Raw genomic sequence first — 144179 nt, forward strand, 5'->3', positions numbered from 1 at the left:
TCTCCGGTAGGTGCTGGCTTCTTCTTCGTAGGGAAGAAGGATGGTGGTCTTAGGCCATGCATTGACTACCGTAACTTGAATAAGGTCACTGTAAGGAACCAGTATCCCCTTCCTTTGATTCCTGATCTCTTTAATCAGGTTCAGGGGGCCCAATGGTTCTCTAAGTTTGATCTACGGGGGGCGTATAACCTTATCCGCATCAAAGAGGGGGATGAGTGGAAGACTGCGTTTAACACGCCCGAAGGTCATTTCGAATAACTCGTCATGCCCTTTGGGTTGTGTAATGCTCCCGCGGTCTTCCAGAATTTCATAAATGAGATTTTAAGAGATTACCTGGGGGTATTTCTTGTTGTGTACCTTGATGATATACTTGTGTTTTCCAAGGACTGGTCCTCCCACATTGAGCATGTCAGGAAAGTGCTCCAGGTCCTTCGGGAAAACTGTTTGCGAAGACTGAAAAATGTGTGTTTGGGGTGCAGGAGATACCATTTTTGGGTCAAATCCTCACTCCTCATGAATTCCGCATGGACCCCGCCAAGGTCCAGGCTGTGGCGGAATGGGTCCAACCTGCCTCCCTGAAGGCGTTACAGTGCTTCTTGGGATTCGCTAATTATTACAGGAGATTTATTGCTAACTTCTCGGTCATCGCTAAGCCTCTTACGGACCTCACTCGCAAGGGTGCTGATCTCCTCCGCTGGCCTCCTGAGGCTGTCCAGGCTTTTGAGGTCCTTAAGAAGTGCTTTATCTCGGCCCCGGTGTTGGTTCAGCCCAACCAAATGGAGCCATTTATCGTGGAGGTTGGCGCGTTCGAGGTGGGAGTGGGGGCTGTCTTGTCCCAGGGTACCAGGTCGCTCACCCATCTCCGTCCCTGTGCCTACTTCTCCAGGAAGTTTTCGCCCACTGAGAGTAACTGTGATATTGGCAACCGCGAACTCTTAGCCATTAAATGGGCATTTGAAGAGTGGCGCCACTTCCTGGAGGGGGCTAGGCACCAGGTAACGGTCCTTACCGACCACAAGAATCTTTTTTTCCTAGAATCTGCCCGGAGGCTAAACCCGAGACAAGCTCGATGGGCGTTACTTTTTACCAGATTCAATTTTTTGGTTACCTATAGGGCTGGGTCTAAAAATATTAAGGCTGATGCACTGTCGCATAGCTTCATGGCCAGCCCTCCTTCGGAGGAAGATCCTGCTTGTATTTTGCCTCTCTTCTGCTTTCCATCCTGAAACTAATGGCCAAACTGAGAGGACTAATCAGTCTCTAGAACAATATTTAAGGTGTTTTATCTCTGACTGTCAATATGATTGGGTCTCATTCATTCCCCTCGCCGAATTTTCCCTTAATAACCGGGTCAGTAACTCGTCAGGGGTCTCCCCCTTTTTCTGTAATTTTGGGTTTAATCCACGGTTCTCCTCCGTTTCACCTCGTAGTTCCAACAATCCCGAGGTAGAGGTCGTTCATCGGGAACTGTGCACAGTTTGGGCCCAGGTTCAGAAGAACCTAGAGGCGTCCCAGAGCATACAAAAAACTCAGGCAGATAGAAGACGTTCTGCTAACCCCTTGTTTATGATCGGGGATCTGGTGTGGCTGTCGTCTAAGAACTTGCGCCTTAAAGTCCCATCCAAGAAGTTTGCTCCACGGTTTATAGGGCCGTGCAAGGTCATTGAAGTCCTCAATCCTGTCTCCTTCCGACTGGAGTTGCCCCCATCTTTTCGAGTACACGACGTGTTTCATGCCTCCCTCCTTAAACGCTGCTCCCCGTCCTTGGCTCCCTCGAGGAAACCTCCTGTCCCCGTTCTCACCCCTGAGGGGGCAGAATTCGAGGTGGCCAAGATTGTGGACAGCAAGATGGTCCAAGGCTCCCTCCAGTACCTGGTCCATTGGAGAGGATACGGGCCTGAGGAGAGGACTTGGGTACCTGCCCGGGATGTTCACGCTGGGGTATTGGTCAGGAGGTTCCACCTTCGTTTCCCCAATAAACCAGGTCCATCTAGAAAGGGTCCGGTGGCCCCTCATAAAAGGGGGGGGGGTACTGTTAAAGATCTGCCAGGCACAGCTTCTGTATCCACGCCCATAGGTAATCAGTCTGCACCTGCTTCTATGTCTGTGAGACTGACTCCATCTTCCATCACTCAGGATGGCAGGCTTAGGAGTGGGAGAGCCTATCACAGCCTGGCCAGACGGAGCTAGCTCCCGCCCTCCTTCTATTTATACCTGCCTTTCGTGTTCCTCCTTGCTTGTGATTCTTCTCTGTTGGTTTCCTGGCCCTGCTGCAGCTTCTTGAACTACTTGTCCCTGCTTCGTATTGACCCTGGCTTACTGACTACTCTTCTGCTCTGCGTTTGGTACCTCGTACACTCCTGGTTTGACTCGGCTTGTTCACTACTCTTCTGACCTGCATTTGGCACCTCGTACTCTCCTGGTTTGACTCGGCTCGTTTACTACTCTTGTTGCTCACGGTGTTGCCGTGGGCAACTGCCCCGCTTCCCTTTGTTCTGTGTTTCCTTTTCTGGTTGTATGTCGTGTACTTACTGAGTGTAGGGACCGTCGCCCAGTTGTACCCCGTCGCCTAGGGCGGGTCGTTTCAAGTAGGCAGGGACTGAGTGGCGGGTAGATTAGGGCTCACTTGTCTGTTTCCCTATCCCTGTCATTACAGATATTGTTATAAAACCAATTGACAAGGGAGGAAATGTTGTCCTGCTCAGGGAGGAATATTATATCAGTGAGATCAGGAGACAATTCAACATGGGTAGCTATATTAGTTTGATGGTATCACAAGGGTTCTAAATAGGAAATTATCCTTTGCATTGGATGGGGAATTAATAAACCGTTGTGAATTAGAATTTCTAGAAGTTATGGACCCACGTACCCCAACAATACACATACTTTCCAAAATACATAAATCCCCACTGGGACAACCTATAACTTCTGGAGGTGGTGTTTCTACAAACTACTTGGCTAAATATGTGAGTAAGAATTTTTTTTTTATCAAATCTGTTTTTATTAGTATTAAAGTACAAATTACAATACAAACTGACAAATCAATTACCTGAGTAATACACAAACATTTAACCTTTGTCTTTCAATTGGACTTATTAAACATGTGCCAAAAAAGTACACTGTTGGTATATTCATTGGTGATTACGTGAATCCAACATATAGCTAACATGAATTTCTAAAGCCTCGTCTATGTGTTTTAATCTGCTTATTTTATTAACACATTTCACCTGTCTTTAGTGATAGATCCAAGCTACTACAATATTTTTGGTTGAGACAACATAACATACAGTTTTTGTGTAACATGAGGAAAGATAAAATGGAAAGGTAGGGGAGGGTAGTACAAGGGGGTGGGGGAGGTTAGGGATGAGGTTGGGGATGGGATTACAGTAATACCTTACAATATCAGATTCCAAGAATTAGACACTTGTTCTAATTAAATCATCTCTATGTTGCAGCCAGGGAGACCACACTTTCACAAACTTCTCGTAAGTGTCCTCCACACTGTTAGAAAGTTCTTCCATACGACAGATTTGGTTAACTTTGTCTACCCATTGACTTACTGAAGGAGCAGTAGGTTGCAGCCAGTTCAAAGGTATTAACATTTTTGCTGCCGCTAACAAATGCGTATGTAAGTACTTTTTGGACATAGTCATAGAATTTGAAGGGAGCCCTAGCACTATGTTCGCTAACGACAGAACCACATCTGTATTACATATCAAGTTAATGTATCTCTCTATCTGTGACCAAAAGGCCCGAAGTGAGTAAGAAATTTAAACCCTTTATGAGAAAGGGATTCAAAGGTGATCTTTTGAGGAAGATTAAGTATATGAACATTGACCCGGATTTTCCCTTGATAGGTTTGGACGTAGTTGGACATAGAGTCTCTAAAATACAGCAATCCCACATTAAATAGGTACAAGAGCAGCAACATATTTTCTGGAAAAACATGGAGGCACATGAATTCATCCTTGAGATGTTCGTTTATTTTGAAGTTTAAGTGCTTTACATTTAATGGGAAACACTACCGCCAGATGCAGGGGACAGCGATGGGGTCTTCTCGCGCCTGCCTGCACCCGGGGTGGTAGGAAGAATTTATTGTGCATCACAAACTCTTTTCCGGAAATATGCAGCCTGTTGGTATAGGTACATAGATGATGTGCTTTTTATGCTGGACAGGATCAATTCAGGAACTGGAGTTACTTGTAAGTGAACTGAATGTCAACTCACTAAAAATTTTATTGACAAATACTTACAGTAATCCCTCTCTAAGTTTCTTCGATCTTATTAAAATACAGGATAAGAAAATAATTACCTGTACATTTTGAAAACCTACAGCAGGGAATAAATACGTTATTATCTGCTGCATCAAGCCATCAGCCAACATCTCAAGTAAAGGGAATTCCAGTAGGTAAATTTCTCTCAATTCGTAGGAATTGTACAAACTGATACATTTAAAGCAGAAGCAATAGAGCTCCATGAATGATTTAGGGCAAAGGGGGTATGCCAAGAAGACCATAAAACATGTTTATAATACAGCTTTGAGATGTGATAGAAGTGAGATTTTTGAAAAACAAATGACACAGCAGACCGACAAACGGGTTTGTTTTATCTCTCGGTATAGTTCGCATTGGAGGCTTTTACGTAAGATTATGGTTAAACATTGGTGACATTTAACAATGGATGATAGAGTTTAGTCCTATGTGGGTATACTACCTAGTATGGTCCCCAAAAGGGCTCCTACACTGAGAGATCTATTGGGTAACTCAGAATTTAAAAGACGAACAGAGCGTAACGAATCTTGGCTGAAAAATCGTCCAAGGGGTATGTTTAAATGTGGATCCTGCACACATGTAGATATGCACTGAAATCCAGTACATTTATGGATTCAAAACTTATAAAAGGAATACAACATGAAAACTTTTATCAATTGTCGATCTTGCATGGTTGTATACCAGATTGTATGTCCGTGTGGTAGGATATATGTTGGGAAAACAAACCGAGAACTGCAGGTAAACACATTGGAGATAATGGATGAGGAAAGGCGAGATTAAAAAAACCAAAACATTAACAGCAGATTTTAAGAATCATCATGTACTATCTCCCACTAGTTTGATATTTATGGGTATTTATCAATTGCCAGAGGACAGAAGGGGTGGTGAAAAAAATAAACTTATTTGTAAAAATAAACCATGTGGATTTATACGTTGTACACTTGTCTCCAAATGGGTTAAATCATGAGATTAAATTTAAAATGTTCCTCTGAATTTAGATCAATTGAGGGACGAGTGGAGGGAATATCCCTTGGCCTGGGAGATATGGCTGCAGAAATGGCGTTCTCACCAGACTTTGTACCACGGGGGGGCCAGGGGTCACTTATTTTTATCTGTATCTATACCTTTATACAATATTATATCGGTATACCAAGTGTCACCGCTCTATAGTCTGCCTTTTGGTAACTTAATATCGAGGACTATCTGCTTTTCTTTTGAGTATAGTGTGTCCCTTATGGGTGGGCACCCACTTGGGATGGCTGTTTACCAGCATCTTCAACCGGCTCCTTGCCAAATCTGATCACAATATTCTCCATCCCCCAAATACTTACAGTAAGAAAATAACTCTTGATAGAGTTCTCTTATGCCATTTTTATGCATTCCTTACTGTAATGTAGGGAATACTATATTCCCATTTCAACAAATGAATGAAAATAGTGGTCATCAGTTTACTGTACTTATTATATGCAATTTATAATGTGGGGTATGTAATATGCCACTCATATTTATGAGTGTGAATAGTAGAATTACTTGATTCCTTTATGCGATGGTATCTAGTCTGAACTATAAGGCCCTGTTCACACTGAATTTTTTTACACGGAAACCGCGTCAGAAAACGCACCAAAAAACGGCTGAAAACGCCTCCCATTGATTTCAATGGGAGACGGACACATTTTGTTTTTGTCGCTCGTGGTAAAAAGCAGCGACATGCCCTATCTTCGGGCGTTTACGCCTCTGACCTCCCATTGACATCAATGGGAGGCAGAGAAAGCGTATTTTGCAGCGTTTTTGCCCCGTGGCACTCAATGGATGCGAGTGAAAAACGCTGCGAAAAACGGCATGCAGGCAGATGAAAATCTGGCTCAAAATTCCAAACGGAATTTTGAGGCAGAATTTTTTGCCTGCAATAAACTCTGTGTGAACTCAGCCTAAGGGTATGTGCACACGTAGTGTTTTCAGGCGTATTTCGGGGCGTTTAAGCCTCAAAAAAACGGAAGCAGAACACCTACAAACATCTGCTCATTGATTTCAATGGAAAATACGGCGGTCTGTTCCGACTAGGCGTTTTTTTACGCTTCATTTTCAAAAAAACAGCGCGTAAAAAGACGCTCTGTAAAAAGTGCATGTCACGTCTTGAGCTGTTTTTCATTGACAATAGAAAAACAGCTCCAAAAACGGCCACGAAAAACGCGAGTAGCGTAAAAAACGTCTGCAAATCAGGAGCGGTTTTCCCTTGAAACCAGCTCCGTATTTTTAGACGTTTTTTTGCTAAGCATGTGAACATACCCTAATAGATGTAAAAAAAAGTAGAGAAGCAAGAATACTCACATTATGGAGTACTACACGGGAAATGCCAATGAAGCCAATGATTGGAACAAGCGCCACTTACGTACATTATAAATAGAGGTAGGCATGGTCTTATCTTACAATGGCTCTGAGGAAATCCCGTAATGCAAAGAAGTGTCAGCCAATCAAAGACCACGTTGCTGATGTGATGGATAGGTCAACAGTATATGATCGGCACCCAACCCCGCACCGATCAGCTGATTCGGCTGCCTCCAGGCATTGGAAGCTTTGCAGGGGTCGGTGACAGAAGCAGAAGGCTCTGTACAGCGAGTTACTGCAGCTCTGCTCCTATTCTCTTTAAAGGGACTCTGTCACCACATTATAAGTGCCCTGTCTCCTATATAAGGAGATGGGCGCTGTAATGTAGGTGACAGTAATGCTTTTTATTTAAAAAAACGGTCTTTTTTCACAAAGTTAGGAGCGATTTAAGTTTATGCTAATGAGCTTTCTTAATGCCCAAGTGGGCGTACTTTTACTTTCGACCAAGTGGGCGTTGTACAGAGGAGTGCATGATGCTGACCAATCAGCATCATGCACTCCTCTCCATTCATTTAGGGTATGTTCACACGAGGGCGTCCGTAACGGCTGAAATTACGGGGATGTTTCAGCCTGAAAACATCCCCGTAATTTCAGCTGTACCGGCATGTGCAGGCGCTTGAACGCCGCGTCAATTACGGACGTAATTGGCGCTGCTATTCATTGGAGTCAATGAATAACGGCTCCAATTACGGCCAAAGAAGTGACAGGTCACTTCTTTGACGCGGGCGTCTATTTACGCGCTGTCATTTGACAGCGGCGCGTAAATATACACCTCGTGTGAACAGACAAACGTCTGCCCATTGCTTTCAATGGGCAGATGTTTGTCAGCGCTATTGAGGCGCTATTTTCGGACGTAATTCAGGGCAAAAACGCCCGAATTACGTCCGTAAATAGGCCGTGTGAACATACCCTTACACTGCACTAGCGATATAGATATATCGCTATGTGCAGCCTCATACACAAACCCTAACATTACTACAGTGTCCTGATAATGAATACACATGAAATCCAGCCTGGACGTCATGTGTACTCAGAATCCTGACACTTCTGAATCTTTTCTGTGAGATTCCAGCAACGGATACGAAATCTCGCGAGATCTCGGAGCTAAACGAGATTTGGTCGGAATCTCACAAAAAAAGAGTCAGAAGTGTCAGGATTCTGAGTACACATGACGTCCAGGCTGGATTTCATGTGTATTCATTATCAGGACACTGTAGTAATGTTAGGGCTTGTGTATGAGACTGCACATAGTGATATAACTATATCGCTAGTGCAGTGTAAATGAATGGAGAGGAGTGAATGATGCCGATTGGTCAGCGTCATGCACTCCTCTGTACAACGCCCACTTGGTCGAAAGTAAAAGTACGCCCATTCGGGTATTAAGAAAGCTCATTAGCATAAACTTAAATTGCTCCTAACTTTGTGAAAAAAGATCGTTTTTTTTAAATAAAAAGCATTACTGTCACCTACATTCAGCGCCGATCTCCTTATGTAGGAGACAGGGCACTTATAATGTGGTGACAGAGTCTCTTTAAAGAGGCTCTGTCACCAGATTTTGCAACCCCTATCTCCTATTGCAGCAGATAGGCGCTGCAATGTACATAAGAGTAACGTTTTTTTTTTTTTTTTTAAACGAGCATTTTTGGCCAAGTTATGACCATTTTTATATTTATGCAAATGAGGCTTTCTAAAGTACAACTGGGCGTGTTTAAAGTTATGTCCAACTGGGCGTGTATTATGTGCGTACATCTGGGCGTTTTTACTTCTTTTACTAGCTGGGCGTTGTGAATAGAAGTGTATGATGCTGACGAATCAGCATCATCCACTTCTCTTCGTTAACATCCAGCTTCTGGCAGTGCACAGACACAGCGTTTTCGTCAGCATCATACACTTCTATTCACAACGCCCAGCTAGTAAAACAAGTAAAAACGCCCAGATGTACGCGCACAATACACGCCCAGTTGTACTTATTTGCATAAATATAAAAATGGTCATAACTTGGCCAAAAATGCTTGTTTTTTTTAATAAAAACGTTACTTATCTACATTGCAGCGCCGATCTGCTGCAATAGGAGATATGGGTTGCAAAATCTGGTGACAGAGCCTCTTTAATAGGGGCGAGCTGCAGTACGGCCGCTACACAGTGGTCGGAGCCTTCGGCTTCCAGTAGGATAGGTTATCAGTATAAAAACCAGCCCATTTAGCCGGAATTGAATGAAGGACAAAAACAAATAGTACTGGCACGGAGACACTTCCTAGAGGAACGCTGCTCAGATAAGTAAGGGTATGTTCACGGGAAAACAGCTCCTGATTTTCAGACGTTTTTTGTGCCACTTGCGATTTTCACTGCCGTTTTTGGAGCTTCTTTCAATAGAGTCTATGGAAAACAGCACCAAAACCGTCCCAAGAAGTGTCCTGCACTTTTTTTTCCTGGCCGTTTTTTTACGCGTAAAACAAACGCTGCTAAAAACGCTCCGTCGGAACAGAACGCCGTTTTCCCTATGAAATCAATGGGCAGATGTTTGGAGGTGTTCTGATTCCGATTTTACGACCGGCCCGAAAAACGTCCGAAAATAGGCTGTGTGAACATACCCCAAGGCCCTGTTCACACAGAGTATTTTGACGAGCTTTTTGGCGCGGAAACCGCTCCGCAAAACTAGTCACAAACCGGCCGAAAATTGCTCCCATTGATTTCAATGGGAGGCTGGGGCGGTTTTCTCCCGCGATCGGTAAAACCGCCTCGCGGGAGAAAGAAGGGACATGCCCTATCTTCGCGCGTTTCCGCCTCTGACATCAATGGGAGGCAGAGAAAGCGTATTTCGCTGTATGGGCGCGAGCAAAAAACGCGGCGAAAATCGTGGCAAACGATATGCAGGAAGGACAAAATCTGCCTCAAAATCCCAAACGGAATTTTAAGGCAGAATTTTCCTTCTGCAAAAAACTGTGTGTGAACACAGCTTAACAGTCCATGAGTGTTATTACATAGGGCTACTCATCTTTATTTTATCTAGAAAACATTTCACACAATAGTGTGGAGACAAACGGTGAATAGAAACATTGCTTTGCAGGTCATTTGATGACACACAAACCTGTATAAGGCGGGATTCACACGACCGGGTCGCGTCCGAGCCCGAGTGCCGGGCCGGGCAGATCCGGACAGTGACATCATCGGCAACTCTTGAAGGGGAATCCCCATGTGTTCGGGGATTCCGCTTCTGGAGTTTCCCCTGATGTCACTGCCCAGATATGGACAGAGACATCAAGCGCTCTGTCCAGGAGCGGAATCCCCGAACACACGGGGATTCCGCTCCTTCAAGGAGCTAAGTGCGGCTAGCACATAGCAGAGCAGGGAGATACCTCCCCGCTCTGCTATAGTGGCGTCGCTACAGTAGTAGCAGCCGCAGCAGCTGCTGCAGCTGCTAGCGGTGCCATCAAAGGTGTCGCCGGGCCAGGGCGCTTTTAACAAGCAGGAGAAGGGAGCCAGCGCAGCGCTCCCTTCCACCTGCTGTACACCCCGGCCCTGCCACACCGTGTACAGCGATGCCATTCGTCAGAATGGCATCAACTCCTCCTCCTCACATGCACTCTGCGCTGTGAGGAGGAGGAGATAGAGCGCAAGAGCCGGAAAACCCGGCCGTCACTCGGGACACATCCCGGTGATGGCCGGGTATTACCCGGCCCCATAGACTTCTATGGGAGCCGGGCGGCCGGGTACCCGGGCGAAAATAGAGCATGTCCTATTTTTTGACGGGCGGTTTTCCCGGCCGTCAAAAAATCGGCCGTGTGAATAGCCCCATTAGGAGTCTATTATTCCTAATGCAGCCGGGTGCAGGCCGATTTATGAACGGCCGGCACCCGGCCGGGAAACCCTGCCGTGTGAATGAGGCCTAAGGGTCCTTTTACACCAGCCAAAATGGGCCATAAAAACAAGCGAGGGGCAATGATTAGCAAGGTTACTCCGATCGCTCGTCTCCATCATGTCGGGAGACGTGCGGCTGACAATTATATTACGTTCATCGACTGTTAGTTGTCCTGTTTACACAGGACGATGATCGGGAAGGAGCGTTCGTATGAACACTCGTTTTCCCGATCTTCGGCCCGTGTAGAAGGGCCTTACAGAGACGGTCACTAGTTTAGTAATGCCCAACCTCCTAAGGTTATGTTCACACGCAAAATACGTCTGAAATTACGGGAGCTGTTTTCAGGCGACAACAGCTCCAGAATTTAAGAAGTAAATGCAAGTACCCGCGTTTTTCGCGGCATCCATTACGGACGTTATTGGAGAGGTTTTTCAATCGAGTCAATCGAAGTGACATGCAAGTGACATTTTTCAATCGAAGTGACATGCACATCTTTGACGCGGGTGTATTTTTACGTGCCGTCTTTTGACAGCGACGCGTAAAATGACACTTCGTCTGAACAGAACATCGTAAAACCCATTGCAAGCAATGGGCAGATGTTTGCAGACGTAATGGAGCCGTCTTTTCAGGCGTAATTCGAGGCGTAAAACGCCAGAATTACATCTGAAAATAGGTCGCGTGAACATACCCTTACTAATCTAATAGGCGCGGTGACACGGATAATGGCAGTAAAAATTGTGTCCCAAAAGGTTTACGTAACGCGGGGTTATTTTTTCGACTGTAGGATGCTGTCCAATCAGCTGCTTCTCCCTTTCCCTGCACAGAGTGACCCCCACTTTAATCTTGAGATCACATGGTGCTTACACTTGCGACCTCAACGCCTCATCCAGGAAAACGGTCCCTGCATCGAACATCTCATCCCAAGACATCTGGATGAGCGATGTGGTGAAGAACCTGCGTCCGAAAGTGTAAACACAGGGTGATCTCGCGATTGAAGCGGAGAAGCTGCATGACGCCAATTGGACAGCGGAATATGGACAACAACAAAAATAACACTGCCAAGCGTGCGTGTACGGAGGAGTCATTAGGAATAGCGGTTGGCCGAACGATCGTTTTACATGCACAGGCAGTAATGTACGGACACATATGGTATGACACTATATTATGCGCAAATAAAATGGTTACACGGGACTAAAACAAAAACAAACAAACAAACAAAAACAAAACACAAGACAACAAATGTTTTACAAAAAAACAAAACAAAAATACAAAATTTAAAATAAATAATTTATTTCATCACTCACAAAAACGTATTTATTATATCCGCACAATCATCTTGACCGGTACAATAAACTTCTTGTGTTTAGGCATAAAAGGAAAAAAACCGTCGGGATTGCTTTTTAGGACTTCACCCACATGAAAAACGTCAAACAAATTAACGCCACAATCTAGAATTACCAGAAAATAACTCCTAAAAAAAATAAGTCGTCCCACAAACGGCAAGGCCACAAACAACTGCGTAAAGTACGGAATACGGGGAGGCAAAACCGGACATTAACTCCAAACCGCTGTCCGTACATCTATAACTCCATACACTGGCGAACCACCGGTCACGGCTCCTCCACACGCAGACCGCAATGGACGAGCGTCAGGATTTTCTTTTTTTTTTTTCTTCTTAAATCAGAGCTGCGCCGTGACGTCAGCAGATCACCGCCCACTTTCCAGCGCCATAGGCTTCAGAGTTGATAGATCATCCCGTGACGTGAGGTGGGTGGAGACTAGTTCCAGTGGGAATCGCATGCGTAGTAAGGCAACGAGTAAGGGGGAGGGAGGAACCGCCATTGCTGTGGCCGGTGTGACAGGGACCGAGCTGGAGCGCATGGAACACCACACGTAAACGGGCCTTAGGTCCCAGGGAGGGGTGTGCCGCTATCATAGTGTAGCTTCTCGCTCGAGTTTTATTTTTACTGGTGTACGTTGGAAGCGACTGACAAGGGGGGAGGGGGTTGGTAGTAAGGAGCGATAGAAGGGGTGTGGGAGGGAAATAAGCGATAGTAATTGGGGGGAGCTCTTAAGAAGGGAGGGGAGGTGACAGGAGAGTACGGTTAGATAACGGGAGAGGTAGGGACAAGGACGCTACTATTCTTCAGGACTGAGTGGGGAGCAGGGACCGCCAGATACGGGGTATTCCGTGCAGACCGTTAGACTGTGGGAGGGGAAGGGCTGAGGGTGTCCAGGTGAGAAGAAGTGGCAGAGGGCGTCCCCGGGGGAGGTAGTACGGGGAGCCCCAGGCTCCGTTTGATGGATCCTCGGATCGCCTGGTTCCAGCCAGAACAGCTCGGCCCCTCTAATAGCCTGTGGATGCAGATCTGGGAGACGACGCAAGGCCTTAGGAACCTGTATTTCAACCACAACAGCCCGGCCTCGTCCCCCGCACATATCGGATCTTCTTCTACCACCAGCTCCTCAGGGTGTGAAGCCACCATGTACCGGGACACCGGGCCGACTCCGGCTTTTTCTCCCGATCCTGCCACCACTTCACTGGCGCAGCAAGGAGACTTTTTATCTCTGGAGACCTCCAATAATAACCACAACCACCAGCAGCTTGTGAGCCAGAGCCCCGGGGGGTGGAGGAAGGGGCACGACCACACCAACCGCAACAAGAGGAAACGGGACAACAAGGCCAGCACCTTCGGACTCAACTACAGCCTGCTGCATGCTGCTTCCCCGGGAGATCAGGGGGCAGGAGGCTCCTACGACGGGACTCCCTGGAAAACCCGAAACTACAGCGACGAGGTCATAGGGTGAGTAGTGGCCGTAGTACTGCACTGTGGACTTCGGCCATACTGACAGCTGAACCCTGCCCTGCGCCCTCCTCCACAGACCTGTCCCCGGCCCGGCGCCCTCCTCCACAGACCTGTCCCCGGCCCGGCGCCCTCCTCCACAGACCTGTCCCCGGCCCGGCGCCCTCCTCCACAGACCTGTCCCCGGCCCGGCGCCCTCCTCCACAGACCTGTCCCCGGCCCGGCGCCCTCCTCCACAGACCTGTCCCCGGCCCGGCGCCCTCCTCCACAGACCTGTCCCCTGCCCGGCGCCCTCCTCCACAGACCTGTCCCCTGCCCGGCGCCCTCCTCCACAGACCTGTCCCCTGCCCGGCGCCCTCCTCCACAGACCTGTCCCCTGCCCGGCGCCCTCCTCCACAGACCTGTCCCCTGCCCGGCGCCCTCCTCCACAGACCTGTCCCCGGCCCGGCGCCCTCCTCCACAGACCTGTTTGCTGCCCGGCGCCCTCCTCCACAGACCTGTTTGCTGCCCGGCGCCCTCCTCAACAGACCTGTCCCCTGCCGGGCGCCCTCCTCCACAGACCTGTCCCCTGCCCGGCGCCCTCCTCCACAGACCTGTCCCCTGCCCGGCGCCCTCCTCCACAGACCTGTCCCCTGCCCGGCGCCCTCCTCCACAGACCTGTCCCCTGCCCGGCGCCCTCCTCCACAGACCTGTCCCCTGCCCGGCGCCCTCCTCCACAGACCTGACCACTGCCCGGCGCCCTCCTCCACAGACCTGTCCCCTGCCCGGCGCCCTCCTCCACAGACCTGACCACTGCCCGGCGCCCTCCTCCACAGACCTGTCCCCTGCCCGGCGCCCTCTCTGCTGTCTCCCGGTCACTTTCTGGTTAGGTGGTCGGGAGTCACGGAAGCAGAGATATGCTGTTTCTGTAACTCCCATAGAAGTGAATGGAAGTTACAGAAACGACATAGCACCGCGAGCTGCGCTGTATCCGGAACTCGGTAGCTACGAAAACAGCGTACATGGTCGAGTTACAGAAATTGCGTAATTTGCTGAGCTATGCTATTTCGGTAACTCCCATAGAACTGAATAGTAGTTCCGAAAACAATTCAGCGAGTTATGCTGTTTCTGTAACTCATCCATGTATTGTACCGGCGATCTAATGATTGCTGGTTCAAGTCCCCTAGGGGAACTAATAAAATCTGTAAAACAAAAAAAGTTAGATACAGTGTAAAAAAAATATTAAAAGTTAAAAAAATAACTTTCCCATTTTTTTTTTTCCCCCAAGCACAACGTAAAAATAAAACAAATTGGTATCACTGTGTCCGTAAAAGTCTAAACTATTACAATATAGCATTATTTGACTCGCACGGTGTAGAAAAAGATAATTTAAAACCCAAGAATCGTTGTCTTTTGGTCACTATAGTGCTAAAAAGAATGAAATAAAAAGTGATAAAAAAGTCGTATGTACCAAAAGATGGTGCTAATAAAAACTACAGCTCGTCCAGCAAAAAATAAGCCCTCGCACCGCTCAAACGATGAAAAAATATAAGTTATGGCTTTCAAAATGTGGTAAAAACGAACAAGTTATCTTTTTAATAGTTTTTTTTCTTTGTAAAAGTAGGAAAATGAAATTTTTTCCTATTTTCTGTGGTCTAAAACCTGCGTGCGTCTTATAGTCCGAAAAATATGGTAATTGAGCCAAACCTTGACTTAACCCCCCCCCTCCCTTTACCAGTCCCTGGACCCCATGGTGTTCTACCTTGTGCAGGTTTCCACATTTAATTGTATGTACACCGGCTGGTTAACCACTGTGTCTCTTACAAACGTCACTTTTTTGTATATGCTGTAATGTTGTGTAATTTATCTTGTGTATAGGTCTATGTAAAATTTTATTTTGAGTGTTTACATTTGTTTTTTCTAAGCATTGCCATGTTCTAGCGTACTAAAGAATCTTCTGTATACGTAGGTATTGTTCAAGAAGTTCACAGTCATATATTTTATATACCCAGTACATTTGGTCACACTGAACTTTTTGCAGGTGGAAAATCTGGCTCAAAATTCCATTTGGAATTTTGAGGCAGATTTTGCTCTGCCTGCATGCCGTTTTTCGCAGCGTATTTTGCTTGCGGCCTTGCAGGGCGGCGGGCAAAAAACGCAGCGAAATACACTTTCTCTGCCTCCCATTGATGTCAATGGGAGGTCAGAGACCTAAACGTCCGAAAATAAGGCATGTTGCTTCTTTTTTCCGCGAGACGTTTTTTCCGCTCGTGGGGAAAAAAAACGACTCCTCCTCCCATTGAAATCAATGGGAGGCTTTTTTGGCGCGGTTTCCGTGTAAGAAAAACTCTGTGTAAACTGACCCTAAGGTTCTAAATGCATGGAAACCATGGACTCAAATCCATTCATATATATCTGTATACTCATGTGATAAGACTTAGAGGCTCTGTCACCACATTATAAGTGGCCTATCTTGTATATGATGTGATCGGCGCTGTAATGTAGATTACAGCAGTGTTTTTTATTTAGGAAAACGTTAATTTTTGACGGAGTTATGACCTATATTAGCTTTATGCTAATGAGATTCTTAATGGGCAACTGGGCGTGTTTTACTATATGGCCAAGTGGGCGTTGTACAGAGGAGTGTATGACGCTGACCAATCAGTGACCAATCAGCGTCATACACTTCTCTCCATTCATTTACACAGCACATAGCGATATAGCTATATCGCTATCTGCAGCCACATAAACACACTATAACGTTACAGCAGTGTCCTGACAATGAATATACATTACCTCCAGCCAGGACGTGATGTGTATTCAGAATCCTGACACCTCTGTAGCGTCTGTTTGAGATTTAACAGCAAGGCAAACGTAATCTTGTTTTTAAATGACAGGTTACAACGTAATCTCGCGAGATTACGATTGCCTTGCTGTAAATCTCAAAACAGACGCTACAGAAGTGGAATTAACAGCAAAATCTGCGATTGTTACATGGGGATTGTGCTGCCGAATGCACGTGGATTTCACGTGCGGTGTAAATTTGAGACATAATCTACATTCCTTCTAGTTCCACACAGATTTTCTTCGGCTACATGCGGGTGAGGTTTTGGTACTTTGTGTTTCGGAATCTGCACCCCAAATCCGCTGTGACCAAGAAAAACTTTGAAGCGCGTTTAATAAATCCCGTGATCAACAATGCATTTTCTGATCCGACACCATCAAACGTATTATCAGTTAATAATTGCTTTATTTGTTGCCAGCTGTAGATTTTGCTGGACTTTGTCGCTCTCTGAACATGAGCCAATGCAGCTAAAGTTATCATAACTGCTCTGAACACGCTGCAGCACCATCGGTTTTCTAAGCAGGTTTCTGACAGTCTTCATTAATGAGCCGTTAGTTGTCACGGATTTTCTGATGACATACTAATTGTACATCGATCGAAATTCTACCATTTTGCCTCAATGAGGCAGCTCTTACAATACTGACACATGAGGTGGGGTTTAATTCTATTCAAAATCATTATTTGATCAATGTCTGATATTTCTATTACATGCGCTAAAAGCTAGTGGGGTCAAAAAGTGGAGCAGTTGCTAATAGCAACCAATCACGTTGCTTCTTCCATTTTTGAGTGTATTTGAAAAATAAAAGCTGGATTTTGTTTGCGGTGTACCCCCTTTTTTTTTTTTTTTTGTACGACTCGGACGGGACAGATTGCTCTTACTATAGCAGAGCTGGACAAGTTCCAGGCAGCCAATGTGTGCAGAAATTTGCCAACACTTAACCTTTTGGGTTGTTTATATTGATGCATATGGAGGTTTCTAGGGTACTAAAATTACAAGTGATCTATAAATATCAGGGGCATAACTAGAATTTATGGGGCCCCAAAGCAAAATGAGATGGGCCTCCGCTGCCTAGTGACCGCAAACTGGAAAATCGGCATAAGTAGCAATAGATGCAGGTTTGAATGATGGTGCCATAAATCAGAGACTCCACATAGTAGTGCTAGGTAGCAGGAAGTTGTAGAAACTTGTTAGGGCTCATTCAGACTAGCGTAAAACTCGTTCGCGTGCTGTGCGTGAATATCACACACATTGATTTCAACTGGGCCATTCACACATGCAGGAGTTTTCACGCAGCGTGTGTCCGTTGCTTAAAACTCACCGCATGTCCTATATTGGTGCATTTTTCATGCACCTTCACCCATTGAAGACTGGGCGTGCAAAAATTGTGTGCTGTGCGTGATTTACGCATCAATTCAAATGAAAATAATAAAAAAAACAATGACGTGCTTTGAGTGCGTGAATAACGCATTCCCCTCACAAAGAACACTGAATGTAGTCTTATTCTCCACTAAAATGTTCCTGCATATGCCCAGGTATTAGTTATGTTCGCAGATCCTGTCATGCCTATGGTAACAGATAGTCCGCTCAAGGCCTGATGTTAACTTGTAGGGGGGAATAGATTATAGGTTTAATTTACACACCAAATCCGCAGGAAATTCTCAGGTAAAATCTGCACCTAATCGTGCGTTTGTCGCTGCGATGTTGGTGCGATTTTCCGCAGTACTAGGTAGATACAGTTTGCAAGGGGAAACACAAGATAAATTGACGTTCTGCAGATTCTAAAAAATACACTGCAGGTCAATTTCCGTCCAGAAAAATATCGCAGTGTGTACATGAGACTTCCATGAATCTCATTGACTATGCTGGTACTCTACTATGCTGCGGATTTGCCGCACGTAATACGTATAGTGGGCATTGACCCTATGGGTATGTGCACACGATAACGTCCATTACGGCTGAAATTACGGAGCTGTTTTCAGGAGAAAACAGCTCCTGAATTTCAGACGTAATTGCAGGTACTCGCGTTTTGCGAGGCGTCAATTACGGCCGTAATTTGGAACTGTTCTTCATTGAAGTCAATGAAAAACGGCTCAAATTACGTCCCAAGAAGTGTCCTGCACTTCTTTGTCGATGCTGTTATTTTACGCGCCGCCTTCGTCACAGTACATCGGCAAACCCATTGAAATGAATGGGCAGATGTTTGCCGACGTATTTGAGCCGTGTTTTCAAGCGTAATTCGAGGCGTAAAACGCCTAGTTTATGCCTGAAAATAGGTTGTGTGAACTCAGCCTAAGAATAACTGCAGTTCCACAAAACGTTAGATATGTCAGAGACATATCGGTGGGGTTCCGGGTGCTGAGACCCCCACTGTCGCTAAAACGAAGGTGTAGAAGCGCTACAGCTGAGCCACCAGCACCTTCGGTCAATCCTCCTTGCTTGCCTGAAGATAGGCTCACATAGAAAGTCTATGAATGTGTCTTCAGCACCCGGACCCCCACCGATGACCACTTCCCATATGCAGCGTTTTTTGCGCGATCAATACTGACATGTTCGTGTGAATAAGGCCTTAATTGAACATGTAACCTCGATTTACGATTAATGAACTGATTTCGGCCACCCCCCTTTTTGCATGCCGTGCCCCTATTTGCATGCTACACCATTGAATTAATATTTATCCCCTGAGCCTGCTGTATATACTGTATATAATATACCCCCTGGCACTGCACCTAAATAGTATATTGCCACCATAATGCTCCCCACATTATAATGCACCACAGCTGCCCCCACACATCATTATGCCCCCTCAAAAGTATGCCACACAGTATAATGCCCGGAAATGAAATGAATGGGGTTCCTCCGTGCATTCGTTACCATTCATTTCTATGGAGCTGCCAAACACATAAGTCGGACACAGAACCAGGAAGTCCGAGCCTCTCATGTAGCGCTCTGTGTGACTTTCGGTCCCCCGTTCGCCTTATGGCTCGAGGTCCCAGCGGTCAGACCCCCAGCGGTCACACATTTATCCCCTATCCCGTTGATAGGGGATACGTGTATTATTTTATTTATTTCTTTAAAAATATTTCAAAGGTGTACGTAGCCTTTAAGGTTATGCACATTAAAATATGCCATAATGCTGTTCCAGATCAGTTGTACAATGCATCCAAACGGCATCGGACGAATCCTATTAAGTTATAATGAAAACCTTGACAGACTAATCTTTTGCTGGCAAGAATACCTCTTCATGCTGCGCTCTTCTTGCAGTCAAAAGTGACAGAACCCTTGACTGGGGCTCACAACAGCAGTGTGAACTGAGCAGAAGCCAGTTTTCTGGGGTTATAGCATTTAAATAAATACCATTCAACTTGAACACAGTATCTATGAAGGTCACGATCCAGTTGTAGCTCCAGTGCACATAACGTTTTTGCCCTACGCTTAGGCCTCATGCACACGACCGTGTTTTTGCGTCCGCAATTCAACCGCAAATCCACGGGTAAATTGCGGACCCATTCATTTCTATGGGCCCATACACACTATCCGTGTTTTCACGGCTCTCCGCATGTCCGCACATCCGTGCCGCAGAAACTACGGACATGTCCTATTATGGGCCGCAAATGCGGTGCGGACATGCCAATAGAAGTCAATGGGCCCGTGGAAATTGCGGATACACCGCCGTGTGTCATCCGCAGTTTTGCGGATTTGCGGAAGTGTTGCTAGGCGACGACCGGGAATGAGTTCTGTCGTCATCATGTTTTACCTAGGCTTTTTATTTTTCATCCGCATTTTGCGGATTACATACGGATGAACTGCGGAGGACATACGGATGAACTGCGGATGACATTTCACGGAACACGGTCCTGGAATTTGCGGACCAGAAAAACACTACGGTCGTGTGCATGAGGCCTAAGTGTGTACGTCTGGAAGGTCCCTGCTATACCACTACAGCGATGTCCTGTGTTGCACCAAACGATACATTCTGGCTAATCCAACATGGAGTAGCTAAAAAGACACATAATTACTTAGGAATGTGGCAGTATATGAAGCTTAGCTGCAATTGACAGGCGTGCATCCCCCCCCCCCCCAAAAAAAAAAAGAAGCAGTCCTAGTCATTGTGTCTTGAATACCTCCGGTGTAAAAGCAGAGATCAATAAATCTGTGGCCAGATATATGCAATGTATGTGAGATCACGCTGATATTTTACACAGATCTGATCCTTATGGGTGCAAATCCGCTTCCTGTACTTTCACAAAGGAAGGCAGAGAATGTGTGTCTCTAAAGCACCGTCACAGGAATGAATGCATTGAGTGAAGTTGGCCAGAAGTGTGACCCCCCCCCCCCTTCCCCCAATATACATTTGCTAATAGAGGAATTAAAAATGCATTGTACATCTGATGTATTTAAAGAGGCTCTGTCACCAGATTATAAGGTCCTGATCGGCGCTGTAATGTAGATAACAGTGGTTTTTATTTTGAAAAATAATCATTTTTGAGCAAGTTATGAGCAATTTTAGATTTATGCTAATGAGTTTCTTAAAGACCAATTGGGCGTTCTTTTACTTTTTACCAACTGGGCGTTGTACAGAGGAGTGTACGACGCTGACCAATCAGTGACCAATCAGCGTCATACACTTCTCATTGTTCCAGCCCATTGTTAGTGTGTTTGTGCAGTGAAAGAAGCTGGGCTGGAACAATGAGAAGTGGAGAAGTGTAGGACACTGATTGGTCAGCGTCGTACACTCCTCTGTACAACACCCAGTTGGTAAAATGTAAAAACACGCCCAGTTGTCTGTTAAGAAAGACATTAGCATAAATCTAAAATAGGTCATAACTTGATGGTTTTTCAAAATATAAAACACTATTCCCTACATCACGGCGCCGATCATATTATGTAGGAGATTGGCATTTATAATCAGAGCCTCTTTAAGCACAATTCTTATGTAACTTTTGACCGGAAACCCCTTATCATTTTACACATAATGCAGTTTCTCTGACAGCTGGCATTTGTAGCCCCCCAATATTGGTATTCGATGTCTGTTTACGCATCATGCACACGACCATTGTGCCACTCGGGCCGTTTTTGACGGCATCCGAGTGGCACCCAATAGTCTTCACGGACCCATTCACTTTAGCAGGTGAATCGGGTCCATGAAAAATGGTCCAAGACTCTGATCCGAGGAAAGCTAGAGCATGTCCTATCATTCCTCGGATCACTGACGGGACTCGGACAGGCACACACGGTCGTTAGATTGTATATAGAGCTGCTGCACTGTATTAATTTATATTTTGTATATTATTAGGACAGATATGTCTTTATACTAGTATAATGAAACAGTTTCCACGATCCTATGTACTATACAGTAACATAGCAGTATTCTATATAAAGAATATATACCTGGGCAATAAAATAAAAATTCAGCGCAATTAATCGACGTCCTTTGAAGAATTTCGGTTTTATCAATTATTTTCTCCCGGTTTAAACTGCATCTTCAGGATGCAGATACTGTTGAATCCAATGGTAGAGCAGGGGAGACGCGAGGCAGTGACTCCATTGTGCCTGTCTGCTGCGAGCTGCACAGACCTGTGGAGCAGATCGATCTACTCCACTTGTCATTGGAACGGGTTTAGGGGAGTATGTATATTATTTTTATCAGGCACTTATGGGGGCTACTGTGGGTGCATTATACAGTGTGGTAGCAGCTATGGGGGACTTTATACTGTGTGGGGTGCAGTTATGGGGGCATTATGCTGCATGGAAGTCAGTTATGGGGGCATTCTACTGTGTGGAGGGCAGTTATGGGGGCATTATTCTGTGTGGTAGCAGCTATGGGGGGCATTATACTCTGAATTTTCTGCTCTAACATAGGAAGATACCATTGCATCAGTCCATACATATTGACCCACATGTTTAATCTCCATGCACCACTTATTTGCTGTATTTCTGATGAAAAGAACAAATACTGTCTGTGTGATTTTATTAAGAATTTTTATCCCCAAAAATTTTTTTGTTGGGCTGTGTGTGCGACTTTGTGATTGATATATAAAAAGGTTGGAGAGTAATTGGCAGTTCCACCGATCATCTAGACTGGACAATTTAATAATATATCATATAAAAGATTTATTGAGCTACGCGTTCGTACCGCAAATCTTTTATATGATATACTAACAAATTATCCAGTCAATCTGATCGGCAGAACTGCCAATTATTCTCCATCCTTCTTATATGTCAATTGTTATGTTGTGAACGGCGTGTGTTCAGACACCCATCCTGCCGGAAGAAAGCTGCAGCTGATCTTCTTGACTACGTGCTTACATTAGAGTTGAGAGAGCACAACTACATCAGGTTCGTTGCATCTGCAAACCAAGATCGCAACACTTCCTATATAAAATGCAACAAAGTGAACAAATTGCATTCAACATTACATACATTTGTTTCCATTTTAAAGACGACTGACAGAATAATACAATATTGATAGGAGGCCATTGTATCTGTGCTAGTTCAAGTAGAATGTTATGTTAACTAAGACCCCAGTAAATTTGGAGACTGTCCACATCAGGTCAGCAGGATGTTTGCGGGTGGAACTACATAGCGCTTTCTCCTGATCTGATGTCCTTCTCAGCAGTCGGGGTCATAAGTTAATAAGATCTTCTTAGTTTGTGATGATCCAATATTGTGGTATTACCGCGTGGCTATGATGGATCACATGCCCTGTCACTTGGGTGGCAGCAAAAACTGATTATGAAACGTTTTAATGTTTATTACCGGTCTTTTAATTTGATTTTAATGAGATTGATCATTCACCCTAGGGTACAATATTGTTACAACCATTATCTACGTTCGCTTTGAACACCACAAAAAAGGTGTACGGATTGTGTATGCTGTACTACAGTTAGGACTGGCCAGTATGGCCTAAAAATTTATTTTTAACCTTCTATACGATTCTCCATTTTTTTTCTTTTTGTAAAAGTAAAAAAAGATATATTAAGACACAATTCAATTAAAGAGGCTCTGTCACCAGATTCTCAAATCCATATCTCCTATTGCATGTGATCGGCGCTGCAATGTAGAGAACAGTAACGGTTTTTTTTTAAAAAAAAACTTTCATTTTTGGCCAAGTTATGAGCTATTTGATATATATATGCAAATGAGCTTTGAAATGGACAACTGGGCGTGTTTTTTTTTCGTATGTCCAACTGGGCGTGTATTGTGTTTTTAACTGGGCGTGTTTACTTGTTTTACTAGCTGGGCGTTGTGAATAGAAGTGTATGATGCTGACAAATCAGTGACCAATCAGCATCATGCACTCCTCTCCATTCATTTACACAGCAGCATCACGTTCTTACTAGAACAATGTGCAGCCACATACACAAGTGTCCTGATAATGAATATACATGATCTCCAGCCTGGACGTCATGTGTATTCAGAATCCTGACACTTCTGACTCTTTTCTGTGAGATTTCCAGCAAGGGAAACTAAATCTCGTAATCTCGCGAGATTACGCGTGGCTTGCTGGAACCTCACAGAAAAGATTCAGAAGTGTCAGGATTCTGAATACACATGACGTCCAGGCTGGAGATCATGTATATTCATTATCCGGACACTTGTGTATGTGGCTGCACATTGTTCTAGTAAGAACGTGATGCTGCTGTGTAAATGAATGGAGGGGAGTGCATGATGCTGATTGGTCACTGATTCGTCCGCATCATACACTTCTATTCACAACGCCCAGTTAGTAAAACAAGTAAACACGCCCAGTTAAAAACGCAATACAAGCCCAGTTGGACATACGAAAAAAAAACACGCCCAGTTGTCCATTTCAAAGCTCATTTGCATATATATATATATATATATATATATATAATAGCTCATAACTTGGCCAAAAATGAACCTTTTTTTAAAAAAAAAAAACAACGTTACTGTTCTCTACATTGCAGCGCCGATCACATGCAATAGGAGATATGGATTTGAGAATCTGGTGACAGAGCCTCTTTAAGTATTGATAGATACTTTACCTAGTATTTATTTGATTTTTACCTGGGCACCTTAGGCTCCTAAATGAAAAAGCTTAGTAGCCAAGTAACTTTTTGTTGCTGCTGTTACCGGTGCTATAATAAGTACCGCTAAGGGTATGTTCACACGCCCTATTTACGGCCGTAGTACAGGTGTTTTTCGCCTGGAATTACGGCCGAAAAAACTGTCGGCAAAACTCTGCCCATTGAATTCAATGGGTCTTACGGTGTTCTGTGCAGATGGGCTTTTTTTTTTAAGTGCTGCTGTCAAAAGACTGCGCGTAAAAAGACGGCCTCCTCAAAGAAGTGCATGTCACTTCTTGGGACGTAATTGGAGCCGTTTTTCATTGACTCCATTGAAAACCAGCTCCAATTACGTCCGTAATGGACGCCGCGAAAAACGCCTGCACTTGCAAAAACGTCTGAAATTCAGGAGCGGTTTTCGCCTGAAAACTCCGTAATTTCAGACTTATTTTACGTTTGCGTGTGAACATACCCTAACACAGCAGCAAAGCAAGACATTGCAGTACCAGTAATATGACCGCACAGTTAGATATAATACCCTCATTGTGCTTATTACTGGTGCTGATATGAAGATAATAGTATACTATAGTTATTGTCTGTTACTGTAACCCCAAAAGGGAGAGAGTTGTGCTGGCTTGGTTATGGGGACATCTCCGGCATTGTTGGCACTGTACTTACTGATGCTTCTTTTTGGGGGGCAGTACATGCACAAGCACTTTACCTTAGAGGAGGATTCACAAACCACGTAAAAATGAAGCTGTTGAGTGGGGCTAAGAATCCACACAAATCTACAATGAAAACCAAATGTGTTACATGCGGGTTTCGTTTCAGATTATGGTCCAGCTATACCTGCATATTTCATGCTTTGCCTAGCAATAAATGAATCTGCGCTAAGTCTTCTGCATTTGAGCAACAGATCGGACATGCTGTGTATTTGAAATTCCGCTGCATGCCTAGAATTTGCTTTTAAGTTTTTATTCTGAGAGTGAATAAGGTTTGTTAGAACGCTATTCACTTACATTTTTTCCATGTGGTCATTCACCATTGCATGCTGGCATTAGTTTCGGCTGCCGCTACATGGAGCCGTACCCCCACATTGTAGCTTGTTAGGGCTTAGAAAGCTGACCCTTCCACAGGCTGAGAAAAACATATAGCTGCCTAAAAAACCTTGGAAAAGCCCTGAAATGGTATTGAAAAAGCATTTTTTGCTGATAATATTGAGAAATTTATACTCTTAGGCTAGGGCTCCACAGTGGCACAGATTCACCAGCGGTTCACTGTACAGTTGTGGCATCACCAGGACTCAAATACAACTTCAATGGTGCAAGAAACTTGCAATGGTATCATAAGTCTGATTTTTGAAAGGTTGCTTGCTACTTTCCCATAGGGAAACATTGAAGTCATGTTAATGCCGTGAATTGTAGGTGACACCCTGTCTTAGAACTGTAGTCTAAAATGGCGGATTTGATACTGACGTGCGGCTCCGTTCTTGACAACTGAAATTCATGAAGAAAACTGATTCCCCCCCCCCCCCCCCTCACCCTTAAAAAGGGGTATTTCCAGCTTCTATAGTGATTTCATATCGCTGTATCTGACCTCTGGGACCCGCATCCATCCTGAGAATGAAGGTAGCCTCGCTCTAGCTTAGTGTTGTAGTCCCTTCACTGGTTTTCCCTGCACAAGTGAATGGACCCGGCTGCAGTTCCCTGTACGTCCGGGTAGTCAGTAGAACCGCTGTGCAGGGAAAATGTAGAAGGGGCCGCAGTGATAAACTAAAGCTGCAGCCCCTTAATTCTCAGGATCTGTGGGGGTCCCAGAGATCGCACCCCCACTTATCATAAAGTGATGGCATAGCCTATTGATATGCCATCACTTTATTACATGGGAATAGCCCTTTAAATTCCAGAGGACAATGTCTGATGTCGTCAGTCTGTTTTCCACCATGATCAAGCATCTGTGGTTCTTGGAGAGACTGAGGTAGCTGCCTGATGACATCAGTCTGTTAGGGCATAGTGACACAAGTATCAGCGCTTTCCTGTAAAGTCAGGTTCATTTGATCACGTCCTGCTGACACAACAGGTTTTCATCTTCTGACCCCAAACAGAGCTTCAAAGTTGTGAGTAGTTTAGACGCAATGGGGGGAATTTATAAACAGCTGTACGTCCGTATGATGGCGTTAAAAGATGCACATTATGGCGCACTCCATAAAATGCCAGTCTTAGTAAATCTGCTCCATAGCGCATTCTGAAGCCGACATCTTGCTTTCAATTACTATTTATTTTATTTAAAAAACCTTTACACTCATAAGTTAAATAAAACGCATTAGGTTATTACTGCATATTCATTTTACATGTGCTACTGGATGGCTTTCTGTAGAAGGTGTTCTAGGAACTCAGACCTCAAGCATTGTTCGGTGTAGTTGTCATGTGGGGGGCTGCTCCCTCCACGCCACATAGCATGCGGTGTAGAGAGCAGGCGGCAGATGCAGTGAACTTGTTGTTTTCCGGATACATCCTGTACAATTCGTACATGTACAGTTTATTCCGTATGGCAACCGCATGAATGTGTACATTGATGGAACTGTCTGCAAGTTGAGCGTTGCTCACCATATCGTCACCCGTTTTCCCAAAAAGTTGCTTTCAGGATTCATCCTTTTTCCAATTCTGTAGAATGGACTACACCCAAGTAACGGAGGACTGGTATTTATATTATAATCTGTTAATTTCCTTATTATGGGTGCAAGACTTAAATCACCATCGGAGTTGAAATGTGACTGAATCATGACTATCTGCAGCATCCTGAATAGGTTACAACCTTGATTGTATAGTCTTATGTGGTGTCCAGTTGTGAACTGGTGTTAGTACAACCGTGGGCTCTGGTTTGCTTGGTTGCCTTGACCAAGTATTAATGGTTCAGGTACTATCTATTGCTGCAATCCTCACTATTTGGCTGCATTCACATGTAGCTTTAACACTACAGAAAATTCAGACTCCGATTTTCTATGCAAAAATACTGAAATTGATGTTCTGCAGATGAGAATACACACTTCTGGTCACTTTCCGCTCTTTTGGGCGTTTTTTTTTTTTTAACTCCGCGTGTGGATGAGATTTTTTATGAGATGCAATGAATGACATTTGACTTTTGACTTTGGCGTTTTTTTTCGTCTTGCAGTTAATTGTAATTTACTCTTTCTGTATTTAAACCGCTGTAAGTCGCATTGTCTGTATTGGCCTGATGAAGACGCCGGTCCGGCGTTGAAACGCGTAGCCTGTCGTCCCTGTATACTCACATTAAATTATGAACTTTGCAGAGCCCATTGCCTTTATTAGCAGTGCCTTTTTGGTCCTTTTTTTTTTCTCTTTTGTTATATTATGCGCTACGTGTGGGCGCACCCTTAAAAACAAACAAACAAACAAACAAAAAAAGAATGTTACTGTAATTCACTGCACTGGTATGTTTCTGGCCATCTGGAGAAGGCTCGACTCAGATGGAGGTTGCCTTCTTGCCAAAAGTTGATTTCTTGAGTTCAGCCTAGAAATTCACACGTGCTCCATAGTGATTAAAATTCCTTTATATGGAAAGGTATTTGCTACATAGGCTGGCGATTCTGTTATTTAGTGATCCACAATGCATATTTTTTATACGCAGCGAAGAAAAGAATGTTTCCCAGCAGTTTTATCCTGAAGGATTAATCACTGACAGGCCTGAAGCTCACACTCAAGTGTCTGGCCTTTTAACCTCTACAGCCTAACATAGCTTGTTGTACACTTCTCTAAGAAGTTATATGTTCATTCATTTATTTGTAGCTGTCCTTTTTAACCCCTTAAAAGGACATGTCACCTCTCCTCCTGATGTGGTGGTTTTCTTTGTTCTCGCCATGAAATTATAATTCTAACAAAAATTTCTTAGAACTCTGCGTTGTGCCGTTGTTATACCTTTTTATATACGTCCTAAATTTAGGACTAAATTGACAACTGGGCGTTACCATGTCAAGGGGGTGTGTCCATACAGTCTCACACTGTCAGCGCTGATTGGCCTTTCAGTATGTGTAGGGACACATTCCCCCCAACTGGTAGCACCCAGTTGTCAATTTATTCATAAGTTTCTGCGAGAAATAACAGAAGAATGGCACAAGGTAGAGTAATAAGAACAGATGCCCCAGAATTGTTGTATTATGGGTAATGCTAGTATTTACTACAACAGACCTGTCGGGAGAGGTGACAGGACCTGCTAAATACTGCAGGTTCCCTGATGACCAGACAGTTTAGTGACTTTTAGTATGTTCTAATGTTGTTTTTGTTTTGTTGGGCTATACAAGCTCTGCATTTTATGACTTGAGGCTTTTTTTTTTTCCTTTTTATTCACTAAAGTGCTGTTTTTCTTTATACTTGTTAGCTATTTTAAAAATATTATAGTAAGTAACCCCATAATAGAAGTACTCCCTCCATAGAGAAAAATATATATTATAGGAATTACTGGCAGATCTCCAGACAAAGCCTATTGGTAGTTATGAGCTGGAGATGAGCTTTGGTCCCATCGTATGCGTGCCCTATATCTGATTGTATACTCGAAAAGAAGTGTACTATAATGTTCCCATCATGGGTCTAGCTCTTTGTCCATAAAGGAGATATCTCACGGTCTCCCCCCTTCTTAAAGCCTTTTAACACCGTTGAAATATTTTTTTTATTTTTTTTTAATTTATTTTCTCAAAAATGTCTATCAATGTGTTTGCAACTTTCTAAGTATTTTTTTATAAAAAAAATATTTAAACTTTTTTTTAGATACAGCTGTTTTGTATGTATTTAAATGCTATAACCCCAGAAAACTGGCTTCTGCTCAGTTCACACTGCTGTTGTGAGCCCCAGTGAAGGGTTCTGTCAATTTTGACTGCATGAAGAGGTATTCTTGCCAGCAAAAGTTTAGTCTGTCAAGGTTTTCATTATAACTTAACTAATAGGGCTCGTCCGATGCACTGTACAACTGATCTGGAACAGCATTATGGCTTTTTTTTTTTTTTAATATGCATAACCTTAAAGGCTACGTACACCTTTTTGAAATCCGTGTGTTTGGTGCAACTTTCTAATTACTTTTTTATTAACATCAGTTTTTACTTTTTGAGATACAGCTGCTTTGTATCCTGTATACAGAGCAGCTGTATCTAGCGCTGAAAGCGTCGGAGACACGCAACCCGTCAGTGCTGCTGACCTGATAGGTACAGGTTTCAGCGCTAGATGCAGCTTCTCTGTATACAGGATACAAGAGAAGACAAAAGAATCCCCCGCGGCGATCAGCCGTGTCAGGCTATTCTAACTTCAGATCAGCCGTTCTCGCCAAGTGAAGCCGCATCTCTGCATACATCTCCCCTAGAGCACTTGATTTAAACGATGTGTGACTTAAAAAATTTAAGCAAATCTTCCTTCAGTGATCTCCATATTAAGACTGGTGTTGCATAAATCTCCCATATTGAAGTTGCGGTATTGCTGTGATTTTATTGCTGTTCTGTGGAGGACTAGCCTAAAGCTGGCCATACACTAGAGATCATGGACGGCTGAAGGACAATTTAGACCATTTTCTGTCAACAGATACACTCGTTTGTGTCGCAAAGAGGCTCTAACAGATGCTAACCGAAGACCGATAGCGATAGTCACAGGATATTCCATAAACGTCCGATAGTTGCGCATACCAAACCTATCTTTAGAAAGGGGTTCCCTGACCCCTTGTCCTACCTTCCCTTTCTCTTGGGCCATTAACTGATGAGGTGGTCGGGGGTATGAAAATAACAGGGCTTGCTGAGCAACGCTGTTTCCGTAGCTCGAATGGGAGTTATGGAAACGGTGTATCTTGACAAGCTATGTTGTTTCCGGAGCTACGGTAACGGCGTAGCTCTACCGCTTTTATACTTCCGTCAGTGGCTAGAGAGCAGTGAGGGCAAGATGGAAGGGTCTACGGGCCCCCGTTCTAAAGTGAGGTGCGGGTCTCAGAGGAGGGAGCAGCATATAATCGTCAAAGATGGGAAAGCCCCTTTAAGGCGTTGTTGTTCAGACCAACCATGAGCAAGAAGTCGTTAAGAAAACCGCTGTCTAAGGCCTCATGCACACGACCGTAAAAACTCCCGTTATTACGGGTCGTAATTACGACCCGTAATAACGGGCTCATAGACTTCTATTGGCCACGGGTACCTTCCCGTTTTCTTACGGGAAGGTGCCCGTGCCGTTAAAAAAGATAGAACATGTCCTATTTCAGGCCGTAATAACGGCACGGACAGTCCATAGAAGTCTATGGAGCTCCCGTAATGATGGATGGCTACATGTGTGCACCCGTCATTACGGCAGCATTGCTAGGCGACGTCAGTAAATAGTCACTGTCCAGGGAGCTGAAAGAGTTAACTGATCGGCAGTAACTCTTTCAGCACCCTGGACAGTGACTACCGATCAGAATAAAGAGCAACCTGTAAAAAATAAAAATAAAAGACGTTCATACTTACCGAGAACTTCCTGCTTCCTCCAGTACGGTCTCCCGGCCGTTGCCTTGGTGACGCATCCCTCTCGACATCCGGCCCGACGTCCTGGCCGTCCCTGGATGAGGTTTAAGCCCATGTGACCGCTGCAGCCAATCACAGGCTGCAGCGGTCACATGGACTGCCGCGTCATCCAGGGATGTCGGGCTGGATGTGAAGAGAGGGACGCGTCACCAAGACAACGGCCGGGTAAGTATGAATTTCTTTAACTTTTATTACAGAAAGGGCTGTCCCTTCTCTCTATCCTGCACTGATAGAGAGAAGGGGCTGCCGATTAGTGCAGTACTATTTTGCCGCCAAAAACGTGCCCGTAAATACGGGTGACACCGGACCCATATTTACGGGCACGGGTCCGTAAATACTGGTGCAAAACGGGTCGAATACGTGTGACACCGGACCCGTATTTACGCCAGTATTTACGGGTGGGAAAAAATACGGTCGTGTGCATGAGGCCTAAGGCTGTGTTCACATTAGTGTTGCCTTTACGTTGAGGGGTTCCGTCTGAGGTTTCCGTCGGGTTAACCGCTTAACGGAAAGGCAAACTGAAACCTTCGTGTCCGTTTTACCCAACGGAAACCCTCCAACAGAATCCCTAAACGTAAAGGCAACGCTGGTGTGAACAGGCCCTAAAATACACACCCGATATGTGAGGAAAGGGCCTGTTATCTTATGTATTCAAGTGCTCTAGTATGTGAACATTGTACCAGTCACTGGTGACCTTATCTGTGGGTATTGGTGCTCCTGGATTGTCTGCTGCCATGAGATCACCTCTGTGGCCCCTGCTTTCCGAATTTATCCAGTCATTGTTCTTAGTTTGCTCAGGACATTACAGAATGTGTCAAGATGAATTTATGTCATGAAGGCACAGTGCTGGCTGTGAACTACACCAACCTGTCCTAGAACAAACCCAATAAGGCCTAGTTCACACTAAGTTGTTTTTTTTTTGTTTTTTTTCTTTGCAGGCAGAAAAAAACGGTCTCAAAAGATTTTTACCTGCTTGCACTTTTGTGACACGTTTTTCACCCATGTCCTTTGAAGTTAATGCAAGGACCGCGAGCAAAAAGCGCAACCAAAATCGCTTGGAAATGAGTGGCGCCGTTTTTTTCTGCCTCCCATTGATTTCAACCGCTAAGAAAACAAAAAAGCGCTTCTGCCGCCCATTGAAATCCATTACGGGCTATATTGGCCGTTATTTGGCGCTGATTTTGACACTGTTTCTCTGTCAAAATCCGTGCCAAAAAAACTCAGTGTGAACTAGGCTTTAAAGACAGAGACAGAACATTTGTTTATAATTGTTATAGTTTATATTCAGGGGGAACTGTAAAGTGACCTGGCAGCCCAACATGATGCCTGAAGTTTCTATTGAATGCAACATCTAAAGGGGTTAAATTGCCAGGATAAAAGTTCTCTCTGATTCCGGCTGTTGCATCGGGACATCAGCTGCATATTACAGGGGACACCTGCTATTAATGCCCACGCCATACATTTCCCCGTTCCATAAATGCACAGCGTGGTGCAGGAATGAGTTAAGTGTTTTTTTTTGTTTTTTTTTTACACTGTACTGTGGGAGTTGGTAGAGACGATCTGATCTCCCGATCTGTAAATAACGACTTTATTTCTTATTGGAAAGGTGGTATTTGTTGCAAATTTTTTAGCTAAAGCTAGAAATTGATCCAGTAGGAAGTAGTAGTAGAAGTTCTTCCTTTGTTTCCCATTCCTTTTTATGCCACTTCTGGCTTTGGCTCAAAAATCTGCATCAAAATCTGCAACACATACGCAATATGTGAATCCAGCCTTAAACATCGGTTTAAAGAGGCTCTGTCACCAGTTTATAGCTGCCCTATCTCCTACCTAATAGACACTTTGATGTAGATAACTACTGTTTTTTTTTCTCTTTTAAAACGTTTATTTTTGACGAAGTTATGAACTTATTACGATTTATGCAAATTTGTTCTTCATGCCCAACTGGACATTTTTTTACTTTTCACCAAGTGGGCAGTGTAAAGAAAAGTGTGTGACGCTGACCAATGATTAGTCACCAATCATCAAGTTATAAACTGGTGACAGAGCCCCATTAATGGCCTGTTCACATCAGCGTTCGTCGTCTCTGAGGGTTTCCGTCTGAGGTTCCTGTCGAGTTAACCCCTCAGTGGAAAGTTTTTGTGGGACAAGGTGTCATTTTCATTGGTAGTATTTTTGTGGTACATGGAACTTATTAATTAACTTTTTTTTTTATTTTATTTTTTATGATGGGAATAAAAAAGGAATTTTGCCATTGTTTTTTTTTTTACGCCGTTCACCGGGCGGTTTAATTAATGTTAACTTTATTATTTGAGTCGTTACGAACGCAGCGATACCATATGTGTATGTGTTTTATTTTTAATTTTTTTTAACTTTTTCTAAATCCACTTTTTGGGAAAAAAATAGTTTTATTTTATTTTTACTGTAAACAATTTTTTTTTCATAAACTAGAACTACTTTACAGTTTTTTTGTCCCACTAGGGGACTTCGCGTTGCGATCTTCTGATCGCAGATCTAATGCTTTAGTATAATACGTATACCGAAGCCTTTTTGCCTGTCAGCGTAAAACTGACAGGCAATCTATTAGGCCATCTGGCATGGCCTAATGGGCAAATTGCTGAAGGCAGATCGGGGAGTCTTTGTTAGGCCCCCGGCTGCCATGGAAACTCAACGGCACCCTGTGATATCTTTGCGGGGGCTCCGATGGGTTGACAGATGGAACTCCCTCCCTTTGTCAAACGCATTAGATTCCGCGGCCGGCATCTAATGCGTTAAACTGCCGGAATATGAGTTTGCTTCGATTCCAGCAGTTGGGGCAGCAGCCTGGCTCTGTATTACAGCCGTGCTCCTGCCACTGATCGCGTGGGTACACTGGCAGTACCCACGAGATCAGAGCGACTGATATATCCGTGGCTATGCGGAAACTAGCTCCTGCTTGTGACATATCAATCGCTCGTCGTTAAGAGACAGGGCGCAATTGAAGCCGGTAAATTGTAAAAAACATTGCAATAAATGGGTATTGCAGTGTATTGTACTAGATATCAAATCATTGATTGTTAAAGTCCCCTAGGGTGGGCTAAAAAAAAAAGGTGAAAAACAGGTTAAAATTTTGAATCATGGATAGAAAAAGAAAATATGAACTTAAAAAACTTTTTTCTAATTATTCCCCTGAAGCAACGTAAAAAAGTAAACCTAACTGGTATTGCCGCATCTTTAAAAGTCTGCATTACTAAAATATCATGCTATATAACCCACCAGATGAACGCCGTTGGGGGGGGGGGGGGGGGGGAAAAAATCACCATGGCAGATTTTTTTTCTCTCTTGGTCACCTGGCTCCCCCCCAATTTTTTAATAAAAAGTAATAAATTGATCCGTAGCCCCAAACGGTACCATAAAAAACTCTAGCGCTGCCTGCAACAAAAACCAAGCCTTCACACCACTCCAGTGTCAGAAAAATACGAATATCGCGACACCAAAGAATTTTTTCATTTTATAAATAGTACGTCCTAAAAAAAACAACTAAAGTATCGCTGTAATTGTATAGACCTGCTGAATAAAGTTAGCATGTCGTTTTTCAGTACAGTAAACGTAACTGCAAAACCCAGAAAACAACGGAGGAATCCACTTTTTTTATTTTAGTCTTCTACTCCACAGAAAAATTTCAGTTTCCCAGTATATTATTTGGTACTTTGTTAAATTATGCCATTAAAGGGAAGGTTTTACGAGAACTTTTTTTTTTGTTATTGCTTTTAGTATGTCATTAAAATAAATTTTTTACATTTTTTTTTTTTCTTTTACTTCTCTATCGGGGCTGCCATTTTCTTTTTCATCTCTGTATGTGTCGATTAACGACACAGAGATGGAATACGGCACATACATCCCCGTAGAGAATGCGAACGGGAGCCATTCCATTCACTATAGCGTACGCCGTCTGTGTGGGAATGGCACATGTGCCGCACCCACACAGACCAAAAGGAAGGTCTTCGGCAGAGCGATATCCGGCGCCATTTTCATGTGGACCGGAAGCCGCGGCCGGACAGTAAGATGACTACTTCTGGTCGAGGCTTCCGTCCATATGTTCAGAAGCAAGGACTAGGAGCGGAGGGAGCAGCTAAGTTATGTTTGTGTATGTAGGTTCGTGTTATACTGTCTGATTACCACTGTATCTTATCCTCCTACACTCAAAAAAAATGGCGGCACACAGTGTAGGAGGTTTGAACATTCAACCCCCTCCTTTCTCCTGGCACTAGCCAGGAGAAAGGAGGGGTCGATTGTTTGAGCACACTAGAGCGAGTGTGTCTCCAATTTTGCAGCATAAAGCAATGAGGTTGCTTTACCACATGCAAATGCTGCAATTTTGAGAATTGCTCCCTCTAGTGACCAGCACAGGGAAATGTTATAAATTAGAATCTAATTTATAATATTTCCTGACTTGTGAAAAAATTAGAACAATGTGTAGTCATTTATATACTAACTGTTTAACTAAAAAAAATATATATATATTTTTCTAGCGACACATTCCCTTTAAAAACTACAACCTGTCCCACAAAAATACGTGGGTATTTAAAAGGACACGTGGTGGTTTTTTCCCCCAACATTTCGAAATCGCACAATGTGAACCCAGCCGTACTGCCGCCAGTCACTTCTGCTTTCTCTTGTGTGGCCTGAGCTCTCAATAAATGATGATGTTTTACTCCATTGAAAAAAATGTTGTGGCTTCTGTTCGTGTTCATGTATAGAGGAAAACTTTCCAGTTCTGAACTGGTGCGAGAAAAACCTCCACCTAACAGCCCTGAGCACAATCTGGAAATGCCTTCTCGCTTCTGCAAAAAGGAAACTGCTGTGATCTCTAAATCCGGATCCATGACTCAGACTGTTGGCATTTCTGTGAGCAGCCAGTTTACTTTACTAATGTTTTGACATGTTGTATCTACGCTTGTATTTTACAGGGAGCCTATGCACACAGATGACAGATTATGTCACTTAGTGCTACATTAACACTGCCAGATTCAGCAGCTGCAAACTGTAGTGTCGTGTCACTTCTTGACGTGAAAACTGCTTTGAGTAACCACACAGAAAAAAATCTGACTTTTGAACATAGCTTTAGGCAAAATACGGGTGGTAAATCTGGTACATTAACTTCATATATAGCTCCGAACAGTTATCATTCAGGTTTGTGGAAGAGACTATGGGAATAATTTACTAAAACTGGAGTTTTTATACCCTAGTCTTAAAGGCAGTCTTTCCTAATGATGACCTATCCACAGGATAGGTCATTAATATATGATCGGTGGGGTTTCCGACACCCTTACCCTGCACCAATCGGCTGTCAGGCTGCCTCCAGTAACTGGATGTTATGCAGGGGTCGGTGCCGGAAGCAGAAGGCTCCAAACACTTTATAGTGGTCGTTCTGGGTTACTGCAACTATGCTCTTATTCATTTGACTAGGAGCAGAGCTGCAGCACGGCCGCTACACTGTCACCGGAGCCATCTGCTTGTGGCATGGACATCCAGTTGCTGGAGGCAGCCGGAAAAGCCGATCGGTCCGGTTGTCGGATCCCCACTGATCATATACTGATGCTCTATCCTGTGGATAGGTCATCGGTATGAAGAACCGCCCCATGCCTGGACAGCCCCTTTAAGTTAAATTCATGGTGAAATGCGCCAAGTTTATAAAAAGGCGCATGCCTCTTAATAAATTTGGCGCATCTCTTACTATAAATGTGCCAGAAATTAAAATCGATGCCAATTTCTGGCGTAAATGACGGTCAATCTGTCGATTTGCGAAAGGCCCCTCTTGCTACAGCCTGCACAGTGGAAAGACGCTAATGTTAGCGTAAATATCACGTGTGCCAAAATATGTGACTTTTTAACGACACAGAAGTGGCATAAAAGCTTTTGATAAACTTTTCTGTGATTGTACTGTTTCCTATCGTCCTAGAATACATGTGTGGCAGTGCAAAGATTCAGGTCTCCCACAGCACACTAAATTCACTCCTATTATGGGAAATTTGGGTAAACCTGTTTCCAGGTGAGCATCCGATCAAAAATATAGCAGAATGTCTGTCTGAGAATCTTTACCATGGCCAGTTTTATACACTGAGGGGGGAATCTATTAAGGGCTGCACGCCAGTACTATGTCGCAAATAAGTTGTAAATTGTGGCGCAAGCCATACTTACGCTATAATTTCTGGCCTTTAGCCATTTTATGCCGACTCCGCCACTTAAAAAAAAAAAAAAAAAAAGGCAGGTTCAAGAGCGGCCTCCGCTCCCAGATAGAATAGATTTTTTTTTATTTTATATACTGGTCAATGTTCGAGTGAATGAGCGTTAGTGCCAGATGATTGCCCCTGCGTACAAAGGAGCGCTATCAGCTGATTGGATTTTTTATGTACCCATAGAAATGGTCGCTAGTTGGCAGCGCATCTCCCTTTGTAAACATGGGATGTGCTGCCAACAAGATGCCAATATATAGGGGATAGTGATGATCGTTGGTTTCCATAATGGAGAAAACGAGCGCTGGTCGACAAACTGTGGTAAGCAAGGGAAAATATCTGCCCAGGTAAAACCACCTTTTAGTTTTTGCTAGTAGAACAATACCCTTATGCCATATACATGGTATTTTTGCCATCTGAGCATTCACCTTAACTTCAACCCCTGTTTTTTTTTAGCTTGTGCAATTCTCTGTCACAATCTTGCTACTTTGAAGGACAGTTTTTCTTTTGCTAACCATGAATAGACAGAGATTTTCCAAGTGAAGTTAAAGGGAGTATTCCAACAAAAAGACCTTTATCGCATATCTATAGGAGAACAGGGGTCCATGTCGTCGTCCCCTAGGATCCAGCAGCTGAGGGAACAAGTTGGGGGAGTCAGCAAGGCATGTGTACAACTCTCTCCTTCAGTTTATGGGAGTGACAGCCGCCAAACCCATATGCAAATATTTCTATAAAGTCTCCTAGTTTTATGCAGTGATTTGCAACGTTATTACTGTTAGGCCGGGCCTACACGCATGTATAACATGGATTTTGGCTGAGTATTTCACACCAGCTACATTTGTATTATCTACTGGTTTTGGCTTACGAATACCGATCCGAAATACCACCGTATGAAAGACAGAGAGGTGGTGTTGGTAAGATTTTCATTTAGGGCCGTTTAACCCCTTAACGCCGAAGGACGGATATATCCGTCCTCAGCAGCTGCTAGTTCGCGCAGGAGGACGGATATATCCGTCCTGTGATCGCGCGGGTACTGACAGTTTACCCACGCGATCAGCGGCAGGAGCACGGCTGTTATACACAGCCTGGCTCCTGCTGCAACTGCCGGAATCGAAGCACGCGCCGATTCCGGCAGTTTAACCCATTAAATGCCGCTGTCAACAGTGACAGCGGCATTTAATGTGTTTGACAGAGGGGGGAACTCCCTCTGTCTCCCGATCGGCGCCCCCGCAAACAAATCGCGGGTCGCCGTCGGGTTTCCATGACAGCCGGGGGTCTAACAAAGACCCCCAGGTCTGTCTTCAGCATCTGCCTGTTAGGCGATGCCAGAGGCATGACCTAACAGGTTGCCTGTCAGTTTTACACTGACAGGCAATAATGCTTTGGTATACGAAGTATACCAAAGCATTATATATGCGATCTGCACATCGCATAGTGAAGTCCCCTGGTGGGACTAAAAAAAAAAAAGTAAAACCGTTAAATAAAGTTTGTTAAAAAAAAAATAAAAAAAATTACAGTCAAAGTCAAATAAAACTACTTTTTTGCCCCAAAAAGTGGTTTTATTTAATAAAACGGTCAAAACAAATCACACATACACATATATGGTATCCCCGCGATCGTAACAACTTGACCAATAAAATGAACACATTAATTAAACCGCCGGATGAACGGCGTCCAAAGAAAACGCAAAAAACAACGGCAAAATTCTCTCTCTTCTCCCATTCCCCCCCATAAAAAATAAAATAAAAGTTCATCTATAAGTCCTATGTACCCCAAAATAGTACTAATGAAAACGACACATTGTCCCGCAAAAATCAATCCCACGTACGGCCACATCGACGGAAAAATAAAAAAATTACGCCTCTTGGAACGCGGCGATGCAAAAACAAGTAATTTTTTTCTAAAAGGGTTTTTATTGTGCAAACGTAGAAAAAACATATAAAACCTTTACACATTTGGTATCCCTGTAATCGTGCCGACCCATAGAATAAAGTTAACATGTTATTTACGCTGCATAGTAAACGGCGTAAATTTATAACGTGAAAATTAATGCTGGAATAGCTGCTTATTTTCAATTCTCTCCTAAAATAAAGTTAATAAAAGTTAATCAATATATTATAAGCATCTAAAAATGGTACAATTACAAAATACAACTCGTCCCGGAAAAAACAAGCCCTTATACGGCTATGTCGACGGAATAAAATAAGAGTTACGACTCTTGGAATGCGACCGTGAAAAAACAAAAAATAATCCTTGGTCATTAACGTGCAAAATGGCCCGGTCATTAAGGGGTTAAAGCAAAAAGTGTGTGTGTGTATTTCTGCTACGCCTGCAAAGCATGACATTTGGGTCACAGGTAGATATGCGTCTTCACAGAAGCGGGATATTATATATGGATTTCTCATGGCAACATACATGGAGTTTTTCTGTTTACTACTGTAGTGCTACTTGGCAACGGGGGATATAGATGGGAATTAAATAAGGGAGGAGGCTGAGATTTTAATTATAGTATATTATGTTATTTTAGGTATGAAAATGAGTGAAATGGGGATTTAAAAAAAACTGAAACCTGTAGCGCCATGAAATGAGCTATGTGCATATAATAAAGACCAAACTAGGGAACAACTTTTTTTATATATATATTTTTTTTTTTTAAACATTTTTATTGACAATTTTCACATTTTCTTTTAAACAGACAAAAAGATCACATAGCATTTGCGTCATAGTTGAACAACACGCAATTTGCAAAACAGAATTAAATACAATCATGGCAAATGACCCATTTCACATAGTAAATGAAAAACAGTACTTCCCCCTACCCCTGAACACGACTTAGGTCAGCAAAAGTAAACAGCGCATAGGAAATAATTATAATTTAACCAGAGCTAACGAGAGCTACAGATCTCCCCCTTCCATCAAGACCGGATTTGTAAACCACCCAAGGTGCCTGCCAGAAGTTCTGTATGATACCAAGCAGTCTGCCTAAAAGGCATAACAATTTCCGCCACTTCGGCAGCTGTGCATTACGATTCAATAAAGATTCGCCATTTAGCAAATAGCTTCTTAGCTCCCACTTCTTTCTGTCTTTCCACCTCTACTCGTTCAACAGCTAATGACCGTTTCAAATGTAACACGATCATGTCAAGACCCGGAGTGTCAGTTTCCAGCCATCTACAGAGAAGACACCTTAAGGCCACCAATAAAATCGTGTGTATCAAGGGGGGAGGAGATCTCGTCTCCCTACTACCGTCCTCCGGCGGTCGTTCCTGGTGGAACAGTGAATGAGGTGTCATAGGAAGTTTCGCTTTCCAATGATCTAAGATATATTTGTGCACCATCAACCAGTAACGTTTAATATGAGCACAACTCCATACTCCATGCCATAGATTAGTCAATGGAGTGTTACACTTGGGGCAGGCAGTGTTGCGATCGGGGAATGATTGTGAAGGTAAAATGTCAAAGCCATATATTGCTGAATGCATGAATTTAAAATAGGTTTCCCTCCAACTCTCATTCAAGATGACCTTCTGTACCGTCTCCCAACCTTCCAGTATGGTCTCCCCTATATCCGGATCCTGAGTCCACCTTCCCCAAACTTTGAACATAGATCTAGGACGTGGTCGAATAAAACAATCCCCAAGTGCTCTATACAGCATCGAAATAGTCACCCTATGAGACGTTGGACTGATGACCTCGTCCAGAGTATGTGTGATGGCTTCTTTAGACAAATCCCTTAAATGACTGCATTTGGAGAAAAGTACCCTCTGAGGGCCGTAGTTTGGCTTTGATTTCAGTCGCGGTGAGCCGTCTCCTGTCTTCTACTTGTATAAGGTCATCCGCGCATTTAATCCCTGCGTCCCCCCCCCAAGAGGTAAAAATACCACGCCTTTCTACTCCTGGCAAGAATTCCAGATGTCCCCACAAAGGCATATGTTTAGAAAGTAAGTGAGGCAGGTCAAAGAGTTTACGAACCGCTTTCCAAGCTAGGACTGTATCCCTCAAGACAATGGAGGTTTTGAGACGGCACGGAAGTGAAGCAACTCTACAGTGCAACAAGGCTTTCAAGTTCCAGGGTGAGGCATACGCCCCTTCCAAGTCTAAATTGGAATAATGACACGATTCATGGAGCCAATCTACGACATGGCGAAAGAGACATATCACATTATAACCCCTGACATTAGGGAACTTCAGCCCCCCCCTCATGTTTACCCAGCATAAGATTAGCGAGTGCAATGCGAGGCCTCTTGCCTGCCCATATGAATTTTGTAAATGCCGAATTCAATTTGGACACATCAACATGCTTAAGCAAAAGCGGGAAAGGGTATAAAAGTCTAGGAAAACTAATCATCTTGATCAAATGGCATCTCCCCAAAAGGGACAATGACAACTGACGCCACCTCGTGAGTTCCGCCTGTATTTTTTGAAGGAGCAGTGGATAATTAAGGCCGTACAGGGTCTCTGGTACCTTCCCTATCTTGATGCCCAAATATGTAACACACTGTTTAACCGGGTATATCCCACACCCCAAGGATTGCCAGAAGGCCCTAGGTAATGGTTGTCCCAATTCCAACAGTTCACTTTTAGCGACATTGACTCTGTACCCCGAGCATTGCCCAAAGTCATGCAAAAAACGAAAAACCGGTAATAAATGTTCCTGTGGATTTGACATAAACAGTATAACATAGTCAGCAAACAAGGCTATCTTAACTGCTGAAGACCCCACCTGAATACCTTTAAACAATGTGGACTCTAAAAATCTTGCCATAGGTTCCAGTGCTAAATTAAATAATAGCGGCGACAAGGGGCATCCCTGACGGGTCCCTTTATACAGTTCAAAGGGGGCCGAAAGAAACCTTGAAGTATGGATTCGAGCTTGGGGATTAGCATAAACACCCTTCAGAAAGATCCTAAAGGCTCCCTGGATATGCATCCTATCCAGCGCCATCCCCAGCCATTCTCACTGTATGATATCGAAAGCCTTCTCTGCGTCCAACGCCAAGAGTGCCGGTCGGATACCTGGCTGGGGATCATGCTTAACCGCTTCTAACACTGTCAACACCTTTCGCAGATTTGCCACTGCTGCTCTACCCCAACAAAGCCCACTTGGGATCTTCCCACCAATGTAGGCAAATATAAAGCCAAGCGATTTGCTAAAATTTTGGAGAGTAATTTCTGGTCTTGGTCTATCAATGACCCCGGGTCAAGAGGATCCTTCCCTTTTTTGGGTAACACCTTTTTAAATGTACTATTTTGGCCTCAGCCGGGAAAAGGCCTGTCCGAAGTAAAGCTTTATAGTATTCCGCCAAGACGGGGCTAACTTCCTCTCAAGGACTTAAAATATTCTCCCGTAAACCCATCCGGTCCCGGGGCTGTCCCATTAGATAAGGTCCGAATGGTGCTCGTAATTTCCCCCAATGTGACCTCTGCGTTCAATAGCTCACACTGCTCCTGAGTGAGTCCAGGCAAGTTTACCTTCTCCAGGAATTCCCTACCTTTTTGTAAGTCAATGGGCGTGTCCGAATAAAGAGCTTGGTAATATGTGCGTAAAATTTTATAAATTTTTTTTAGGGATCAGATGTAGGAACTCCGTTATCTTTAAGGGTTAAAATGTGACGTGCCAGTAATTTGCCTGCTTTATTGCCGAACCGAAAAAGATCAGCGTAAAATTGGGACCCATAAATACTTTCTCTTTTATCTAGCCACTGGTTAAATTGCAGCTTGGCTTCCCTCCATTCATCCCCCAGAGTCGTGGTCGGGGATTGTAAAAATGCCGTGTATGCACGTCTCAATCTCTCGCTCGCCTTCTTGTACCCTTCAGTAGTCTTGCGTTTTTAAGGATAGACATTAAATTGCATAATTTTTCCCCGAATCATTGCTTTTGCGGTATGCCAATACAACGATGGGTCCGAACGATGCGCTGCAATATCCCCATCAAATTCTATCCACCAACCCCTTAGCTTCTGTAAGAAACCCTCATCCTTCGCCAGAAAGGAGGGGAATCTCCATATGAAGTCCGTCCCCTTAGCAACAGTGTCGGCCAGTGTAATTGTAACCGGGGAGTGATCAGAGATGACTAGGTCCTCAATTGTCACGTCTCGTAACCGACGTGGTAAAGTATCGCTCACTAATAGGTAATCAATACGGGACCACGATTGATGGGCGTGCGAGTAATGTGTGACTTCTCTAGCATCAGGATGTAAACCCCTCCAAGCGTCTGTGAGGGCAGTGTGTCCCAAAATTTCTGGCAGGATCAAATCCCTATGCCGATGCGAAATAGATATTGAGCTCCTATCCTCACTAGGCGACATTACAGAATTGAGATCCCCCCCCCTCCTAGCACTAACAATCTGTTACGATCCTGTTGAAGCTGAGTTTCCAACTGACGGAAAAAACGGGCATTGGCCGTATTGGGACCATAAACATTATAGATACTGAAAGTTTCCCCTGCATGTTCCACCACTAGATGGATCCAACGGCCCTCATAGTCATGCTCCTGGGTCACTACAGTAAAGGCAAAATTTTTGTGCATCAGTATTATGACTCCTGCCTTTCCGTCTCTATCAGCCGAGCCAAAAACTTGACCCACCCAAAACTTTTGTAAATATTTAAATTCGGGTTCAGTAAGGTGAGTCTCCTGTAAAAGGACTACATCCGGGTGTAATCTTTTCATGCGTCTCAAGAGTTTGGTTCTTTTATGTGGGGATCTAAGCCCCTTGACGTTCCATGAAACTATTTTCATGTAATTGGACTATGCATAAGGTGAGCTAAGGCGTAAAAGCCGTGAGCGGTTCGGGAAGTTGGATCCATCTTTACATAAAAGCCATGCATGAACACTAAATACATAACCAAAACCAGGCATGAAGAACAAGAACAGACTCAACATCAACAGACTTTGACAAAAAAGAAAGAACGCCTTTGCTAAGGGTATACATAACCCTAGTACCCATTGGCTTCACTTTTTTCTGGCACGCAAAACATGTTTCTCCCTCCCCGACCTGCATAACAAAATATATATTATGTATATAAATAGTCATAACAGACCATCGGCCCCTTGCAGTTGACCTACGACATTACATCACAGAGCATACAGTATAGAATTAGATCATTTGAAAATAGAAAGTGCATCTCTACAAGGCAAACATGGAAAACGACCCAGAGATACCTGTAAAAGAGTTAACTGGCTTACAGCGTCCACGGAACTACCCCGTAGGATAGAATGTCCCTGTAGAACCTTCAATCTGGATACGGAGACAGAGTCCGGTCTCGCAGCCGTCTCTGCGGTTTCGGAGAGTCCCCTCTGTTCCTTGATCCTCCTCCACTAGCCCTTCCAGTTGTGGAAAGGAGAGCCTCCGACCAGGCCCGATCCAAATCTGAACGACTCCGTCTGATATCTCCTTGACTTGCGACATGGACTGTGCTCTGGACTACGACGCGCATCCTGCGAAGGGCGCCCACTACATAACTCTGCGTGCTTCCTTGGCTTCGTTCGCTGAGTTAAATGCCTTGGTCCGTCCGTTCACTTCGAACACTCGTAGGATGGCGGGGTATTGTAGGTTAACCCCTTAAGGACGCAGCCTAGTTTGGGCCTTAAGGCTCAGAGCCCATTTTTCAAATCTGACATATTTCACTTTATGTGGTAATAACGTCGGAATGCTTAAACCTATCCAAGCGATTCTGAGATTGTTTTCTCGTGACACTTTGGGCTTCACGTTCGTGGTAAAATTTGGTCGATATATTCAGTCTTTATTTGTGAAAAATTGCAAAATTTAGAGAAAATTTACAAAAAATAGCATTTTTCAGAATTTAAATGCATCTGCTTGAAAAACAGACGGTTATACCACCCAAAATAGTTACTAGTTCACATTTCCCATATGTCTACTTTAGATTGGCATCGTTTTTTGAACATTCTTTTATTTTTCTTGGACGTTACAAGGCTTAGAACATAAACAGCAATTTCTCATATTCTTAAGAAAATTTCAAAAGCCTTTTTTTGAAGGTGCCAGTTCAGTTCTGAAGTGGATTTGAGGGGCCTATGTATTAGAAACCCCCATAAAACACCCCATTTTAAAAACTAGACCCCTCAAAGTATTCAAAACAGCATATAGAAAGTTTTTTAACCCTTCAGGCATTTCACAGGAATTAAAGCAAAGTGGAAATTAAATTTGCAAATTTCATTTTTTCTGCTGAATTTCAATTTTATTCAATTTTTTTTTAGTAACAGAGAAGGTTTTACCAGAGAAACACTACTAAATATGTATTGTCCAGATTCTGCAGTTTTTAGAAATGTCCCACATGTGGCCCTACTGCGCTCGTGGACTAAAACACAAGCCCTAGAAGCAAAGAAGCACCTAGTGCATTTTGAGGCCTCTTTTTTATTAGAATATATTTTAGGCAGCATGCCAGGTTTGAAGAGGCGTTGAGGTATCAAAACAATGGAAACCCACCAGAAGTGACCCCATTTTGGAAATTACACCCCTCAAGGAATTCATTTATGGTTTTTGTTATCATTTTGACCGCACAGTTTTTTCACAGCACCTATTTGAATTGGGCTGTGAAATGAAAAAAATGATATTTTTTCCAATAAAATGTCATTTTTGATCAAATTTTCTTATTTTCACAGGGAACAACATACCCCATTTTGTTGCCCAATTTGTCCTTAGTGCGGCAATACCCCATTTGTGGTGATAAACTGCCCTTTGGGCCCATGGGAGGGCTCAGAAGGAAAGGACCACCATTTGGCCTACTGGAGCTTTTCTGGTGCTAAGTCATGTGTGCAGAAGCCCCTGAGGTACCAGTACAGTTGAAACCCCCGAGAAGTGACCCCATTTTAAAAACTACACCCCTTAAGACATTCATCTAGAGGTGTAGTGAGCATTTTGACCCCACAGGTACTGTGTAAAAGATAATGCGCAGCAGATGGTGCAGTGTGAGATTTGCAATTTTATATATGTATATGCCATTTCAGTGTCCAATATAGTGTGCCCAGCATGCGCCACCGGAGATATACACCCCTTAAATTGTAATGTGGGTTCTCCTGGGTACGGCAATACCCTACATGTGGCTGTTATCAGCTGCCTGGGCATACGGCAGGGCTCAGATGGGAAAGATGAGGGGGGTAAGCTGTGCGGAGTGCATCAGGGTAAATTGAAAATCAAGGGATGTATGATACATTTTAAAACAATCTTTTATACAGAGCCCTGGTTTTTCGGGACACGTGTCACATTGGTATATTGTGTTCTTCCTTATCCCCCTCTTATAGCAGACTCTGCACCTCTTTTGACTCTTTCCCTTTCCACCGGTTTGGGGACCTTCTCCTGGAAAGTGTTGCCCTGGTACGATGCGCCCCCCCTTCCTGGTCCCTAAAGATTAGATCTTGAAATTCCAGGAAAGTTCCCCTCTGGCCTGCACATCGACGTAGCACATACGCATTGTACAAAGCCATCTGTATGATGTGCCCGGCCAGCTTCTTATACCACACCGCATGGCGCTGTAGGGCTTCAGGACTTGATTTGACAAGTCCATCCCTCCCATGTACCTATTGTAGTCCAGGATGCAGTCTGGTTTGGGGGTGGCCTTTCCTTCATATATCCTAAACCTGTAGGTATACCCTGATGCACTCTCGCACAGCTTATACATCTTCACGCCATACCTTGCCCTCTTACCTGGCAGGTACTGGCGGAATTGAACCCTCCCTTTAAAATGTACCAGGGACTCATCAATAGAAAAACACTTCTCGGGGGTGTATGCTTGGGAAAACCGGGCACTGGAACGGTCTAATAGGGGTCTCCGTTTATACAAACGGTCAAAACTGGGGTCATCTCGGAGTGGGCACGGCTCATTATCAGTATAATGTAAGAAGCGAAGTATTGCCTCATTTATTTATTTTTTTAGGTTCCAGTTCAGTTCTGAAGTTGCTTTGAGGGGCCCATATATTAGAAACCCCTATCAAACACCCCATTTTAGAAACTAGACCCCTCAAAGTATTCACAACAGCATTTAGAAAGTTTATGAACCCTTTAGGTGTTTCACAGAAATTTAGAGCAAAGTAGAGGTGAAATTTACTCTTTTTATACCATTTTTTTTAGAACACAAAAGGTTTTATCAGAGAAACGCAACTTAATACGTATTGCCCAGATTCTGCAGTTTAGAGAAATATCCCACATGTTGCCCTCGGGCGGTAATGGACTGAAGCACCGGCCTCCGAAGCAAAGGAGCACCTAGCGGATTTTGAGCCCTCTTTTTTATTAGGCACCATGTCCGGTTTGAAGAGGTCTTGTGGTGCCAAAACATTGGAAACCCCCCAAAAGTGACCCCAATTTGGAAACTAGACCCCTTGAGGAATCCATTGTAGTTTTCATGGGGTGCATGCGGCTTTTTGATCAGTTTTTATTCCATTTTTAGGTGGCGTGGTGACTAATAAACAGCAATTCTACTATTGTTTTTGTATACTTTTTTTTTTACAGCGTTCACCGTGCGCTATAAATGATATATTAACTTTATTCTGCGGGGCGATACGATTACGGCGATACCAGATGTTTATAGTTTTTTTTTATGTCTTATGGCGTTTGCACAATAAAATACGTTTTGTAAACAATCATTCACTTTTTGTGTTACCTTATTCTAAGAGCCATAACGTTTTTATTTTTCAATCAATAAAGCCGTGCGAGGACTTATTTTTTGCGTAACGAACTGTATTTTCCATCAGTACCATTTTTAGGTACATGCGACTTTTTGATCTCTTTTTATTCCATTTTTTGGGAGGTGAAGTGACCAAACAATTGTGATTGTGGTACGGTTTATTAATATTTTTTTTTACGGCGTTCACCGTGCGGGATAAATAACAAAATAATTTTGTAGTTCAGGCCGTTACGGACGCGGCGATACCAATTATGTATAGTTTATTTGTTTGTTTATATATTTTTATTAATAATAAAGGCCTGATAAGGGAAAAAGTGGGACTTTTACTTTTATTACTTTTAAAACTTTTATTTTCTTATTTTTACACATCTTTTTTTAACTTTTTTTTTACTTTATTACTTTGTCCCACTAGGGGACATGAGGGCAGGAGGCCCTGATCGCTATTCTAATACACTGCACTACATGCGTAGTGCAGTGTATTAGAACTGTCAGCTACTCACTGACAGCAAGCATAGTGGGTCCTGACGTTGTCAGGACCCACTAGGCTTCCGTCTATGGCATAGCCGGACGCCATTGTTTGGTGTCCGGTTGCCATAGTCACCATCGCCGGCCGCTATCGCGTAGCAGGCCGGCGATGGCAGCTTAACCCCTAAAAAGCCGCGATCTCTATAGAACGCGGCTTTTAAGGGGTTAATCAGCGGGGACACAGCGATCGGTCCCCGCTGTAGGAGCTGTGACAGCTGCTGAACAAGACAGCAGCGTCACAGCTCCTGTATGTGTCGGGAGGACGGCCGAAACGGCCGTTACTCCCGAGACGTACTATTACGGCATGGAGCACGAACGATACAGCTGCCATGACGTAATAGTACGTCAAGGAGCGGGAAGGGGTTAAAGCGTATTTTAGCCTGGAATAAGGCAGTGCAGATCTTGCTAAAAGAGCGGCGACGTTTCGCGACCTCCATAGAATAGTCCTCAAAAAGCAGAACCCTCATAACCATAATCTCCAAGGGTTGAGATCTACGGCGGTATGCCTTCATGAGTGCTACCTTGTCAATATAATCGAGCAGCTTCAATATGACTTGTCTGGGACGGGGTGGTCTATTGTCAGATGACAGAAGATTTCTCGGGTCTGGTCCCAGTCTGTGCGCCCTTTCCACCCGGCACGGGCGTTGCAGACCTAGGGCTGCTGGTAATTCCCTCTCACATAGGCGCTGTAAATCAGAAGGGGCTACCGTCTTTCAGACCCACAATTCGCAAATTACTCCTGGAGCGGTTTTCTAGATCCTCCACCTTGTCCCCCAACTGAGTAGTAGTAGACAACACCACTTTGAGCGTAGATTGCAAGTGCTCATTTTCATCCTCTAACAACATTATACGCTGTACTAATTCACCCGTCCTGGAAGTGAGTTGTGCCAGGTCCGCAAGCATGCGGTTAAAGAGGCTCTGTCACCAGATTTTGCAACCCCTATCTGCTATTGCAGCAGATAGGCGATGCAATGTAGATTAGTGACGTTTTTATTTTTAAAAAAACGAGCATTTTTGGCCAAGTTATGACCATTTTCGTATTTATGCAAATGAGGCTTGCAAAAGTACAAGTGGGCGTGTATTATGTGCGTACATCGGGGCGTTTTTACTACTTTTACTAGCTGGGCTTTCTGACGAGAAGTATCATCCACTTCTCTTCAGAACGCCCAGCTTCTGGCAGTGCAAACACAGCCGTGTTCTCGAGAGATCACGCTGTGTCGTCACTCACAGGTCCTGCATCGTGTCAGCACCAGAGGCTACAGTTGATTCTGCAGCAGCGTCAGCATTTGCAGGTAAGTAGCTACATCGACTTACCTGCAAACGCCGATGCTGCTGCAGAATCATCTGGTGCCGATGTGTCCTCGCTCGTCTGACACGATGTAGGACCTGTGAGTGACGACACAGCGTGATCTCTGGAGAACACGGCTGTGTCTGCACTGCCAGAATCTGGGCGTTCTGAAGAGAAGTGGATGATACTTCTATACACAACGCCCAGCTAGTAAAAGTTGTAAACACGCCCCGATGTACGCACATAATACACGCCCAGTTGTACTTTTACTTTTCAACACGCCCAGTTGTACTTTTGCAAGCCTCATTTGCATAAATACGAAAATGGTCATAACTTGGCCAAAAATGCTCGTTCTTTAAAAATAAAAACGTTACTGTAATCTACATTGCAGCGCTGATCTGCTGCAATAGCAGATAGGGGTTGCAAAATCTGGTGACAGAGCCTCTTTAAGAGAAGATTGCACCGTTTTTTCCAGCGCTTTTTGGAGGTCCGGAGCTATCCGTTTAGCCACTTCATGTGCCAGCGCCACATAATCGACAGGTGCATGAGAAGATATGAGCTCTGCACTATATGGAGACGGAGATTGGGGCTGCTGCATTTCATCCTCTTGGGAGTACAGCGGGGGAGAAGTGTTGGGAAGCGCCGCCATCTTACCTCCCTTCTCAGTGGCCGCTTCTGTATCCTCCATGGCTGGCTTGTGTGCGCTGCGGAGGAGGTGACGTTCCATACAGACAACGCTGGAGATGTCCCTGCATGTGGGGCCGGTGTCTGCTACCCGATGTTCGCCGCCAAAGCGACTGTCGCAAGCGTTCAGGTCAATTGGGGAGCGGGAGCTCAGTCACACGCGTTCTGCATCGCCAGCGCCCGAACCGGAAGTCCTAGGGAACAACTTGAACGTGTTATACATTTCTTGTTTGTGTTTTTCTTAAAATAACTTTTTTTTTTTTTTTCCTCCTAAAACCTCTTATAATGGCCTCATGCACACGTCCATATTTCTGCGGCCACAATTTATCTGTATTTTTACAGATAGGTTGCGGACCCATTTTTTTTTGTGGGCCCACGCACACAAGTGATTTACACGGATCGGTGTGGGGACCGCAAAAACTCGGGACAAGTCATTTTATGGTCCGGATTTACCAATACTGGTAAATTGTGGATCCGCGAGTTCTGATGAAACACGGATGCACAACCAGGGTTTTTTGCGGTCCTCTGGACCGCAACGGACCCATTGTTTTGCAGACTGCAAATCCAATATGGCCGTGTGCGTGAGGCCATACAGAAATAATTCCAAAATATCTTCTATACAGAAATAATTCTAAAAACTCTTCTATACATAAAACTAAAGTTTTTCTACTTTTTTATGCATGTGCATTACAACTTATTGTAACTGAAACGCACAACTTTTCAGATTGTTCGTCTCTAATACAAAGAAGGGGGAGGCTCAAATAGTTCTGAACGTCTAGAAACATTATGCCAGCGTTATTTACAGATTTTTACATTTATCATTTGAGAGATCTGACCAGCTAGAACCCGACACTGATACGTTAGTAAATAGTCCTTGTCTATATTGAGAGCCTTTATGAAAGTCATATGAAACCACACTTATGTTTCACTGTACATATCCTTTTTTCCAACCACTTAATTCTCAAAGCATTCTGTTGTGTCACCCTGATGTTGTATATTGATGCTTCGCAGAATAATCTTAAGGACTTGTAAAGCCGGACAAAAGTTTATAAATGTGGCCAGATGTAAATGATTTAAGGTAACGTTTCATTTTTTTGTTTGTTTTTGTTAGACTTCATGAAGAAATTCTCGACTTCTACAAATATATGTCCCCACGGCCGGAAGAGGAGAAAATGAGAATGGAAGTTGTTAATCGAATAAAAAATGTAATAGAAGAGCTGTGGCCAAGTGCAAATGTGAGTATTGGTCTCTCCAGGTAATGCGGCCCCATTTTAAAGGCAATGTGTCGCTAGAATTTTTAATTTTTTTTAATTTTAGTTAAACAGTTCGTATATAAATGATTACACTTTGTTCTAATTTTTTAAAATTTTTTCACAAGTCAGGAAATATTATAAATTCGATTCTAATTTTATAACCTTTCCATGTGCTGGTCACTAGAGGGAGCAATTCCCAAAATTGCAGCATTTGCATGTGGTAAAGCAACCTCATTCCTTTATGCTGCAATATTGGAGAAGACACACTCGCTCTAGTGTGCTCAAACAATCCCCCCTCCTTTCCCCTGGCTAATGCCAGGAGAAAGGAGGGGGTTGAATGTTAAAACCTCCTACAGTGTGTGCTGCCATTTTTTGAGCGAATGCCCAGTGTAGGAGGATTAGATACAGTGGTAATCACACAGTATAACACGAGCATACATACACAAACATAACTTACCTACTCCTGCCAACGCTGCCTCCGCTCCTAATCCTCTCTTCTGAACATATGGACGGAAGCCGCGACCGGAAGTTGTCGTCTTACTGTCCGGCCGCGGCTTCCGGTCCACATGAAAATGGCGCCGGATGTCGCTCTACCGAAGACCTTCCTTTTGAACTGTGTGGGAGCGGCACATGCGCCGTTCCCACACAGATGGCATACGCTATAGTGAATGGAACGGCTCCTGTTCGCATTCACTATGGGGATGTATGTGCCGTATTCCATCTCTGTATGTGTCGTTAATCGACACATACAGAGATGAAAAAAAAAATGGCAGCCCCCATAGAGAAGTTAAAGAGAGAAAGTACAACACAAATAAATAAAATGTATTTTAATGACATACTAAAAGAAATAATATATAAAAAAAAAATCGGGACACCTTCCCTTTAACATCTAGAATATGTCCGCAACACCCGGACCCCCACATTTGTTTGACCCTAGATCACCATATTGTTCTACGATGATGTAAATTCGGTTCAGTAGACCTGTATGTGGTCTGAAATACGGAATTTAAAACCGGCCTTATTTGTCACTGGACTGTCTCTTGGATAATCTGGTGTATGAGTGCCATGTTGTACAGTTTACATATGCTTTAACATTTCAGTAGATTCATGGCGCTTGTCCTAGCCATTTAGGGCCCCAAAAATATATCTTGGAATGTCAGAACATATTTTTACCAGCATTAAGGCCTCATGCACACGACCGTAAAAACTCCCGTTATTACGGGTCGTAATTACGACCCCTAATAACGGGCTCATAGACTTCTATTGGCGACGGGTGCCTTCCCGTTTTCTCACGGGAAGGTGCCCGTGCCGTTGAAAAAGATAGAACATGTCCTATTTCAGGCCGTAATAACGGCACGGACAGTCCATAGAAGTCTATGGAGCTCTCGTAATGACGGGTGGCTACATGTGTGCACCCGTCATTACGGCAGCGTTGCTAAGCGACGTCAGTAAATAGTCACTGTCCAGGGAGCTGAAAGAGTTAACTGATCGGCAGTAACTCTTTCAGCACCCTGGACAGTGACTACCGATCAGTATAAACCTGTAAAAAATAAAAATAAAAGACGTTCATACTTACCGACAACTTCCTCCAGTCCGGTCTCCCGCCCGTTGCCTTGGTGACACGTCCCTCTCGACGTCCGGCCCGACGTCCTGGATGACGTTTCAGGCCATGTGACCGCTGCAGCCAATCACAGGTCAATCACAGGCTGCAGCGGTCACATGGACTGCCGCGTCATCCAGGGATGTCGGGCTGGATGTGAAGAGAGGGACGCGTCACCAAGACAACGGCCGGGTAAGTATGAATTTCTTTAACTTTTATTACAGAAAAGGCTGTCCCTTCTCTCTATCCTGCGCTGATAGAGAGAAGGGGCTGCCGATTAGTGCAGTGCTATTTTGCCGCCAAAAACGTGCTCGTAAATACGGGTGGAATACGTGTGACACCGGACCCATATTTACGAGCACGGGTTCGTAAATACTGGTGCAAAACGGGTGGAATACGTGTGACACCGGACCCGTATTTACGCCAGTATTTACGGGTGGGAAAAAATACGGTCGTGTGCATGAGGCCTAAAGTGAATGTTTTTCCAGGATAGTCCAATTGGTCGGTGACATGCTAAGGCTGGGTTCATACCTGCATTGGCGTTTCTGTTGTACTACTTTGTCAGAGGAGCAGAACAGCGAAAATACCAGAAGCGCTGGTTCCGTTGTATGACGGACACAATCGGCGCCCAGCGGAACACATTGACTTTAATGGGTTTCCGGTAGGGTGTTCATGGTTTTACCAAAAACAATAGCGCAGCATGCTGCAATATTTCCGGTATTTTGTCTGGAGCCTCCAACGCAGATGTTATCAGGCCCTTAACTACTTTTGGGCTAACTGACCAGTGTGTAATTGCCATATTAATTTGCTGTATTCTAAACATCTTTGCATGAGTGGTTTTCTTTATCTTTCCTTATTTCACTTTGACTGGGAATAAATAGTATATGAAGTATTGCAGTTTCATGTTTGCCACTAGGTGTCAGAATATACTTGTGCTTGGGAGAACTGCTTACATTCAAACTTAGTAGATTTGTTGCGGCTTTCCAATGCAGTATTCTGTATTGAAAATGAAGGAAAATTTCAAAACACTATTTGTGTAGCAAAAAAAAAAAAATCTGCAAGGTTTTCCGGGCATGCCACATATTTTCAGATCTTGCCTGTTAACTTGTGTATTTGGAGTGAATTTCACCCTTTACATGCGGATATCATCTGCATTGCAATGTGTGACTTTTCTGAATTTGCCTTTACAGCTGTTGTAAAGTGAATAGTTATGTAATAGCAATAGGGTCTTCTGATCCTTAGGTAATAAGTTTACAAATGCTGGGTTGTACTGCAGTAGCCGACGATAGATCTGCGTACATTACATCCGGTAGAAATGGTATATCAGTAAGAAACTTTTTTTTCTTTTTTTATGTATTTAATTTTTTCCTCCACAGCATGGTAAGTTTTGAAAGCTCTAGTTTGATAATTTTTCTCCATTTAGGATTTTCAAAATTAATATGGTTAGACTAGAGAGGTCGTTTGTGACCTTGAGCGCAACTTTTACTATTTACTGCTCAACCTTCTTCAGATAACTTTTGCAGTTGTTGATTCTCCCACACACAGACTTATGACGTGGGACCTTCACAGCTGTCATCGATCCCAGCCAGTGAGCCAGGAATAGTCTATTGTATCAATCTCTCCCCAAGTGTACGTGCAATGAATTTTCTGCCATAAAGACATATATTTGTGCTCCCCCCTATTTCAGCATTGAACCAGACTAATGACCATAAACGGTCCTCCTAGGAAGATAAACCTTTAAATTTTGTCCTTTTTTATCTATTTTAGGTTCAAATATTTGGGAGTTTCAAAACGGGACTATATTTGCCTACCAGGTAAAGGGTTTTGCTAAGCTTTTGTCTACATTATTCTAGTTTAGTAAAGCTATTTGTTGTTCTGTTCTATGAAGACGCTGATGTTAAAGAGGTTACCCAGGGCTTTAAAATTTCACAGGCCCTGTGAGCGCTGCAGCCTCCTTAGGCCGGGTTCCCAAGAGTCTGATACGCTGTGTAAAACTACGTAACGTATCTGACCTAGAACCCGCAGCACATTCCGTCCGAAAAAAAGATGCACCTTTGTGGTGCAGTTTATTGGGCAGAATTTCCCCTGCTGAAAGCAGCGCTATAAAAAAAAAAAAAAAGAAAAAACATTCATACTTACCCCAGCCACAGTCATGCCGCCATGTCCCTCTGTTGAAGTGCAGTCTGGCCTCCCAGTGTGATGCTACAGCCCATGTGAACGCTGCAGCCTGTGATTGGATGCAGCAGTCACATGGGAGGAAACATCATCCCAGGAGGCAGGCCCGGAAGAACAAGAGCGCGTCAGGACAACACCCAGGTTGGAAGTATAAGTTGTTTGTTTTTATTTTTATTTTTTTCTATGTTGCAATTTTTGCAGCAGAATTGCTGCGATTCCGCTGCAAAAGTCGCAACACTTGCCGGTTTGTTGCGTGTTTTAGATCGCTGTTGAATTTAATGGGGAAAACCCGCAACAGAATAGCAATGAAAATGCACGTATATTGCACTGCAGGTCAGATTTTTGAAATCTTACACTTTGCTGCTAACTGTATGCAACAGAAATTCTGCAACGCTCTGTGGGAACCCAGCCTTATTGTTTTACATCGGATTTAAGTCTGGTTCGTACTTGCACACGCCATTACTTTTGTAGTGGTTGTGCCTGGTATTGTAGCGTTGTACCATTTACTTGAATGGGACAACACCGCAATTCACAGCCGGCTCTTTCAAACAGCTGATTGGTGGGTGTGCCGAGAGTGGACCCCCCCACTGATCTAAATTTGATGGCCATCATTTTTAAATCGAGGATAATCCCATTAAGCTGACCCAAAAACGTATCAGTAAGTTTTTCAAGACAATTGATCTCGACAAAAATCTGAATACATTCTAAATGTATTATAATAAATATATTATAATACAAGTGATATACCATAAAACAATATACCGGTAATCGCATAGACTCGTCTCAGATGTTGGCTTATCACTTTCGTAGGTGTAACTAGTATATTCTGTTCTTTTGCATAGACACCACATGTAAAAATGAAAAAAAAAAAAAGAACTTTTTGTTTGCCATTTTCTGTGCTGAGCATAAACTCCCCCTTCCCCGCTGATAGGGGGGGGGGGGGGTCTAACGTATGCTGCAGTTTAATGAAAATAAAAAAAAATCTCAAACTATGCCTTTTTTGGCCGTGTTGTGTGAAGGCAGTCTTTAAAATTACATTCAATATGATGTGATATCGGTGTTCTGCCAGGCGACAACACAGCAGCGAAAAAGGAGGACGCCAAAGAAAAACGCTCTAATCACATTTTATATTTCTTTCTTTTTCGATCTAGTGACATCGATCTTGTGGTTTTTGGGAAATGGGAGAATTTACCACTTTGGACTCTTGAGGAGGCACTGCGAAAGCACAAGGTGGCCGATGAGCACTCTGTCAAAGTACTAGACAAAGCCACAGTGAGTTGTTTTTCTTTCTGTACCAGGGATTGATCCTGCAATATAATAAACTCAGTCTGCGGCTTAACCCAGTTCTGTTGCGCTATGTCATACTCCTCTGTTTTCTTGCTACTTTGCAGTCTGATGTAAATATTAATCATAGTATGCAGTAATGGAAGGACAATGATGGTCATGTGGTAGACCGCTCCATAATGGTCCCATTCAAGGATGGTTGATGGACTGGGTTCCCCCCAGATGATGACACCACGTGAACTTAAAGACTAACAACTGGACATTCTCCTTGCCGATAGGGTGTGTCCCTACACATTCTGACTGTCCAATCAGTGCTGACGGTGTCCGATTGTGCGGCGACACACCCTGTTGATAAGGGAAATGGTAAAACCCAGTTGTCAATTTATTTATTAATTTCCAGAAGGAGTAATGGAGGAATTGCACAATGCAAAAGCTCCAGCCTTCTTTCATGGGGTATAGACGTATTTACGAAGACAGATTTGTCAGGAAAGGTGATCGGTCCTCTTTAATGTTCTTTGCACATTGTTATTAATTGCTGTCTTAGAATATTCGGAATCATCTTATTCTGTTTGTGTTTGTTTTTTTTTTTTTTCTCCAGGTACCAATTATTAAACTAACGGATTCATATACAGAAGTCAAAGTTGACATAAGTTTTAACGTGCAGAATGGGGTTAAAGCAGCCAAGCTCATCAAGGATTTTATTGAGGTTTGAGAATCCTTCATTGCTGTGAAAATCTATGCTGATCACCATGTTGTATGGGGCTGTAATAGAACACACACAAACATTTATGGGTCCCTACTGTATCTCTATATGCCTCCAATTTCATGCAGAGGAGTATAGAAATGATGGTATTCCATGCCATATAATGGAGCTAGTCTCCCCAAGAAGCACTGCTTGTTGAGCATAAATATTTGGATACACATTGCTTTATAATCCTTTTTAATGTAGACTTTAAATTCTAAAATGTCTATTTTTTTTTTGTCTTTTCATTTACAGAAATATCCAGTCCTTCCATACCTAGTGCTGGTTTTAAAACAGTTCCTGTTACAGCGAGACCTTAATGAAGTGTTTACTGGCGGCATAGGTTCCTACAGTCTTTTTTTAATGGCTGTCAGTTTTCTGCAGGTGAGATTTGCTTTTGTTGCATCCATTGTCATTACCTGTTCACTTTACCAGTCATCTCTAAATAAGAAATTCAGAATAACATTCTTGTAGTCCCTCAAATGACTGGCGCAATGTTTCAAACTGAACAGACAGATTTTCAGGATTTATTGCTAGTTTGTTAGACCTTCATGCTTCCATGGAGTCTTGGGTCTCCTGTTACACATATAAAATTCCTTATATATTTGCGAGTTTTACATTATGGGATTGAATAGCATAAAAGGATCAAAGATAAATTGCAAGAAGCATTCTTGCAATGGCTTCTTTTTAAATTTGTTATGAAGCTGAAGATGAAATTATATAAAAATGATTTAGAGGACATGGAAATTGAATAGCTTAACATTTTATGGGTTGTCGGTACTTGCAGTTAAAAGACTGATGCTTGCAACTTCTCTGTTACATTGTCCCCATGACAATTGTAACCCTGAGTTGTCAGGTCCGCCTTCTCAGAGGGTGTTGTGTTCGTTTGTAGATAATTAATTGGACAGAGTAGCTTTAAAGGGGTATTCAAAATCATAAATAAGTGGTAATAATTGTGTGAAGTAGTGTCCCGAACCCCCTATCCTCACTGTTTGATCGCTCTGAGGAGGACATTGAATGGAGTGGTGGTCCAGCATGGGCGCTGTTGCTCCATTCAAAGTCTATGGAATTGGCGGAGACAGCCGGGTACAGCACTAGGCTGTTTCAGTTCCCTTCGATAGTAAATGAAGTTGCGGGCCCATTCTCCGCCGCCTCTCCATTCAAGCTCCTACTCACTGCGGTGACTGCAGTGAGGAGGGCCTGAGGTTTTGGAACCCCCATTCTCATGATTGGTGGGACCCCCCAGTGATCAGAAAATATCACCTATCCTGTGGACAGGTGATCATTTATGATTTTGGGAATACCCCCATTTAATAGAAGCTTTTAGGGTATATTCACACACTGGAGATTTGTGGCAGAAACTTCTGCCACTATCTTATTTGTCTTAATGGGTCTTACAGAAATAAGCCCATTCAGATTATCGAACTGATTTTCATTCGCAGAAATTTCTGCAACCAATCTGCCTATTGTGAGAATATACCCAGAGGACAGAACAGAGCAGTAGAGCAGCATTGGGCCTGTATCTTCCAAGTGCAGGTAAAAGTAATTCAACTTACAATAAAATAAATTGTATATGTTCATAATTTGTACAATGTGCTTTAATCTTTCGGATACTAAACGTCTTACTTTGTACTTTCAGTTGCACCCACGAGAAGATGCCTGCAGTCCAGATGCCAATTATGGTGTCTTGCTGATAGAGTTTTTTGAACTGTATGGAAGGCATTTTAACTATTTAAAAACTGGAATCCGAATAAAAGATGGTGGTTCATATGTTGCAAAGGATGAGGTACAAAAAAGCATGTTAGATGGATACCGACCATCAATGCTGTATATTGAAGATCCTTTGCAGCCTGGTAAGTATGCAAGAGCCACTGATTAATGCATTGAATAGACAAATATAAGTTTGTGCACATGTGCAAAAATTTACACTTTTTTTTTTATTTTTTATTTTTTCCCCCTCCTTTACAAGGCAATGATGTGGGCAGGAGTTCATATGGGGCCATGCAGGTTAAACAGGCCTTTGATTATGCATATGTTGTCTTAAGCCATGCAGTGTCACCCATAGCAAAGTACTATCCTAACAATGAAAGGGAAAGGTAAGTGGATTTATCAGGCCTCACTCTCCACAACATAAGTAGTAGGATTTATTGCACATACGTAAATGGATACAACTAAATGAAATTTGTTCTTTAAAATTCCCTGATATGTTTACATTTACATTTTGTTGGAGACCTAAATGGAATCATTGGCAAATTAAAGAGGCTCTGTCACCACATTATAAGTGCCCTATCTTGTACATGATGTGATCGGCGCTGTAATGGAGATTACAGCAGTGTTTTTATTTAGAAAAACAATCATTTTTGACGAAGTTATGACCTATATTAGCTTTATGTTAATGAGTTTCTTAATGAACAACTGGGCGTGTTTTTACTTTTTGGCCAAGTGGGCGTTGTACAGAGGAGTGTATGACGCTGACCAATCAGTGACCAATCAGCGTCATACACTTCTCTCCATTCATTTACACAGCACATAGCGATATAGCTATATCGCTATGTGCAGCCACATAAACACACTATAATGTTACTGCAGTGTCCTGACAATGAATATACATTACCTCCAGCCAGGACATTATGTCTATTCAGAATCCTGTCACTTCTGTAGCGTCTGTGTGATATTTACAGCAAGGCAAGCGTAATCTCGCGAGATTACGATGTGACCTGTCATTTCAAACGAGATTACGCTTGCCTTGCTGTAAATATCACACAGACGCTACAGAAGTGACAGGATTCTGAATAGACATCACGTCCCGGCTAGAGGTAATGTATATTCATTATCAGGACACTGCAGTAATGTTCTAGTGTGTTTATGTGGCTGCACATAGCGATATAGCTATATCGCTATATGCTGTGCAAATGAATGGAGAGAAGTGTATGACACTGATTGGTCAGCCTCATACACTCCTCTGTACAACGCCCACTTGGCCAAAAAGTAAAACACGCCCAGTTGGTCATTAAGAAACTCATTAGCATAAAATGTATGTCATAACTCTGTCAAAAATGATCGTTTTTCTAAATAAAAACACTGCTGTAATCTACATTACATCGCCGATCACATCATGTACAAGATAGGCCACTTATAATGTGATGACAGAGCCTCTTTAAGGCTGGGCCTTAAAATCTCGAAGGTCTCATTTTAGTGCTGTGTTTTTAAAACTGTTAAGAACGATTGCGATGTATCTTCCCGACTGAATTGTAGAGCATTAAACAAGTGATTTATTAAAGCTAGGTTAAATCGGAGCTAGTTTTTCTCACCATCGATTGGTGGTGTTCAACCATCACAATAAACAAGACGTTTAACCCCTTCCCGACATTTGTCGTAAGTATACGACATGGAAAGCCAGTGCTTCCCGCAAAATGTTGTATACTTACGCCAAATGCTTGGCACCGGCTCAGAAGCTGAGTCGGTGTCATCATCGCCGGATCTCAGCTGTATCTTACAGCTGACATCCGGCTGTAATGGTGGGGACCGAAATTAGCTTCGATCCCCGCCATTAACCCCTTCAATGCAGCGTCCAAACGTGATCGCTACATTTAAGGTGTTTGCAGCTCTTCGGAACCCCAGCAAAATAATTGCCGGAGTTCCGGTGGCTGCAATGGCAGCCGGAGGCTTAATACTGGCCTCCCGGTCTGCCTAGCACGGAAGCTGGTCAAGATCCGCCCGGCGGAGGAGCCTGATAGTCTTCCGTAGCCGCCAACAAGATGGCGCCGGCTCAGGAGCTGATCCGGCGTCATCAGCGATGGAAGTCATCTCTATGTTACAGTTGACAACCACCTGTAATGGCAGGAACCGGAGCTAGCTCCAATCCCTGCCATTAACCCCTTCGATGCCACAATCGAAAGCGATTGCTGCATCTTAGCGGTTGCTAGCAGATTGCCTGTCAGGGCTGGCGATCAGGACTGGCGACTGCTGCTATGGCAACAGGAGACACAATGGCCTCCTGCTCTGCCATTACGGAAGCCGATTAGGCCCCGCCGGGAGGTGAAGCCTAATCGGCTTGCTGCCAGTGAATAACTGACAGATCTAATACATTGCACTACAAAAAAATAAATCTGACAGCTGGACCTTCAAGTCCCCTAGTGGGACTTGAAGAAAAGTGTAAAAAAAAAAAAGTTAAAAAAATAAAAGTTTCAAGTAATAAAATAAAACACAATCGCCCTTTTTCTCTTATGAAGGAAGTCCTTTATTATTGAAAAATAATAAACCATACGAATTTGGTATCTCCACGACCGTAACGACCTGAGGTATCAAAATATTATATTTATTGCACGCGGTGAACAGCGTAAAAAAAGAAAACCGTAAAAAACTTTACCAGAGTTTCTGTTTTTTGGTCACTTTGCCCTACAAATGTTGGAATAAAAAGTGATCAAAAAGTCGCACGTATCCAAAAATGGTACCAATAAAAACTATAGCTCGTCTCGCAAAAAACAATCCCTCATACAGCACCGTTGACTAAAGTTATGGTTCTCACAACTTGGCGACAGAAAAATACATTCTTTTTACAAATGTAATTTAATTGTGCAAAAAGTTGTAAAACATAAAAAAGTGCCATAATTTAGGTATCGCCGGAATCGTACTGACCCGCAGAATAAAGTTAACATGTAATTTATAACGCGTGGTGAATGCTGTATAAAAAAAACGATGCCAGAATTGCGTTTTTTTTGTTTACCTGGCCTCCCAAAAAATAGGATAAAAGGTGATCAAAAAGTTGCATGTGCCCCAAAATGGTACCAATAATAACTACAGCTCGTCCCGCAAAAAAAAGCCCTCATACCACGACGTCTATGAAAAAATAAAATTAGTTAAGGCTCCAATAATTCAGGAAATAAAAAATATGCAGTTGTGCCGGCCCGAGGGGAACATTTCTTCTGTTTCAAGAGGCGAATTATCAAGGACCTAAAATTAGGGAACCAGGAAGGGGGGGGCCCAAACATATCTGCTGGCAGGCTGCCCGTATTATACTAGGACAACACTTTCCCAGCAAAATTCCCCAAACAGCAAAGGTGCGGAGTGTGGACCAAAAGGGGCATAAGAAAGGACGCCTTATATCAGTGCGACACTGGCCTGTGCAGAAAGGATTGCTTCACAGCGTAACACACATCGATGGATCATTTTATTGTTTTTTTACCCCATTATTATGCCACCTGACTATGCCCCTGATGTACTCTGCCCAGCTTACATGTACCCCCACATTATAAATGGAAGCACCAGTAATACTCAAACAAAACTACTACCAAGCAAAATCGGCTGTCAAAAAAGCAAAATGGCGCTCCCTCCGCTCTGAACCCTACAGCATGCCCAAACAGCAGTTTCCTTCCACATATATGGCATCGTCATACCCGGGAGAACCCTTTTAACAATTTTTGGACTGTGTCTCCAGCGTCATAAGCTGGGCATGACATATTTGTCACTGAAATGGCATATCTAGGGGAAAAATATACATTTTTAATTTGCACCATCCGCAGTGCAATCATTTATGGAAAAGACCTGTGGGGTGAAAATACTTTCCAAATGGGGTTACTTATCAGGGGTTTCTTTTTATTTCTTCACATCTGAGCCTCTGCAGTTGTGAACCAATACTTTGTAAATCGCCAAATTAGGCCTCAATTTTACATGGTAGTCTTTCACTCCTGAGCTTGATCGAATGTCCAGGCAAAAGATTAGTGCCCCATGTATGGTATTTCTAAAACCGGGAAACACTGCATAATTAGAGAGCGGTCTTGTTATGGTGGCACAAGCTGGGCACCACATATCAGCATATCTATGGAAAAAATCCCTTTTTCACTCTGCAACATCGAGTGCACACATTTCTACAAAACACCTGCAGGGTTAACATGCTCACTACACCCCTAGGTAAATGCATTGAGAGGTGTAGTTTCCAAAATGGGGTCACTTCTGGGGGGTTTCCACTGTTTTGGGCCCACAGGCACCCAGAAACCAATCCAGCAACATCTGCACGCCAAATGGCGCTCCTTCCCTTCTGAGCCCTGCCGTGTGCTCAAACAGCAGTTTATGACCACATATGGAGTATTGCCGTACTTGGGAGAAATTGCTTTACAAATGTTGGGTTCTTTTTTTCCTTTATTTGTTGTAAAATGAAAAATTTTGTGCTAAAGCTACGTCTTATTGAAGAAAAAGATTGTTTTTATTTTCACTGCCCAATTCTAATAAATTCTATGAAACATCTGTGGGGTCAAAATGCTTACTACACCCCTACATGAATTCCTCAAGGGGTGTAGTTTCGTAAATGGAGTCACTTTTTGGGCGTTATCATTGTTTTGTCCCCTCAGGGGCTTTGCAAATGCGACATTGCCTCTGCAAACCATTCATGCTAAATGTGAACGCCAACAGCCAAATGGCGCTCCATCCCTTCCTAAACCCTGCCGTGTGTCCAAACATCCGTTTTATTACCACATGTGGGGTATTGTTTTACTCGGGAGAAATTGCTTTACAAATTTTACGGTGCTTTTTCTCCTTCAGTCCTTGTGGAAATGAGAGAAAATGAGCTAAACCTACATTTTCTTTGAAAAAATTTAGATTGTCATTTTCAGGGCCCACTTCCAATAATTTCTTCAAAAAATCTGTGGGGTGAAAACGCTCACTATACCCCTAGATAATTTCCTCAATGGGTGGTGTATCCAAAATTGGGTCACTTGTGGGGGGTTTTCACTGTTTTGGCACCGCAAGAGCCCTTCAAACCTGACATGGTGCCTAAAATATATTCTAATAAAAATAAGGCCCCAAAATCCTCTAGTTGCTCTTTTGCTTCTGAGGCCAGTGCTTCATTCCAGTAGCACGCTACGGCCACATGCGGGATATTTCCAAAAACTGCAGAACCTGGGCAATAAATATTGAGTTGCATTTCTCTGGTAAAACCTTCTGTGTTATAAAAAAATAAAAAAAATTGGATTAAAAATTTATTTCTGCAAAAAAATATGAAATGTGTAAATTTCACCTCTACTTTGCTTTAATTCATGTGAAATTTCTAAAGGGTTAAGACCTTTATGAGGGGTGAAGTTTTTAAAATGGGTTGACTTTTTGGGGGTTTCAAATTTATAAGGCCCTCAAAGCCACTTCACAACTGAACTGGTCCCTGTAAAAATAGCCTTTCGAAATTGTCTTGAAAATGTGAGAAATTGCTGCTAAAGTTAAAAGCCTTGTAACGTCCTAGAAAAATAAAAGGATGTTCAAAAAACGATGCCAATCTAAAGCAGACATATGGGGGATGTTAATTAGCACCAATTTTGTGTGTTCTAATGCCTGTCTTACAAGCAGATACATTTAAATTGAGAAAAATGCTATTTTTTGCGATTTTTCGCGAAGTTTTGGTGTTTTTCACAATTAAATAGTGAACATATTGAGCAAATTTTGCCAGTAGCATAAAGTCCAATGTGTCACGAGAAAACATTCTCCGAATCGCTTGGATAGGTGAAAGCATTCCGGAGTTTTTACCACATAAAGTAAAACATGTCAGATTTGAAAAATGAGGCTCTGTCAGGAAGGTCAAAAGTGGCCAAAGAGGGATGGGGTTAACGATTATCCAATCAAATGTGGAATCTGGTAGGAAAATCCCTTACAGATTAGATAGAAGTTTATCGGCCTTGTGGATGGTTTGTGGAACTATTGCATAAGCGTTCAACACCTGACCGATATCTGTAGGTCACGTTGAACATTTTTGAGCCAACCATTGTTTACAATGTTATGTGTATCGTGCGTGTTAAGTACATACTTGCATTTATTAGCTTGCGTAATCGTTTTTTTTTCCTATTGTATGATAATTAAAATAAAAATTGTACGTATTTGGTTTTACTGTTTCGACCAATTCCAGCTGGTATGGTTTTGTTGGCGTGCTTTAACCATAGCGAGTCGTTTTTCCTGCGACAGCCAGAAGCTTTTGAAATAAATTGTAGACAATACCATCATTATGGATCCATTTAATTTACTATATTTCTTAAAATTCAACTAAAAACCAATCATGCATATTTTTTTCAGCATTTTAGGACGTATAATTCGAGTGACAGATGAAGTCGTTTCTTATAGAGAATGGATATCCACCAAATGGGGGCAGCAAAATAGATCTGAACAACTTTATAACAGTAAGGATTAACATTTTTGTACAGTGAATAGTATAAATGTCATTGTGAATTAAAAATTTGGTGTGTCCTATTCCTCTGGGCTGTGTATATCTGTCATAACATAAATACTTATGTTGCCTTGTCTGACCTGTGCCTATTGCACAAAAAGTATAATGTGCAGGGTTTGACTTACTGAAATGCCAAAATACTTGGGCCTCATGCACACGACCGAGGCCATGTGCACGGCCGTGATTTTCGGGTCGGCCGCAGAGTGACATGTGCACATGGCCGCGTCCATTATTTTCTATGAGCCTGGACCGCAGAACACGGCCGTAATAAGACATGTCCACGGTCGTGTGCATGGGCCCATAGGAATGAATGGGGCTGCAATTCTCGCATTGATTTTCAGGGGAATTGCGGCCGCAAAAGGCCGTTTGTGTGCATGTGGCCTTGGTGTTTAATAAGGCTTGATCAGCTGCATTAGGGGTTTTCCGTTGCTCTTTTTTTTTCCTATGATGTAGCAGAAGTGCTGGATCTATCGCATGATGGACACCAATGGTGCCCTACAAAACCCTTTGACTTTAGTGGGTTCCGTCAGATTTCCGTGATGGTGTCCATCGTTTTACCAGTCAAAATAAGCATGCTGTGCTGTTTTTTTTACAATGTTTTGGACCAGATTGGAGCCTCCAATGCAGATGTTAGCAGATCGAAACGTGTTCCTCATGATCTCGTACTGTATGTATTATAGTCTCTCTCCCTTTTAATATGATTTGTATTATCTTTCATAATCCTTTTTAGGCAATGATGTGACCTTGATAGTGGACGTTCACAATTTGGATCAGTGTAATAATAATGTGTCTGGACAAAATACTGCCTTGGGACAAGCAAAGAATAAGACCTCTGAAACTCTTGGCAAACACTCATCCAATTCATCTGGTCCGCTGTCTTCCTCCTCTTCCACCCTCTCCAGTTCCAGTGATGTGGTGAGTCCAGCATACTTATTTATTAGCTGCATTTGACCACTTGGGTAATCCATGCCTTGTCATCAAATAACTATTCACGTATTTAACTTTTTTAGTTTCATTCAAGGCGTTTTTTCTTTTCAAATCTTCTGAAATGTCATTTATCCATGTCAAAAGATTGCGTCCTTGGGGATTAAGGATCCATACTTTTTAGTGAGCAGATGCACTGAGATTAAAGCATTGGTCTGGTCATTTAATTACTTCCCCGTTTGTTCACGTTGGATGTAGTCCACTACTGCATATAGGCTCTGAAAGATGTAATCTTCTGACATGTGTAAATGACATTAGAAGATAAGTGGAGCAACCCCACCACCCTCCTTTCCACTGCACTAAACTCTTAAAGGGTTTGTCCAGGACTGTTAAATTCAATAAGAATAGAAATTTATTAAATTGAAAAACCAAAACTGGCTGTTGTGTCCCACAGAGCTGAGCGCCACTACATGTAAACATTACAGAGGCACAGAAATGGTGTCCCCACTGTGTCCTTAGCACATGCTGACACACGAGGATTCGACCGCAGCACAGAATCCTTTTTTCATTGCACGAGCTGGGAAGGGGGCGAGTTACGGAGCGAATGTCTTTGTAATGTTTACATGCTACGGTGCTCAGTTCTGTGGGATGCTGGAGGGAGGATCTTATTTTCTCTAATACATGCATTCAGTATAAAAAAAACCTCTTCTTTATGACTAAGAAAAATATATAACTGAACACCCCTTTAAAGTGTGATCTTATGCAAACGGTAGATTAAGTGGGTTTTGTACAGTATGAGATCCACTGTTTAGCCAGTGGTGTCAACTCTCTTTGCATGACACATCACGTGTCTCCCGTAGAAGAAAGTCATTAAACGTCTGTGCATTCAGGACTCAGACGGAACTCCATTCAAGACATCAAAGCAGCCGAGTTGTCGGCAGGCAAGTGATAGTCGAACGGGTCGTCAGGAATCCTGCACCAGCTCATCACAACCCAGCAGCAAGCCGCAAGCTAGCCCGAGTGTCGGCTCCTCGAACAGCAGCAACAAGACCCAGGTATGATGGAAACTTATGGTTATATAGTTTCATATGCATAATTACATTGCAGCAAGAATGTTCTTTTTATATACGGCCCACCCCCTTATCTTTTAGTTAATTCTTGTTCTGAACATGTTGCCTTAATCTTTCATGGAAGTCGGCGATTTATATTGCCACATGCCTCTTTAACCAAAACCTCCAGCAGAAACACAACTTTCCAATCAATGCACCCCCCACCTAATTATTTATCTAAATGCGCTATATATAATTTGTACTCGCTTCCCTTCAATCCAATCCTGTGTGCATTTAATAATACACCATCTCGAATTCTAGATTTCACCCTGCTTTCTCTTTCTCTGTGCCCGGCTCCCTGCAGTGTGTTCGGTCCGGGAAATGCGGCCGACATACGGAATGTATATCACGGACCGAACACACTCGTGTGAGTTAGGCCTTATAGTGGCAGTATGCGCCTTCTATGTATAGTGGATACATAGAAGCTGCAAGGCTAAATAACATTTTAAATGTTCGAAAAATGTTTATTAACCCTAAATGCATTAATTTAACCCCTTAATGACCAGCAATTTTTTTATCTTTTTCCATCGTTGCATTCCAAGAGCTATAACTTTATTTTATTTTTTTGCGTCAACATAGCTGTACAAGGACTTTTTTTTGCTGGACAAGTTATATTTTTTGATGGCACCATATTGGGGTACATATAATGTGATTAACTTTTATTAACTTTTTTTTTTTTGTGGGTAATAGAAAAAAAAAACCACCAATTTCACCACTCCTTTGTTTGCGTCCTTAATTTACTGTTTACCATGTAATATAAATATAAATAACATAGTAACTTTATTCAGCGGGAGTTACGATTGCAACAATACCAAATTTATATAGTTTTCTTATGTTTTACACATTAAAAACTGTTCTTTCTGAATTATTTATTTTTGTGTCTCCATATTTGAAGAGCCATATTTTTGCGGGACAACTTGTTGTTTTTATACCAATTTGGAGTACGTGTGGCTTTTTGATCACTTTTTATCAATTTTTTTTGAAGGCAGGATGCACAGAAAACCGCAATTCTGGCATTGTTTTTTATTTTATTTTTTACAGCGTTCGCCGAGCAGGTTAATAATAATAGCTTTATCGTTGGGGTCGTTACGGACGCGGTGATACCAAATATGTGTAACTCTATTTTTCATAATAAAGCATTTTGTAAGGGGAAAAAGTGGGTTTTTCATTTTCTTTGGGGTTTTTATTTATTTAACTTTATTAAACGTTTTTTTAACGTTTATTAGTCCCACTAGGGGAATTTACTACGCGATTGTTTGTTCGCTTTTATAATACACTGCGATACTATGTATTGCAGTGCATTATTGCCTGTCAGTGTAAGGGTATGTTCACATGCAGTGACCAAAAACGTCTGAATATACGGAGCTGTTTTCAGGCGAAAACAGCTCCTGATTTTCAGAAGTTTTTTGAGAAACTTGCGTTTTTTTACGGACGTTATTGGAGCTGTTTTTTCTATAGTCAATGAAAAACTGCTCCAAAAACGTCCCAAGAAGTGACATGCACTTTTTCGCGGGTGTCTTTTTATGCACCGTATTTTTGACAGCGTAAAATTACACCTCGTGGGAACAGAACACCGTAAAACCCACTGCAAGCAATGGTAAGATGTTTGTAGGCATATTAAGGGCGTTTTTTCAGGTGTAATTCGAGGCGTAAAACGCCCGAATGAAGTCTGAAAACACTGCATGTGAACATACCCTCAAACTGACAGGCACGTTTTAGGCCTCGTCTCTGGCATGGCCTAGCAGGCACTAACTAGTGGCAGACCTTGGGGCCTTGTTAGGCTCCCGGCTGCCTTAGAAACCACTGGCATCCTGCGGTTGCATGCAGGATGCTGGTGGGGTGAGAGGGAGCCCCCTCCCCCCTCTAAAACCACTTAGATGAGGCGCTTGCTATTAAGCGCCGCATCTAAGGGGTTAAATTGGCTGATTTTGATCCGCCTGCTCGAGCAGCACTGCTCCGAGCCCTGAGCTACCGGAGGTAGCTGAGAGCATGGAGTCTTAACTCCTCACGGCGCCACTTATTTATTTAGATGCAGCGCCGTGAAAAGGCGTATGCATCAGAATAAAGCCTGTTAGTGGCCGCTATGAAAAGGCGTGTTGGCGGTCACTAAAGTTTAAGAAAAAATAATGCTACAAAAGTTTAGGTAGCCTTTGAGAACGCCTAACCATGTGGTATACGGCGAGTTGATGTGGTCTTGCAATGCGTTTTTCAGCCACGCGACAATCACAGATAAAGCGCATCGTTTTTATGTGCTTGGCCTGTATTTGCCACGCGGTCGGAAGACACGTTAATTCACGGTAAAACAGTCGCCCCCTCCGCACGCTACTTAGCCGCGCGGAAAACAAATGCTATGTGTATGGGCACCCTAAGAGGCAATTATTTGAAATCAATAAATTCCCAGGGGTTTTAAGGATGTACTCTTCTCTCACCTGCTTGTTTTATATTTTTCTTAATTCAACTTCTGTCACCGTGTTTGAGATCATTCACAAAATGGGGCTGTTGTACAATATCAGCCAGGTTTATGCTTCAGTGATACAGCTTTAGTTCTCCTGTGTCACCCATGCAGACACAAGCACTACCTGCAGGTCTCCGCACTAGATACAGCTGCTCAGTGTACAAAGCAGCTATATCTCAAAGTAAAAAATCATTTTTAATAAAAAGTAATTAAAGTTGCACTAAACACATTGATACACGTTTTTATATATCATTTAAAAAAAAAAAAAAAAAGTCAAAGGTGTACGTAGCCTTTCAGACTTGGTGAACTGATTTGCCCAATTCATCCTTATGGCCTGTTAATGGTCAAACGGTTTACAAAACAATTCACTAAACTCCAGTCATAAAATAAAAAGTAACTAAGGCAAAGTTCACACTACCGTTACGATCAGTTCACCTCTCTTCCGTCAGAGCAAGAGCGCATTGAAACATTCAACGGAAAGCGACGGTTCAGTTAGAATTACTATTGATTTCAGTGGTTATTATTTTGTATCAGTTGCTTTCCGTTTGTCTCCATTCACCAGGTTTCCGTTTTTTTGAACGGAAACAAAAGTGCAGTCTGCAGAACTTTTTGTTTTCGTTCAAAAGAATGTAAACCTGGCGAACTGAGACAAATGTAAAGCAACTGAAACAGAAATTACCATTGAAATCCATGGTAATTCTAGCTGAACCGTCGCTTTCAGTTTAATGTTTCGATCCTCTCTCCCTCTGATGGAAGAGAGGTGAATGTATATTAATGGTAGTGTGAACTTAGGCTAAGTTCACGCTTGCGTTGTATAATCTGTTACACCGATCCATTTTTAGATCCGAATACCAGATCAAAGCGGATCCATAAAAAATCCCATTGAAGTCAATGGGGTTTTTAATTGCATCCGTTTGCGTCCATTCTGTTAGTCATCCGTTTTTTTTATGGAATTAACAGGATGTGTAACGGATGGGTTGTTTTTATCATTGGTCTCAATGTAAAACTGATTTAAATAGATTGTAATCCGTTTGCATCTGTTTTGATTTCAATGGGTTTTTAACTGATCCATTTTAATCCTTTTCTGATGAGAGTACCGGATTATACACGCAAGTGTGAACTTAACCTTAAGGCCCTTTTACACCGGCCGGTGCAGCGATCGCCATCGAGACATCGTTTGTCGGCGCTCGTTTGCTCTTGTCACATGGAGCTATGGATGGGGAAGAGCGGTCATTACTCCGATCGATTGTCCCCATAAATGATCATGTCGGCAGCGCATCTCCCTGTTTACAGAGGGAGATGCGCTGCCGACAACGATAATATTTTACTTTTTTAAAACTATACGATCAGCAGATGATCGCACGTTTGCTCATCACTGCCCTGTTTACACTGGACAATTATCGGCAACGAGTGTTCTATTAACGCTCGTCTGCCTGATAATCGTCCCGTGTAAAACCCCCTTTGCTTTCTACTTCTCTGAATACTGCCAGCAATGTAACTAATGATTTATTGTTTTGTCTTTGCTGTGGCTATTTTCAGGAACATGTAAATGTCTGTTTCTTTCAGTTATACTCCTACTCACGGTAGAAACATACACACGTCCCTTAGGCTGGGTTCACACGAGCACATTAACGTCCGTAATGGACGGACGTATTTCGGCCGGAAGTCCCGGACCGAACTCAGTGCAGGGAGCCGGGCTCCTAGCATCGTAGTTATGTATGACGCTAGGAGTCCCTGCCTCTCTGCAGGACAACTGTCCCGTACTGTAATCATGTTTTCAGTACGGGACAGTAGTTCCACGGAGAGGCAGGGACTCCTAGCGTTGTACATAACTACGATGCTAGGAGCCCGGCTCCCTGCAGTGTGTTCGGTCCGGGACTTCCGGCCGAAATACGTCCGTCCATTACGGACGTTAATGTGCTCGTGTGAACCCAGCCTTAACCCTCGCCATTGGTGTGTATCAATGTCTCTTATATACTTTTGGCCAAGCTTCTTCGTGCTCCTGTCTCCAAATGTGGAGTAACTGTGTGATGTATTTCTGTACACCGCTCAGCCACTCTGCTTTACGGTCTTCTAATCCAAAAATAAGAAGGGTTTGTCATATGGAACATATTGATATAGTGGGTTGCTTTGCTCCCTGGTTCAGTGTTGGACCGTGCAACCCCTTCCCTCTAGTTTGCCAGTCACTACGATTTCATTCTGATTGCCACACCTGAGCTGCTTAATTGTGGTATTACTGGGCAAAAGGTCATGTAAGGCTGCGTTCACACTTCGTAGTCAAAATGTGTTTTTTGCAACGGTTCGTGACGTGTGAACCCAGCCTAAGGGCTGTAGTGAAGCTTCTCTTACTAGTGCCTGCATATCACAGGTCCTCTTGAGCAGCTTCACTCATTTGCAGAAAAGAAAACGAGTTTGATGGTGGATTTTTTTTTTTGACTAATATAAATGATCTAGCCATATTATTTAGACCATGTATAACTATTCTAGTTTATTATGTATGCAGCTGTTATTTGAGCACTACATGGTGGTATTTACTAAGGCTTCGTTCACATCTGCATCGGGACTGCATTCATGGGTTCTGTCGGAGCTTTCAGTCAGGGGAAGCCATGAACGTAAACCATCGGTTTCCGTTTGCATCACCATTGATTTCGATGGTGACCCGGTACAAATGGTTTCCGTTTGTCACCGTTGTTTAAAGGTTCCGTCGTTTCAACAGCTTGAATAGCGCGGTCAACTACGGTATTTATTCTGTCAAAACAACTGAACCCTTAAACCACAATGACTAACGGAAACAGTTTGCACCACCTCCGTCACCTTTGAAATCAATGGTGATGCAAACGGAAACCTATGGGTTTCCCTGACGGAAAGCTCAGACGGAACCCATGAACGGAGTCCCGGCGCAGATGTGAACGAAGCCTTAGATATTGTGTGGCACTGCACAGTATACTAATTTTGTAATGTATTGTGGTGGCGACACTGTATAGCATTATTGTTTAGGCAACTTAGGTTTTTTTTGTTTTTAACTTTAGCTGCTACATGGCTCTTATTATACTGTATGGCAAATATAATTTAATATCGTTATTTATACACTACATGACAGTACACCATATGGTGGGGCAATGATTTGGAAATGATCTGGCCTTGGGAGGAAGGAGAACATGCAATCTGATTGAGTTACACTAACTAGACCGCCCCTTTAATGGCTGGTACGGTCTTAAACACCAAAGTGAAGTTCCACAGTACGTAATTGAACGGATTTAGCTGAAAATTTTAATATTGGTCTGAAATTAGTACCACAATGTGTCAATCGATTGGACTAATACATTTTTGCTCCACAATTTCTTTCAGCATGGCACAACCAGACTATTCCGTTCCGTGTCCAACAGCAAAGGTTTCCAGACCCAACCCAACACAAGCCAAGGCACGTCCGTGCCAAGCCGGCATCTACAGAGTGGCAAAGCACAGCACCAGCACTACCATAACAAAAAACGCAAGCACAAGCGGGAAACAGACCTGTGTAGATAGCGGTCAGAGCTGGACTTCCTCGTTGTACCGCAACACAGTTCAGCTGTATCAGACGGCTTCATGACTGTACTGGAAGCTTACAAACTTTTGAGTCCGTTTCCTTTTTACTTTTGTTTTCCCAGCTAACCATCGAAATGAAAAAGGATCCTGAACATTTAAAGAAAAAAAAAACCCAAAAAGAAAAAAGGAAAAAAAAACAACAAAAAACTTAAAATCTATATATAAAATGGCTGCTCATTTGATAAAAAAAAAATATGGAGCTAAAACAATTATTTGCACTTTTTTTTATCAGCACCACTGTGCTGGTTTATAGGACTTTAAAGTAAAAATAATAAAAAAAAAACAACAACTTACATTTCAGAAAGGGGTGCAATTTGCAAAAACCCCCTTGTCACTTAAAAACTTCTGCATGATGGGGGTTTTTTTTTTTTAATCATTTTGGAATATTATACTGTTTTATTGTGAATACCACAGTATATGAAATTGCACTTTTGTAATGGTGCAAATGCTTTTTACATAAAACTTTAAAAAATATATTTGGACTAGCTTAGGGAAATCTGCATTCTGAGATTAGGTTCATTGTGGTCACCCCAAAAGGGATAATTTCTACACGTTGTTGCCTGCTGTCATTTATTTATTTTTATATAGTATATATTTGAATAATGGCAAAATATCGGAAGGCAGATAGCCTGACCATAAGTTTGGAACTTTTTTTTTTTAAATACGTCATTTTGTGGAACATTTAAGCCCCTAGGAATGCCCCAAAACTGATCCATAAGCCCCACCTCTTTTACGGTCTGGTACTTTGGTCAGTTCTGGGAAAAATAGGATTGTTGGCAGGTATTCACTGGTCTTGTAGGTAGAAAAGAATCCATAATTTTAGGATGGCAAGTAAGATTTTTCATCCCATTACAAAGAATGTTAAAAGTCCTTGGGATGATGTTGTAAATTTGTTAAATACTCTGTTCAGGTGTTTCCCGGTAAGCTGGATGACCAACAAGATGGCTGCCATTACGGTTACCATAGGGAATGGAAAAACTGCCTAATTGGGTTGTATTCGTACAGTGCAGTTTTTGCATGCATTTTATAGGGAGTTGTCTGTTTAGTAAAGGATTATGGGGTCTATGAGCCATTAGTGTGTATATATGCTCCAAAACAGACAAAACCAACCAATTTTGGGCTCTCACATGGGCACTGTGTAAAATATTTAGCGTATTTAGACTGGTTCACACAGTGCAGTTTGTGTGGTTGCTGCTACAAAAAAAACTAAATACAAGCAGCCTTTTCCATTGCTAAATAGTACATGCTATTGCTTATCTTTACCCAAAACAAATATCTAGTATTTATAACCACCTTTAGTCATATTTGTTGACCGATCCAGCAATCTTTGGTTGGACCTCCTGACAATATAAGGTGGGCCGTAGATCTTATCTTGGCATTACGCTCCAAGATGTTCGTGGCCACGAAAAGAAACTGCTGAACAGATTTTAACAAATTGAGTTCATCTCAAGTTATTTAAAATATCCAGAACGACTTACATGCCGGAAGATCATTTTGAGCAAACTCGAAATAGTACACAAGTAAATAAAGCATACTCCCTGTATAATGACGTGTTATGCAGCTAATCTACTTTGTCTCATAATTGTTTTCTAACATATCATTATACGTATGTCGCCTTTGTTTTCAATATATTGTGTGCATTTTACGTGAAGCTCCAAGTGTGGGACTATTTAAAGGGTAACTAAACTTTTAAAAAACTTTTGAGATGTCATAGTGCCCGCTCAGAAGTTTTGATCAGTGGAGGTCCAAGCACTGAGACCCCCACCGATCGCTGAAAGGAAGCAGCAGAAGCTCTTGGGTGAGTGCTGTGCCTCTTCGTTTCTAAACTGCCTTCCTCGGAAAGTCGAGCAAGCGGTGTACGGACTCATAGAACTTCTATCGAGCTCATACACTGCTCGCTTGGCTTTCCGCGGAAAGCCGATCCGAAACCAAGCTGCACAGCGCTCACCTGAGCGCTTCTGTCACTTCAATTTAACGATCCGTGGCAGTCTGAGTGCTCGGACCCCCACTGATCAAAACGTCTGACATATCACTAAGATGTCAAAAGTTTAGTTACGCTTTTAAAATGTTGTCTTTACATAAATAGCGTTTTCTCAGTAGGATATTATAAATCTCAATTCTTGCTATATTTTTGTAGTTAGCCGAAGACAGATTTAGTACTTATTCAGACTAATATTGAATAAGTCTGTGTAACGGATGTTAAAACCACGGCTGTTATGCGGTCGCATGTATTTCAATGGGGCTGTTCGCACGGCCGTTGTTTTAACGGACTGTGTGAAGGGTGCCTTGAAAAATAGAACATATCCTATTTTCTTCCATTTTCCCGGGTCCCTCCATAGACTCAAGCCTATAGGGATCCATGAAAATGGGACCTGCATGAGGGCAATGCGGACGTGAAAAACGGCTGTTTTTCCACATCCGAGTTCCCCCACGTTCGTCTGAATAAGGCCTAACACTGCATTCTCTGTTGGCATATCCCCGCAGCCTGACGTGAAGTGTGCGGAATTTCGCATTTCCCAAAGACTTGAAATTTCTTCGGACCTCTCCCACTTGTAAAAAGAGGTTTTCTGTAGACACTTAGGGAATTGTTGTCTATGTAATTGTATAGTTATAATTTTTAGTTGAGCTTTACTTTTAGACCACTTGGGGACAGACTGCATTATTGGCCTCCTTTACAGAGTTTTTGTCTGGCAGTTTTAAGCGGTGTGTAAAAACGCCAGAATTTTTATTTAGTGTCATTTTGTGCATTTTGTTGTGGTTTTTCAAGTCCTATAGAGAAAATGCCAGAAAAAAAGAACCTAACCAGAGCTTGCTGCCTTTTGGAAAAGATCACTGAACCCAAAAACACCACAAAACAAAAGGCAGTGTATGTAGACTGTTCAATACTTCACTGTAGACCTAAAAAAAACCTGTGAAAAATGGCAAGAAAATGCAGCAAAATTCTATGCGGGAGTCCAGCCTAAGGCCATGATCACACACTGTTTTGCTGCAGTTTTTGGCTCAGGTTTTTTTTTTTTTTAACCAAAGCCAGAAGTGTGTCCAAAAGGAAGGAAGGTTTTAAAGAAAACACTGATGCATCTTCTTTCTAAGGCCCCATGCACACTACCGTAAAAAAATCTCCGTAATTGCGAACCATAATACGGTCCTTAATTAGGGACCCGTCGGGTTCTATTAGGCGCGGACACCTTTCCGTATCGCTACGGATAGGTGTCCGTGCCGTAGAACCGTGCCGGGAATTATGGAGCATGTCCTACTTTTTGATTTTTACGGGTTGTGTTCCCATATTGTATGGGAGCACGACTCGAAAATGCGTCAGTCGGTGCCTGGCTATGCCCGCGACTACGGGCACAGCTGTGCATGAGGCCTCGGGTCCACTTCTGTGTTTGGTTTAAAAAAAACGGAGCCAAAAACTGCATCAAAACGGTGCGTGTGTGATGTTGGCCTTAGAGGAGCTCTCCGCTGTCCTGATGTGTCTGTTTTAATAAATACCTGCGTTCCCCTTGAAATAACAATTCTGGAGCATTTTTTCTTGTTCCGTTTCTTTTGTTACTATTCCTGAAAATATTTTAACAGATCTTACCAATCCCCTTGTCAATAGTGTGTGTTCTTTATACATCTCTGATCTTGTCCAATCACTGCTGACTGTCAGACTGTATAGAGACCCCCAAACTATTGACCAGGCGAACAGCACAATGCAGAGTACTAAGAAAAGAGGCTCCAGAATTATTTCAGGGTGAACCAATATCCCAGGGGAGCTGCCCGCTCTTCTTCTAGTCTCTTTTTAAGGGTTTCTAGCTTTTAAAATGGTCTCAACTTTCAGAATAAGATCGGCATGTTACTAATGTTGTCGTTTTTGTTTGTACTTGAGTTTTTTCCGTATGTATGGATACCTGTACCCTGGGTAAGTATAAGATATGTACTTGTGGTTCTATGTTGTGTAGATTGAACAAAGTTAGATAAGTCTCTGACCATATGCAACAAATCTAGGGGTCTAAAATGGCTTTGAAAATATAATCAATGATCTTGTTTTTTTATTGTCCTTTTTTTATTTTTAAATACGACTTTTAAACAGTCAAACTTTGTACAAAGTTCTAGTAACATACATTTAAATAGTGTTTTTATTAAGCCGCATTTTTCACAAAAATAGGTTTTTGACATCCCAGGGCTATGTTAAATCCCTACCTCTAATGCTATGGTGCAGCCCCAGTATATGTGGATTTCTTAAAAGTTTGGTACATTTCTGCTAGTGGGATAATGGAAAACAATATTTTATGGCTTCATTTATCCTTTATAGAAACTTCTACATCTATTGAAGAGTGGATTTGGTCTAGCATGGTGCAGTTTGTTTGGGGATAACTTTGCACTATTGTCACTATTCAATAGTGATTACATTTGCTCTATTCTTGTCCATGTTTTTGTGGAACTAAGCCCCCCACCCCCCCATATAAAAAACTGTTCTGAAGAACATTCCAAATCGGGTAGAATTGAAAATCATTGATATGCAACACCTAAATGCAGCCATCGCTGGCCTCTCTGCAGCAATGTGTTTTTGGGGGGGGGGGGGGCGGCTGCTCTTCATTGAACAATCTCAAATGGGCCTTTTAGTATTTTATTATAATTTGAAATTTATTAAGATTGGCATTTCAAATCTGCGCCAACCTAGTTTTGTGCTATAATTTCCGCCAGCTTCTGGTGTAAATTTGTTGGACTGTGGGTGGCCCCGCTCTTGACTCCGAGCCCTCCCTGTACCTCTTTTAAATAAAGTGCCGGAGGCGGCGTGAAGATCAGTCGCTAAGTTTTTTTTTAATGCAAATTGCAACTTTTTTTACTTTAGTATACGGGTATAGTTTAATTTAATAAATCTCCCCCCCCCCCCCCCCCCCAGTGTCCTATAAATACATACGGTAGATACTAAAGTAACAGTAGAATATAATAAGTCACTATTCCCATGTTCTTAGAGGAAAATACCTGTAAAAATTATAAAAGGAAAAAAATACATATATATTTGTTTTGCAGATGTATTTTTGAGATGTACTGTATGTATCCATATGCTACTTCCCTACACAATATTAGTTGGCACGGGCCAGTCTTGTGATCTTTTAGCTCTAGCCAGAGGGGCAGGAATAATGCGAAAATTTGTCAGAAGGGATGTCTCAGGACGGCCGAAAGACCATGTTCAGACCGGTCACTTTTCTGCCATAGAGAACACTGCAGACATACAACAAAAAAAGTTTTTACTTTCTGTGGTGAACTGCATTGTATTTGGAAATATCAGCTTTTACATTTACTTTCTTAGGGCCTGTTCACATCAGCGTTGACTTTCCGTTCAGGGGGTTCCGTCGGAGGTTTCCGTCGGATGAACCCCTCAACGGAAAGTCAAATGTAAACTTTTAGCTTCCATTTGCATCACCATTGATATCAATATCGATTTTGTGATGGAATCAATAGCGCAGTCAGTGAAGCCCCTGAACGGAAAGCCGACGCTGATGTGAACAGGCCCTTACGGTGCATTTTACCGCACATTAGTCAATAGTACAAAACCGTGACAACACATATGCTGCGTTTTAAACAAAAGCTGCAGTAGCCTTTAATTTCTAAAATCCCATTCAGCTACCTGTAACGTCTGGATGGTGTTTTTTTTTCCCCCCACTGCACAAAAACACAGTGGTGGAAAAGAAAAATTTGCTGGGTGTGAACAAGGCTTTATCTATTTTAGCGATTTTTTTTTTTTTTTTTTTTTGTCCAGTTTTATGTAAATAAAGCTGTCAATGAATAATGACATTTTATTCAGTTTCTCCCCGTTTTCCAGCTGTGCCAGTGACTGGAAACATTCTTCATACAGCTCATGTAGGTGCAGGTCTTGTTACTAGAAAGGTTGGATACACTTAACATGCTGTTCACTTGTTCATGTTAGACCATATCGGAAAAGATTTTCAGCTTCTGAACGTAAACCAGAATGTTCCCGTGCACTGACAGTAGGTGCAATCTTAAATTATGAGAATTAAAACACAAAATATATTTGAAAACTGAATAACATTTCATTATACAATAATTAGACTTATTTAAAAAAAAAAAAAAAAAAAATATATATATATATTTCACTCCTTTTTAAGGCCTCTTACATACCAGTGTATTTGTAAACATCCGTAATACAGAAATATTACGGATGATATTACATCAGTGTTGCAGATTCATATTACTGATGGGCTGTCTTCTAGGGAGAAAATTGAATGCCATAAGACGGCTTCTTTGAAAAACTGATGCAACCATATTTTAATCACTCCCCAAAGACCTTTACGGATGAGTCATACATGCTGCATAAACTTATCAAACCCTCCCCCTTTGCTACACCCTACCCACTTTTTTTTTTATTTTTTATTTATTTATTTTTTTTTAAAAAGGGCAGAGGCAGCGCAAAGTTTGCAACTTTTCTAAAAAAAATATTGGCGTGGAGGGCTTTATAAGTCTCTCCCCCCACCACCCCCGTTCACAACTCATGAATGCCAATATTCTCCAGAGAGTACATTTTATACCATGAAATAAATATGCAAGTTTTTAGGTAAACAGGGTTTACCTATGAAGAGGTGCGTTTCATAGCTCTACAGGGCAGTAACTGAAAGGCTATGTTCACACGCAGTGACCAAAAAGGTCTGAAAATACGGAGCTGTTTTCAGGTGAAAACCGCTCCTGATTTTCAGAAGTTTTTGTAGCAACTCGCGTTTTTCGCAGCGTGTTTTACGGATGTTATTGGAGCTGTTTTTCAATGGAGTCAATGAAAAACTGGTCCACAAAACGTCCCAAGTGACATGCACTTTTGCGGGCGTCTTTTTATGCGCCGTATTTTGAAAGCGACGCGTAAAATTACGCCTCGTGGGAACAGAACACCGTAATACCCATTGCAAGTAATGGGCAGATGTTTGTAGGCGTAATGGAGCCGCGTTTTCAGGCGTAATTCGAGGCGTAAAACGCCCGAATTACGTCTGAAAACACTGCGTGTGAACATACCCAAAGATTATGGCGTGTCAATTGGAAATGAAAGAGTTTAGCTTTTTTTTTTTTTTTTTTTTCTCGGTCTAAAAAAATAAACTTTAACATTTACTTACTGACTCCCGCTTATTACTGTGCCTCTGTTCTCCTTGTATCCTTATCTGGCATTATATGATCTGGTCGTCACTTGACTATGGTGGGCGGTCGCCAAAGTGGACGCGGTGTCAGGCGAAAACAGCTCCGTATTTTCAGAGGTTTTTGGTCACGGTGTGTGAACGTACCCTTTCTGTTACTGCCCTGCAGAGCTATGAAACGCACCTCGAGAACAGTGGTTTTTTTTAGTAATTTTTGAGGCGTTCGAAACCCCTTTTACTTGTAGGAGTTTTTATGTAACTCATCAGGTTTCTATTCTGAAATAAGCTTTGCTTCAGAAGTGCGTTCTATGCAGTGTCGATTTATATGAAAGTGCTGTTTGCTTTATGTATGCCCGTACATATGTGACTGAACTTTACCTTGTTAGAATTGAAGAGATACGGCTGTTGTTTAAAACTTTTCACCCCTTCCAGAAAAACTTAAGTCCTCATTTTTGTTAGCACCTTCTTAGTGGGGGGCTTTTTCTTTTTTTTTTATACTGGCTTTCCACTATGGGGTAGACCAGAATGAGGGATCCCCCTCTATTACTGTTGAATGCCCTTACGCCACAATGCAAAAGTTCTGGTTTACCATGTGGTGGTTTGTTTTTGTGGATTTTTGTTTGTGTGTGTGTGTGTGTGTGTATATTAGTGTGTGGGTGGATATATTCATTGTATGACTAGGTTCTTAAAATCAACAATCTAAAGAATTAGAAAGCTGTCTTAAATTTAAAGTGTTCTGCTGACTTTGGTTACGTCCTCATCTTTTAGGACTCATGAGCCATAACTGGGTAGCGACTGTTGTTCAAGTTTTGTATTTCTTACAAAACAACAATTCTGGAGCATCTAATCTTAGAACGCTGCATTGTGCTGATCCTGTTATTACTCCTAAAAATGTATGAATAAATTGAGCAGGGGAATGGTAACATTCAGTTGTCAATGTATTTAGTCATTTCCAGGAGGAATAACTGAGGAATGGCAGAACTCAAGAGTTCTAACAAAAGGTACTCCAGAATTGTTGTTTCATTGGGAATACAAGTATTTACTAAATCAGACATGTCAGAGTTGACCGGTCCTCTTTTTAAAATGTTTTTTTTTTTTTTTTTAAATGACAGGCTAGATTCACACAAACGTGTCCGTTTTGCATCCGCAAAAGACGCAGCATTTTTCCTGCGTTGCAGTTCTGTGTGGCATCTGTGTGTGTGTGTTCCGTGTGGCATCCCATTTTGATGTCTGTGTTGGTTCACATTTTTTTTAAAAATTTTTTCTCTGCATTTCTTTAGCAACTGGGGCGTGAATCACCGAGAGCACACTGAAAACGTCCGTGTGCTGGCCGTGATTTTCACGCATCCGTTGACTTCAGTGAGTGCGTGATCCACAAAAACGCACCAAAATAGGACATGCAGGGAGTTTCATGCACGCTGCTTGAAAAATCATGCGTGTCTGAATAGCCCCATTAAGTTGCGTAGGTCCGTGCGCTGTCCGTTGTTTTCACGCACCGCGCACAGACGTATACAACGTTCGTGTGAATCAGGCCTTGGGAAACATTGCATGTTCACACACAATGGAGTTTGTAGCTTAAAGTTAACTGAGGAATTTTCAGTAAATGTTACTGCAAGTGGTATAATAGACAACCGTAGAGTACCACGTCTGGTAAATTACGTGTAATAATGCCCTACCACTAGAGTAGATGTCACCAGGCTTTGGTTGCGGGTGGCATTGTTACCTGGTTGAATGTATGCAGATTTCAGTTTCATATCCTCATAAACCTTCATTGTGCTAGTATTGTATTGTCCATAAACCATACAGATGATTTACGCGCCATCATGGAAAACTGTACATCAATAGTCATTACTTTTTCTTAGTACATTTGTTATATTTTGGCAGAACCAATATTGGGAAATGCCAATGTGATCAAGTTTACAATAATTACCTTTCGCAAGACATCTACTTGTTGGGCTGTGTTGAAAAGTAACATGCAAGAATTTTGACTTTTTTTTTAATTTTTTTTATCTGATCTATCAAGCCTTAGGGTATGTGCACACACACTAATTACGTCCGTAATTGACGGACGTATGTCGGCCGCAAGTCCCGGACCGAACACGGTGCAGGGAGCCGGGCTCCTAGCATCATACTTATGTACGATGCTAGGAGTCCCTGCCTCTCTGCAGGACAACTGTCCCGTACTGTAATCATGTTTTCAGTACGGGACAGTAGTTCCACGGAGAGGCAGGGACTCCTAGCGTCGTACATAACTATGATGCTAGGAGCCCGGCTCCCTGCAGTGTGTCCGGTACTTGCGGCCGAAATACGTCCGTCAATTACGGACGTAATTAGTGTGTGTGCACATACCCTTAGGCATTCAGAGACTATATTTTAGGAGACTACTGCGCTTGGTTTCATTGAGTATTTGTGTTGATCATGACCAGTCATTCAATTGTAAATTATGTCGTTTGGATTCAGAGTTCAAGAACAGGCTGTTCAGAAAAATGAATCTGCTAAGATGTATTTGTAAAGTGTGCGATGGTAGGAAATGCATTATTAAAAAAAATTCTAAAACAAATTGCATCTGTATTACATCCAAGTTGTAATACAGCGTTCCTAGAGGTCTTTGGGGCCATACTGCACCTCTGTATGCCTTTTTGATTTTATGCAGATGCACATGGTATGAATCTACCAGAAAAAAAAACATTGTGCCATGTTCCATCAGATGCCTTATTACGGTGATTCTCCTAGCGGAGAATATTTCTGTAATATTGGTTGTACGAATGTACCATACCGCATGCAGTTCCACCATGGGCATGAGACCTAAATCCTGACATTTTGATCAATGCTGTCTTATAACAGAAATACTGCCGCACAAGTGCTTTAGAATACACCAGAGCAATTTAAAATACATCTCTAGGATGGGATTCGGTTTACATAAAGCGGTAGTAGAAAGTCGTAATACTGTTGCACCGGAAAATAAATAAGTAAAGCAAAGGTCAAAGGGGGTTCACAAAAACTTGAGCATGCGATTTTCAGTAACACCTTGCCATTGTGATACAATGTTGCACCAAAAAAGCAAAACCGTTCGAATTGACCTTTAAAATGTTTACTGCACTGCGCATATCTCTGCTGCCATTAGGGTGTGAACAAGCCTTGTCAAAGCAAAGCTTTTAAAATGTTGACCGCTTTAAGAGGAAGCGGTAAAATCTGTACGGTGCAGTCGCATGCGGCAGACTTTGTAGCAGAAATGTATGCGACTGAAAACTCGTTCCATTCATCTGAATGGGGTTATTTCTGCAGCAAGCGCATGGATTTCTGCAAGTTCCATTCGGATAACGAAGTGATTTGCAGTCGCAGAAATTTCTGCAGCAGAAGCTACCGCGTGTGACTGCAACCGAAGGTGCATCTCTTGTACACGTAATGTTATCTTGAATATTAATTCCAATGAAGAAAATGTATAACCAGACTCGCCTTGATATAAGGGACGCCGTTTCATATATCTGTTTGACAATGTCCTCTAGATTTAAAAGAAAGGGAAAGAAAATAAAAAATGTGTGTGGACCTGCTTAAAAAATGTAAATCACAAAAAGAAAAAACTTTATAGTAATTCATTTTGCACTTTCGAACATAGGATTTATTTTTGCGTTTCCAGCACTTGGCACCCTTGATTTTTCAATATTCCCATCACCTGCACACAATGAAGGCCATCATTTTGTTGACAAACAGCACCGAGCCTATCCATGCACTGGAGTTAGTGACCTCACTGTGGTTAACTATTAGGCCTCATGTACATGACCACATTGGTTTTTGCGGTCTCAAAACCACGGCTCTGTTGCGGTCCATAAGAAAAAAAAAAACAAACGTTGTGAATCTGTGTCATCCAGAATCACGGATCCACGTCAATTCACCAGTGTTGGTGAATCCGCAAATCTGGACCATAAAATGATGTCCTGAGTTTTTGCGGTCCGTATATGCGGCCCCCACACGGATCCATGTAAACTACGGTCGTGTGTTTGGGGCCATAGAAATGAATGGGTCGGCAAAAGTGTGGATAAATTGCAGCCGCAAAAGCAGTCGTGTGCATGAGGCCTTGGGTTACGTTCAGACGTGGGCGTAAAGATCTGTTAGATTTTACCCTTTGCATTGTAAGGTTTGGTTTCCCACAGTGCAGATTTTGCATGCGGTTTTTTATTTTTTTTAGCCCAAACTAGGAACGGAACCTAACCAGAAGAAATATATAAAGAAAGGCCTTATAGGTGTGCTATACTGGATTAAATTCTGGTTTTGGCTAAAAAAAAAAAAAGTGCAAAATCTGCACTGTGGGAACGTAACCTAAAGGGAAAAATCTGCACTGTGGGAACGCAACCTAAAGGGAAAAATCTGCACTGTGGGAACGCAACCTAAAGGGAAAAATTTGCAATGTTGGGCATGCTGCAGATTTTAAAACCTAGAGCATGGCCAAAAAGCTGCACTGGTTTGGTATTTTTTCCCACCACAAGAGGTTTTGTAAAGCCCCAATTACTTGCATTGTACATTTCTTTGTTGTTGATTTTCGGTACAAATCTGCCACGTCTGAACAAGGCCTTATTTTTCAATCACCGATTGAATCCATTGGTTTTTGTGTACTGGTTTAGCCAACAATCTATTTGCTTTTGCTGTCAGTATTCAATAGGACACTGGTTTCTATATCAGCGGAATTGCACCTTTCTAGACTATTGCTGCTTTTCTAGAAATATCAAAAGCAAATGCGATCATAAGAAATGCAGCCATCTTATTTTCTAGCAAGTTAACTAATCAGTGGTGTTTGCGGGAAGGTTATATTGATTCCTTTGGGATCTCCAGTTTGCCCCATTTTATGGTTTTCATAAATATAGCAGGAAAAGAGGTTTCCTGTGGGATGTAAAATCGCCTCGGGGGGCAAACTGATTTAAATAAAAAATAAATATATATAATAAAGTGTGTATATTTCTTAATGCCTATAGATAAAATGGAAATATAAACCTTTTGTATTTTTTTGTCAAATGCTTTATTGTATATCACTCAATTTAATTATTTTTTTTCTTTCTGAGTTGACATACTTTTGTGAAGACTTTGTGAATCTCATTGGGTGGGAAGGGAATAAATGTTTAATTTAGCCGGTGTTGTATTTGTACGTGTTTTTACCTGTGTTCACACTGCTGTATATGTTTGCATTTGTTTGATATTACCCTGTTCAGACATTGTGCACATGGTATGGAGGCTGCACTATGGCGTCCGATTTAAATGGCAATCAAAAGAAAAAAATATTTGTATGCGTTGCACTGTGGAAACAGAGCTGTAATATAGTCGTGTGACTGAAGCCTTGAACATGTTCACATGTTCTTGTTTTTGCTGTGATTATTTTTTTTTGTAGAAAAATATAATTTTTGCAAATAAAAGCAACAACAATCATGTCAATTTCCAGAATTAAAGGACAAATAAGAACTTGCCGTGACTAGACCGGGAGCAGCATCGGCATGTTGCGCACATGAAGCCAATTACCATAGCGCTCGATGCCGTGAGGCTCCTTTCGGTAAGTTCTAAGTTTACGAATCATTCCCTAAACATGCGTTTTAGAGGTTGGCTTGTTTGCAACACTAAACTCCACCTGCATAAGTTAAGTGGCTCCAAATGTACTGGCCGATTTTACCTTTTAATCTGTACAGTCCACATCTAGAGAAGAGTGCAGCGTATTTATTAGAGATTTCATGACTGCCCGATTTCTTTCTATGCCCAGTAATAGAGGGAAATCAATCAATCAATCAATCAATCAATCAATCAATCAATGGCACCTCATTGAAGTCCACATGATGTCATCGAAAATGTCTCATCAGACCAGGTCACTTTCTTCCATTGCTCAGTGGTCCAGTACTGATGGTCTGGTGCCCATTTTAGGCGCGTTCAGTGGGGGACAGGGGTCTGCATGGGCACTTTGACCGGTTTGCAGTTAAGCAGCCCCATATGTAGCAAGCTGCGATGCTCTGTGTGTTCTGCCTCCTTTCTATTATAGCCAGCATTAACGCTTACAGCAATTTGTGCTTCACTAGCTCTTCTGTGGGATTGGACTAGACTGGTTACCTTTTGCTCCCCAATTGCGTCCATGATCTGTGGGTGCACATGACCCTGTGGACGGTTGACTGATTTGTCCTTGGACTACTTTTGGTAGGTATTAACCACTGCATACCGGGATCACCCTACAGGACCTGCTGTTCTGAAGATGCTCTGACATTCATCTAGCCGTCACAATTTGGCCCTTGTCTAAGTCGTTTAGAGCCTTGTGCTTGCCCATTTCTCGTTCGTGTTATTCAGGGACAAAGATTTGTGGGCATAGGCTGCTGCCACTAGGAGATGACACGAAGCATTAAAAGTGTTCAGTCCTACTCCGGCAAATATTCCTCCTGCGACACTGAGCTAATCCATTTTAGCTAAGTTTCTGTGGGAGGTAGGCGTCCATGCTTATGCAGCAGTCTGTTTATTTGTCTTTCTATACTCTAGGTTGGGAAACAGGGTTGACACGGTCTCCCTGTTCTCCCCACCAAGGCCAGGGTGAACAGTGTCAATCCTAGCAAGCTGTTGTCCCCCTGCCAAAGGAAAGGGTCACCCAGCTTTCTGTCTGTTGGTTTCCACCTGGGATCTGAAGGGCAACTCGAGAGGTGAGTATAACTGGGATTAGTTATCCTCCCTCATCGCACTGGTTTCCCTACTGCACCGCACATCCTTTTCTCCTGCCCCAACCCTTGTCCTACTTTGGCCTGGTTTTCTTTCACATTCTCCTAGGCTGGGATCGCTCTCTGTGGTCGCGTTGCACTTTTTTTTTTTCCCCGCTCCTTTGTCCTTGCTGTGCAGCCCAGCCCGGTCATGATACTAATTAAGGACCTGGCTCCATTGCAGCCTACTAGGCCATGCTGTTTGGGAGTGGTGAGAGGAGTTTTATCCACACCATCTTGCCCACTAATAGCGTGGGCTTACTGTGCCCTCCCCCTTCCACCCGCATAATGGAAACGGGAACATTTGTCCTCCTAGGCCACACCACTACTTGGCCGGGCCGTAACACTTGCTGGGCCACAATTAATTTAGCAGACAAAGAATGGACAGAGGCAGCACTTCCAAAAAGAGCAAGAGCTATTTATTCACCCATGCGACGTTTCAGTCCAAATGGACTTTTTTCAAGCATAAAAACACACCTCAAGTCATAAGTATATAAAGGCTTGCAAAGCCCAATCAAATTTAAACCGTGATTAAGACAAAATCTGATATAAAGTAGGTTGCACAAAGACAATATATAATGTAAAAAGATATGAATGTCCGTGCACATACAAAGTGATATGTAAGGGACTGGTACAGAAAAAAAGACAGTCCTAAATACACTAAAGTGTTCATGACATAATGACTCACCCAGTTGTATGTAATAAAAACATTCAAAATTGTCAATTGCAGAAAACTGGAAAGGGGCTTGTTCCTCTAGGACTCCGCTGTCCATGTGTGTATACAAACGTATTGCACACCTGTGTAATGAAGCTGCCATTACTACTTGCAGTAGATGGCGAAATCCCGCGAGATCGCGGGCAGCTATTCCCACGCATGCGTACTAGATAGCACGGCGGCCATCTTGGCCAAAGTTTACCATCTTAATTTTGCGCATGCGCAGTACGTATTCCACTGTGTGGTGGCCATATCTCTCCCTGGAAGAGAATCTCTCCTACAGGAACGCTAATGCAATTGGATACATAGTCCAACGATGTATGAGTAGAGCAGTGTATCAGCAGGGAACACTTCGTGTGGGCTAATGCCATAGCCATATAGTGTTAGTTATGAATATTATATAGGTATAAACCCAGACCAATAGTCCAAAAATATTTGGACAGGGGAATTAACAGAAAACATATAGTGTTGAATTAATACTGTAGTCATATAATATTATTTATGTGTATTATATAGGCATACATCCGTCTAAATGTTTAAGTATCGAAGGTATAGCGTCTCCGATTGTAAGAAAATTTGTGTTTCCTGATAGATATGAACATAAGAATACTCCCCTATCATTGCAGACTACCCATTTCTTCTAGACAGTGCAACTGACATTGCCATGCGGTTATTACAGGCATTAGGCAGATAATTACCCCCTTCTGTGGGTGAAGTAGTTATCTTATACAGACTGATTTCCTTGGTGCACAGTGTAACAGACTTTACTGCGCAGTTATAGTGAGCATCCAGAAGCCACATTACCCCCTTCCAGAGGTGGAGTAATTGTCCTATACATTACCCTATATGGCAAACAAATGTACCTAACATTACCACGCGTGTATTGTGAGCATCAAGCACCAACATTACCCTGTTCCAGCGGTGGAGTATGTATGCTAACACTACTCGCTGTATATGATATGGCTGCACAGTTTTTGTGGGCTCCAGGCAAGCACATCACGTCAGGGGCTTTGAACTACGGAGTCCTTGGCGGAGCATGAGAAATGCTCTGGCCTGGGACTACGGAACTGGAGAATCCCCTAACGTCACTGTCCATATATGCAAAGGAACGCCAGGGGCTTCTCCAGTTCCGGAGTCCCCAGCCAGCACGCTACCTATGCCCTGACATTACTTTCCATATATAGACCGTGATGTCAGGGGCTTTAAACTACGGAGTCTCCGGCCAGAGCATCGCAAGTGCTCTGGCCAGGGACTCCGGGACTGGAGGAGCCCCTGATGTCGCTGTCCATATTTAGACAGTAACGTCAGAGGCTTCTAAAGTCCATATTTCTGTACGTTTCAATAAAATTTGTATTTTTGATATTTTGTGCTTCTTACTAAAATAGTTCCGACTCCTTGTTCTCGTGTATTTAGTAAAGTCCAGCGTGGTATACTTTTTTTTATTTTTTTATGGGAGCCTATGTGTGACAATGCTACTGTATGGCATACATGGACCGTGACGTCAGGGGCTTTCCCAGGGCCGGAATCCCCAGACTGAGCACTACCTGATGCTCTTCCTGGGGATTCCAGCCCTGGGAAAGCTCCCTGGAGTATACATTTAACATAGGCTGGCATGTTAAAAAAAAAAAAAAAAGCATGTACTGCGAAGTATACGTTTTTGTTTTTTTTGCGGGATCCCTCCGGGTGTAATGGCGTATAAAAATAGTATTCCAACCTACAAAAAAAAATGTATACCAACCTGATGGAGGCCAAAAGGACACACTTTTGGCCTCCGCCGAGTTAATGGAGCCCTATGGACACGTTTAGCGTGTACTTTAGCAGCTTTCCCAACATACGTGCTAAGCGTAGGGCCAAAACGTGATGTGAACAGCCCCTTAAAGATAAGAGTTGCAAAGGATGATATAAATAAAAAAGCAAAAAGCACGGCGCCACATAGTGCAGGTCAGCAGGACTAAAAAGAAGTAGAGAACGTAGTTAATATGCTCACCACGTGGAAGTTGGTAAAGGCAATAGGTAAAACCACTAGTGCTGCTGCCAGGATCCAAGCCGGTGAAACAACCAGTCACCGCTAATTAGAACACATGGAGAAAATGAAAAAAAAGGATCCTATAGGGCGCTGCTGCGTGGCTGGAGTAGATAATCAATAAAGGTAGGAAATATGTAAAAATATATTTATTGAACACATGAAGGGCTACGCGTTTCAACACTTCAAAAATGAAGGAAATAAAAATGTGAAGGAAATAAAATTGTGTAAAAATGGTTTTAACATTTTTACACAATTTTATTTCCTTCATTTTTTCCTTAATCGGAATGATCTAGTATTGGGGATATAAACCATTCCTAAGCACCAATAATATACATGTGTTTTTATATATATATATATATATATATATATATATATATATATATATATGTGTGTATATTTTCCTATTTTTTATAAATGTATGTTTATGGATATATATTTTTTGTATGTATGTGTATATATATATTTATTTTTTTTTGACAGACCGACAGTTGTTATTAGATATATATTTCTTGACAATTTAATATAATTGATTCTCCTTTTTCCATTACACATTTTTATTACGGATTCCGATTTTTGATTGCATTTTATAGTATGCATGTGTTTATTCACTACTTTAAATATGGAGTTTGAAGGACTCACTATTCTGTTATATGTGTATTTATATATCGTTTTTCTTTCCCCTGGACATGTAATAATTTGTTTAATAATTTGTTTGATAACGATTTATTGTAAGATAGTCTTTTGACACACCTGTCATTCATGACGTCATATTTAACCTTTTGACCTTTCTTTCCCCTCCTCCCCTGATCCTCATTTCCTTCCTGTTTGTTTAACATTCACAGGTATATAAGTAACCCCTCTGTATATGCTTTTAACGGCCTGAGGAAGACACTGGTTCAGTGTTGAAACGCGTAGCCCTATGTGTTCAATAAATATATTTTTACATATTTCCTACCTTTATTGATTATCTACTCCAGCCACGCAGCAGCGCCCTATAGGATCCTTTTTCATTTTCTCCAAAGGATGATATACTACGGTACTTATCGCAGCAAATGCCTTTTAAACAATGTAGCCATTTTATGTTACTTTAATTAAAAAGAAAGTAATTCTCTAACAATTTCAACTTTTTGCATGTGGGCAGCTAGAATGGAATAGCTTCAGTTAATGAAAAGACAAAACGTGCGGCATCTGTATTTCTTAGGGTATGTTCACACACACTAATTACGGACGTAATTCTGGCGTTTTTGCCCCGAATTACGTCCAAAAAATGTGGCTTGAAAGCGTTGACAAACATCTGCCCATTGAAAGCAATGGGCTGACGTTTGTCTGTTCACACGAGGCGTATATTTACGCGCCGCTGTCAAATGACGGCGCGTAAATAGACGCCCGCGTCAAAGAAGTGACCTGTCACTTCTTGGGGCGTAATTGGAGCCATTATTCATTGACTCCAATGAAAAGCCGCGCCAATTACGTCCGTAATGGACGCGGCGTTCAAGCGCCTGCACATGCCGTTACGGCTGAAAATACGGGGATGTTTTCTCCTGAAAATATCCCCGTAATTTCAGCCGTTACGGACGCTGTCGTGTGAACATACCCTAAGGCTGGGTTCACACGACCACATTAACGGACGTATTTCGGCCGGAGGTCCCGGACCGAACTCAGTGCAGGGAGCCGGGCTCCTAGCATCATAGTTATGTACGATGCTAGGAGTCCCTGCTTCTCCGTGGAACTGCTGTCCCGTACTGAAAACATGATTACAGTACGGGACAGTTGTCCTGCAGAGAGGCAGGGATTCCTAGCATCGTACATAACTATGATGCTAGGAGCCCGGCTCCCTGCACGGAGTTCGGTCTGGGACTTCCGGCCGAAATACGTCCGTCCATTACGGACGTTAATGTGCTCGTGTGAACCCAGCCTAAATGTTATCAATGAATTATTGTGTAAGTGATCTGTTTTACATTTAGCGACGATATCATTTCAATGGACAAAAATGTTACTAGTATGAATATATAAATATATCCAAGACCATTCCCCCTTTATTTCTAAAATAATGTTCAGTGTGCAAAGATGGTTTTCCAAGTCTCTACAAGTAAAGAATAAAATTGTTGTATCTCCCTAAAAGCACTAGATGGCATCATCAGGCTAAAACTATACAATGCGTTTCTCCCTGTGCAGTAGGAAAACTGCATTGTACGTGCGGTACTACTAAGGTACAACAGGTAGTCAAACACTTCTAGTGTTTTATCAGAAATTTAAATTCCTATGGATGCCATGTTTTTTGTTTTTTTTTAATAAAAAATATATTTTATTATATTGAAAGTGTTTACGGTTATCACATGGCTTTGGCCAGCCTTACGTTATTACTGCTACTGCAGTTTTTTACATGTACAATCTTTCAAGACAGACATGCACAACTACTAGCTGCCCAGAAATTGGGCAATATTGTTGGTGAGCCGCATATGTCCATTCAAATTAATGTCTGAACGCGTAATACATGGTAAGGCGAAGTCTGCCAGAGCAACAGGCACTCCTACACAGCGCCCCTCTGTTCTGCTTCATGGTGGGGGACCCCTCTCTATGACGTCCATATGCCCTAACTGTCCTCATTTGTGCCTGTGATATTACAATGAGACTGTAACAAACTCAAATCTATTACCAGCATCCTGCATTTTGTACGCCCTGATTCATATAAATGTAAATCCGACTACATGTGAAGTACGTAATATTGTTTAATATTCCCATAATAGCTAATTTTGTGGCATTAATAATCAGCGGTTAGCAGAGAGCTGGACCGGTGGGCAGGAAGCAAAGAGAGAGGTGTTGTTTGAATGTTATCTACAATGGAAGGCATAATAACATGCTTGACTGATCCCAACACCGGATTAATAATTCCCAGTCTGTTATTTATAGCTCTGCATCTGCTATGGAGGCATTAAGAAGCGGGGTTTAGTTCCGTGTTTGCAGATATATTTACTTTGTTCAATATCCATTCTTATTTTGCAAACGTGATCTACGACAGCTATTTTCTATAGAAATTACACACAGCAGCGTCCCATGTATTGTTCCTGCTAAAAGAGGCGGAAGACGACGATAATGACCGTTTACATGGTCTGTGTTGATCAAGTAAATGTGATAAAGGCTTTAGAATTATTATTTTTTTTTTTCCATCAATGCTAGGAATAGATAAGCAATATTTTTGAGCACTCCTCAATATATTTAACCACTTAACACTAGACATATTTTAACTTCGAGTTCGTGTTTCAAATCATGTTTCCATAAGAAACTTTTGTAACCTATCTTATTGCAGAAAGATGTCTCTTTCTCCACTTCTTAGCTGCCTCTTCCGTCCTCCCCGCCTACTGAACTGATCACTCACTCTCAATTTACCGGGAAAATCTTTCTTTAGTGAAGCAGTGATGAGATGGATTATCAGGCTCGCTGATAGATTAAGTTACAGCTGCTGCTCATAGAGGTTTATGGAGAGGGGTGGAGAGTAGGAAAAGGGAGCTGCTACAGAGGCAGAGAGTCACAGAGAGGCAGCTGCTTCTAGTAAGTGTTCTACTATTTCACTCCAGTGCTGAATTCACAGGAACAAGGCTGATTACTCCTGTATAATGGAAGTTTTAAAGAGAGATCGGATAGCAGAATCTTCTCTCTGTGTTGTGTATGGACGCCATCATAGCAGCTAATTTTCTTCTGGAGGTGAGTTCAGAGTAAACTGACAATTCGTGATGGAGCCTGCAGAGGGGTAAACTGGTGAAAAATGCATATAAATGTAATATAATGATCAGATATAGTGTTATTCCTCACATACACACACACAGGCTGATTCTGAAAATTCACTGAACGTTATTGTTAATGACCAGATGCTTTTTAGTGATTTTCAGCTCATGCTGGTTAAACAATTATATTTTTTTACATTACATTGATGTAAATTTTGAGGCTTTTTTTCTTTTATCTAAGCATTTTTTGAAACTATTTTTATACTTATAATGGCAGATTTACGAAGACTAGGAGAAAGCTAAGACTGGCGTATGAAACGTCAGTCTTTGTAAATCTTCATATGCCAGTCTTAGTTTTCTGCTCCGCTGGAGAAAGATCCAACAAATTCATTGAGGCGCACTCCTAATAAATCTGTCGCATCTTTTCGCTGGACTTGCGCCATCTATTACCCTCATCGGACATAAACTAGAAAAATGTATGCTCCCCTCAAGGCTCCTCTTCGCTTCTCTCCAGTTTGTATCTGGTCTTGGGGCAGGCTAATTGATGGAAGCTAAAGTTAAATGTCTCATTTTAATTAAAGATAAATTAAAAGGGTTGTCCGGTTTCAGCAAATTATGTATTCATTTCTCAAGGTTTCCAAGATCTCTGCTCGTTGTTGTTCTGTAGGAACATTCATTGTTTGCTACCAGAGGATACAATTCTGTCCATGGTCATGTGATGGACACACAGGTGCAAAGCTGATTAGAAGACACAGCTCTGATACACATACTGTAACTGTAACAAGCGGTGCACCTGTGTGTCCATCACATCACCACGGATAGAATTTTATCCACCGGAATTAAATGATAAATGCTCTTCCTGAATAACAACAAGCAGAGATCTTGAAAACTGTTAGGAATTATTACAGAAAGTACACTGGAAAAGTGGATAACTTTTAAATATACAAAATTAATTTGTTAAAACGGGACAATCCCTTTTAAGAAAACATTCTGATTTTGTTTTTAGTAAAACTTTGGTGCAATTTATGTGGGCCGATTTCACTTTTTATGGAATTGCAAATGCGCCTATTGTGAACTATGTGAAGGATGACTACCATTTAGCTATAGTGTTGTATGATAAATAAGGCAGTAGCAAGTCAACTTTATGTTGGTGATTTCGCAACCTTAATAAAAACATAAAACCAAGACAAGGCAGTCTAGCAATTCATGTCAGTGTTCAGGCATTTTGCTCTGTAGAGTGGACTGAACCATAACTCAAGCAAGCTATCAGTCAGCAGTGATGTCTCCTACGGCTATGGCAGGACTTAGCAGAGGCAGAGTGAAGACAGCCCTGGGGGCCTTCATTAGGCCCCTGGGCTGCCATAACAACCATCGTCACCCCCCTATCTCACTCCAGGGGGGCGATGAGCTGTCGGAGGGGGGCGCTCACCTCTTTTCAACGCCTCAGATGCTGCAGTCACGATTCACTGCAGCATTTGAGGGGTTAAACAGCCAGGAACAGCGCGATCGCTGCTCCCGGCTGTTAGTCCCGCTGTAAAATACAGCCAACACCCGCAGCAAAATTATAGACAAAAATGGCCTTCTAGAGGGGTGTTCCTTTCAAAGAAGAGAGCGAGGACCAATATACATAGGATAAAATTGAATTGTACATCCATCACAGAAAAACCTGGTCTAGATCAGGGGTGGTTTTTAGGGAACACAGAGGAGGGGGTTGCATTTTATAACTCCTGCCTTGACCCACCTCTGCTAATTGGAGACGTCATAAGGGGTGCCTATCCTATAAAGGTGGCTGCACCTGGGAGCAAGTGTGGCCCATGCCAGTGGTGTGGTGTCTCCTTTAAGCCGGGTTCCCAAGTAGCGTAAACTCTGCAGAATTTCCACAATGAAATTCTGTGCGGAAATTACGCATTTACAGTAGCAGCGGTGCGGAATTTAGTGCCGCAGCATGTCAATTTATGCTGCGTTTTAGTTGATTTTCCGGTGCAGGTTTTCCCCATTGAATTCAATGGGGATGCAAATCCTGCAACAGAAACCAAGTGTTGTGACTTTTGCGGCGTATTCGCAGCGCTTACGCCACAAAAATTCCAACTACGGAAAACAAAAAAAAAAAAAAACATACTTACCCAGAACGCCCTCCTTCTTCCTGCAGTCTTACGTCATCGTAGGAGGCCGGATACGTGCAGAGGAGAGGAAGGGGGTAAGTATCGACTTTTTTTTTTTTTTTTCCAAGCGCTTTCCGCCCGAAAAACCGTTCCAGGTCGGACACGCTGCGCCGTTTTCACGCAGCATATCGGACCCGTGGGAACTATGCTTTAAGGCAGGGGCGTAACTAGGAAAGACTGGGCCCCATAGCAAACTTTTGACTGGGGCCCCCCCCTCTGCTGGGTATCACACAACCCCCCCCCCCCTTGTAGATAGTGCCTCCCTATAGATTTCACCACACAGCGCCCCCCTATAGATAGCACCATACACAGCCCCCTGTAGATAACGCCATACAGCCCCCTCTGTAGATTACGCCATACAGACTCCCCCCCCAAAAAAAAACGGCCTATAGTTTGTCCTACAAAAGACATGCATGATTGCTGGCAGCGATAAGGAGAACGGGGGACCGAAAGTCCCCCGAAGTTCTCCATGACTAACCTCGGACTTCCGGCGTCTGCGCAGTTCAATAAAAATTAAAGGAGCGCTGGTCACGCATGCGCACAAGCACGACCGGTGCGCAAGTCATTTCCATGGAGCTGCAGACAGACTACGGAAGTCCGAGGTTTGTCATGGAGAACTTAGGGGGGACTTTCGGTCCCCCGTTCTCATCGCTGGGCGTCCCAGCGATCCCACATGTATCCCCTATCCTGTGGTTAGGGGATGCATGTCTTTTGTAGGAACAACCCCTTCAGTGGCGTCGCGCTGTACCAGCCATAGCGGCTGCTAGCGAAGCCTGCGGCCATGGGAGGGGCCGTGCCGGCGGGTGGCACGGGCCCCCTCATGCTGCAGGCCCCGTAGAAGTCGCTACGGCTGCTATAGCGGTAGTTACGCCACTGCGCATAGGTTTGTACGGCGTAAAACTACAGCTCCCAGCATGGCCGAAACAATGATAAGGATATGCTGGGAGATGCGATTTGATAAAAAAAAAATCATACCACCCATCATCTCGCTGCAGATCATACAGTGACTACAATACTGATTAGAGGCAGAATAAACATTTACATTAAGTGACTCACCGGTGACGTCTCAGATTCTAGTTCTTGTCTTCTCCCTCCGGTTCAGACATCTATGATGGATTTCTCCAGGCCATGACCCATTTCTGAAGTTTTCCGTTTAGATGTCTTCAGCTTCTCACTTTTAAAACATTTCTGCACCTATAAACAAAGTTAAAATTCTCAACACATCTAAATATAATAGACACACACACACACACACACACACACACACACACACACACACACACACACACACACACACACACACACACACACACACACCCCGTGCCCCCTGTAGATAGTGACCACATATGGACTCCAGAGCTGCAAGGCAATAGTGCTAACCACTGAGCCACCGTGCTGCCCTACATATAGCTTCCCCTATCGTTAGTGCTCCACGTATAGCCCACCTCTGTAGATATTGTCCCACATATAGCTGCCCCTGTATATAGTGTCCCACATATAGCCCACCCCTATAGAAAGTACCCTAAAAAATAGCTCCCCTATAGATAGTGCTCTACATATAGCCCACCCCTGTATAGTGTCTCACATATACTGCCCCACATATAGACCCCCCTGTAGATAGTGGCCCACATCCCCACATACAGACCTCCCCTGTAGCTAGTGCCCCACATATAGACCCCCCTGTATATAGTGGCCCACACCCCCACATATAGACCCCCCTGTAGCTACTGCCCCACATATAGACCCCCCTGTAGCTACTGCCCCACATATAGACCCCCCTATATATAATAGCCCACATAAAGACGACCCCCCCTGTAGATAGACCCCCCACTATAGATAATGCCATTCACATTTTTATGAGGAAAAAAATATATATAAAGTTGACATACTCACATTCTCAGGTTCCCACGCTGTTCACTGGCGATGCAGACATGCTCTCTTCTGAGCATGTCTGCAGGAGCTGAATGAGCGTCCTTCAATGTCCTCCAAGCATGGAAGCGGCGCGATGATGTCATCGCGCCGCTAGCCAATCAGTGTCATTGTAAGGCACTGGATGGTCAGGCACGGAACATGCCCGGCCATTCAGTGCTAATACATGTATTTGGCTGCCGCTAGCACCGGGGCCCCCTCCGGTGCTAGCGACACCTACAGGCATGAGAGTGCCTGTGTAAGGCTTGGTGGCGCGGGCCCCACAGTAGCGGTGCTACCCCTGTAGCAGCCATAACGGCTGCTAGCGGCGCCACCGGGCATTTGGGAGGGCGTGTCGGCTGGCGGCACGGGCCCCCTCAAGCCCCGGGCCCCGTAGCAGCTGCTACTGCTGCTACCGCGGTAGTTACGCCACTGCTTTAAGGGTTCATTGCAGGTCAAGATGTCATGAATGATTTTGTATTAGCTGCTGCTGTCAATATGTGTAACACGTGATTGTTTTTCTTTTAAGTCCCAAACTCCCTTAAATCAGAATTTTCAATATTTATAAGAATAACAACTCTTATTAAAGAGGTTCTCCCAGAATCAACAGATGTCACCTATCCACAGAATAGGTGATCATTTTCTGATCGCTGGGGGCCCAGAACCACCAGATCCTCCTCTCTGCACCCCCCGCCCAATGAGGAGTAGCTTGCATGCAGCGGCGGTCAAACATACGCCCTCTGCTCTATGGGACTGTTGTAAACAGTCAAGCGCTGTTTCCGTCATTCCCACAGACTTTGAATGGAGTGGCAGAGCGCATGCTCGACCACCGTTCTATTCAATGTACTCCTCACTGCTGTCGAGCCGTGAGGAGGACTGGGGGCTTGGGACCTCTGTTCTTGCAGGCGATGGTGCCCCGACGATCAGATAATTATCACCTATCCTGTGGAAATACCCCTTTAACTAAGGATAGTAGATTTTTTTATAATATATTAAAATGGGATTATGTATAGTGACTGTCACCATGATGTGATAATCGTGATGTATAAATAGTCCTAATGAGTGTATCTACTGGATCTTGCAGTTAAGTCCTGCATAAAAATTTCCATGATCCAGTCGTAATATTCACGCTCATTGCTGATCGATTTTAACATGTGTAAAATGCCCTTTAGACATGGCAGAGTGCTCAAAAAAATGCTTTATTCCATTATCTTACAAGTACAGGTCACTGTTTCCTTATGGAAATAGTTACGATGTCTTTTTATCTGCACTTTGTACTCTGCCTGCACAGTGTTTACATCAAATCTCCCAGCTGTAAATAGTTTTGCATTATATTATTATAGGTCAAAGATTCCAGGTTATCATAGGAGGGTGGAATAGCAGAAATATTGTGTTTTTTGTGTTCGTTTAGTGTTAAATAGAATAAATGTCAGTCTTTTGTTGAGGACACCCTGAGACAAAGTGGAGAGCTGTTAAGTCTTATGTTCTGGAACACCCAATGCGACCGTATGGCACAATGGGTGCAGTGTAATGTTTGATTGAGTTTTCTGAGTTATACCAAAATGTTGCAGGGGTAGAAGGCATGCATTTAAAAAAAAAAAAAAAAAGAGCCATTACTCAACTCGCACCTTCTGCCACTCTTTATTGACATAGCTGCAGCGATAACAAGCCCGTATACCCAGAGACCAGTAGATAACGTAATGTCCGTGGTCACGTGATGGACACACAGATGCTGGGATCGTTACAGTATGTGTATCAGAGCTGTGTCTTCTAATCAGCTTTGCACCTGTGTGACCATCACATGACCATGGACAGAATTGTATCCTCTGGTAGCAAACAATAAATGTTCCTACAGAATAACAACAAGCAGAGATCTTGAAAACTGTGAGGAATTAATACAGACCACATATTAGAAAATTGTATAACCGAAATTATACATAATTAACATTAATTTGCCGAAACCGGACAACCCCTTTAAATGGTGAGGGTTCTCTGCTGCTTTGTTATTACAAGCACATTTCTACTGAGCCAAGCATCTAAGTTAAAGTCTTACCTCATGATCATTTTATCATCGGTGAAGAAGGAAAACATAAGCAGACCAAGCTTGGGGGAGGCAAATAATTAGGTGGGGTCCACCCCTCCTCCGCAGCAAGCGAACATAAACTGGATCAAAACATGGGATTATTAGCCCCAATGTCTGCTGTTGGATATGGCAGGAGGGGACTGGGTTGTGGAGCCCCCTGGTTAATGGCAGTGCTTTGGCAATTGCCCAATTTGCCCACCCTTTAATCCAGCCCTGGAGATAAAGGGTATGTTCACACGGCAGCGTCCGTTACGGCTGAAATTACGGGGCTGTTTTCAGGAGAAAACCGCTCCGTAATTTCAGCCGTAATGGCATGTTGAGGCGCTTTTCGCTGCGTCCATTACGGACGTAAATGGAGCTGTTTTTCCATGGAGTTAATGGAAAACGGCTCAATTTACGTCTGAAGAAGTGACAGGTACTTCTTTGACGCGGCCGTCTTTTTTACGCCCCGCCTTTTGACAGCGGGGCGTAAGAAAAATGACCGTCGGCACAGAACATCGTAAGACCCATTCAAATGAATGGGCAGATGTTTGCCGACGCTATTGAGCCGCATTTTCGGACGTAATTCGGGGCTAAAACGCCCGAATTACGTCCGTAGATAGGGTGTGTGAACCCAGCCAAACTCCTGACACCTTCTATTTAAGAGAAACCAAAAGATTGTACAGAAAAAAATGTATCCTGCTGGATCCATGTTCATCCTAACAAGTATGTTGTAGCCTCCATAGACATTAGTTGTAGCTGGGATTTGCTGGTCCAAATCTAATGTCCATGGTCTCCATGCTCAGATATTTGGTCAACTAGAATATTGTGTCACTGCTACCATAGAGGAGGAGTACAATCAGTGGTGGACATGCCATCGGTGTAACATACACAGGGGCCCAGTAGCTAAGGGGCCCATTCTTTCCTTAAAGCAGCCTTCCTTTGTCTATTAGATTGCAGGTAAATGTCTGAGCTAATAAGTTTTATGGCTAACAACTACTAATGGATTGTTAGAGACACATCAGGGGGGATTTATGATCAGATATTTTAGAGCAAGGGGCCCTTATACTGTTTTTTGCACAAGAGCCCTTCGCTGTCTGTTTCCGCCCCTGAGTGATATGGAGTAGTAGGAGAAGACATTACACTCTTCAGCAACTTGTGGTCTGCTGCCAACCTAAAAGAGGCAGTCTTGTAAAGACTGAAGCCGATCCAGCTGTAGAGGAATCCCGTGTAGTCTGATCCTGAGTCATACTTCCATGATCTGTCCACTACTTCTTGCTAAAATACCTTCATCCAGCCAAATGGAATAGGATCATTTTAATTTTAACTATTTACAAACTTGTATACGCAGGTTATTTTCCCCATTTCAGCACAATAGAAAAAAAATTATAGCAAATCCACAACCAATAGGGCATGCGATAGATCGATAGATGAGAATAGATCACTGGATAGAGGGAGGAGGGGTTTGAATAAGTTGGAGGGAGCAGGGTCGTAGCTAGGGGGGGGCAGGCGGGGCATGTGCCCTGGGCTCTACTTAGAGGGGGGCGCTAGGGCTGCACCGTTCATGACGCCGGACTGCTGCCTCTCTGAGGGTCTGCGGTGCCACTGAAACCAGCCGCTGCCACCCCCTCCTGCACTATAATTGTACCTGCGTCTATAGGACACAGGTACAATTAGAAGCAATGAATGGCCGGGTACGTTCCTTGCCCGGCCATTCAACGCCTTTCTACGAGTGGAGCGGCACAATAATTTGCGCCGCTTGCGTTATTGAAAGGTGCTGATTGACAGGGATAGTCATTTTGCCCTGCCAATCAGCGCCTTTCATAGACGCAAGCGGCGCGATCACGTCATCGCGCTGCTTGCGTCGTTCAACCCCAGGAGACCTGCGCAGAAGAGAGCAGGTCTCCATTGCCGCCGGACGGCGCGGGAACGGGATTAAAAAAAAAAAAAACTATACAAACACCTTAAACTAATAAAAAAGTGTGTGGCATTATTTACGGGGGGGCTCTATCTACAAGGGGGCTATATACAGGGGTTGGCTATCTGTGGAGCACTATAGGGGGAGCTATATGTGAGGCACTATTGTAATGGATTTGCCTGACACAGCTTCTTTGTCGACGCCCGTGGTTAATCAGTCTGCATCTGTGCCTAGATCTGTTAGGGTATGTGCACACGATAAGTGGCTTTTACTTTTGAAAAGACAGACTGTTTTCAGCAGAAAACAGCTGCGTCGTTTCAGACGTAAAAGCTCCTCCTCGTATTGTGCGAGGCGTCTTTGACGCCTGTAATCTTGAGCTGCTCTTCATTGACTTCAATGAAGAACGGCTCAAATTACGTTGCAAAGAAGTGTCCTGCACTTCTTTGCCGAGGCAGTCATTTTACGCGTCGTCGTTTGACAGCTGTCAAACGACGACGCGTAAATGACAGGTCGTCTGCACAGTACGTCAGCAAACCCATTCAAATGAATGGGCAGATGTTTGCCGACGTATTGTAGCCCTATTTTCAGACGTAAAACGAGGCATAATACGCCTCGTTTACGTCAGAAAATAGGTTGTGTGAACCCAGCCTTAGAGTGACTCGATCTGCTACCACTCAGGCTGGGAGGCTGAGGAGTGGGAGAACCTATTACAGCCTGGCCAGATGGAGCTAGCTCCCGCCCTCTGTCTATTTATTCCCTCATTTCCTGCTCCTTTGCCTGTGATTCTGTTTGTTTCCTGGCTCTGCTGCTCCTGCTTGTACTATTGTCCACTGCTTCAAATTGACCCTGGCTTTACTGACTACTCTTTTGCTCTGCGTTTGGTACCTCGTACACTCCTGGTTTGACTCTGCTCGTTCACTACTCTTGTTGCTCACGGTGTTGCCGTGGGCAACTGCCCCATTTCCCTTAGCTTCTGTGTACCCTTGTCTGTTGGTCTGTCGTGCACTTACTGAGGGTAGGGACCGTCGCACAGTTGTACGCCGTCGCCCAGGACGGGCCGTGCAAGTAGGCAGGGACTGGGTTGCGGGTAGATTAGGGCTCACCTGTCTGTCTTCCTACCCCGTCGTTACAACTATATACAGGGGTGGGCTATATGTGGAGCACTATTTATAGGGGGAGATATATGTAGGGCACTATGTACAGGGGGCACGGTGTGTGTTTGGGACACTGTATGGTGCGATAATTAGAGGTGCAGTGCATGGCGCTATTATATTTAGGGGCATAGTGTGTGGTATAATGAGAACTTTATCTTTGTTTATAGGTGTAGAAATGTTTGAAAAGTGAGAAGCTGAAGACATCTGAGCGGCAAACTGCAGAAATGGGCTGTGACCAGGAGAAGTCATCATAGAGGTCTGGACCGGATGGAGAAAAAGAACTAGAATCTGAGACGTCACCGGTGAGTCACTTAATGTAAATGTTTATTCTGCCTCTAATCAGTACTGTAGTCACTGTATGATCTGCAGCAAGATGATGGGTGGTATGATTATGATATGATTTTTTTTTTGTGAAACAGCATCTCCCAGCATATCCTTATCATTGCTCGGGCCATGCTGGGAGCTGGAAACAATTTAGTGCAAACCTATATGGCAGGGGTTGCACTAAATTGAGCTGTATTTGTGCTGGTGTTGTATATATGTACTGAGCTAGGTTCTGGTGCTGTACATATGTAATTAGCTTTGTTCTGGTGCTGTATATATGTACAGGGCTGGTTACTGGAGCTGTATTTATGTACTGAGCTTTGCTCTGATGCTGTACTTATGTACTGAGCTTTGTTCTGGTGCTGCATATATGTAATGAGCTTGGTTCTGGTGCTGTTTATAGAACTATATTGCTTGTAAAATGTACAAATGTTTTGTATGCTCGAGTTACATAAAAAAAAGTGCCCTGGGTGCTGGAGAACCTAGCTACGCCTCTGGGAAGGGAGAGATCATATGTATTTCTACTGAATGTTATGGGCTGGTCCACATGTAACAGAATTGCTGCATATTTTCCTTCCGGAATTGCGTACGGAAAATATGCAATGGAATACAGTAGCAGCAAAGTGGGTGAGATTTAACAAATCTCATCCACACGCTGCGTAGAATTTCTGTATTTTTCGTACTGCGGCATGTCAATTCCTGCTGCGGAAAGTGGACTGAATTGCTGCGTCTTTCAGATGAGATGTCAACATCTTGCAGCACTGTTAAAAAACACAGCAAAATCTGCACCATTTTCTGCAGAAAATGGTGCGTTTTTTTCCGGATAGCGGGACGTCTGCTATTTAACGGAATTGGTGCAAAAATTGTATGCAGCAATGTGATGCTATGACATATATGAATGCAATGCTTTACAAAATGTAATAATAAAAAACAGTTTTGAGTAAAAATAAATAAATAAAATAAATAAAAAATAAAAAAATAAATATATATGAGAATAGATATGACCAGATAGATATGAGGTATTAGAGATGAGATATTATTTATGTATATTTATATATATATATATATATATATATATATATATATATATATATATATATGAATTATCAGATAGATATGAGATGTATGTGTGTGTATGTCTGTATATATATATACATATATATACACACACATATACACATACATAAGAGATGGATATGAGATATTAGATAGATGTAACATGATAGATATGCAGCATGCCCTCAAAGTTGTGTGTTTTTCTACTACAATAAGTGAATGAGATTAACCACTGAGATAATTTACGGGGGAAAAAGCCTGTGTGTGAATATAGTCTAATATTGGGGATTTAGGTGGAAACGTAACACTTTAATTTACATATTAGTAGGTTTGTGCAGTCATAAAAATCAAGTAGTGAAAAAAAATAACAAAAGCCGCATAAACCTCTCTGCGTGTGTCCGCTGACACGGTGTGAACTCCCTGATACTCGCACTCTCACCCTCCCGCCCACACTCTCAGCCGCCGCTGTGATTTCCCTGTCAGGGGCGGAGAGGAGCTCTCACACAGCGGGACCCGGCCGCCTGCAGAGGGGGGACACTGCATGTACCATAGCCGGGTAACCGCACAGAGACCTCACCATTACTGGTGCCCGGGAAGTTCACTTCCACAACGTTCGCAGGATTGTAATGCAGGACTGTTACCTCAGTAGCGGCAGCCCGTCTCCTGTGCGCCGCCTCCCGTGTGTCTCCAGGTGAGTGCTCGGCACTGTACAGGTGTCCCGATGATGTCCCTGTCTGTCCCTGTGTTATCAATCTGTGATTTGGGTATTTTGTTTTTTGTTAACTGAAGCAGCAGAACACAGGATGACTTTTCCATCATTGTCTGTATCAGCAGTTGTCCCCCACTATAGCGGATACGAAGTTCTGCTGCGTTGTTTGTCCAGATGTGACATAAATGTGACTAAAGAGATGTCATTCACACTCTAGGCAGGGCTTCAGTTGTGTTACCGCATTGTGACTTTCCATATCTAAGGCTGCGTTCACGTCTGCGTCGCAATCTCCTGTCGGAACGGAGCCCTGACTGACGGAAACCAAAGGTTTCCGTTTCCATCACCATTGATTTCAATGGTGACGGATTCGGTGCAAATGGTTTCCGTTTGTCTCCATTGTGCTCGGGCTCCGTCGTTTTGATGGAATGAATACCGTAGTCGACTACGCTATTGATTCCGTCAAAACCTCTGGTTTGTGTCAGTCAGGGCTCCGTTCCGATGGGACGTCGGAGCGGAGTCCTGACGCAGATGGGAACGCAGCCTCAGAACAGTTGTTACTTCAACCAAAAAACAAGCGCATCCACAATTCACACAACGTCATGGTAAAACCGCCATGTTAGTATATGTAATTTTGCTGAGGTGTAACAATTTGGGCTGCAAAGTCTGAACTTAGCCTAAGGGCTCATGCACACGGCCCAGCAGAATAATCATGTCCTACTGTATCGGATGTCCCATGTACCGGGCTTTTCTTTTGTTTAATATTTTCTTCTTCTCGGGGAGAATAGCTCCATAATTACGACACCCAACGGAGCATGTTACGGCCTCTCTAACATGTGTATGAGGCATTACGGGTCTTGTAAACTGATATTGTAAACTATATGACCAAAAGTATGTGGACACCTGATCATCACACTAATATGAGCTGGTTGGATATCCCATTCCAAAACCATGGGCGGTAATATGGATTTGGTCCACCATCTTGCTGTAATAACCGCCTCCACCCCTCTAGGATGTGTTCACACACAGTATAAATACTGCAGATTTTCCGCAGCGGATTTCGTTGCGGAAAATCCGCAGCATAATACAGTAGCAGCAAAGTAGCTGAGATTTGAACAAATCTCATCCACACGCTGCGTAAATGCTAAACGGAAAAAATCGCTCAAATTGACCTGCGGTGCGTTTTTCTAATCCACAGCATGTAAATTTTATTTGCATAATCGCACTTTATTTGTTGTGGGTTTTCCCCATTACATGCATTGGGGAGTTAAAACCTGCAACAAATAGCGATTCCGCCGCAAAAAAACGCAACTCAGAAAAATAATAAATCTTGCACTTACCCAGAATTCTGTGCTTCTTCGTCCAGCCCAGCCTCCTGGGATGGCATTTCATCCCATGTGACCCGTGCAGCCAATCACAGGCTGCAGCCGTCACATGGGATGAAACGTCATCCCAGGAGGCCGGGCTGCAGGCTGGCGGATGACGCGTCACCAAGCTGGTCAAGTTCTTACACACCAAACTCGCCAACCATGTCTTTATGGACCTTTCCTTGACTGGGGCGCAGTCATGCTGGAACAGAAAGGGCCAAACCCCAAACTGTTCCCACAAAGTTGGAAGCTACAATTGTCAAAAATGTCTTTGTATGCTGAAGCATTAACCCTTTCAGGACCGAGCTCATTTTAGCCTTCAGGACCAGCCCCATTTTTTCAAATCTGACGTGTCAATTTATGTGGTAATAACTCTGGAATGCTTTTGCCTATCCAAGTGATTCTGAGATTGTTTTCTCGTGACATATTGTACTTTATGTTAGTGGAAACATTTGGTCAATAAATTAATTGCTTATTTGTGAAAAACACCAAAATTTAGAGAAAATGTGCAAAAATTATGATTTTTCTAATTTTAAATGTATCTGCTTGTAAAACAGATAGTAATACCACACAAAATAGTTACTATTTCACATATTTCATATATCTACTTTATATTTACATAGTTTTTTGAACATTTTTTTATTTTTCTAGGACGTTACATGGCTTAGAACTTTAGCAGCAATTTCTCACATTTTCAAGAAAATTTCAAAAGGCTATTTTTACAGGGGGCAGTTCAGTTCTGAAGCGGCTTTGAGGGTCTTATGTACTAGATAGACCCCATAAATCACCCCATATTAAAAACCGCACCCCTCAAAGTATTTAAAACAGCATTCAGAAAGTTTCTTAACCCTTTAGGTGCTTCACAGGAATTAGGGTATGTGCACACACACTAATTACGTCCGTAATTGACGGACGTATTTCGGCCGCAAGTAGTGGACCGAACTCAGTGCAGGGAGCCGGGCTCCTAGCATCATACTTATGTACGATGCTAGGAGTCCCTGCCTCTCCGTGGAACTACTGTCCCGTACTGAAAACACGATTACAGTACGGGACAGTTGTCCTGCAGAGAGGCAGGGACTCCTAGCATCGTACATAAGTATGATGCTAGGAGCCCGGCTCCCTCCACTGTGTTCGGTCCGGTACTTGCAGCCGAAATACGTCCGTCAATTACGGACGTAATTAGTGTGTGTGCACATACCCTTAAAGCAAAGTAGAGGGGAAATTGACAATTTTTTTTTTTTTTGCTGAAATTAATTTGTAATACATTTTTTTTTTCTTCTGTAACCCAGAAGTTTTTACCAGAGAAATGTAACTCCATATTTATTGCCCAGATTCTGCAGTTTTTAGAAATATCCCACATGTGACTCTAGTGTGATAATAGACTGAAACACCGGCCTCAGAAGCGAAGGAGCACCTAGTGGATTTTGGGGCCTCCTTTTTTTTCTGAAAAAAATATTTGCAAGGAATAAAGAATAAAAATCAACCCAAAACTTGTAAATCTACTTCTCCCGATTACAGCAATACCCCATATGTGGTACTAAACTGCTGTTTGGACCCACGGCAGAGCTCAGAAGGGAAGGAGCGCCATTTGGATTTTGAAGCGCAGATTTTGCTGGATTGGTTTTCAGTGCCATGTCGTGTTTGCAACGCCCTGGAGGGAGCAAGACAGTGGAAACCGCCCAAAAGTGACCCCATTTTGTAGACTACACCCCACAAGGAATTTTTCTAGGGGTATAGTTAGCATTTTGACCCCACAGTTTTTGTTTTTTTTTGCTGAATTTAGTGGAATTTTCTGAAAAAACCTAGAAATGTTTAATTTTTACAATGAATAGAGGAGAAAAATCACCCCAAAATTTCTAAAGCAATTTGTCCTGATTACAGCAAATATGTGGTAATAAACTGCTCTTTGGACCCACGGCAAGACTCAGAAGGGAAGGAACAATATTTAGCTTTTGCAGCTCAAATATAGCTGGAATGGTTTTCGTGTGTCATGCTGCATTTGCAAAGCCCCTGAGGTACCAAAACAGTGGAAACCTCCCAAAAGTCCCTTTAGGGGACTGGAACGAGCGATCATTAGGTCGCTGGTACAATACACTGCAGTACTAATGTATTGCAGTATAATATCATTTTTACAGGCTCCTGTAACAGCGCGATCGCTGTTCCTGTCCATTAGTCCCGGGTGTCAGCTGTAATACACAGCTGACACCTGCAGAATATGGCGCGGGCGCAGCGCATGAGCCCGCTCCATATATAACCCCCCCCCCGCACCACGACATGCTATTAAGTCGTGGTGCGTGAAGGCGTTAATGCGCAGTGGATGGTGCAAAGTGAAAATTAAAATATTCCACTGATATGCCATTTTAATTCACAATATGTTGTGCCCAGTTTGTGCCACTGAAGACAAATACCTCATACAAAGTTGAGCGGGTTCTCCTGGATATAAAATATCATATATGTGGACGTAAGCTGGTGTTTGGGCACGCTGTGGGGCTCAGAAAGGAGGGAGCGCCATTTGGCTTTTGGAGCGCAGAGTTTGCTTGGTAACTGTTCTGTTTGGGGTTTTGCTGGTATTTCAGTTTATGATGTGGGGGTATATGTAACCTGTGCGGAGAACATCAGGACATAATAAGAGGGTACATAAATAATAATCCGCAGATATGTGGCCAATGTCGCACTGATAAATGGCGCCCGATCTTATCCGCTTTTGGACACTGCACAATTTCTGTCGCTATATTCTGAGAGCCAGAACTTTTTTTTATTTTTTCTTCACCGGAGCCGTGCGAGGAGTTATTTGTTGCAGGACAATCTGTCATTTTCATTGGTACCATTTTAGGGTACATGTGATTTTTTTTATCACTTTTTATTAGATTTTTTTTGGCAAGCAAAGTGACAAAAAAACAATTTCTGACAATGTTTTTTGTCTTTTTTTTTTTTACACTTTTCACCGTGCGCCATGAATGACATTTTACTTTATTCTGCGGGTCGGTACGATTATGGCGATACTAGATATATATAGTTTTTTTATGTTTTGAGGCATTTGCGCAATAAAATCACCTTTCGATAAAATTATTTATTTTCTGTGTCGCCATATTCTGAGAGCCATAACTTTTTTATTTTTCAGTCAAAAAAGCTCTGTAAGGGCTTGTTTTTTGCGGGACGGGTTGTCGTTTTTATTGGTACTATCTTAGGGTACATGCGACTTTTTGATCACTTTTTATTCTATATTTTGGGAGGGTTGATGACCAAAAAAAGTGATTCTGGCATTTTTTTTTAAATAATTTTTTTTTGCGGTCTTCACCGTGCGGGAAAAATAATAGTTTGGGTCGTTACGAACGCGGTGATACCAAATATGTGTACTTTTTTTTAACATTTTAATTTTTTTCCTATAATAAAAGACTTATTATAGGGAAAAAATGTTTGGGTTTTTGTAACGTATAACTTGTTTTTACCCTTTTTCTAAAACTTTTTTATAACTTTTTTTTTTTTACTTTTTCCTTGAAGATCTGCTGCACTGATGGCTGCTATAATACATTACACTACCTAGGTCACACTGACAGGAAGCTTATAAGGCCCGGCCTCCGGCTGGTTCTCATAGGCTGCCGTGCATGGCAGACCCGGGGGCTGTTGTATGGCCTCCGGTTTTGCCTTATAACCGACTGCAGTACCAGCAATCGGTCCTCGGGAAAGTTTGTTGTATCAACAAACTTTCCAGTTTGTTATAGTAGCAAACTTTCCAGTTCGTTGCTACAACAAACTTTCCCTGCGATCACATGACCAGGACCTGAACCAATTAGGTCCCGATCATGTCTCCGGGACCAGAGGCAGGGGATAACAACGCGATCCGGGTGTCAGCGCTACTCAGACACCCAGATCGCGCTTTTAACACCCACCGTGAATTCATATTGGCGATGCACAGAGCCCAGCAAGCGCTGACGTGAATTTACTGTTGGCGGTCGGGAAGCGGTTAAGATTTCCCTTCACTGGAAGTAAGGGGCCAAACTACGTCTGCGCAATAGTAGGGCTGGAAATTATGGCCTAAAAATAAAATCTCAAGCTTATGAGCGATTCTTGTTTTTTGCAAAAAGGAACTAAAACAGTGTTCAGTGTTCTGTTGACTGAGAAGTCAGATGTATTTGATGCAGGTTTCCTCGACTCGCCACCCAGCTATGATTAACTATAGTGAACAAATTTCCAGTATAGCTACAGGGGTAGGAAGCCCGCATGGAATATATGGGACTTATCCCGACACCAGGTCACTGAACATGCGCATGGAGCGTAGGGGCCTTATGACGGTAGAGAGCCGTTTTATAGGTGACATGACATATCTGCTTTTAGGAATTTATTTGCATGCAATTCTATGTAAAAGAATAGGGTTTAATAACACGTCGTCATGTGTATATTACCGTATTGAAACCCATTCTTTTACATAAGGGAGTTTCATGCACAGAAATTCCTAATATTTTAATATTTACTGGTTATCTATAGAATATGTATATTACTTTATTGAATCCCATCCTTATACAGCCAAACAAAGGTATATTTATGGATTTATATACCCTATAGAAACTGATGGTGCTCGTATATTGCTTGATCGCTATGCATTTGCAAAGTAAAAGGGTGGAAGTGCATAGAGATTAGTTCATAAACCAACACTATAAGATCTATAGTGCTCTATACCTCCCTTGGTACAGCAAATATATTTCTGCACAGTCTAGGTCCTATAGATACTGGTATGGTTAGGCCCCATGCACCCGAACATAAAAACTTTTTACGGGCCCATGGACTTCTATTGGCCACTGGTACCTCCCCGTATGCTTACGGGAAGGGGCCCGTGCGGTTGAAAAATATAGAACATGTCCTATTTCGGGCCGTAATTACGGCACGTGCAGGCCCATAGAAGTCTATGGGGCTCCCGTAATTACGGGTGACTACGTGTGTGCACCCGTAATTACGGGAGCGTTGCTAGGCGACGTCAGAAAATAGTCACTGTCCAGGGTTCTGAAAGAGTTAAACGATCGGCAGTAACGGTTTCAGCACCCTGGACAGTGACTTCTGATCACAATATAGATCAACCTGTAAAAAAAAAAAAAAAAAAGACGTTCATACTTGCCCAGAACTCACTGCTTCTTCCTCCAGTCCGGCCTCCTGGGATGACGTTTCAGCCCATGTGATCACAGTAGCCAATCACAGGCTGCAGCGGTCACATGGACTGCCGCGTCATCCAGGGAGGTCGGACTGTATGTCAAGAGAGGGACGCGTCACCAAGACGACGGCCGGGTAAGTATGAATTTCTTTTACTTTTTCTGCGGAAAAGGCTGTCCCTTCTCTCTATCCTGCACTGATAGAGAGAGAAGGGCTGCCGATTACTGCAGTGTAATTTTGGAGCGAAAACGTGCCCGTAAATACTGGTGCAATACGGGTCGAATACGTGTGACCAAGGACCCGTATTTACGCCAGTATTTACGGGAAGACAAAAATACGTTCAAACTGGCAAACCAGACCTTTCTTTCCACGTACCCCAAACTTGTTGAAATTTGAGGGATTGATTTCTATTTATTATAGATTGTTCTTTTAAACACTACTGACTGAGCGCTTATTTCTCCAGGCCGTAATAGATGGTTAGTTAGGAGATATCCAGACCTGTAATAACACCATTCTTGCACACATGAGGGCTCTGTGTGTAGCAGTGACAATATTTGTATTTCCTTCAACGAAGCACTCCAGCAAATTTTTTTTTTCCTATATAGTGCAGCCAAGCCTCCCAACTTTCAAGTATCGGAAAGAGGGACAAGCACCTCAGCAAATTTTTTTCCCTTTTAAGCCACTCCTCCAATTGAGCCCAATCCACGCCCATACACACCCTCTTCAGCCAACGCAGTATCATGCTCCCATAGTGCCTCCCACACAGTATAATGCCCCCATACAGTACAATGCCCACATTGATGCCCCCATACAGTATGTATCTGAGGACGCAGATACACTTGACACCTGGAGTCTGGGGCGCCCGGGACATCGGCCAAAGTCCGGGACTGTCCAATTAAATCCGGGAAGGTTGGGAGGTATGAGTGTGCCGCATAGGTTATTAAATAATAATGTAGAGGCTCCTATGTATATCTTGTGTATACATGTTTTTAGTTGATGTGCCATTTATGGGTTCTCTGCCATCTTGGTTCCTTCCCCTCTGATATGGTTCTCCTAATGCAGCCTCTCATCATGCCTCTGGTTTTCTAGAGGAGGCGGAGTCTCATCACACTGCACTTGCTCTGCTTTGAGTCCCATCTAAGTGCAGCAAGTGATAGATCAGTGCTATAGAACTTCTGTACTCACACTGCAGAGTTTGTGTATTTGTATGTGATGTAGCTTCAGCCTGTCTCCCCTGCCTCCTGCTAGCAATAGATTTCCCCATGCTAACCGATTCTAATCAGGAGACCGTGAGGAGCACAATCAAAGCTCAATCGACAGAAAAATAAAAAAAGTTATGGCTCTCAGAATGTGGCGACGCAAAGCAAATTTCTGTTTTAACTTATTCTTTTAAGTGGTAAAACGCAAAAAAAACTTTATAAATTTGGTATCGTCGTAATCATATCAACTTGTAGAATAAAGATAACAAGTTGTCTTTACCGCATGATGAAACTGTAAAAAAAACAAACAATAAACAATGGCGTAATTTCACCCCACAAAGAATTTTCCCAGTTTCCTAGTACATTTATATGGTACATTAATCATTCAATAAAATTAAAAAAAAGTGGTAAAAAAAAACAACCACAATTCGTCCTGCAGAACAAAAGCCCTCCTACGGCGATGTCGACAGAAAAATAAAAAAGTTATGGCCTTTGGAGCACGGGGAGGAAGAAACGAACATTTTGAAAAAATGAAAATTGACGTGGTTATTAAAGGAAGGGTGTCGCGAAAAAATTTTTTTTAGATCAATTTGCTTTTAGTGTTTTATTAAAAATTGTTTTATTTATTTGTGTCTGTTTTACTTTTTTTTTCAAACTTTTTCTTCACTATGGGGGCTGCCATTTTATTTTTTTCATCTCTGTATGTGTCGATTAACGACACATACAGACCCATAGAGAATGCGAACGGGAGCCGTTCCATTCACTATGCTGTACGCCGTCTGTGTGGGAACTCTCCCACACTGTCCAAATGGAAGGTCTTCGGCCGAGCGACATCCGGCGCCATTTTCTTGTGGACCGGAAGCCACGGCCTGACAGTAAGATGACTACTTCTAGTCGCGGCTTCCGGACATGTGTTCTGGAGCAAGGACTAGGAGCAGACGGAGTGTACGGACCGGAGGGAGCGGCGGTGGCAGGAGCAGGTAAGTTATGTCTGTGTTTGTTTGTGTTTTACTGTGTGATTACCACTGTATGTAAGCCTACTACACTGTGTATTCGCTCGAAAAATGGCGGCACACAGTGTAGGAGGCTTGAACATTCAATCCCCTCCCTTCTCCTTGCACTAGCCAGAATATTCGAGGGGGGATTCTGTGAGTTCACTAGAGCGTGTGTGTGTTTACACAAAATTTGCAGCATAAAGCAATGTGGGGTCAGTTATGGGGGCATTATACTGTGGGAATGGCAGATACGGGGAGCATTACACTGTGCGGCGGCAGCTATATAGGGGCATTATACTGTGTGGCGGCAGCTATGGAGGGGCGTTATGTTGTGGGGGCAGCTATGGGGGCATTATACTCTGTGGAGGGCAACTATAGGGGCATTATGCTGTGTGGAGGCAGTTATAGGGGCATAAATATTAATTCAATGGCGTAGCATGCAAATAGGGGACGAGGCATGTAAAAGGGGGTGTGGCCTATATAATCGTTCAATAATCATAATCTAGGTTACATGTTCAATCAATCGTGATTTTGAATTAGTAAATAATTGCCCAGCCCTACCCTTCCTGACACAGCTTGCTTTTTTTCCTCCCAACTTTCCAAAAGCCATTACTTTCTTTATTTTTCCATTTTCAGTTTTTCATGGCACCATTTATTGTACCATATAATGTACTGGGAAACTACAAAAAATGTTTCTTTGCGATCTGAAATGGGGGAAAAAAAAACTGTGATTCCTCTTCTTTTTTATTTTTTTTGGGTGGTTTTAATTTTTACAACGTTTACTGTAAAAACGACATTTAAGGCCGTGTTTACACAGTTTTTTGCAGGCAGATTTTGGTCTGCCTGCATGCCGATTTTCGCTGCGTTTTTCGCCCGCTTCCATTGAGCACCGCGGGCAAAAAACGCACACTAAATAAGCTTTCTCTGCTTTGCATAAACGCCTGAAGGTAGGGCATCGCCTGGGGGCCACTTTGAATTGATGGCGCATCAATTTTTTTTCAGAATGAGCTAACGTCGTCTACGTCCTGTCTCTGTTGTTTGGTGAGGTGTTGTCTTGGGCATCTCCTCTTTGGGAACGGAACGACCCTGTCCTGAGCAATATCCAAGCCTTCCTGGCTACCTACAGAAAGGTGTTCGTAGGACCTGGTCGGGCATAATCTGCGGCCTCGTCACTCCGCAAGCTTCATCTAGGCATATCTACTGTGGGTCAATATGCCCTCCAGTTCAGCATGCTAGCTACTCACCCCCAATGGAACAGCAAAGCTCTTGTTGCAACCTTTTGGGAGGGTCTGGCTGGTCACATCAAAGACTAGTTGGCTGGTCGGGATCGTCCAACTTCTTTAGACGAATGAATTTCCTTGGCAACCTGTTTTGAAATCTGTTTCCATGCAAAACAATGATAAACACATCGTGCCTGTTGGGTACGTAGATCGGCACCAACATGTCAGAAAACTCTTCTTGCTTCCACAAATGCTTCTCTGGATGAACCTATGCAATTTGAAAGAATTAAACTCTCTGCTGTGGAACGTCTTAGACCAGTAAAAAACCCAACAACCTGTGTCTTTACTGCGGCAGTAAAATGCATTTGAATAATCATCCACTGAGAACGAGAAACTCCGACTCCTAGAGCAAGTGGGAGACGCTACCCTAGGCAGTAAATCTCCCTTTCAGAAGATGACTATGCCTGTCACTTTGTCTACTGCTGGAGTTTGCTTCACTGTACCAGCATTTCTGGACTCTGGTTCTGAGGGAAATATTCTCTGCCAATCCCTGGTTACGTAAGGTCCCAGTGCTGGAGCTGGGTTTTTCTTTGTTGTGAAAAAAGACGGCACTCAAAGTAAAGCGCTGCGCCAATTAGCGTGACTTTAATGAAATTACTGTCAAAAACAGATATCCGCCGGCATTGATTTCAAAACTCTTTGACTGCTTATGAGGAGCTAAAATTTTTACTAAGCTAGACTTATGGGGTGTTTACAACCTTATCCATATACGTGATGGAGATGAATGGAGAACCGCATTCAACACGAGAGATGGTCATTCGAAGTATATGGTTATACCCTTTTGGTCTTAGTAACGCTCCAGCTGTTTTTAAAAAATTAGTCAATAATGACTTTTGTGACCTATTGTACAGCTGTGTTGTTTATCTGGATGATATTATTCTTTTTTTTCCCCCCAGATCTTTATACTCATCACAAGCAAGTTCGTCTGGTTTTGCAACGCCTTAGAGAGAATCGCCTATATGCCAAGCTTGAAAAACGCCCATTCGAAAGGTCCAGTCTGCCTTTCCTAGGATACATAATCTCTGATCAGACTCCAAATGGATCTTGCCAAGTTGTCTGCAGTTTTAAAGTAGACTCATACTCAAGGACTCAAAGCAATTAAACGTTTTGTCAACTTGCCAACTACTATCGAAAGTTCATACCACATTTCTCTTCCTTAGCCAATCTCTGCCCTCACCAAAAAGGGGGTCCATACAAAAATCTGGACACCGCAATCTGATTTAGCATTTATTAAACTCAAACAGGACTTCTCCTCAGCCTCTGTATTACATAGGGCAGATTCAAGTAAACCATTTATCTTTAGAAGTGGATACTTCATCTGTAGGAGTAGGCATCGGCGGGCGTCACGGGCCCATAGCAGCTGCTATGGCTACTACAGCGGTGGTTACACCACTACATCTGTGTCTGCCGGCTGCACTGACCTATTGCTACTCACTGTGACGAACCTCTGCCACTTGTCCAGACCTATTGCAACGTTTGTTGTTCTGTTTCTATCAATGTCGGCAGTCCCCTAGGGAGACAATTCCGTGGGTAGCGACCTGGGGTTTCTCAGTACCAAAGTCCACATCCCTGTACAGGGGTAAATACTGGGGTTCCCTTAGACTCCGATCCTTGGAGTAGCCCCAAGTGAAATCCCTTGGTGACCAGGTGGGTTTCAACACGCCCCTCTGCTTGCACTACTACAGGCACAATTCTAGGGCTGTCGTTACATCAATGATTGCAAAACTTTTAGTTAATTTTACAACATTTTACATCATATTCACCCCCTGTGAGGAGGGCAAATGATCAGAGAGGAGAGGTTCTGGATCATGAGTATAATTGTCCAGGCGCAGGCAGGTGTCAGACTGCCAATGACTGGGAACATCGCTCAGACCACTAGTATTTTGGTTTGCTGGGCACAAAAAATTTAAATGGCACATCAGGGTGCCCCCCAAAGGGTAAGGAGAGGTTTATGCTTGGGTAGGAGAAGATTTAGGTGGGTGAATTAAAGATCTGTCCCTAAGTTCATTTTGCCATGCGGATATTCGACCATACCTTTCCCATTTTGCTGTCTTTTTGATAATGCTCATTGTTAATATTTGAAGCTAAGATTGCCCTATTTAGTAAGGTTGGTAAAACTCAATCCATATAAATTGGGTGGAGTGTGGGTGGAATAACCCTATCTTTGAAAAAGTGATACTGTGACACAATGGGATTTCTCTGACGATGTATCAGGGACAGAAGGGTGTAACTTAAACTCTGTCCCGTAGCACATGTCTGAAATGTGTCAAGAAGACAATATTCTGTTTCCTTTAGAAAAATTAACTTCATATTGTTCTCCTCTATGCAAATAAACTATATAGAAAAATACCCGGCCACTCCTTGTGTGTTTAAAGTGAATGGTTGAGATAAGGGTATAAGATCTTGCATCTGTTCCAAAAGAAAATTTCCTGAAAATATTATACATGTGTATATTTTAGGAAACCCTCTATAAAAAAAAAAAACTAATTAAAATCTATTTTAATTGGATAGAATATCATAGACTTTGCTATTCTTCCTGCCAAAAACAATGGAAACCTGACCGAATGGAGATTAACTTTAAGGGGTTCTCCGGGCCTAAACGTTAAAGGGAACCTGTCACCAGCATTTCACCTATTAAACGGACCCATCGCTGGCTGCTGCTGTCAAAAATTTATTGACGTTATTCCCTCTCCTACACTCCTCCGACCGTAAATAACGGTCTGCAAACATTTTGGCGTTTTATGGTAATAATCCGGCAGTCTCGTTAGTTCCTCTTCTTACGCGCGCCCACCGCCGAAAACTGACGCACCCTGAATACCGAAATCTCGTCTGAGATAGCACACGTGTACCCATCATGTATGGTCCAACACCCTACCCAGCTTCTTCCGGGTCTCAAATCTAGTTACTGTGTTTGCGCTGCTATGGTGTCCCTTGTGCACACGCAACAGAACTGGACATAGTTGCGCAAGTGTGGGATTTCATGTGTGCTGGGGGAAGGCGAGGAGCTGTCAATCAAAATAAAGGAGGCGGGTTAAACTCGGAAAGGCTTGAGGAATGAAGATATGACTGTTTTGCTAGTTAGCATAAAGAACAGGAACACTAAAGAACTGAATAGTAAAGGTACAGAGCCTACTTATCCGCTTCCCGACTGCCCACTGTATATTCACGTCGGCGCTTGCTGGGCTCTGTGCAGCGCCGACGTGAATTCACGGTGCGTGTTAAAAGCACGATCCGGGTGTCTGAGTAGCGCTGACACCCGGATCGCGCTGTTAACCCCTGCCTCTGGTCCCGGAGACATGACCGGGACCTAATTGGTGATCGCAGGGAAAGCTTGTAGCAACGAACTGGAAAGTTTGTTACTACAACAAACTGGAAAGTTTGTTGCTACAACAAACTTTCCTGGGGACCGATTGCAGGTGCTGCAATCGGTTATAAGGCAGAACCGGAGGCCATACAATGGCCCCCGGGTCTGCCATGCACGGAAGCCTATGAGAACCAGCCGGAGGCCGAACCTCATAAGCTTCCTGTCAGTGTGACGCTCAGGCTGGGTTCACACGATCTATTTTCATACATAAACGAGGCGTATTATGCCTCATTTTACGTCTGAAAATAGGGCTACAATACGTCGGCAAACGTCTGCCCATTCATTTGAATGGGTTTGCCGACGTACTGTGCCGACGACCTGTCATTTACATGTCGTCGTTTGACAGCTGTCAAACGACGACGCGTAAATGGACTGCCTCGGCACAGAAGTGCAGGACACTTCTTTGCAATGTAATTTGAGCCGTTTTTCATTGATGTCAATGAAGAGCAGCTCAAGATTACTGGCGTCAAAGACACCCTTGCAAAATGAGAGGAGGAGCTTTAACGTCTGAAACGACGCAGCTGTTTTCTGCTGAAAACAGTCTGTCTTTTCAGACGTAAAAGACAGTTCCTGTGTGCACATACCCTCAGCATCACACTGACAGTTTATAATACGTTACACTACCTAGGTAGTGTAATGTATTATAGCAGCGATCAGTGCTGCCAGTCTTCAAGTAAAACAAGTAAAAAGAAAAAAATAAAGTAATAAAAATGTTTTATAAAAATGTAAAAACAAGTTGTAAAAGTTACAAAAACAAAAAATGCTTTTTTTCCTATAATAAGTCTTTTATTATAGGAAAAAAATGAAAATGTTAAAAAAAAGTACACATATTTCGTATCACCGCGTTTGTAACGACCCAAACTATAAAACTATAATATTATTTTTCCCGCACGGTGAACAGCGCAAAAAAAATAATTAAAAAACGATGTCAGAATCACTACGTTCCATGTGGAGTGCACACGATGTCGCTTACAGTTCCGCTATATGCTCTTCCGGCACGCAGTTACGTACTCCCGGTACGTGTGATGTCGTGTCGCACTCAATAGTGGTGCCCATCGATCCCGGTGACTGTTTGGTCCTGGCTTCCCACGCTTCTTTCCACACGCCTGAGGAATAGGGAGGGGACTGTAGAGGAGGAGGAAGACCAATCATTCCATTGGAGGAAGAGATCACCTGTATCACGGTGATCAAGGTATTAGTCACCTGGATTGAAGGCTCATTCTCTTCAGGTGGTACAATAGATTGTCTTATCATGTCTGAACAAGAGAAATTGGCTATAAAGCCCGGTCTGAAGGAGCATGACCTCCGGCCCAGTTAGTGTTTCTGGTAGGGGTATTTTTTACCTGGGTACTTGGGCATTATTTTTACCCCCTTTTCTTTGTCTCTGAGTGAAATGTGCTATATGTTTAAAAAAAAAATTACCACCCAATAAAAAAAAATCTTAATGTCAAATATGTATTGAAAAGATTATTAGGGAGGAATAGCCGTCCATTATGGATGAGATCAAAGGGATGGGAAGGGAGGAGATCCAGTTATCACTGGCTATCTTCCCTTAGTCCTATATACCTACTGAACCCCCCCCCCCCTCCCATCTCAAAAAAGAGAAAAATTGCTATTGAGGATTTTGATTCAGAGGGAGGTAGTTACCTTCCTTCTATATCAGAGGTAACGTTAGATAGAGGATTGAGAGTGACCATGTATATCTACATCCAAGAGAGAATAAAAGTACTACTTTTCATCAGACAAAATATGAACTGCTTATTGCTGTTAGAAGCACTATGTGGTAGAGGAGACCCAGGAAGCTCATTCAGTGCAGGACGAGATGTTTGCAGGATTAAATGGATGGAAGTTCCCAAAATGTATTTTCAGGCAGCCAAAGTGGGGGGGAAAAAACCTTGCTCCCTTTGAAGATTCTTCGTAATTGACGTATCCCCTAGATCGCAAAGCAGACAACTTGCTCAATAAATCTTGGGAAGCATCCACTGCGCTTCTTGAAGCCAACATCAGTGCCACTTGTGTGGCAAGGTCCATGTATACATGACTTAACCAGCTAGAGTCTCACCTAAGGAAGGGTACAGCTAGAGATGATATTATTGCCTCCATCCCTCTTTTTTCTAAGCAACTGGCTTCCTGTCTGATTCTTCCCCTGAATCTATTAAAATAGCTTCAAGAGCAGTTGTTTTATCCAACACAACTAGAATTGTCTTCCGGCTAAAAATGTGGAATGGAGATCCCCTCTCAAAAAAATAAACTCTGCGTAATGCCTTTTCAGGGTGAATACCTATTTGGACTAGAGCTGGATACTATGATAGAGAAAGCGGCTGATAAGAAAATCCTTCCAGAGTCTAAAAATAATCTAAAAAGACAGCCCTTTTGGAACTTGCAACAAAATTATAGAGGGAAATGGAAATCGGAAAGATGGAGCTACCCAAAAGGGGGTAAGGCCCTGAATATTCTGTTCAATCAGAACTAAAAACAGAATCGACAATGATGCCATAAGAGTGGGGGGCAGGATCTCAAGGTTCATAGACCAATGGCGAAAAATAACAAACAACCAGTGGATCCTATCCTCAATTTCACAAGGGTTCAAAATTGATTTTTCCACCTACCCCCCCCCCTTCAATGATCGTCATTACTCGGGTTCCATCAGTCACTCATCAATTAGCACTAAAGGAAATGCTACTCCAAGAAGTAATCTCTCCTGGTCCACTAAAAGAGAAGGGGTAAGGCCTCTATTCTTGTGTGTTCTTAGTCCAAAAACCAGGTGGAGCATTCAGAATTATAATAAATCTCAAACCTCTGAACAAATACGCAGCATATCACAAGTTCAAAATGGAGCCGCTAAAATCCACCATACCCTTAATCAGGAAGGACAATATGATGGCAAGGTTAGACCTGCAAGACGCATACTATCATATCCCAATGCATTCAACTTAACAAAAGTTACTAAGGTTTGCAATTTTACAAGATCAAGAGATCTTTTATTACCAGTTCAGGGCACTTCCTTTTGGCTAATCCCAAACTTGGACGACCTACTCCTGGTAGCACCAATATCTCTTTCTCTTTTTCTCTTTCTCTTGTCCTTCCTACCTCAACATATTTAAAAAAATCCGGTCCCCATGAGAGTAGCAATGTCAATTCTGGGGTCTCTGACATCCTGCATTCAATCAGTGGCTTGGTCTCAAAGCCATTCCAGAGATCTCCAGGCGGCAATACTTCTTCAGTGGGAAAAGTCTGTCCTATCCCTGGACATGACATGTAAAAAGATCCCTATTTTGGTGGCTGAGACTTCAGAATCTGGAGAAGGGAGTCACATGGCACCCCTTTCCAGTTATTCCAATTACAACAGATATTCTCTTTCTCCTTTCTCCCCTATTCCTCTGCTTCCCAGGACACTCCAAAAGATCAGAGAGGAAAGGGCAAAGAGAAATCTAATTGCTCCGTATTGGCCAAAAACCGCTTGGTTCAGCCTGCTTAACAACTTAAAAATGACAGAGCCTTGGATTCTTCGAATATCTCAAAACCTCCTCTTCCAAGGGCCAATTTTCCATCCAGACTCACAGAAATTCAATCTAGCAGCTTGGTTTCTAAAGCCTCAGTCCTGAGAGCCAAAGGCTTATCCGAAGCCGTTATCCTTACTTTACAGAAAAGTAGAAAAGAGATAACAAATTCCATCTATAATAAGGTGTGGTGTGGGGATAAGCCAGACATAGGCTTCGTTCACATCTGCATCAGGGCTTCGTTCCGTCAGAGCTTTCTGTCGGAACAGAGCCCTGACTGAGACAAACTGAAACCAGAGGTTTCCATTTCCATCACCATTGATTTCGATGGTGACGGATCGAGTGCCAATGGTTTTAGTTTGTCTCCGTTGTGCAAGGGTTCCGTCGTTTTGACGGGATGAATAACTACCCGGCAATGGAGAAGTCAAATGTTGGGAAAGGGTTACAAAAACTCACTTCATTTATACCAACTTAGGCCCCATGCACACGACCGTAAAATCGCCCGTATTTACGGGCCCATTTGTTTCTATGGGCGATATATTTACAGGAAGGTGTCCGTGCTGTAGAAACTTGCTGAAAAAAAATAGGACATGTCCTATTTTTTTATTTTACGGACTGTGCTCCCATACTTTATAATGGGTAAATACGGACGGCTGTCAGCGCCCGTGCCTATAATCACGTGCACGGAGCCCTACTTATCTTTAAATTTGTTGTTTTTAGAATTAAGCTGGCTATACAGTAGTGATTTTTAAATGGAAAAACGATCGTCAACTCCTAGTCGATCGGCGTCGATTGGCAAAAATGGATGATAACAGGTGGGTCGATTTCGTACAAAAAACAATGAAAATCAGTATCTGCATAAAACATTTTTTTTTTAATGTTAGTCTGGCCGTGCTCAGCGATTCAACGTGTGGTGACTTTAGCTGTTTTGTGAAGAGACATTTGTCTGGGCACGCGTGTTTCATGTACATGCACTTAACATATCATTGGTCTTGCAAAACAAAGATTTCTGTTCAGTCTCCACAACTGTTCACGACCAATGACCAAAAAACTCCAACACATCAAATCGAGTCCCAGAAAGATTTCAGGGGTTGGTTGCTGTCTAACACAAAAAAAAAGTCTGACCGTTGAATGACAATTTTCTAAATGTGTCGTTCTGGACGATTAAAATCACTAGTGTATGGCTGCCTTTTGCAAAATTCAGTTTTGTTGCAGCTTATATGTATTTTTTTTTTCTTCACAAGAATATTCTGTTAGACTCCATGGAGGTCTCGCTGAAAGAGCTTCCTTTGAGGCATATTAACTCCGAGAATAAGAAGTAGTCTTTTTGTATAATTCAACAATGGTTGAAGGGAGTTGGGGGAATAATTAGAAAATGATATGTCTCGGTGGAAACCTACCTGTCTATAACTACAGTCCTGGAGCCACAGAAACCTGAACCTTTCCCCTACGCCCTTGTTGGGATAAATCATCACTTACTGAGGTTGGGTTATAGGCAGCATTGTTCTACAGGCAATTGTTCACACAGTTATTTAGGTTTCAAAAGTGAATTCATTACTCAAGTAAGTAGTGATCCGGATAGTTATTTTTACAAAGCCACATGAAGGAGTGTTGTGTCATTCCTGTTTTTGCAAAATGTACAGATGTAAAAATTATTGTCCCACATTTATTAATAATGGCGTATGTTATGCCAGTGAAAGTGGAGAGAGTAGTTGGTGAGATTTGCGCACCCCTCTTAATAAATTCTGCACATTTTGAAATCTGACAGGCAAAACATTTCTCTATGCCTGCTTTATGCAGCCGTAGATCTACGTTTTTTTTTTTTAATCAGTTCAATTTTATTCAACAAACTTCACATTTTTACAGGTCATTGTACTTTCTCATACAGTGTATAAGCAGATTTCCACAGACCCAATTATTTATATCCAACCAAACATTCCCTTCCCCCCAACTCCCCCTTGTATCCCCCCAGCCGGTCTTCTCAATACCACTTTTCCAATCCTATCGCCTTCTCTTCCCCTTTTCCATTCCCCATCTTACGCTTGCTCTCCGTATGTACCCCACCGTCCGTAACCCTATACCTGCACGTGTGACCGTAGTGTCATCAGCTCTACAGAAGCATACCCAGATTGATCAATCCACCTAGCCCATTGTTTCTCAAACTTGACCTTGGACCCCCTCTTGGAGTATATCCTATATTCCATCAGAACCTGTGAGTTAAGTGCCCCTATGATTTCTTGTTTTGAGGGTGGCTCCGCATCCAGCCAGTGCTTTGCTATTCCTTTCCTAACTTGATATAGTATTTTAGCGATTGCCAACCCTGTCATCCTATCCCCTTCCAAATCTCCAACATACCCTAGCAGCATTACCACAGGATCCCATGGAATCTGTACCTCAAACACTCTCCCCACTAGCTCCAATATTTCCGTCCACAGAATCCCCAACCTCCCGCATGTCCAGAACATATGGAGGATGTCTGCTTTTTCCTCCGGGCACCTAGGGCACTTGGCATCTGCTCTTAATCCCATTTGTTTCAGCACCCACGGGGTCCTATACACCCTATGTATCAGAAACAACTGCGATCTTCGTTGTGCTACATTAATGGACAAAGTACATGTTGCTGCCAATACCGCCTCCCAGTGGTCTGTCGTAATAGGACCCACATCCCTCTCCCATATAGCTTTCACTGGTGCCATAGGATCCCCCAGATGTTCCACCAATAACCTGCGATAAACCAATGAAATTAATCCTTTTGACGTTACTGCTTTTGCAATATGTTCCAACACCCCCGCGGCATGTATTGTCATGTCTACACTGGCCACCTGTGTCTGCACAGCGTGCCGAATCTGCAGGTACTGATAGAACATGCGGGAATCCAGCTGAAACTCCTCCCTTATTTGCTGAAAGGATTTGAGTATGCCTCCCTCGTACAACTGACTCAATCGTATTATGCCTTGCTGCTCCCACCCCTGCATCCCTTCCAATTTACCCAATTCCCCCAGACAAGCATTCCTCCAGAGCGGTGTATATTTAGTGCACTCTCCTATCCCCAGCAATTGCTTGCACTGCCACCACACCTTGTGTATGAGAAGCAGAGTGGGTCCGGTACTCGCCATCCGTTTATAGCTATGCGCTTCCAGTCCTACCAACGGGTTCTCCCCCCCCCCCCCCAGATATGATAGGATGCGCGCACTGGACCCCCATGTCTCTTCCTGCTCCCACCCCCAGAAATGCTGACATTGGGCAGCTAAATAATACACCCAAGCATTGGGCACAGCCAGGCCCCCCTCCTCTTTAGGCAGTTGTAATTTCTCCAGTTTAATCCTAGGTACCCCCTTCTTCCATACTAGGTCCCTAAAAAGGTTGTGCAACCTCCTGAACCAATATTTGGGGATCCATACCGGGGAGTTATGTAGGACATACAGCACCTGGGGCATAAGGATCATTTTAATCAGATTCGTCCTACCCAGAGCCGATAGCGGTAACTTATTCCACGCCTCTACTTTGGCTTTTATCGTTGTTAACAGTGGCATTACATTAAGGGACATATAATCCTGTGCCTTCGCCGTCACCCTAACCCCCAAATACTTAAACTCCGTGACCACCGGTATCTCCACCTCCTCCTCCCCAGTCTGGATAACCCCCGGGTCCATGAGCATTAGAGCCGATTTTGACCAATTAATGAGCAATCCCGAATATTTCCCGAACCGCTTAATTAGGGCCATCACTAACGGTAGTGTGCGCTCGGTATCCGCCATGAATAGCAGCATATCGTCTGCGTATAATGCAATTCGTTCCTCCACCCCCCCCATATCTCAACCCCTGAATATGTTCGTGTTGTCTCACTGCGCACGCCAAGGGTTCCACCGCCAACGCGAACAACAATGGAGATAATGGACATCCCTGACGCGTTCCCCGCTCCAGCGCGAACCGATCCGATAGCACCCCATTCACCCTTATCTTTGCTGTCGGGGCTACGTATAACAACTTTACCCATTTTATGTAATTAGGGCCAAATCCCATTTTCTCCAGTACTGACCACAAATATTTCCATTCCACGCAATCGAATGCTTTAGCCGCGTCTAGTGACAGAATGGCTCTCCCCCCATAATTGTCCGGTCGAACTTGTAAATTCAAGAACAGCCGTCTCAAATTCACCGCCGTCGATTTGGATGGCATAAAGCCGGCCTGATCTCCATGTACCACCCCAGCCACTACCTTAGCTAGTCGAAGCGCCAATACTTTTGCTATGATTTTAATATCCGCCGTCAGTAGAGAAACTGGTCTATAGGAGCCCGGGAGCTGGGGATCTTTCCCCTCTTTAGGCAGAACTACAATAGTTGCTTCGTACATTGTTTCCGGAAGCCGCCCCCTATCAAAACTATCCAAAAGAGTGGCCAATAACTGCGGTGCGAGCTCCTCCCCATATTCTTTAAAAACTTCCACCGGAAGACCATCCGGCCCCGGCGCCTTCTCACTGGCTAGTATCCCTATGGCTGCCTGGAGCTCCTCCAGAGATATGGGTTCCTCCAATGTCCCTCTCTCCTCCCCTCCCAACCTGGGAAGGTCTATTTCCCCTATATACTCTTCCAGCTGTTGAGGTGTGTGCTCCGCCCTAGAGGCATACAAATCTGAGTAAAACTGCCTAAAAACTTTCAAAATCTGTCCTGTATCCGTCTCCGACTTCCCCCCCTCCCCCTTAATAGTGTGTATGTAATTATTCTCCCTCTGAGCCTGCGCCATCCTTGCCAGCAGCCGTCCAGTGGTTTCCCCCTCCTCATAATATTGGCGTTTTAAAAACATCCTTTTGTTATCCGCCCTCTCCAACTGATGCTGTTTTAACAACCGCTGCGCCTCCACCCAATGCTTCAGTGTGTCTGGTGTGTTATTTGCTATATGTAGCCTTTCTGTCTCTGTTACCCTTTCCAACAGCGCTTCCCCTAATTGTCTAGACCGTGTTTTTACTGCCGAAATGTGCTGGATGAACACCCCTCTCAGCCACGCCTTCATCGCGTCCCACAGTATCTCTTGCGGTACCGTTCCCGAGTTGAACTGAAAGTATTCCTTTATGAGGTCTAAAATTTGTTTATGATCTATCAACTTCAGCCAAAAGGCATTGAGTTTCCAGCCCCCTTGCCCCCGCCCTGTCCTCCCCTCCGTCTCTACCTTCATTAACAAAGGAGAATGATCCGATAACGCTCTTTGCAAATATTCTATCTGGGCTACAAAGGGTACCGCTGCCGGTGAGCACAAGATTAGGTCTATCCTGGATAAAGACTGATACGTGGAAGACGCACAAGAATACTGAAAGCTATTTGGATGTTTATCCCTCCATATGTCCCGCCAACCCATTTCAGCAACAAGATGGCCAAACGCTGTTAAACCTCCCCCTGTCATGCCGAATTTATCCATATTAGTATTCAATACCGCGTTAAAATCCCCCATCACTAGCAACGGCACCTCCGGGTATCTAGCCAGTTCCTCCACCACTTTCTTGATACATCCGCTAGAAAATGGAGGGGGGACATACAACACCACCAACACACAATTCCAATGATACATCGTACAGTGTACCCCCACATACCGCCCCTCCCCATCCTGGAAGGAGTCGTGACATATAAATGGCACCGCCCTATGTATGAGAAGACTCACCCCCCTTGAATATGTAGTATGGTAAGAATGAAAGCTATGGCCTACCCAGGCCCTATGCATCATGGAGACTGAATCCCTAGTCATATGTGTCTCCTGTAGTCCTATCACCCTCGACTCCTGCTTCCTAATAAAATCAAATACCGCCTGTCGTTTTCTGGCTTCCCGCAGGCCCCGTACATTCCAGGACAAACAATTAAGTGATCCCATCATCCCTCAACATATCCCAACACATCCTATCCTGTTCTCGTAATTTAACATATCCGACCGGCTGGGTCCTCTTTCCCTCCCTCCCCTCCCCCCCCCTGTAACCTCCCCCATAAACCTACCCCTTTCCAAGGGTTGGGGCGACAGAACGTATCTGCCATTACCCATAACAAGCGTCGGCAGGTCAACTCCGCCCACCGTACATTCAACAATACCATAACTCGTTATTCACGTTTCCCGCGTAACTGACCATCCCTCCCGCTGCCTTTTTCTTGCAAATAACCAACCATCCCTTCAACATATCGGTACCCCTCAATGTCCATAAACACATTCCTCCTCTTCCGGTCTTCCGCGTTCACCGCAACCATGCCCTCCAACTCCAAGTCCAAACATGACCAGGAACCCTCAATGCCATATCTTGCAATTTTTTACGACACCTGGTTCAGTCCCGCATCCCCAGCCTCCTTTTATCAGCCGGTCTGTTCCGGATCAGCGCCGTCCCTCTGCCTCCGCCGGTCTCAGCTGACTTTCATGGCTATCCAACCATCTAACCGCTTCTCTCGGTGTCTCGAAAAAGGAAGTTGTGCCCAACGCCACCACTCTCAGGCGGGCAGGATACATCATTGAATATTGCACTTGTAACGCCCTTAGGCGTCTCTTTATATCCATAAACTGTGATCTTTTCCGTTGTACTTCCATAGAGAAATCCGGGAAAAAGGATACTTTCACCCCATTAAAGGAGATGTCTTGACGTTCTCTAGCTTTCCTCAGGATCTTGTCTCTATCCTTGTAATGTAAAATCTTTATCAGCACCGGTCTCGGCGGCCTTCCCGGAGGGCCGGGTCTGGTCGGCACCCTGTGCGCTCTCTCCACCGCAAATAAAGGGGTCAATTTCTCTCTGCCAAATGTGTCTATCAGCCACTTTTCAAAGAAATCATCCGGATTCACTCCCTCCACTCTTTCTGGAACCCCCACCAGGCGAACGTTATTCCGTCTCAGCCGATTTTCCATGTCGTCTGTCTTAGCCAGCAATGTCGCCACTGCCTGCGAGTGTGCTTGTACATCCTGCTTTATGTGAGGAATCGCATCCTCCATGTCTGAGACTCTCCCCTCCACGGCAGTGGTGCGTTCCGCTACTTTTTGCAGATCATTCCTGAGCAGCAAAATGTCCTCCTTCAATCCACCCATCTGGCTTGCTAATGTATTAAGGACCATAGAATTTTGCTTCACCGCTGCCAAAATGTCCTTTAAGGAGGGTTCCTCCTTCCTTGCTCCACTTTTCCCTCCAGCACCTGGCTGATCCTGCATGGCGCCACTCATCTCCTCCTCCTCCTCCTCCTCCTCACTTCTCATGTCCCCCGCCAAAGGAGAGTACCTGGATCCATAAGATGAGCCTCCAGCTGCCTGATCTCCAGCCGACTTTCGCTGCTGTGCAGCCGCCCCCCCTGCTCTCGGCGTGCGGGCGAACCTCTCCAGCTTCTCCACTACTTCCTGCCGGAGGCCTCTATTGCGGCCCTCCTTCTCCTCGGCGCCATCTTGAGCGCGGGACCCGGGACTCGCTGGCGGTGACTTCTGCTTCTTTGAGCGCGTCATTATGGACGGGCACTCGTGTTCCTCCACCTCTAGACTCTGGTAGGACCCTGGGGAAGCTGTTTTCCCCGAATTTTACGGGATATATGGACCTTATAGGATGAATACAGCAGGAGCTCCGGTCACACACGTCCTCTCACATTCACCACTAGGCCACGCCCCCCGTAGATCTACGTTTAGCGTGTACGCGTGTTTCCTGACATATACGCTAACGTATACCTGTGACGAATGCCATACAGTGACCTCTGTCTCCCATATGCTCCCATGTAATAGAGAAGTATACCTTGCAGTATGTTTTTTGCAGGAGTCAGCAGAATGGAATAGCGTAATGTACTACCCTATTCCATCCTTTAAAAAAGGCCTTAATTTTTTTTTTAAATTGCACCTTTTTATTAATTTTTATTTCACATTAATTACTTAATTTAGTGCCCCTAGGGGACGTCACCATGTGATCTTTTGATTGTTTGTTTATATAATGCTTTGGTATACTATCAGTGTAAAACTGAGACAATCTATTCAGCAATGCCTCAGGCATGACCTAATAGGCATTAAGCCTGGGCAGTTCATTTAAAAAAAAGATTACCACAGGTAAAAAGGTCTATCCACTAAATCATTATCTCCGCACATGGGAAACCAACGCTACGTAGAACACCGATAGAGCTTCCCTAGATGCTATACAATAAACACCAATAATCCAATATAGGAAATGGCTAAATATTTTATTAATTTAACAAGTAGTTGCAAAAAACATTTTTAAAAACACATTGTACAAAAAATTGCACACAAGGCAGGACAGTGTGTTTACATAGGAAAGGACATAACTGTTGGTGATATCAAACATATCCAGGTCAACAAGTAAATCATGTTGCCAGTCACATGTAACCTCCTATAACAAGACAGATCAAAGAAGTTAAACCGAGGCAACTAACTATCTAGTTATTTTCCTATGCAGGAAAAACCTCACCCACCATATGCCATAATGACTGCTAGTACCCAAACGCGCGTATCGCACCTGGCTTCGTCAGGGGGAGCTGAATCCATGTCTGGTAGAAGTTTAAATAGTTGTAGACTAGCTGAGCTAGGGCAGGCCTGGGGGGCCTTTGTTAGGCCCCCGGCTACCATGGCAACCTGTAGGAGGCCTACAATCGCATTTGGGTGATAGAAGCAGCTCTCTACTCTCTGTAAACCACTTAGATGCCGTGGTTGCTACTGTTCGAGCAGGAGCCCAGCTGTCTTGAGACTGGCAGGACTTTGACTAGGCCGTCGTGATTAGACTAGGCTTGCCTTACTGTTAAATCCCTCCACTCAATCCTTATTGGTTTGGATTGGTATATTTATCCTACCATTCAATACACACAATTAAAATGTTAGTTAATTTTAGCAAACTAAGTTAATCGCATTACTAAACATGTTACATAATTTATATCGATTACATTAGATATTTTCAATAGAAACCAAACCAATAAAATTTGGAGCCAGTAGAAAATTTCTAGACCTATATGTTTTCTGGCTCCTGGGTCTTGTCCATCCTTGGTTATCACCTTTAACCCGTTAGTGACCGCCAATACGCCTTTTCACGGCGGCCACTACTGGGCTTTATTCTGATGCATACGCCTTTTCACGGCGCTGCCTCAAAATAAATAAACAGCAGGGAGCTGTTAAATATCCCTGCTCTCAGCTCAGAGGTAGCTGAGGGCTGGGGGCATCCCTGCTCGAATGGGTGAGATTGATGTTAGTATCGATCTCACACGTTTAACCCCTTAGATGCGCCGCTCAATAGCGAGCGCCGCATCTGAGTTGTTTTGGAGAGAGAGAGGGAGCTCACCCTCTCTCGCACCTACATCCGGCGATAAGATTGCCGAGTGTCTGTGTCTCCGATGGCAGGCAGGGGCCTAATAAAGGCCCCCAGTTCTACCTGTAGTGTATGCCTGCTAGGTTATGCCAGAGGCATGGCCTAGCACAGGGGTCTCAAACTCGGCCGGGTAAGTGGGCCACATATAGAAAAAATGTGAAGTTGACGGGTCGCATTACTTTCAAATTTGATACATTACAAAATTATTGCTAATTAATTAGTTATTTGAACTACTATAACACTATATTACTATAATACTACATTACTATAATAATAGCGCTAGGTTTAAACTTACAGTAAATTTGCGAGATTTCTCCACGTACTTATTTGAACAATCCACTTTTACAGCATAAGTGTCGCTAAATGCAGTCCGGCAGCTCAGTTTTCAGCGTTTGGCAGACACACAAATGTCAAAATTAGGCAACCCCTTTTTAGATCATGCCACAGAGCCCTCTATAGATACTGCCACAGTGCCCTCTGTAGATCCTGCCACTGACTTACCCGGAGCGTCTGGAAGACGCCTGCATACCATCCCTTCTCCAAAACCATATGCAGCGATTGTGAGAAAGGCCTTGGTTGGGCCGAAACGTTTTGTTATCGCTTGCTTTGAAAAATTATTCTATGATACAATTTTGGAATGAAAAAGAAAGTATTTCTTCTTGAAAATCAAATAATTCAAGTATTCCTGGAGTGGTTTGGCTTTATGTTTATTTTGTAAATATAGCTCAGTTTTCAGCGTTTGGCAGACACACAAATGTCAAAATTAGGCAGCCCCTTTTTAGATTGTGCCACAGAGCCCTCTGTAGATACTGCCACAGTGCCCTCTGTGGATCCTACCACAGTGCCCTCTGTAGATGCGGCCACAGTGCCCTCTGTAGATGCGGCCACAGTGCCCTCTGTAGATGCGGCCACAGTGCCCTCTGTAGATGCGGCCACAGTGCCCTCTGTAGATGCGGCCACAGTGCCCTCTGTAGATGCGGCCACAGTGCCCTCTGTAGATGCGGCCACAGTGCCCTCTGTAGATGCGGCCACAGTGCCCTCTGTAGATGCGGCCACAGTGCCCTCTGTAGATCCTGCCACAGTGCCCTCTGTAGATCCTGCCACAGTGCCTTCTGTAGATGCCGCCACAGTGTCCTCTGTAGATGCCGCTACAGTGCCCTCTGTAGATGCCGCCACAGTGCCCTCTGTAGATGCCGCCACAGTGCCCTCTGTAGATGCCGCCACAGTGCCCTCTGTAGATGCCGCCACAGTGCCCTCTGTAGATAATGCCACACACTCCCCTTGTAGCTAGTGCCACAGACACTCCCAGTAGCTAGTGCCACAGACACTCCCAGTAGATAGCTCCATTGGGGCTCCCTCTAGGAGTGGAATCCCCAGCCTGAGTGTTGTCGACGCTTTGGCCAGGGATTCCTCTGCTGGAGGAGCCCCTGATGTCACTGTTCATACACAATGACGTCATGGGATCCTCCTGGACCGGAATGTGATGTCAGGGGCAACCCCAGAGCCGGTGTACCTGAACCGAGCACTAGTATAGGCTCTGCTCCGGAACGCTGGGAAAGCAACTGACATCAGTGTCCATATATAAACTGTGATGTCAGGTGCTTGCCCAGAGCTGGAGTCCCGGAGCAGAGCTGCTTCTAGCACCCTGCCTGGGATTCCAGCTCTTCTCCTGACATCACTGTTCATATATGGACAGAGATGTCAGGGGCAACCCCAGAGCTGGAGTCCTGGGCAGAGCGCTACTAGTGCTCCTACTGGGACTCCAGCTGTGCTCTTGACATCACTGTCCAGTTCTGGGGAAGCCCTAGACATCGCTGTCCATATGTCCATTCATGGACAGCGATGTCGGGGTAATCCACAGAATCCCTTAGCAGAGCCGACACTGCAGCAACCATGAGGAAGAGCTTCCCAGGAGGATGGGAGCAGTAGTGAAGTGCACGGTGTATGGCCTGAGGTATCTATAGGAATCTCTACCTCTCCTCCCTCGCTCCTTCTCGGGCTGGCACAGTGACAGGGGGGCTGCACTATGGATGATGGTGGTGATAGTCTTTTCCCCCGTAGCAACTCCCGTGATGGTGGTAGTAGTATGTGTGCGCCTGGCAAGGTGGTATGTGGGGTGCCCTTGATGTTATGCAGTGCAGGGACCAGACGACACAGGGGATTTGAATAACTCACGTTTACTGAAGAACTTTATACAGTCTTCCAAAATGGAGGCACGTTATCTTCTGTCCACTTCAGCAGTTGAGGGGAAGAAGGGACCAGTGGGTGACCAATGAGGGTTTCAATTGTCCAGCTATATCTAGAAATCATTCACTTTTCCAGCAGCGTGTGTAATAAATGAACTCACTTTTCTCAGTGATGAGGGTTGTAGTTGAGTGACTTGATAGACACTTCTTATATTAATTGTGGCGTGCGGCAGAACCGGTAACAGCGCCAGCAGGAGTTCTGAGGCCCAATATTATATAGACTTCTCCTCAGAAACAGACAGACAGCTTTTCAGCTAAATAATACTTGCTGTGGTGATGATAGAGATGATATGCTGGTTACAATCTCCTTACTGTTCCTCCTCTTGCATTGGGCTGCAGGTGCTGAGACCTGTTGCCAGTTGAAAGGATTGTATTAATCTGCTGTGTCAGAGCAGCTAGCAGACATGTCTGTCTCCTCACAGACACGACCCGACTCCTCTGTGTAGACTGTGAGACAGAGTCAGAGTGAGGCTCTAGGGCTGTAGCCAGGCTCCACCCCCTTTTCAAACAATGCTAGATGTACAATGCACCCTCTAGTGGCTCCCCACTGATACCTTCATCCTTCTCTTCAGCTGGTGAACAGCACACTGTGTGAAAAATAATAAAGACATGTAAAACACATACAATGCATGACATACAAATAACAGGGAACCAGAAGGGTATCTTCTGGGATGCTGCATACTCCCGGACTTAAGACAAGACGTCCTCGTCGTTTTCTTGGATATGAACAGCCTAAAAGATGTAAAAAGGGTTAACATGAAATGCAAACATCTTAATAACATTGTATTCCTGTATTCTTGACTCTCGAAGGGGGAATAGGGGCGAAGATTTCTTCTGTAACAGTTGGAAGATGAGGGGCAGAAGTCTCAAGTCAAGATGAGCGGCAGTGTCCAACAGTTTATGGCACTTAGGATATGAGGGGCTCTGGTACGTCAGAGTCTATGGGGATATTCCCTCTTGAACGTAACAAGGGTTGGTAGGCTTCGGCCTAACTTGGATAGGAATAAATGAAGAAATGAAGAAGGGGCTCTAGAACATAAGAGTCTTTCTTGTTCCCTACTTGCAATTATATTCAATCCCTATAGCGAACTGGTTTCACTCCTTTAGTGGTTCTCTCTGATCTCCTGACAGGTTCAGGTACAACAACAGCAGGTACATGATGTGATCTGTCCTCTGTGTGAGTTGTAGACACTGTAGGTGTAGGATCAGGTGCAAGGAATGACAAAATTGGGGTAAACCACCAACTCAGTGGGTTCTTTATGTCCAAGTGTTGCTCTTGAGTTGAGGACTCAGTAGTTGTTGCTTCAATAGCTTCAGTTACTTCTGGTAGATCAATTGCAACTGGTTCTTCAATTGATATTTCCTGTTAAATGGTAGGCAACTGTTGATCTTGTATGCACAGTTTAAGTCTGTTACGGTGGACAATTTGCGGTTGTTTACCATCTCTTTGGATCTCATAGATATCTGTTCCTTGGTATGGGACAGCCTTGATGGTATAAGGGATTCTTTCCCACTTAGTGTCCAATTTGCTGGTTCTTTGAAAGTTTTTCAACCAGACAAGGTCTCCAACTTGAAAGGGTTTAGCATTAGCATGTTGGTCATAATCATGTTGTTGCTTCTTTCTCGCTTCTTCCATCCTAGCTTCAACAATTTCATTTGCATCAGCCATGCGTCTTTGGTGTTCACTCACCCACTCTGTGGTTGGTAGAGGGTTCAAGTCATCTGGAACGGACACATTCAATGAAATGTCTGAAGGCAGCTTTCCTTGTCTTCCGAACAATAGGAAGTATGGGGTGTAACCTGTGGAGGCTTGCATAGTGTTGTTGTAGATGTACACCAACTCAGGCAAATGATTTGGCCAGACAGCTCTCTGATGAGGCGGTAAAGTTCTGAGCATCTCAATCAGAATCTGGTTCATCTTCTCACACAACCCATTTCCTTGGGGATTGTAAGCGGTTGTTCTTAGTTTCTTACAGTTGTACAGCTGACAAAGTTCCTGAAATAGTTGGGATTCAAATGCAGAACCTCTATCTGTCAAGATCTTTTCAGGACAGCCATAGGGTAGAAGGAAAGTTTTTAGGAAGACTGCAGCGGTGGTCTTTGCTGTCAAGTCCTTTACTGGTACTGCGACTGTGAATTTGGTGTAATGGTCGATGATGGTCATGGCATAGGTGTATCCTGTTCTACTTGGCTCCATTTTCACATGGTCGATGGCCACGATCTCCAGCGGTCGATGACTCACGATAGGATGCAGAGGGGCCTTTTGGTTTGGCTTCTCTCCTCTTGCTAAGGCACAAGCAGTACATTCTTGACACCATTTCTCGACATCACCTCTAATTCCGATCCAATAGAATCTTCTGCGAATTGTAGCTTCTGTCTTTTGAACTCCAAAGTGTCCAGACTTGTTGTGGTATGCCTCAAGGACAACTTTGGCATCTCTCCTTGGGATGACAATTTGGTGCAGCCGATTACTGGTGATGGGATCCAGCACTCTCCTCAGCAGCAGACCATTCTCTTCAAAGAGACGTTTCCTTTGTCTCCAAAGGCGAAGTAGTTCTGGGTCTGTGTTGCCTCGGCGGATTCTAATGGGTATTTTTTTGGTATCCAGGTAGTCTAGGATATCTCCAATCACTCTGCTCTCAGCTTGCAACAGGGCCCATTGTTCTTGTTCTGGTGACTGCTTCTTGGCCTGTTGGGAAGAACAATGTACCTGGGTTTTGTTGTTGATAGCATCAGGATCTGCAAAGCGGTTGTAGAATGCAGGCATCTCTACTTCCTCTTTGTAGTTGTCATCATCTGGATTCTCCGGGTCTTCTCCTGTAGGCAGGCGGGACAAGGCATCCGCATTGATGTTGGACTTGCCTGTTCTGTATTTGACCACGAAGTTGTAATTTGCTAATCGTGAAGCCCATCTCTGTTCTAAGGCTCCCAGCCTTGCAGTGTTCAGGTGTGCTAGCGGGTTGTTATCTGTGAAGACAGTGAAGGAAGAAGCGGCAAGGTAGTCCTTAAACTTCTCTGTGACGGCCCAGACCAATGCAAGGAACTCCAGCTTGAAGGAACTATAGTTCTGATCGTTTCTTTCAGCTCCTTTGAGTGCTCTACTTGCATAGGCGATCACTCTTTCTTTGTCTCCTTGTTGTTGGGCCAGCACTGCACCAAGTCCTTGGTTGCTTGCATCTGTGTAAAGATGGAAGGGCAGGCTGTAATCTGGGTAGCCCAGAATGGGTGGTTCAGTCAATAATCTTTTTAGTAACTGGAAGGCAATTTCTTGTTCTTCTTTCCAGTTAATGGGAATTCTCCTCTTCAAGTGTTCTTTAGGGTGCCCCCTCAAGAGTTCTTGTAGCGGTTCAGCGATGCGGGCAAAATGAGGAATGAATCTCCGGTAGTACCCGGCAAATCCGAGAAAGCTTCTTACTTCCTTCACAGTGGTAGGTGTAGGCCAACTGTGGACAGCAGCTATCTTCTCAGGATCTGGCTTTATGCCTTCTGCGCTCACTATATGTCCCAAGTACTGGACTTGAGGTTGGAGGAGGTGACACTTGGAGGGTTTGATTTTTAAGCCATTTTTGGTTAGGACCTGGAACACTTCAGCTAGATGCTTGAGATGATCTTCATAGGACTTGGAGTAGACTATGACGTCATCCAGGTATAGGAGCACAGTCTCAAAGTTCCTGTGTCCTAGGCATCTTTCCATCAGCCTTTGGAATGTTCCAGGAGCATTGCACAGTCCGAAGGGCATGCAATTGAACTCGAATAAGCCCATTGAGGTGGTGAAGGCTGTCTTCTCCCTATCAGCTGGAGACATTGGTACTTGCCAGTAACCACTTGTGAGATCCAGTGTAGAGAAGTAGGCAGCTGATCCCAGGGCTGTCAGAGATTCTTCAATCCTTGGAAGAGGATAGGCATCCTTGTGGGTAATGTTATTAATTTTTCTGTAATCCACACAGAAGCGAAGGTTGCCATCTTTCTTCCTGACAAGAACTAGTGGTGCAGCCCAGGGGCTGTGACTTTCTTGGATGACTTTGGCCTCTTTCATGTCGTGGATCATTTGTTTCACGTCTTGGTATAGGGCAGGTGGTATAGGCCTGTGTCTTTCCTTAATGGGAGGATGAGTACCAGTGGGAATAGTGTGCTCAATGTCTTTTGCTCTCCCATTGTCCAGAGGATGCTTACTGAAGGCTTCATGGCTATCCTGAGCCACTTCAAGTACTCCTTGGATCTGGTAGGCAGGTGTTGTTGCAGTTCCCACATGGATTTCTCCCCACCAGGGTGTTACTGGTGCTTCTTCTGACGTCTTTAGTTGCTGTGCAGCCTGTTTAGCGGTGACAGTTGGAATGTCCACCAGGTCTTGCACACTGAGTTGGGACAGCTGTGCTACAGGGTAGTACTTCCTCAGGGTTACTGAATGGTCTCCTAAGTTGAGAAGACGGATGGGTACTTTCCCTTCGACCACAGTCACTAAACTTCGGGCAGCCATAACCATTGGATGTTCATCTAGTGGTATTGGTTCCACTAGGGCTTGGTAGTCAAGTCCTTGTAGGCCTGAACGGGCCCGACACCATAGCAGTGTTTCTGTGCCAGGTTTTAGGGTTACTGGATGGTGGTCCTTGATGCGAGCTCTGCAGATCTCTCCTCTGGCGTTGGTGAATCGCTGTTGGGCAGCCAGTACACGGATGGTCTTGTGTATTACCTTCTGGGCAGCCTGGGAAGCCGTGGGGACGGATTGTCGTAGGGCCTCTAGCATTTCTCCATAGCAGTGCTTTAGGATGTTCATTCCCAGAATTACTGTGGGTTGTCCTTGATCTTTAACTTTGATCACGAGGACTCCTTGCTGAGGTAAGTGCACTCCTCCCACTTGGACAGTAGGCTCCCAGTACCCGTGCAGAGGTAGGGACTGGCCGTTGGTAGCGATGACGTCTAACCAGGCTTCTGGAGGTTGCATCAGGATCTCGCTACTCCAGTGTTGTTCAAAGGCGGCCTGCTGGATGGTTGTCACTTGGGATCCCGTATCCAGGAGGGCAGCAAATGGTACTCCATTGATGCGGATGGTAACTTCTGGACGAGGTCCGACAAACCGTGGCAGCCATTTTGGATCTTTGGGACCTATTATTTCTCCTCCCGAGGAATGGTCCTCTGCCTCGGGAGACGTCCGTTTAACGCCCAGCATTGACGTTCTTGGTGACCTATCTTATGGCAGTGTCTGCAGGCAGGTCTCCCATGTTCATCAAAGCGATCTGTCGACGTTTTGTTGGGACTATTGCGGTAGCCCTTGCTAGGACTATTTGGATAACTGTCTCTAGATGTTGGCAGCTCACATTTTACTGGAGAGCTGGCTTCTAGATTCTCCAGTCGTTGGCAGACTTGCTCCAGGCTTTTGGCAATGAGTTTCAGTTGATCTTGGTACTGATCTCCTCCAGCTGTGATTTGAGCCTGTGTAGCCTGGTAGGTGATGGGCTTGCAAGGTGTTGGATGTGGTGCTACTGGGGCAGGTTCCTCTTCTGCCTCTTTAAGAGGGGTGGTAGCCCTGACTGTTCTTCTTCTGGGCCTTCTTTCTAGTACCTCTATGGCCAGTTCTTTAAACTCATGGAAGGTGCTGTCAGGGTTCTGGACGGACATCATTTGTAGTTGATGACTCATGGAATCTGAGGCGACTCCTTCAATGAACTGCTCCCTCAGGATTCTGTCTGCTTTTTCAGCCTCATGGGGGTCGGCTTGTATCATGGCCCTCATGGTCTCCTGTAAGGAAAGAGCAAAATTTCGGAGTGTCTCACCTGGTTGCTGAACTCTGTCCATGAACCTCATCCTGAGCTCAGAGATGGATTTGGGCTCAAAGGTGGTACGTAGCTGGACCAGGATCTCATCCACAGCCTTCTTTTGGATACGTGGCCAGGACTCCACTTCTTTTAGGGCCACATCTTGTAGTTGTCCCATTAAGATCTCTACCTTCTGTTCTTCTGGAATGGGGTAGAGGCGGAACATGGCAAGCATTTTTTTTCTAAAGTCTTTTAAGGTGTGTGGTTCACCTTTGTAGTGGGGCAGCCATGGGGCCCCTGCATAGTAGGGCATTGACAGCGGCATGATGCAGGGTGCTGCAGCAGGTGTTGTTCTTTCTGTCATGGCCGGTGTAGTGACCGTGCTGAGACCGGGCTCTTCCGTGTCACTTGAGTCCGACATTGTTACTGTCCCTTTAAATTTTTCCAATGTCTATTATTGGCGCTCCCGGACTTTTAACTGAGACGGGGGTCTTGTTAAAGGTGCTCTCGGACTTTTTATTGGGTCCGGAGTGATGTCCAGGATGCTCCCGGGCTTTTTATTGGGCACCGGTGGTGGTACAGCAGGGGTTAACTTGATGGCCAATTGAATCGGGACTCACCGATGGTATGCTGTTGCTTCCCTCTGGGCTGTACTTTGTTACCGGGCTGTTCCGTTGCTCTCCTGTGATGTTTTTGGGAGAGTTGCTGGTTGCAGGGGATCCGCGGTGGAGGTGCCGTGCAGAGGCTTCACTCATCCAAGATGGCGGCGCCTAGCAGTTTTCGGCCGTTCCCTCTTGCCTGTGCTGGATATTGTGAGTTCCTATAATCATCCAGATGGTGGCGCTAGACTGGCGCCGCAGGTTAACCTGTCTGGAGCGGGTAAATGGAACTGTGACGCAGCAGTTTGTGAGGTAAAATGGCGGATTAACCCCTTTTGGGCTGGAACTGCCGGGAAACAGTGATTTTAACCCCTTTTGGGGCTGAAATAGTCTCTTGCAGCTGCGGTTGCAGCTTTGTACGGTGGGGACCAGGGCTTTGGGACAAAGTCTCTCTGGTTTGGGGCCCACATGAGATTTAAACGTATCCTGTTCGTGACGCCAAAGTTTATATGCAGCAACCACGAGGAAGAGCTTCCCAGGAGGATGGGAGCAGTAGTGAAGTGCACGGTGTATGGCCTGAGGTATCTGTAGGAATCTCTACCTCTCCTCCCTCGCTCCTTCTCGGGCTGGCACAGTGACAGGGGGGCTGCACTATGGATGATGGTGGTGATAGTCTTTTCCCCCGTAGCAACTCCTGTGATGGTGGTAGTAGTATGTGTGCGCCTGGCAAGGTGGTATGTGGGGTGCCCTTGATGTTATGCAGTGCAGGGACCAGACGACACGGGATTTGAATAACTCACGTTTACTGAAGAACTTTATACAGTCTTCCAAAATGGAGGCACGTTATCTTCTGTCCACTTCAGCAATTGAGGGGAAGAAGGGACCAGTGGGTGACCAATGAGGGTTTCAATTGTCCAGCTATATCTAGAAATCATTCACTTTTCCAGCAGCGTGTGTAATAAATGAACTCACTTTTCTCAGTGATGAGGGTTGTAGTTGAGTGACTTGATAGACACTTCTTATATTAATTGTGGCGTGCGGCAGAACCGGTAACAGCGCCAGCAGGAGTTCTGAGGCCCAATATTATATAGACTTCTCCTCAGAAACAGACAGACAGCTTTTCAGCTAAATAATACTTGCTGTGGTGATGATAGAGATGATATGCTGGTTACAATCTCCTTACTGTTCCTCCTCTTGCATTGGGCTGCAGGTGCTGAGACCTGTTGCCAGTTGAAAGGATTGTATTAATCTGCTGTGTCAGAGCAGCTAGCAGACATGTCTGTCTCCTCACAGACACGACCCGACTCCTCTGTGTAGACTGTGAGACAGAGTCAGAGTGAGGCTCTAGGGCTGTAGCCAGGCTCCACCCCCTTTTCAAACAATGCTAGATGTACAATGCACCCTCTAGTGGCTCCCCACTGATACCTTCATCCTTCTCTTCAGCTGGTGAACAGCACACTGTGTGAAAAATAATAAAGACATGTAAAACACATACAATGCATGACATACAAATAACAGGGAACCAGAAGGGTATCTTCTGGGATGCTGCAATACTAGCGTTCTGCCCGGGACTCAGGCTCTGGGGAAGCCCCAGACATCGCGTATCCGTTCATGGACAGGGATTTCAGAGTACCGGAGCAGAGCTTGAGACCCCTGGCCTAGCAGATGCCTGTCCGTTTTAAACAGCCAATAATACACTGCAATACAAAAGTATTGCAGTGTATTATAAAAGCGATCAGATGATCGCATATTAAAGTCCCCTAGTGGGACTAGTAAAAAAGTTAAAAAAAAAGTTTAAAGTTAATTTAAAAAAAAAAATGAAAACCCCACTTTTTCCCCTTACAAAATGCTTTACTATTAAAAAAAACAAAATAAAGTAAAAAAGTTACACATATTGGGTATCGCCGCATCCATAATGACCCCAACTATAAAGCTATAAGGGTATGTGCACACGATGAGAGGCTTTTACGGCTGAAATGACAGACTGTTTTCAGGAGAAAACAGCTGCCTCGTTTCAGCCGTAAATCCTCCTCCTCGCATTTTGCGAGGCTTCTCTGACAGCCGTAAATTTTGAGCTGTGCTTCATTGAATTCAATGAAGAACGGCTCAAATTACGTCTGAAAGAAGTGACCTGCACTTCTTTTGACGAGGCTGTATTTTTACGCGTCGTCGTTTGACAGCTGTCAAAAGACGACGCGTAAATGACAGGTCGTCTGCACAGTACGTCGGCAAACCCATTCAAATGAATGGGCAGATGTTTGCCGACGTATTGTAGCCCTATTTTCAGGCGTAAATCGAGGCATAATACGCCTCGTTTACGCCTGAAAGTAGGTCGTGTGAACCCAGCCTTACAATATTTAACCCGCACGGTGTACGCTGTAAAAAATAAAATAGAAAACAATGAAAAAATTGCTGTTTTCTGTGAATCCTGCCTTAAAAAAAATGTGATTAAAAATTGATCAAAAAATCGCATCTACTCCAAAATGGTACCAATAAAAAAGTCGTCCCGCAAAAAAAAAGTGTTTACTGTGTAAAAGCAGTAAAACATACAAAATGTATACAAATTTGGTATCGTTGCAATCGTAACAACCCACTGAATAAAGTTATTGTGTTATTTATACCACACGGTAAACGGCGTAGATTTAGGACGCAAAGAAGTGTGGCAAAATTGGAAGCACTGTTGTTGTAATATAAGGTGTGTCTAAATATAAAATGCTACACACAAAACCCTTCTATAAACTTAAATAAAACAAGTTCATAGGAGAATTATGTATTTTGGGTGTAGTTGTCTTTTAAACCATTCAATTACATGCATACATAGTGTTTCGATTAGTAACCATTTGTAAACCAAAAACATCATGAAACAGTCCACTGTGGGATTCACAGAACTGTACACTTATAAATACAGCAGGACAATAAAAATGTGAAACATTATCTCTTAATTTGGTGCATTGAATTATTTCATGACACATTATTGACTCAACTGTTATAAGCAAATATTGCAAAATACCACATTGAATCATTAAGAAATGTGACTTCTATGTGTAGGGAGACCTGAGCTTAATCATTCCTATATCCGTTACAGACCAATTGTAATTGTTCTTTTTTAATCATCACTTGCATCATATTCTTACTGTTTAACATACAATATTCTATTTTGCTGTTCACTAGATACTTAAAATGACATCACAACTTTTTTTTTTTTAGAGGGCCAGATTACCAGATTGCATTATTTGCAGTCGTTGCAATAACCTTTTTGACATACTGTTTTTATTCCAAATTTAGAGCACGTTTCATGTTCAAAAAGGCAGGCAGAACGTTTTATTACCAAGGCTTGCTGCCTATGCTTCATTTGTAACGCTTTCAGCAGTGCTGCATATAACAGACTTCACTATATAGTCACAGCTTACAGTCAAAATGATCTTCAGATATGTCAGAGATACTTTGGCTAAGTCTGTGATCTCGGACCATCGCTGATATCCAGACTAAAAAGGGCTCTATAGAGCAGAGTTGGATAAAATCTAGTTGCCAGTTCAACATGGCTATAAAATCGGCTCCCTGCCCTAGTAGCATTTCGCAGCTGGGGTTCTTCGGTGGTAACAGACCATTCCTAATGATAAGTGGAGCACACATTGGCTGTCATGCAATGTCAGATCCTTGTACTCCTCCTGGGGGGCTACCGTGACTACTGGAAAAAAGGTCTCTGCTGTGACAGCTTGAGGAAGAAAGGGCTCTTCTGTGACAGCTTGAGGAAGAAAGGGCTGTGCTGTGACTACTGTTGGAAAGAGCGGGCGCTCTTACTCTAAAGTGATGTGCAAGGCCATGCTCATTGCATTTGATGGTCTGACCATGCAGCATACAGAGCAGGGGAGGACACTGACATGACTGCTCTGTGTAACAAGTTTTTGGCCCCCCTCTCTTCAATGCCAACAATATAAGTAATGTTATATTCTTTATATATAAAATATATAATATACACACATGTGCCACTCACAACACTGTGTAGATTCTGCACATGCGCCACCTGCATGCGGCACACGTTACCCATACACTGAACAGATGCCACATATATGCCTCCCACATGCTGGATACACACCGCAAATATTCACCACTGACAAGCTGTACCAATTCTACAATTGTACTACTCACGCGCTGGATGCATGCTGCACACACGCCATTAACACTGGACACATGCACACCCATGCCCTGGACCCACGCCGCACATGTGTCATCATTGACCAGGACACATGCATTACTTACACATAAGACACATGACCCACATTCACTACTGAAATATAGGACTCCTGACGCACATCCATTATTAGGACACCGATGTGCCATTCACTCGCCACTATGGAAAGAAGCCAAATACATAGGACAGACTGACCACTTGCACTACACATCAATCAATCACACTTACCAGGTCCCTTTTTTCCAATTGCTGAACCCAAACTTTATTAAGCCAC

At 43.4% G+C, this 144179-nt stretch overlaps 1 protein-coding gene across 2 annotated transcripts; it reads left to right on the forward strand.

Annotated features, from left to right (window-relative positions):
* The first annotated feature begins 12565 nt into the window (after window positions 1-12565).
* On the forward strand, window positions 12566-75098 carry TENT4B (terminal nucleotidyltransferase 4B). Of its 2 annotated transcripts, none has more exons than XM_075837518.1 (12): window positions 12566-13319; window positions 51171-51294; window positions 54680-54726; window positions 56239-56359; window positions 56970-57077; window positions 57369-57497; window positions 58753-58966; window positions 59083-59209; window positions 65163-65266; window positions 66044-66228; window positions 67098-67292; window positions 73150-75098. In XM_075837518.1, the coding sequence occupies exons 1-12, from the start codon at window positions 12817-12819 to the stop codon at window positions 73324-73326; spliced, it is 2034 nt and encodes a 677-aa protein (XP_075693633.1). In that variant the 5' UTR covers window positions 12566-12816; the 3' UTR covers window positions 73327-75098. The 2 variants fall into 2 exon arrangements, with proteins under 2 accessions (XP_075693633.1, XP_075693634.1); XM_075837519.1 differs by having other exon boundaries at window positions 67128-67292; window positions 73150-75097.
* The last annotated feature ends 69081 nt before the right edge of the window (window positions 75099-144179 follow it).

This window comes from Rhinoderma darwinii, chromosome 9 (assembly GCF_050947455.1).
Source record: "Rhinoderma darwinii isolate aRhiDar2 chromosome 9, aRhiDar2.hap1, whole genome shotgun sequence".
Taxonomy (NCBI): domain Eukaryota; kingdom Metazoa; phylum Chordata; class Amphibia; order Anura; family Rhinodermatidae; genus Rhinoderma; species Rhinoderma darwinii.

What these genes read in the sequence shown, in the direction of transcription:
- TENT4B (XM_075837518.1), top strand. Translation starts at nt 12,817, where the DNA reads ATGGATCCTCGGATCGCCTGGTTCCAGCCAGAACAGCTCGGCCCCTCT. An exon ending in AGCTGTGGCCAAGTGCAAAT is followed by an intron (nt 51,295 to 54,679) that starts GTGAGTATTGGT and finishes TATCTATTTTAG; the next exon opens with GTTCAAATATTTGGGAGTTT. An exon ending in TCTCCAGTTCCAGTGATGTG is followed by an intron (nt 66,229 to 67,097) that starts GTGAGTCCAGCA and finishes TGTCTCCCGTAG; the next exon opens with AAGAAAGTCATTAAACGTCT.